At 40.6% G+C, this 144,179-nt stretch overlaps 3 protein-coding genes and 1 long non-coding RNA gene across 4 annotated transcripts; 1 reads left to right on the top strand and 3 right to left on the bottom strand.

The window, feature by feature from the left end:
- Window positions 1-15,131: 15,131 nt before the first annotated feature.
- Window positions 15,132-15,802, bottom strand: LOC143521009 (uncharacterized). Its single transcript, XR_013132585.1, has 3 exons — window positions 15,679-15,802; window positions 15,501-15,585; window positions 15,132-15,408 (listed from the first exon to the last, which is right to left on the bottom strand). It is a non-coding gene; the product is annotated as an uncharacterized LOC143521009 (long non-coding RNA).
- Window positions 15,803-59,500: 43,698 nt separating this feature from the next.
- On the top strand, window positions 59,501-74,866 carry rims4 (regulating synaptic membrane exocytosis 4). Its single transcript, XM_077013813.1, has 6 exons — window positions 59,501-60,387; window positions 68,622-68,760; window positions 71,971-72,083; window positions 72,224-72,325; window positions 72,596-72,735; window positions 74,103-74,866. The coding sequence occupies exons 1-6, from the start codon at window positions 60,291-60,293 to the stop codon at window positions 74,319-74,321; spliced, it is 810 nt and encodes a 269-aa protein (XP_076869928.1). The 5' UTR covers window positions 59,501-60,290; the 3' UTR covers window positions 74,322-74,866.
- Window positions 74,867-75,756: 890 nt separating this feature from the next.
- On the bottom strand, window positions 75,757-82,060 carry abraa (actin binding Rho activating protein a). The gene is made up of 2 exons (XM_077013812.1): window positions 81,422-82,060; window positions 75,757-80,491 (listed from the first exon to the last, which is right to left on the bottom strand). Exons 1-2 carry the CDS (start codon window positions 82,013-82,015, stop codon window positions 80,054-80,056), a joined length of 1,032 nt encoding a protein of 343 aa, XP_076869927.1. The 5' UTR covers window positions 82,016-82,060; the 3' UTR covers window positions 75,757-80,053.
- Window positions 82,061-92,217: 10,157 nt separating this feature from the next.
- angpt4 (angiopoietin 4) lies at window positions 92,218-127,357 on the bottom strand. The gene is made up of 10 exons (XM_077013680.1): window positions 127,327-127,357; window positions 125,829-126,145; window positions 110,584-110,739; window positions 110,190-110,311; window positions 102,396-102,628; window positions 101,255-101,373; window positions 98,877-98,978; window positions 97,786-97,952; window positions 96,691-96,821; window positions 92,218-94,953 (listed from the first exon to the last, which is right to left on the bottom strand). Exons 1-10 carry the CDS (start codon window positions 127,355-127,357, stop codon window positions 94,793-94,795), a joined length of 1,539 nt encoding a protein of 512 aa, XP_076869795.1. The 3' UTR covers window positions 92,218-94,792.
- Between the last annotated feature and the right edge of the window lie 16,822 nt (window positions 127,358-144,179).

Genomic DNA, 144,179 nt, shown 5'->3' with positions numbered 1-144,179 from the left:
GCCCTGTGCTGAGCCTTTTGCATTGTTAGGGAACATGTCATAGCAAGGAGACCAATGTGCCTGTATCAATATGAGCTATGAAATGTTTTCCTCCTATTCTACATACAACCCATAGCCTGTACCATTGTCATTGTCATTGTCATCCCTCTAGCACTAGGCCGTTGTATCATGGTATGAGTAATGATGCCCGGTGGCCACTTGCAGCTGTGAGGAGTATAGTTCTCAGGCAACCTTGCCATCGTAGTGCAGTAGTGCATGCCCTCTCAGTCATTGCCCTTATTTTGTTGGGTGCAGGGCATTGCAGGGAACTGCAGTCTTTTGGCCCATTTCCACTAGGGCCTGCTTGGCGCGGTACGGTTCGATTCGCGACGGTTTGTGAGTGTTTCCATTAGTACCAGTTCCCAGTCTGCCGGTCCCTTCGGGTACTATTTTCGTACCTACTCGCTCGAGGTTCTAACCGTTCCGAAGCGGTACAGTTCTGTGACGTGGAGGAACAGCATGACACTGATTGGCCAGGGAGTGTCGTCACAGGTTGCGTCAGGAGAGCGACTCCTCCGCTATGCTATGGACTCCTCAGCCATTTTTAAAACCCAAGGAGCGAAGTCTTTTCCCTGGTCAAACGCCGAGGTACAAACCTTTCTGTTAATAATCAGCGATCAAAAAATCCAGGGCGAACTGGACGGGGCCACTAGAAATGTAAAGGTTTTTAGCGAGGTTTCCACGCTAATGGCCACTCATGGCTACCAGCGGTCCGTTCAGCAGTGCCGGTCGGTCCAAGCTAAAAAAGCTTAAAGCGATTACCGGGCGGTGAAGGACCATAACGGACGCAGCGGAGCAAACCGCAAAGCAGGGCTCTCAAGTTTTGGATTCATGTCAGAGTGTGAGAGTTGCTGACGTGGGGGGGTGGGTGTCGAACGTTAATTGTTGAGCGGTGGGGGGGGGGGGGGGGTGGCGAACGTGAGTTGTTGAGCGCGGGGGGTGGCGAACGTTAATTGTTGAGCGGGGGGGGGGGTGGCGAATGTAAGTTGTTGAGCGGGGTGGGGGTTTGTATATGGCGATCGATCGCCAGTGGAGGGATCGGAGGTAAATAAACTAGATTTTTTTTCTCGCCGTGTGAAATCGGAAGTGTGGCATGTGAGCGTGTGAAGACGGTCAAATGCGTGTGTCACTCAATGCGTGAGACTTGAGAGCCCTGCGCAAAGACTGGAAATGGTTCCAGCAAATGGATGCCATATACGGTCACCGGTCAGCCAGTAACGGAAGAGAAAACGTGCTGGACACGGCAATGTCGCTGCTGGAGGCCACGGAGAATGGTGAGTGTATTGTGATTTCAGTTTTACTAGGCTCGTAAAAGATGTAATATGAACGTAATATGAACGCATCTATTGTAAACGCAGGAATTTAGAGCTGTTTGTAGTTAATGTTACCACCACAGTCACTACTGTACAATAGCTAGCTCTTAGCCTTGCTAGTTGCTAGTTAGCTGTAGCCATAAACAAAGCATGAGCAGCGATGACGTGCTACACATTTTGTGCAGTTACGCTATATTGTTGTTGCTTTCACGGGAATGCTTGTGTTTAATATTTGTTATTTTTTACATTCAAGATTCCCCTTCCACTGACGAGGCGAGCAGAGTTGGCGGAAAATGTTTCCTTCAACCGGGCTTTACTCGGGGTGCTTGGCGAACTTGTGAACACCATGCGAGACAGACGCCAGTAAAAGCACACAAAATGTTGCTTGTAGTACTATAAATATTTATTTCATATAAAGCTATACGTTATTTTTAGGTAATTTGCTTTTTGCACTTTTTTAAACTATAACTATATTATTTACATATGTTGTACTTTAAATATCTATATTTCATAATAAAGTTTGATTTCATTTGATTGTATGACTGATGCTTTTTATGCAGGGTGTGTTCAGCCTGTTTGAGTAATACCAAATTATTATCAATAATTAGAGCAACCACATACAATAATGAAGATAAAGATAAATAAGATACAATAATGGTATGTGTTAAGGGGCATCGACCGGTGTTGTGGTCGCATACAAATGATGTCACGACACTACAACCCGCGTGCCAACAGCGACTCCACCCACATTGTGGTGGTCCACCATTGTAATGGAAACACAACACGACCGTACCGTTCCGTTGCGAATCGTTCCGTATCGAACCGTACCGCGCCAAGCAGGCCCTAGTGGAAATGCGCCATTTCTTGCCATCTTCCCCAGCCAGACACCTCATTCTCAAGAGAAAGTGTCACATTAAGTGCCATGTCACTTCTTCACTGCCCGCCCCTGCCCGACTAAACACAACATGCAGGTGGTAGACATTTCTAACCCCTAATACTAAACCTTAAGTATAACTATGTAAAGCCTGTGGAGAAGCTCTCTGTATTCTGGGAGTCCTTACTGTGCCCCTCAATGCTTTTCTTACTGTACCACTCCCTTAGTCTGGCGCCACAATAGACAATATGCATTGATGTCACTTTTTTGTCTCAATGCTCTCCCTTAGACTGATGGTGTAGATACACTAGTCTGGCATGACAACAGACGTGAACAGATACCTCCTCTTCAGATGTGTCACGTTGAGGACCCCGGCCCCTCCCTTTTGGGCGTGTGTCTATGTCGTCTGCGTCTACTCGTCAGCGTCTGTGTATCTCCGTGGGTGTGGTTGTGTCTTGTGATCATCTGTCTCACCTGTGGCTCATCTCGTAATCACGTGGGGCTAATGTGGTTTGTCTATTTAATGTGCGCTCGCGCAGTGTCCTGTGCTCGTCGTTGTCTAAAGTTTACACGTTGCTGTGTCAGTTCAGTGTTCTACGTGCGCTATACGCGTTATCTGTGTTTGTGAATAAAAGTGATGTCTGTCGCAGCCAAGGATCCCGTGTCTCGTCCTTCGCGCCACCCCGAACGTCACAAGATGGCCTTAGTGTAATATAAGGTATGAGTAAAACATTCCCTGGCATCATCCAATTGAAATGAAAAAAATTGACTGAGCTTCATAATATTAACTAAACCAAACAAGCAGACTATAGGCTATCAAAGGTTACATTTTCAGTTTTTCTTTTTCTTGTATAGCCTATGTACTTTTCTCCTATCATTGTTACATTGATCTCTCTTGAGTCCCTATGATTTGAAAGGAGTATATCCTAATGGGAAAGGGAATTATGATACTAGTAATACATTTTTCCAGCATGGTCGACTGCAACATTTGAAAAATGAACTAATGTTTTTGATCGCTGATGCTGTTCTGACTGGCTATAACCATCATGTTTGCAGAATCCCATCGACATACCGGACCCATCATACACTGCACAGCCAAGTCTGATGGAAAATTTAAAGTGCCATTGAAAATGAATGGAATCCATCGTATTGAGTTGTTGCACTGGATCAATGTAAATGTACCATGAGTGCAACATTTTGCAACATGGCTGTGTTTATGAAGGAAACTGTGAAACTACGAATGAAACAGGTGATAGTCTACTTAAATTAAAGGCAGCTGGATTTGACAGCAATCAATCCAAACTACCTAACTGGTTCATGGACATTGTTATGTGACCATGAGTCCTGTTTCCTGACATTTATATGGGTTTACAGAATCTTTTCTTTAGCCTTCATTGGTTTGTACAAATTCTTGCTGGATCTGTTTGTAAGTAATTTGCAAAACAGCTGTTTCATTTTTGCATTTCTGACATTCACAGGTCATAGCTAACTGACTCTCACTAACTCTGATGTTACATCAGATTTTTTAGTTTTACAGAAAGTATGAAAGTATGTGTTTGCTTTTATGTTTTTTTATGTTTTTTATCTGTAGCTATGTAAAAAATGAAGATTTATTTTAGTTCTGAATCATTAATAAAACATGAAAAAGTGGATGAAACAAGGGGAGGGAAGAATCAACACAAATGAGACCAAATTGAGGAGTAGAAATTAGTTATTTGAAGCTCCATCATATGTAGTGAAAATAGTGATGAACAGATCAGATAGATAGATAGATAGATAGATAGATAGATAGATAGATAGATAGATAGATAGATAGATAGGAGGGGGAGAGGTTTAGTCATTACAGGAGAGCAGCTCAAGAGGACAGTAAGGGAGCTGTGTAGAAGGCAGTTCAGCCTCAGATAACGACTAATGAAACACTGCTCTCCTCTCTCTTCTTTGTTTTTTTGAACATCACCCAATCACCAGTAAGAGAGAGAGAGAGAAAGAGAGAGAGAGAGAGAGAGAGAGAGAGAGAGAGATCCTTGACCTTTAATATGGGAAAGCTGTGTAAGCACAATTTACAAAGGAATGATTTATGTTAGCTCCACACCCAAATCCCCAGACACCAGCAAGCACCTACTTCCATTTACTTTAGCTCTGTCCTCCCCCATCTCTTTCTCATTCTCCCTTCCTCCCACTTCCTAAATGAACACTAACCAAACGCCAAACCAAGACAACAGTTCTGACTCTCTGAGGGTTTGTAGGCAACAGCTGAATGTACCTGGAACTAACAGCCAGATGGCTTCATAAAAACATTTATAAAACATCACATATTAGTACTATATACAACAGAGTTCAACTTATTTTCAGATGGTTTGGGATACTGTATAGAAATACACAGGTTTGGGCTAGATTTAGTTTACTAGGCCATTATGTACATTCTGAGTTTTCTAAAGATGCACAAAAATGTATAATTACAAACTTAATTTTATAAACAAAACTAAATTGTATTTGCAGGAGTGAAATCAACTTCTGGGACAACATAAAATATTATTTGCCAAACTGCAGGACTGTAACTTGATGGTTAATACATAATACAACTACCTAGCATTAGAATATCTGAGAAATCTGAGTAGCTCTGCAAAATAGATGTTTCTCATTTCTTAAGGCTTAATCCAGTCTTTTACATTTTATAGCAAGTTTAAAGCAAAAACAGCTTTAGTCATATGTGGTATTACATCATGTGGTCAGATAGGTTCCTCTTCTGAATTTTGGTTCCTTTGAAGACCATCAGCATCAAACCACTACTGGGATACATAAAGCTTGTTTCTAATGATCAAAACTGACAACTTTATATAAAGTCCTGGAATTCTAGCTGAATAATAAAGTTTGCTTCCAAAGTGAGGGAAAGAGCTCTTGCAGTTCAGTCCATCACCACACAGTGATGACTATATATGACAACACCAGGATGGCACAAAATTTCTTTCGGCATATATACTGTTTATTTGACAATAATAATCTCCTCAGTTACTGGAACTTTTATGGCATTAAAAGAGATCATTAGAGCAGGAGCGACCAACCTGCGGCTCTTTGCCTGGTTTCATGGGTCTCCCCAGCCGGTCCACACTCTCACCTGCACTAACGGTCTGTGTCGTGCCCCGGTTACCTCATCAGCTCTGAGGGCGACACACTGCTACATCTTCGTGCTGCGCGGTTTGCTTACAAGCCTAGCGACCCGCTAATACTTTTAAAACCGGCGTAGTGGAAAACGTGAGACTAGCGGCATGAAGTATCTGTGATATTGTGATTGTGCTTTGAGTCTCGTTGGTGAGACGCGGTTCTTCTGTCACACGTTTTGGAATAAACCACATACGAGGTGCAGCAAAGGCACCGCACACGACTGAGGGAGCTTCAAAACTACTGACACTGTCTGTTCTCTTCTTCCTAAAGGTGAGCGCAGGTCAGTGGCGTTGTAACGAGTGTTGATAACGGAGTTTATCCACTTTTTACCTAGAAAACAACAGCTGCGTACATAACAGCTCGTAGTGTGCGCCCACCTCCTCCAACCGTGCCAAAGTCCTGAAGCATATCACGACTTATGTTTATATCCAAGTTTGTGTTTGTTTTTTTAATGTGCTGCTCGCTAAGCTTGAGTTCACCCCGGTATTTTCGTCAAACGCACATGTGCGTGAGATGAAAACAACGCTTCCCAGTCAGGACAAGATCACTGAAGATTTTACTGAAGATTTTTTAGACAACAGATGAAACAAACAGTATAAACAAAACTTTAAATCCCATCTCACCCCACCCACATCTCACCCACCAAAACCAGTTCACCTTACCCATAACTATCCCTTCCCACCCAACCACCACACACTTAGCACAATATATATATTGTAGCGTCTCACTAGACGCATGGAAGGACAGATGGAAAGGCGTTGCAGTCAACGATTTATTAAGCAAACTTAAACAGATTATTACTGTCAACAGGCTGTCGAGCTAATAAAGCTATCGGGATTCCGCTAACTTCTGAGCTCCCTCACAAAAACATACAGCCACTCTCTCCCTCTCTTTTCTCCACCCCCCCACACACAGCCGTGCTACCTAGCCCAGCCCCCCTATGCTTTTCCCCAATCACATGCTTGTTTCATGCTCTAAACACAACGGAACATTCTCAACTGTTAATAAAACATGAACATTAATGCAGATTCGCTACAATATATATGAAAACAAAGTCCATGTACTGGAAGTGATCATGATAAAAGAAGAATTTCACATCTTTAATTACATTTAGCCATATCCTCAGTACATCTGGATTTGCTGTATTGATTCTAGCTGAAGATAATTCTAAGTAAAGAATATCTAAGGAGTGCAACCAGTGTGTACGAGAAAGCGAATGGTTGCGGATGCCAGCGCTGAACAATCACTTTTTTTAGCGGCCGTCATGCCAGCCAACCAGATTTTCCGTACTCTCTTTGCCATAGGAAAAGTAGAACTATCAAGTAAAAGATGCAGAGACGGGCTTATTGGAAAATTAGTGTCCATTAATGAAGAGAGAGTTCTAATTACCATATTCCAGAATGATGATACTTCTAGACAATTCCAGGGAGTATGCATAAAAGTACCTAAAGTATTGTTATTACAAAATGTACAGTAGGGATGGGTGGCTAATCCCATCTGGCATCTTTTCCGTGGGGTTAAATACATTTTATGACACATTTTGAAATGTATAAATTTGTTAGAAGAAGCCGTAACGTTTTTCCATATGACTTTCCAATCTAGCTCTACATCATTGGGAAGGAGATCTGCTTCCCAGTCTTTCCTGTTATGTATCTTTGTTTTTGAATGAGAAAGTAAGGATAAATATATAAAGGACAGATCTGCCAGATGCCGTAAATGTAAATTAGGATAAAGGACATAGTTTTTCTAGGGGTTTTCCGTATCCATTCTATCATTGGGTGATATTCTAGTCCTGCTCCCCAACTGATTTTTTGGGATTTCAATGCAGATCTCAATCTAAGATAATAAAAAAAGAGTAATTTGAAATGATGTACTGAGAAATTAAGTCTTGGAAGCTTGATAGTGATTCCTCACCTAATGTCTTCCAATACAAATATACCTTTATTAGTCCATGGACCTGTTGTAAATTTCCAGTGAGTAAACGTCTGTTTAACCATAGCGGAGTGTCTTTATGCCATGTTATAGTAGGCAGCCCTAGCCAGGCACCCGGGGTGTGGTTGCCTTGTTCAAGGGCACCTCAGTCATGGCCTCAGGCCTGGGAATCAAACCCAGGACCTTCCGGTCACAAGACCAGTTCCCTACCACCAGACCATGACTGCCCCCACACTGTTTGTGTGTGACATTTATAATAAATCTGAGCAGAGGTCTCTCTGTGTGTGTGTGTGTGTGAGAGAGAGGTAGGGATGGATGATGTTCAAGCATGCCCATGTGTATGATGTGGCTCTTTGCTGTAAGACAGTAAAAAAGTGGCTCTTGGTCTCTGACAGATTGGCCACCCCTGCATTAGGGAATAAAAAAGTATATCATTAAACAAAACAAAAACTTAATTAGGTTTCCATTAGGTTTCTAATTCTTCATGACACCTTCCACTGGGCAGACTCCTGAAATGTTTATCATATTAAAAAAAACCCATAATCAGCATGCTTAGCATGCTAATTCTATACCTGCCTTTGTGCTAATAGACCTGCTCATGTTCATTAGGTCTGGTAAAGTGCCATCATGTGCTTGTGCCAGTGGTAGAGATGGAGCAAGACATGCATGTGATACTAAACTCATGAAAGAAGTATGGTGTTGAGCTGGCTAAATGGCGGAAAAAGAACAAAAATGAATTGAGATTGCTGGCAGTAACAATTTGTAATGCAAACTCATCGGTGTAGCTCAGACGCCATCCGGCATTCAGAGAGCTGTGCACAGTGCTGGAGGCAGGAACCTGTGCGCTTGAACCTGTGCGTAGGGGAGAACAGTATGATGTCCAGGTGACAGTGAGAAGCACAACACAGGTGTTCAGAGTTCAGGTGATTGGGAGCAGGAGAAGTGTGAAGTATATGTGAGTGTGCTTAAAAAACATTGCTTACCTCAAATGGCTTACCTTAGCTTAAAATGATATTATTATTATTATTATTATTATTATTATTATTATTATTATTACTATTATTATATTAGTTTATGATGAATTTATGGAAAAAAGCATCAGGCCATATCTGCAGAATCAGATATACTGTGACGCTGTGGTGCTGGAGGAAGGAGTAGACACGACTAGCGTCTTGCGGTGAACATTGAACATTTAATCACACTCAAATACGTGAAGCTCCGAATGGAGGGCGAGCAGCTCAAACACAACACTCGCGCAGACACAAAACTTTAGACAAAGACGAGCACAAGACACTGCGCGAACGCACATTAAATAGGTGAATCACAAAGACCCACGTGACCTCGAGACAAGGCACAGGTGATACTAACGAACACGCTCACAAACGCCCCACACCCACGGAAGTACAAACATGGACATAACGACACGCAGACAACGTAGTGGCACGCCCATAGAGAAGAGTCCGGAGCTGTTCCATAACATATACACTTCACAGAAAAAAGAAAAAGTGCAAGTTTGGAAAGTTAAACCAGTAATCTGAATTTCATTTGTTATAAAATTGCAATATAATACACAATATTACATTTGTCATGAAATTAACTAATATTTTACATTTGAACACCGTCCTCAACCCTCCTCCCCCAAACTGGCCCACCTCATACATACAACATTATGATTCAGTCCTTTTTTGGGGCCATCAGCTCCTCTTTGGGATCAGAAGGAAAGACGTTCCTAGGACGTTCTTTGTGAGCAGAGTGTCCTTTCTGCTCTGCTCTGCTTAATCTTGCCTTGAGCTGTTCTTTTCCTTTTTTTGCTCCACATTAGCCTTTAATATTCAGTGCTGATCACAACCTACCTCATGCCTTTTTATACCACCACAATTGCAAATCAGTACAATTCTCTGAACCTGCCCTGTAGCGGCCTACACTCCTTCAGACCATGCTTGTATTTCACTTTTACCCTTAATTAATGCATTTCTTGGTATATTTAATATAAATTATTAATTGTAATTCATGTCGCATATTTAATTAGTACAGATCATTTCCAATGGCTTTAATTAGCCTATGAAGAGGGAAAGGTTTACTTCTAAGAGCACATAGTGAAAGATGCCTTGTTGCCTTTAGGCTGTAGTTCTTGGAGAGCTTAAAAATAATGTGTCACCTTGTATTTATGTTGATATCATAACAAGCAGAAAAACTGCGGCAAGAACTCTATGAATACAGCAATGTCGTTTGAGCATCTAAAGACCTTCTGTTCATCTTTTCAGTTAGAAGTCACCCCTCTTCTGCACCATTTGTACTATAATGTAATACTGATGTAATACTGATGGACTGGATATTTCATCATACAAATTGTGGAAAAAATAAAAGTTTGAAGCAAAGTTTCCAGCTGGACAGAAATGTGACCTACACAAACTAAGTGGTTGCTGCAAGGACAAGTTACATTCCAATGAGACCACGGAGGCAAGTTGCAAAGTACAAGTGGAACTTTAGATCACAACACTGCAGCTCCCTGATGTGTGTCTGATCACACAAAACTGCAGCTTTCTGATGTGTGTCTGATCACACAACACTGCAGCTTCCTGATGTGTGTCTGATCACACAACACTGCAGCTTCCTGTGTGTCTGATCACACAACACTGCAGCTTCCTGTGTGTCTGATCACACAACACTGCAGCTTCCTGATGTGTGTCTGCTTTCAGTACATCATAGATTAAAAAAATCTTGGAGTGATAATTGGACAAATCTTAAACCACGAAAAGACCTGCTGAATTTCGTATAAAGCTGAAATTATTATGTGATATGATGTCCTGTGTCCTGTCTGCAAAACTGTCATTTTCCATTTTGTGGTCAGAGGTCAGTGTATGTCTTTTGCCAGATCAGTCAACGCTACGCCCTTTTATTTATGTTCAGCCTCTAATATCAGGGTGATTATGTAATTAATGACTCCGTACTGCAGGTCCCCAGGAGGTCAGGATGCTAGCTGTTTGTACATGCTAACTGTTTGTCCATGCACAAAGAATGGAAATGAGACAAAATATGGAGTCACTTTGAGAATTTGGTCACTATAATCATGCTATAAAATTTAATATTATTTCATCTTTATAAGTCTGGAGGTAACAATAATGTAACGTTCTGTGTGGCGCAGAGCATGGAGGCGGACACAAACGCTGAGAAGAGCGAGATTTATTCATGGGAATATCATACCCATCGTCACTTAACCAGTCCGGGTTCAACACGGGAGGGCAGTCCGAAAAACAAGCAAAGACGGGCATGACAAAACAGAAACCTGTAATGAGCAAAGACTAAAACCGGGAAACAGACAACGGGCAATAGAACAATGAAACATCCAACATCCAAAACAACTGACGAGGGACAAGGGTCACTCAGGGACTATATATACAGAACTTTAAACAGGGAACAGGTGAGGGCAACGGGGGTGACACGGGGGTGTGGTAACAAACGAGGAATCACTGAGACAAACGAGCGGGGCGGGATAAACAGGCACGGAACACCGACACAAGGGAATCCGGAGTGACAGCTAAGGGAGGGGCCGCGGCCATACGTGACAAATAAAATTGAAATATCAGCTGTATACATTGTATATTTTTTTCTGATGGCCTGAACTTCAGGTTTTCAACAAGTTATGTTTAAATATATTTTGGAATCGTACACTTCATGTAGTAATCCAAGATCAAACTACACAAATAATTTGTGTCTGCTATGAGCGAGCCACAGTGTGAGTGGCACATATCACAATAATCACAGTGCTTCCATTAAATGCTAGTAGAATAGCTCAAGTGTGGTTTAGACAAGACGATGGAGAGAGGGAGAGTGAGAGAGAGAGAGAGAGAGATTGAGAAAGAGAGAGAGAGTGGGATATATTGATATTAAAGGCAATTAGGGGGATTGGCCTGTGGACACTGTAGTGTAAATCTGGTAAATGGATTTTGCACTGGAATAATAGACAGAGTGCTCTTGCTGCACTGATAATATGTTGTGATAAAGCAAAGGTTCCACCACAGACAGCATTCAATAAGAGCAATCACTGCCACACACCCTTACAGTCTGTGTGTGCGTATGTTTACGTGTGATATAGCAGAGCATGACGTCTCAATAATGGATGACCCAGTGGTGGTAGTGCGGACAGTTTTGTTATTCCAACTTATGGAAGTCTACAGAATCAAATAGTGTCCTTTCATGAAGCAGAGAAAACCAGCCATGCCTTCAACAAATCTTGAATCGATTGATTTCATTTTCAGCGCACAGGTGTCAGCTGGTCAGCTGTGGCTCAGATATCGGTGGTCCACAGTGCTGCTACTTGATTGTAGACTGGTCATCTCATAGTTTAGCCTCTCATGATTGGCTGTCTGTTCCATTAATTACTTTTGAGCTATTGCTTTTCCATCAGAACTAATCCTTAAACAATTTTTGAAGGATTTTTTTCTGTCATAACACAGATTTTTTATGACATGCATATATTTTTTATTATGGCTTGCCCAAACATAATAACTCTAACAAGCCCCAATGTCATGGAAAAGCTCCGGACCCCTCATTTTGGGCATGTGTTCATGTTGTCTACGTCTGGTTATGCCCGTGTATGTATTTCTGTGGGCGTGGTAGTGTGTGAGCGTGTTCATCTGTCTCACTTGTGGCTCGTCTCGTGATCACTTAGGGCTTATGTGGTTTGTCTATTTAATGTGCGTCCGCGCAGGGTCCCGTGCTCATCTTTGTTTGAAACTATATGCTACATTTGTCGTTCGGTGTTCTATGTTGATGTGCGCTATTTGCACTAACATTAAGTGTACAAATAAACGTGTATGTGTGACACAACGCACTCGCCTCATCGTGCGTGCCTTCCTCGTGTTACAGAAAGACGAGCCACCAAATGCCAGGATGCGTCTCTCGAGCGAAGAAGGGGAAGAACAGGAGCAGAGAAGGACTCCATGCACTGACGAGGGAATCCTCTCCCCTGGCATACCTGGAGGAAGGTACTGAGGACCAGATGGTGGTGTGTGCGGGAGTGGGGGACCTGACTCCTCCCGAGTTTGAGTTCGGGAGTGAGGAGTCAGGAAAACTCATTACCAGTGAAAGTAACTATTTGCAAAAGTAAAGAGTTACACTATATAAAGTGCATTTACATCTATCAAATTAAATTAAATTAAATTCTCTCAACCTGAGACAACTAGTTTGTTCACAACAGAAGTAAACTTAACAATAAAACATCTATTCTTAATTAAATAAATCAAATACACAGTCTGGTAGACATTCAGGAACTTCAAGTATTTTCTTAAATAATGTTTATATCGCCACCTTGAAAATGCAAATTTTTCTTCGGCTTGCTCCTGACTCGCCATTTCTGCCTCTTCTCCGTTTGTGTCGTGTGTCAATGGTGTCATTTGGCACGCATGTAAAAACACTGGCTCTGCCTTAGCCAATCGCTTACTGACTTGTTAAGTTAAACAGGTGTTACACCGAGAACTGTGACCTATCAAGATCTGTTACTCCTCACTAGTCTGGGCAGGGGTCCACTCGTATTACTGTTAGTATATCAATATATAGTAACTAGGGGTGGGACGCGATTAAAAAAATTAATCGAATTAATCAAAAGCTTTGTAATTAATTAATCAAAATTAATCACATTTTAATTACATTTCAGTATTTAACATGAGAAATATTCATTTAAGTTTGAATGATGAGTGAATCAATGAACATAATCATAAACTTCAACATCTTGTTTATTTTTCCACCAGTCTACTACACAGACCAATAGATGAGTACAGAAAACAGAGCAAGCAGTTTTCAGAACACTGGAAATTCTGACCAAAAATGTTGCTTAATTTTTTAAAAAGTTTTGCTCAGGATATTGGAAGAATAAGAAGAACTGAAGTAAATCAGATGTTTTAAAATATCATTTTAGATGGTAGACTTTCTTTAATTTCCCAGGCCTCTGCCACAGTGATAAAGTCCTCTACACAGGCATCTCCATAGTGCCTAGAAGTGTCTTCTGCATGCTCAAAGCAAATGACTGGATCTTCCATTCATCATCTATAATATGAGCTGTCACACCAAGATCATTCTTGTTGCTAACAGAGGTCCAGTGATCCCCAGTCAGAGACACATTTGTGGCGCTCTTCACAATAATCTGTTTTACTTTCCTTTCCTCATCATACAGCTGCTGCATTTTCTTCGACATTGTCTTTCTGGATGGCAGTTTGTAACTTGCATCAGTTGACGCAATGTGCAGCGCTTCTTGTAAGCCTTTATCTTCGACCACAGAGAGCGAACACCACTGCAAATAATGCGTCATGTATAAACGTGTAACGTATTGAACAGGCAGAGAGGGATCCAAATGCGGAAGAACACCGCTTTTATTTAAATGAGACGCTGGTACAAACACAGGCAGGTGAATCACGAGTACTAGGATCAGTAGTAACAGCGTGTTCTTGGCGTGGTCAGGACGGTCCAGGGTCATACCGGGGGAGCAGAAGTCAGGAGGTACAGAGGGATTAGGCAGGAGACAAGGTCGGGGACATAAGAGAGGGTCAGGACACAGGAGAGCAGACAGGATATAGAAAGGCTTGGTACGCGGCATGAGTCGGCAATACTTCGCGACTGAGACGTGCTGGGGAAGGTGTATAAGTGTGACTGAAAGGGGGCGTGGTAATGAGGGGCAGGTGAGGCTGGTTAGGGAAGATCAGGTGGCATTCCTGACAAAACGTGTGCAGAGTCGAGCGCTACGGTCACTCGCAAAAGTTTAATCCAGTCTTAATAGTCCAATGAAGGTAATTTAAAAACCAGGACATTTCTTCACTTAAAAGAACCCGGGACGCCAGGGACAGGATGTGAAATACGGACATGTCCCGGGAAATATGGACGTTTGGTCACCCTATCGCACTAGGAATACATTTAGCAGCTAAGTTATCATTACTGACCTGCGTGTTAGCCCCAACATGTTTTGCGTTGAGGTGGTAACGAAGGGTGGAAGTGCTCCTGTGATAAGCGAACTCCTTCCTACATAAAGTGCAAATAACACTATTTTTATTTGTACTTCCATCTGGAAGTTTCTTATATTAAATTTCCCATCCACCAGCGTAGCCTCTTCAGTCATCTCCATCATGCTCATCTTATTGTGTGTCCATATAATCTGTATGTCTGGAACTTGTGTACTGAGAAACATTCCACGGTACAAAAGTGTCTCATGCGTTAACACTAGAGCTCCTAGAGAAGCGAAAATTTTCACAAGGCTTGGTAAGGTCCATGTAGCCCACTCCCCTGCTGTGAAGGGATTAACGCCCATTGTCTTGGTAATGCGGTGGAAGCGGCTCACCCCCAGCTCATACGCCTGCCAAAGCCCTGGCTCTCCCCCAAGCTCATACGACTTCACGAAAAACTTTTCAAGGTTACAAAGTCGGTATATGTTACCGATGCTACAACAAACAGCGGAAAATTTGTAGACTCGTGTTTCAAAAGTTACAATTCAAGCGCACGTAGAGACGACAAGTTTCTGTAATGAGTCCCATCAAACTATAAAAATAAATAAAATTGTTTGAATCTTGCTCTTTGTATATTTCTTATACTATACTGTATAATATTTGTTGTAATCGAACACTTTCTGATTCCGCGTTTGAATTCGCGTTTGAAAAGCTAAGAAATTATTAGGCGCAATTAGCTTGATGCTAATGTTATATAGGAAATCTCATCATATGGCTAGCGGAAATTAGCGTGATCGCGTTGCATCACTGCATCACTGATAAATATTGTGATCTAAACAGCAGGCTGGAAAAGGAGAGGAAAAGACAGGAAAACAAATTCATGTGCTGCAAAACAACTTTATTCTGATCAAATATGGATGTCTATTCCGGGTTTCTTGAAGTGGAATGTCCATTCCGGGTGTGGTGAAGTGCGACTCTGGAACAGAAAGAAGAGATTATTGGAGATTATAAAAAGCGATAGGAGATTATAGTGTGTATGTGTGCCTCTTGTGCTCGCAGTGTTTTTGAACTTTCCTTTCCATGATGTCGACAGGTGTAAGTGCGTCTAGTGCTCGCGGGGTATTTGAACCTTCTGGTCCATGATGGCGATGCCACACTGAAGAACAATTCAAAGTACACCTTACATTTTGAATAAGATCTTTCAGAAGACAAAAAAATATGTACCACCACATATACTTATCAACGTACCTTCATGTAGTTGTAGCTAACACTTGCTACACAGCCAGGGTGTATTCGCCAGGTGTACTCGCCGCATGCAACACACGCGTTGATACTGTGGAGAACAATTCAAAGTACACCTTACATTTTGAATAAGATCTTTCAGAAGACAAAAAATATGTACCACCACATATACTTATCAACGTACCTTCATGTAGTTGTAGCTAACACTTGCTACACCGCCAGGGACCCTCGTTCTTACATTTGCGGCAGGTGTACTTGCCGCATTCAACACACACGTTGATGCTGTGGTTGCGGTTGCAGTGTGACTGCAGCTTGAGGCTAATGTTATATTGGAAATCCCATGGCATTGCTAGCCGAAATTAGCATTATGATTGCGGTGCTATCTATCTAATTCTAGACAGAATATACCCAATAAAGACAGTGAGAGGATCAAACAAATACATGTGCTATACTTTATTGACAGATATACAACAAATTTAGCAGTATATAATATATTTACAGAGGATATTAGTAGCAGTAGTAGACTGCAGTAGTAGACTGCAGTAGACTGCTGCCTCAGACTTGCTCTGTGAATTAACATAATAAAGGGTGATGTTTGTTCTTGCTAATTGCTGGTAAGACAGAGGGGAAGGAGGGGTGATGTCCTGACAGTCTTGAATTTTCAGGAGCTCTAGTGTTAAATGCGTAAATTTTTTTAGTTCGTTAATTTTCCTGTAATTAATTAATCGAAATTAACGCGTTAAAGTCCCACCACTAATAGTAACGCACCACTTTTAATGACCAGTAACGTCAACGGTGTTGTAACGACAAGAAAAGTAATTGATTGTATTATCCCATTATTTGTAACACTGGTCATGACACTGGGGTATATGTTTATCACTTCATGTCTCTCTCCTAGCACTCTGCCTCCTTCCTCCAAATCACTTCTCACCTACTGTAAACTTTCATCTGTAAACTCTTCGGTGTTCTTCTCTGTCCTAGAATCAACTCCTTTTCCCCTCATTCCCTCTATTCTCAATCTTGATCCTGCCTTATCTGTCTATAATCATTCCCTTTCTGTCACTCTGAACTCCTTACTCGGTATGTTCTCTCCACCCACGTACCACCTTAGTTTACACCTGACCTATGTGTTCTAAAGAATACAGGCAGGCGTCTTGAAAACTGGTTTGCCTGTTTATCACCAGGATTATATTGACCACTTGACCAAATATAAGGATGCCTTAAACTCAGCCCGTGCTCTATATTGCACATCTGCAATAAATAACTCTGGTTCTGACCCCAAGCAACTGTTTAAATTGTTAATAATCTTCTGCGTCCCCCTTCCAGGGTATCTGCACATTTTTAAATTGCAGGTGTGTTCCACATCGTTGACGGGGGGTGGGGTGACGAACGAGAATTGTTGACCGGGGGGGGGGGGGGGTGGAACGAAAATTGTTGACGTTGTTGAGGCCGTATACTCCAACGCTATACTCCGTATTCTCCACTTTTTCTGTAGTTAACTCTGATCATAATTAAACTCCATGCAAGTTCTAAGTCTACTTCCTGCATTCTTGATCTTATACCTACATCTCTGCTTAAACAGGGTGGTGTGATGCGCGGGCAGGGCGTGGGACGAGACACAGAATCCTTGCTTTTGCTGACGGTCACGTTTATTCCACACACACACAGATGTTGCGCAATAGCGCACGAGAACACATACAGACACTCACGTAAACGTGTAGACTCAGACAACGACGAGCACAAGACACTGCGCGAACGCACATTAAATAGACAGACCACATAAACCCCACGTGATGATGAGACGAGCCACAGGTGAGACAGATAATCGCAAGACACACGCGCACCCACGGAGATACACTGGCAAAGACGAGTAGACGCAGATGACGTTAACACACGCCCCAAAGGGAGGGTTCGGGGACCGTAATGTGACAGACGCCCCCACCAAGGGCACTACTCGTCCCGGGGTGCAAACAGGGCCGAGTGCCCCGAACCCACGTCGACGGGCGGATCCGAAGCGCCCAGTCCTGCGTCTGGGACTCTCCGCCCTCGGTGGAGAGTCCACCACGAACAGCCTAGAACACCCTCCCTGGGAAGACGGGGGAAAAGACGTTAGACACATTTAACGGGACGTTTACAAACACACAAACAGGAAAATTAACCCACAGAGGCACGAAAGGGAAAAGGAGATTAGGCAGACATACGGAAATACATACGAACACAGGGACAGACACACATGTAACAGGCGCCAAGCTACGCGCCAGGAGGAGGGCGATCAGGGGAGAGAGACCGGGAGCTGCTGGTGCTGCGACGGGCGGTCCTCCTCCAGCCCTCGCTGCGAATCCCCCACCGGGTGCAACGCGGCTGGCGGACGCGTCGGGTGCAGCGCGGCTGGCGGACGCGCCGGGTGCAGCGCGGCTGGCGGACGCGTCGGGTGCAGCGCGGCTGGCGGACGCGTCGGGTGCAGCGCGGCTGGCGGACGCGTCGGGTGCAGCGCGGCTGACGGACGCGTCGGGTGCAGCGCGGCTGGACTCTCCCCTCGGTGGGCCATATGGAAGGCCCCTTTCGCCTCGTGACCACCCTCTGGAGCCGACAGTGTGGGCGTCTTCATCGACCTCCATCGCTTCGCTGCCCCGACTCCAGCTCATGGGCTGCTCTGGACTGCCACCCCGGGAGTAGTCAATATCGCTCTCCCTGGAGCGGTCATATATGTTCACTCACTAAGTCAACCTTCCTCCAATGCAATATCTCCCACCTTCGTTCATTTCTGTCTCCTAAATCTGCTGAAACCTTGGTTCACGCTCTCATCACTTCTAAACTAGATTACTGCAACTCTCTCCTCTATGGTCTTTCCTCTAAGTGTCACGTAGGGCAACGCCCCCTCTCGTAGCTGTCACTCTGGGTCCCCTCATGTCCGTGTTCCCTGCCTGTTTGTCCCGCCCTGCTCGTTGGTTTTGATGGATTCCTTGTTTGTTACCACGCCCCTGTGTCATTGTTAGCACCTGTCCCTAGTTTAGTTCCGTGTTCATATAGTCCCTGTATTTCCTCTGTCTGGTTGTCGGTTGTTTTGTCTATCAGTTGGTTTGTTCATCCTGTCGGTTCGTGCATTCGTGAGTTTACGCTGTGTTTCTGTTTTCCGTGTTTATTCTGCCTGCTCCGTGTCTCCCCGTCGTGTTTAAGTTCCCTGTCTCATTATGCCCGTGTACCTTACCTGTTCTGGCTGCCCTCCCTGTTTGACCCACGCCTGTCCTTTTGATCATGATTTTGGTATTCCCTTGAATAAATCTCGCTCTCCTCAACGTTTGTGTCTGTCTCCTCGCTCCGTGGCGCAAGCCACGTTACATAACAACCGACCGTACCAGGACACAGCGAGGGAGCGAGACTCCGGTGAGTTTAGTCGCTGTAATGAGTTGTTGGCTGCTTCCGTGCAGTTTAGCTTTTGTGTGTTACAGCGCAAACGAGCCGGAGACAGGAATACCCCTGGCGCTGTGGGAACACGGAAGTCTCGTCGCTCTCAGAAGAAAGCACAGTCAGTTTCAGTTTTGGCTGGCTTTCGCGACGAGACTCGGATTGAGCGCTACGTGTCTGCCCGGCTTGGCGAACACTATAGGGAGGAGCAACCTGTAGTACAAGTCGCGGGCAGACGGATTGAGTGCACAGACTGGCGTTTGCTTAACCCTCGGTTGGCTCTCGATGGCTTCTGCGAGCTCCCGACGCCTCAGAGGAGGCGGAGCCGTCGCAGAAAGAGCCACCGAGGGGCTTCTGTGTCGGTGTATTCTTCCAGGCTCACCCAGGACCCTGAGGAGGAGGACCTACCGCCGCTGAGCCCGCCGGCTACTCCACACGACACCCCCAAGTATTTTTTGGGGGGGAGTACTAGCCACGTCGGCTTGGCGGTCCCGCCCCCCGATGACGTCAGTATGGCGGTCCCGCCCCCCGAGGACGTCGGCTTGGTGGCTCCGCCCCCCGAGGACGTCGGCTTGGTGGCTCCGCCCCCCGAGGACGTCGGTTTGGTGGCTCCGCCCCCCGAGGACGTCGGCTTGGCGTACACGCCCCCCGAGGACGTCGGCTTGCCGTACACGCCCCCCGAGGACTTCTCCTTGCCTCAGCAACCTGTTCCCGCTGCCCGTAGGCAGTTCGTGCCTGTTCCTGTCCCCGCTGCCCGTCAGCAGTCCGTGCCTGTTCCTGTCCCCGCTGCCCGTCGGCAGTCCACGCCGGTTCCTGTCCCTGCGACCCAGGAGAGGTCATCCACGCCGGTTCCTGTCCCTGCGACCCAGGAGAGGTCGTCCACGCCGGTTCCTGTCCCTGCGACCCAGGAGAGGTCGTCCACGCCGGCTCCCGTTCCCGCTGCCTGTTCCCGCTGCCCGCCAGCGGACGCTGCCTGTTCCCGCTGCCTGTCTGCCGGCTCCTGTTCCCGCTGCCTGTCTGCCGGCTCCTGTTCCCGCTTCCTGTCTGCCGGCTCCTGTTCCCGCTGCCTGTCTGCCGGCTCCTGTTCCCGCTGGCCGCCGCCCGGCCACTCCTGTGCCCGCTGGCCGCCGCCCGGCCGCGCCTGTGCCCGCTGCCTGCCGCCCGGCCGCGCCTGTGTCCCCAGAGACTGTGCTGCCCTCCATTGGGCCTGGACTTTTTGTGCCCCCTGCTCTGCCCTGTGCCCCCGTCTCTTTGCCCATGTTCCCCTTGCTCCCTTATTCTGTCCCCGGTTTTGTGTTGGTCCCAGTCCCTGTGTGTGTACCTGTTCGTGTCCTTGTGCCCGTCCCTGTGTCTGTGTCTGGTCGGTCCCTCCAGGTCCCTGTCCCTGTGTCTGTTCCCCAAGTAATGACCCACTTTGTTCCTGTCCTAGTCTCGGTTGTCCAAGCCGTCTTTGCCTCCGTGTGTGCCTCTGCCCTGTCCCCACTCCCGTGTCTGTCCCCGGTCCTGTCCTGTCCAGTCCTGCTCCCGTGCCTTGCCCTGTCCCTGCCTGTATCGCCATGCCCCGGCCCAGCTCCTGGCCCGTCTCTGGTTCCCCTGTCTTTGTCCCTGCCATGCCCCAGGTCCTGTTCTGCCCGGTCCTGTCCCTCTGGTCTGTCCTGTGTCTGCTGTTCCTGTCCCTCGCCGTGTGCCGTAGTTCCCTGTCCTGTCCTAGTCTGTGTCCCTGTCCTGTCTGCCCTTGCGTGCCCCAGAGTGGCACGCTTTGAGGGGGGGTTCTGTCACGTAGGGCAACGCCCCCTCTCGTAGCTGTCACTCTGGGTCCCCTCATGTCCGTGTTCCCTGCCTGTTTGTCCCGCCCTGCTCGTTGGTTTTGATGGATTCCTTGTTTGTTACCACGCCCCTGTGTCATTGTTAGCACCTGTCCCTAGTTTAGTTCCGTGTTCATATAGTCCCTGTATTTCCTCTGTCTGGTTGTCTGTTGTTTTGTCTATCAGTTGGTTTGTTCATCCTGTCGGTTCGTGCATTCGTGAGTTTACGCTGTGTTTCTGTTTTCCGTGTTTATTCTGCCTGCTCCGTGTCTCCCCGTCGTGTTTAAGTTCCCTGTCTCATTATGCCCGTGTACCTTACCTGTTCTGGCTGCCCTCCCGGTTTGACCCACGCCTGTCCTTTCGATCATGATTTTGGTATTCCCTTGAATAAATCTCGCTCTCCTCAGCGTTTGTGTCCGTCTCCTCGCTCCGTGGCGCAAGCCACGTTACACTAAGTCTCTTCGGTCCCGTCAGACTGTTCAGAATGCTGCTGCTCGTGTTCTGACCCAGTCAAGAAAGTACGACTATATAACACCTTTCTTACAGCTTCTTCATTGGCTTCCGATAAATCTTTGTATCCAGTACAAAATTCTAGTAATTACTTATAAAGCACTCTCTGACTTGGCTCCCATATATCTGGCTCATATTTTGCACCGCTATGTCCCTACTTGCCTGCTTCGGTCATCTGACTCTGGTCTCTTAGTTGTTCCCAGATTCAAGTTGAGCACCATGGGTGGTCGATATTTTAGTGTGGCAACTCAGACCCTCTGGAACTCTCTTCCCCTCTCCCTCAGTCTCTTACTATCTCTCAACACATTCAAGGCTCAACTAAAAACCCATCTATATAATCAGCATTTTCTCACAACTTCCTCAACTTAGGTCTGTTCTATGGGATTTCTATTTTTCTTTCTATTGTTTTTATTTTTGTCTGTTTTTTTCTTGTCTTTGTTCTTTTTTGTATTTCTCTGTAAAGAGTCCTTGGGTACTTTGAAAGGCACTATATAAGTGGAAATTATTATTATTATTATTCAATAATATTATTATTATTATTCAATTGTGGCACCCCCTATGTAAAGAGCCAGACTATGCCAAACTCAAAGTCAAATTTATTTATATAGCGCTTTTCACAACACATGTTGTCACAAAGCAGCTTTACAATCGTATGGGTTCAGATCCCTAATGAGCAAGCCAAAGGCGACAGTGGCAAGGAAAAACTCCCTATGATGGTGGGGATTAGGAAGAGACTAAGACTCAAAAGGGAACCCATCTTCCATTGGGTGGCCCGTTAGCACAAGTCCCTAGTGTGCAGGATGGTTCTACAGGTAAAGCTAAGGTCCTTGTTCCCCGGCCAAGTAGTCACAGTCCCTTCGGTGTAGATGGTGAGTCTCAGGTAGGAGCTAGCATCAGCACATCCTCTTGTGGAAATGGCACATCCAACTCCGGCATCAGTACATCCACCGGCAAGCCAGACCATCTCCCAGGTGCTTGTAGGAGCTTGCATGCAATCGTCTTGGGTGGAAGCATGCAAAAAGATAGACAATAAAAACTACAGCATGGGGACATCAATTTAAACCATCATTGATTTAAATGTACACAGCTCACATGCCAGTGATTAGCATGTGGCTCCGACAGGCTAATCTATAGCAGCATAACTAAAGGGAGGTGACCACAGGTATGAGGGCTCACTGAGACATTGCTTTCCAGTCAAGTCATTGTCACAACTGAGTGATGCCATGACACAGCTGGATGACAGCATCAACATCTCAGATCACCAGAAATCTCAGCGTCTGGGGGTCCCCGAGCCCCACACCTTGCAAGGGGAATATTAGCTGAAGGCTTGATTAAATAGGAGAGTCTTTAGTCTAGATTTAAAGATTGTTACTGTGTCAGAATCTCGGATTGGAGCTGGAAGGCTATTCCATAATTGAGGGGCTTTAAAGGAGAAAGCTCTGCCTCTGGCTGTAGTCTTACAAATTTTTGGAATTAGGAGAAATCCAGCATTTTGGGAGCGCAGAGGGCAAGATGGGTTGTAGTAAGTAATGAGTTCACTCAGATATTGTGGGGCAAGACCATTTAACACCTTATAGGTTAACAGAAGAATTTTAAATTCACTTCGATATTTAATCGGAAGCCAGTGTAATGCAGAGAGAGTGGGACTAATATGATCAAATTTTCTAGCCTTAGTAGGACTCTAGCTGCAGCATTTTGTACAAGTTGTGGCTTCTTTATGGACTGTTTAGAGCATCCAATTAGAAGACTATTACAGTAGTCCAATCTTGATGAGACAAAAGCATGGACCAACTTCTCTGCATCAGCTAATGAAAGTAAGTGATATTACGTAAATGGGAAAAGGCAGCCTTAGTGACATTGCATATATGTTTATCAAATGAAAGATCAGAATCAATAGTGACACCCAAGCTTTTTGTCGTAGATTTAGGTGTTAATGAAAAACCATCTAGGGTAAGGAGAATATCAGCCCAAATGCTTCTAGCAGCTTTAGGCCCAAGAATCAGCACCTCAGTCTTATCAGAGTTTAGTTGAAGAAAATTTGTCGCCATTCAGTTTTTAATGTCCTGGACCAAGTTCTCAATCTTGAGAGCAGTAGTGAGATCATCCAGATTGGAAGATATATACAACTGACTATCATCTGTGTAGCAATGGAAGCGAATACCATGCCTACGAATGATGGAGACCAGTGGTAGCATATATAATGAGAATAATATGGGGCCCAGTACAGATCCTTTTGGGACACCATATTTTACCTTAGAATGCTCTGAGCATTCGTTATTTACTAGTACAAATTGGTAATGATCTGTCAGGTAGGACGTGAACTAGGAGAGTGCTTGACCTCTTATGCCAATGAGTGTCTCCAGCCTATTAAGTAGAATATTATGATCAATGGTGTCAAAAGCAGCACTGAGGTCTAGCAGTATGAGAAAAGAAATGTGTCCTTTATCAGAGGATATTAAGAGATCGTTCAGTACTTTAGTAAGTGCCGTTTCAGTGCTGTGATGGGGTCAAATCCTGATTGAAATAACTCTAAAACATGTTTTGTCTGTAAATAGTCTAGTGTTGTCAATCTTATTCATCACCACTGTGTTTATATCAATCAATCAAATTTTATTTATACAGTGCTTTTTACAACAGTTGTTGTCACAAAGCAGCTTTACAAGTGCCAATCTGATATATATCTGATATAGGATGAATGTGAATGTACTAGTTGATATACTAAAACTTGTGTTGATTCTTCTAAAGCTGTTTATTAGACAAGGCCTGCTTCTTGGATGTTCATCAACCATTGTGCTTAGTGTACAACTAAAATGGGTAAGTCATATTCCTGTCAGGATGTCATGTGTCTGTCCCATCTAAGTCAGTAATAAATGTTTATACCTGTAAAAGTGTTGACTAAACAAGCCCACTTTTCTGACTGTTCCTCAGCTATTGTGATCAGTTAGACTAAACAAGGGTGAACTGTGGCCTTGGAGGCAGAGAAAGATGCTGATGTGTCAAAAATCACTTACACATCATTTCAAGGTGTTAATCACTATTCTTATTTTCCTGCTGATCAAGTGAGATAGTTTCATATCAGCGGCACCAGTACTATTTATAAACAGAGTAACAGAATAATTCATTTAAATACATGATTAACCTATATCCCATCTATATTAATCTATCAGGCATATTCATGTCAAGATAATCTCGGTCTCAAATATTATCAGGATAATGACTGAATAAATTATGATCATGGGTGAAGGCTCAATCCTAGGCTTAAGCCTGGAAAGTTCATTTAAAAAAAAAAAGTTGCTACGTCTTGACTTCGCCAACATGACCTGAGGAATGAGCCTTTGGAATGAGCCCAGGTAATATGGGTCTATGGGAGTATGGGTGAGGAGCACAGTCCGACTAATGTAGTTCATGATTTCTTGAAAGGGTGTCTGCATGACCATTCTTGGAACCTGGCCAGAAGTTAATCTGTAAATGGAATCCGTAAAAAAAACAGACTAGCAGGCCTGCCAGGGATAGAGCCTGCATTTGACCTCAGGTAGTCCTAGTTCGTATGGCCTTTTAGAACAACAAAGGAGAGTTTTGCACCGTTCACCTATGACCTCACTCTTCTAATGCCAGTTTGATGGCGTTGACTCCCTGTTTGCTGTGTCATAATTCTAATAGTGTTCAGAGGGAGACAATTTGTTGGAAAAGAAGGCAACAGGATGTAATTTAAGGGGAGAACCTAAATGTTGAGAGAGCGACACTGACTCCTGTGGCTCCAGTGGGTATTTAATGGTTACTCAGTTGAGCCCCCCGTAATCTATGCACAAACAGAGCCAACTGTCCTTCTTAGTGATAAAAAAGAAACCAGCAGGGGACTTAGAAGGCCTAATATAACCCTGTGCGAGGGCCTCTGCCACACAGTCCTCCATAGCCTCGTTCTCAGCCACAAAGAGGGGATAAGGGCATGTCCTGGGAGGTGAACCTCCTCCCACCAGATCAATAGCACAGTCATAAAGACAATGGGGTGTTGCAGCTTTCTCCTTGCTAAAAACATTGCCAAGTCACCATATTCCTCAGGTATTTTAAAACTGTCCGCAGACTCTGGACTTTCCACAGAAGTGGATACTAAAAATATATAAGGACCACAACAAAGTTTTCCAAGCAGAAATCAGATCAGAATAAAATATCTGGTTTGTCCCGGGTGAGGTGGGGGTCGTGTTCCTGTTGCCATGGGCAGCCTTAGATGATGGGGCGATGAGCCAAGGTGACTATTTTAACAAAGAAGTGACCTCCACATGTGTGGGACTGCATTGAAGTGTTATGGGTGAAGTGTGATGGGCCTCTGAGAAACAGTAACACAGGGACCTTGGGGAGGCTGAGGCTCTTCGCAAGGTGATTGGTAGGCAAAATATAAACAACATAGCAATAAAAATCCTTGACAGGCAGATGGATTGCTGTCATATTTGTCAGACAAATCTAAGCAAAAATCAGAGGAGGTCAGAGATGGAAGAGGAAAAGCAGAAGCGTCCGAAGTCCTCACCTCACAAGAAGTCAAAGACAAAAAGCAAAGTGCAGGTTTCACTACAGAGACAACAAGCAGTCAGTTGCTGCATTTGCCTCAATAGTTCCTCAAACTTATTACCCAGAAATCAGGCATGGAGCTAGAAAACAAGAGAGAGGTCAGTACAATAACAATGGCTTGGAAATGCTAGACAAAGCTGAGCAAGACTTGGCAAGGCTCAGCAGTCTACTGCTCAAGGCACTGCTGGCCCAAGCATCCTCGAACCACAGCCCTATAAAGGGAAGGTAATCAGTCCGCCGGCCAATCATGTCATCCATGATTAAGGACGAGCCCTCAAAGGCGTAGAGAGACATGCCCCCTGTCAGTGAAGGATGAACAACCCATCAGATGGTACCGCTCCTGCAGTCTGCTTGAAGTATCCTGTCAACAGAAAACACATAAAAACAAAAACACAGCACCAGTACAAAACGGAGGCTTGTCACTCAAACACTAAACACACACTAAATTCCGAGGTGTAACAGCAGATTATTAGAAAAACATTCATCATTAGCAGAGGTGGGTAGAGTATTCAACAATTATACTCTAGTAATACTAATACTAATATACTAGTAATAACTAATATTTTACTTAATTATACTAAGTAAAAGTGCTGTTACTAGAACCAAATTTTACTCAAGTAAAAGTATGCATCCAAAAATTTACTTGAGTAAAAGTAAAAAAGTACTTTATCAGCTGCTCTAAATTTCTAAATTCATGGAAAACATGATGATTTAGAAAACAATGACTTTTAATAAAAATGTTTTATAATAAATAAATATAATATAAATATAAATATTATGTATTATAAATATGTATTTTAGTATGTTCCTAATTATTAGGCCTGCGACACTTTGTGTTCCACAAAGGCACTAACTGAGTAGAGACTGTCAGCTTGCAGCGGTAACCGGTTTCACTGTATACCACATACCATGTGTGTTTGCTTATTACCGATAAAAGGCAAGCCAGCGGAGAAACTGACCCGCACATGAGCAACTCCGCTCTGGTTCAGCTACTCAGCAAACAGCGGTGAGAATGGCAGAACATGCATCAGACTTAACACATTTTTTAACAAAAAAGGCTAAACGTAATCGTGGTCGCTCCGCCCGTGGGCCTCGCGCGCTGTCGATTCGCGAGATCGTGCACCTCTTGAACTTTGCGCGCGCTGCGCCTCAGCCCAATGAAAAAAGTCAAGTTTGCAGGGTTCATAGACCTTTATAAGGTGGAATTAAAGCACTTGTACGTCACTTTCAAGGTCCATTTCAGTATTTCCCAGCACGTTAAACTTAATTAAGTTAAATATTTATACATATACTCGAAATGATTCGAAATAATTAACTTTATCACATTATTTAATGGTTGTTTATTTTCAAAACGCCCAATCTTAACGTCTTCACGCTCTCTCATGTTTCATCCTGGAATTACAAGAGGTTAACGTAATACAGGAGAACTGTTCAGTCAGATAGCTATTTGTTGTGAAACCAAGTTGTTACAATTTCAAGCATTTTCAAGTACGTTAGCCTAAATTCCAGCACTTTTCAAACCTGAAACACAAAGCAACATTAAAATTGGTCAGATAAATGTTCCTTCCCCTGTTTTTGAGGGGTGTTTCTTTATACTATCACATATCGTTTCGGACAACACTGCAAAGAATGTGATGTGCCAAGTATAAACACCTCCGCCGTTCGCGGAGGTTCGCGCGAGGTGTGCGGAGTCGCGCGATATGGTCAGTCGCGAAAGTAATAAACCTAGCTTTTTAAGGTCCTTGCTTTCACTGAATGTAAAAGACGCCATTAATTTACATGCGTTCATTTTCAAATTCTGACGTGCCTGATTTTCATTAGACACTGACCCAGTTTATCAGATATTTAAAAATTTTACCTTAAATAATTGTATTGAAATCCATGATTTATATAAATACTGCAAAATTAGAGAAACCTAAACACGTGTACAGTTTATTTTTTTAAGGAGTATACAATAGTTCCAGGTTTCTACAATAAATAGTTCATTGAACAAAAAAAAAAAAAAAAAACACTTTTTTTGTAATTTCTTTAAGGGTCAGTGTATGTTTTAATAATATATGCAACAAACTGTGATACTGTCAGGGTACCCGCGGGTCCTTAAAAAGTCTTAAAATGTCTTAAATTTAGTTTTCCATATTCAAGGCCTAAAAATGTCTTAAAATGTCTGGAATTTTATGAGGGGAGGCATTAAATAATTATAAGTGTGTGTTGTTCAGTTGTTCTGGCGCGATGTGAACTTTGCCGAATCTAGCGCTAGGACCATGCAGAAAATAACCGCTCCAGGGTCCTAGTGCTAGATTCCTAGTGCTGGAGTATACGGCCTCAACAACGTCAACAATTTTCGTCCCCCCCCCCCCCCCCCCCCCCCCCCCCCCCGTCAACTATGTTGTGGAACACACCTGCATCCCCAGTAATAGTATCATTTTTTCTTGTGAGAGGTATTAAAAAGGTCTTAAAAGTCATTGAATTTGAGATTAAAAAATGTGCAGATACTCTGACTGTGATAACCGTGATACCGTGGTATTTTCTGAGACGGTTATCATACCATGAAAATCTCATACCGTTGCAACCCTACTGTAAACCAATACATGTAGCTACAATTTGACGCCAACTGAATCAATTTGTAGCAAACTTTGGTTCAACTAAATCATCATATATTGCTAGTGTGAACACTCACAGAGTTTGAACTGGTTTTTAACATAGCGCTGTGTTACATTTAATAATTACATCATACAAAATTATGCCTCCAGTTGTAACAGATATAGCATTACACAAAGAAGTCAAAATGATATATACGGCAAACTTATCGCAACGTGTTTCCTTACATTTGACATTGAGTTCTTGTAGGCTGAAATGTCCACACGTTTTGGCAGACACAACTGACAGCGCATTATATAACTGTCCTTTTTACATGTTTGTAATGTAACCATTGGCTGTATGTGAGGCCAGGGATGCTCGGTAGGTTTTTCTGTCGTGATAATTTCTTGCTACTGGTGGAGAAAGTTTGCATATGCGATCATGTGACTGACCGGCTTAATTTCATTGGTCACACATACTCAGGTGACAAGACATTGGTCAGTCTTCTCACTGAAAAAACTAATTATTTACAAAACTAAAGTAAAGGTAGCGTGCGGCGCAAATCCGATTGTAACGGAGTAAAAGTCACGTTCTCACCACATATTTACTCAAGTAAAAGTAGAACTCATTTTCATATTTTTGTCCAAAAAGCTACTTGAGTAAATGTAACGGAGTAAATGTAACGCATTCCTACCCACCTCTGATCATTTGCATAAATATTGTTAGCTACATATAAGCCACACTAGGACAACAGGATCTTAATGTGAGAGCGGGGGATTTAGGAGACGAAATTCCCAGCAGATTTTTTATGGTAGTGGACCCAAACGCCTCATGCAATAAGCAATATTACAAGCGCGAGAAAACAAAACTAAGTCGCACTGAATATTCAGTGAAGATGACGAGGGAGAATAGAAAACAATCGTGGAAATAATCAACGCGTATAACGGGGGAACAGAAAGCAATCGTGGAAATAATTGACGCGGAAGACACAAGAGAACAGAAGTAGTCGCGGAATGAAATCAACGCAAAAAAACAAACAGAAAAGCAAAGAGAAAAAAAGGACGCCAGGGGAAGTAACTGGCTGGCAGGCAAATGCCGCGAAAAACAAAAAACCCTTCCCAAAAACCAAAACCAAACGGATAGGAAGAATGACAGCGGGAGGAAAACTTGAGAGGCCAGGGAGCAGCACAGGAGGTAAGTACTCGAAGAGACAGTATAACAAACCAAAAAAATCTTAAACAAGAAAGAGGCAGGGTGGCGAGACACCTTGTAGAGATAACAGAGAGAAGGGCTGGAGGTTGGCAACAAAGAAGGCAGACAACTCAGCGGTGAGACACTGCATCTGTCTTCCTTATAAACCCAGGACCACAGGTGCAGGCCTTCACTGCTGATTAGCCTGAGGTCTGGCTCATGGACTCCTCCTGGTAGCGACTGAAGGTCCCGCCCCGGGGCCAGTCCTGACACTTAAGATGTTTTGTAAATATTTGATATGATTTGTAAATATGTCTGTGTGTTTAAGTATATTGCATACACTGTTAACCCTAATAAGTTCAATCTACTTAAAAAAACAGAGGTAACTCGTTGCCTCAAAAAAATTAAGTAATGGCTTCTGTCAAAACTAATATAATTGAGTTGTATGGATACAATACATACTTATATGATATAAGTAGAGTGAACTAATCAAAAGTTTAAATTACTCAATTTACTTAATTTAAAATTACTCAACTCAAAGTAGCTTTTACTTAATTTAACTCTACACAATTACAAATAACTTAAAATATTAAGTAAGAACTACTTAATATCAAGTTTTTAATACTTTTACTTATGAGTTTTTATTATTAATACTTAATTATTATAATTATTGTAAATGAACTTCACTGGCAACACTGGTTTCATATATATTGTAGCGTATCGGCGGGAGTGAGAGTACCAGGCAGGTTTTGTGTGTTCATCTCAACTCTAACCCTAGCTTTATGAACAGTAAGGGGAGTATCACACATTCACTCAACGTTTTTGATGTTGTTTTTCACGTAAACAGTTCAAACCAGGTCATCACGCTTCCCACATAACATGAATACGGTGAGCCTAACATTGCTAGAATAAACAGAAGTGATTGTACGGGACAGACACGTATGACCAAAACACATAATAAAACCACATAATAACATAATCCATCACATTAAAACGAAGAACATTCACTCTTTTAGCGTGCCGCAAGTGCTCATGGGAGGTAGCGTACTCCATGCTCCACCCCCACAGCTGTTATTTCACCATAACAATCCATGTCGTCTTTTATTACTATAATATGCCATCCTGGGTCACATTTATGCATGCATACACATTTTGAGAGATAAATCAGTAACAGCAGATTTATACAGACAATTTACCTCGCGCTCTTTTTGTTCAAGCTCTTCTTGGTGGGACGTTTCAGCGAAATTTAAATGTTGACCAATCAGAGCAAATATCATGTATCATGTGACAAATACATTTTAAAACTTGTTATTTTGTGTAGCTACAACTCAAAAACACAATTTTAACATTTACGGCTAAGAAAGTGAAAGCAACTTTGATTTCCAAGTACTGGTAATATAATGTAAGATTTTAAGTAAAGATTACTAATGATTACTGAATTGTTTTAGTAAAGATAACATTGGGGTTTACAGTGTACCTTTATGTGTGTTTTATAATTCTAGGTAAAGTATGTTCCTTAGGCTTAGTGTGTTTAGTTAATAGATTCATGCAAGGCAAGATTACCTAGCTAAAATTACTCACTTAAATATTCAAACAAATCAGATTCAGTTTTGGAGGTTGTAAATTAAGAGAAGAGTTGTACACCATATCCAGTTAAGACTCAGTTAAGCCAGGGTAGGTTAGCAATAAGCTTTAATTTAATAACCGTTGATAGGAGCACTTTCAATAATTTCTGTAGGATAAAAAAAGTTTGATCCAGTAAAAAAACAAAACAAACAAACCAAATTCTAAAATGTGTTTACATTTTCTATTTTGTAGATACCATCAATAAAGAGTACAACTGCAAAGTAAACTGTAATTAGTTGTGTATAGAAAACAATGCCTTGAATATAAAGTTTAAATGATTTGTTGTAAAGATAAATTATACTAAACCCTAGGTTGGCAAGGTTTTTTCTTTTTTGCAGGAAACTACCATTCATTTAGCAATTCAAGCAGCGTCTACTTGACATATACACTCACCGGACACTTTATTAGGTACACATGTCCAACTGCTCATTAACGCAAATGTCGAATCAACCAATCACATGGCAGCAACTCAATGTATTTAGGCATGTAGACATGGCCAATGCGATTTGCCGCAGTTCAAACCGAGCATCAGAATGGGAAAGAATGGTTATTTAAGTGACTGTGAACATGGCATGGTTGTTGGGGGGCTGTTCTAAATATTTCAGAAACTGCTGATCTACACAACCATCTCTAGGGTTTACAGGAAATGGTCCAAAAAAGTGACAATATCCAGTGAGCGGCAGTTCTGTGGGCACAAATGCCTTGTTGATGCCAGAGGTCAGATGAGAAGGTCCAGACTGGTTCGAGCTGATTTTTCTTGAACATGACAATGAGTTCACTGTACTTGAATGGCCTCCACAGTCACCAGATCTCAATCCATTAGAGCACCTTTGGGATGTGGTGGAACGGGAGATTCACATCATGGATGTGCAGCCGACAAATCTGCAGCAACTGTGTGATACTATCATGTCAATATGGACCAGACTCTCTGAGGAATGTTTCCAGTATCTTGTTGAATCTGTGCCATGAAGGATTAAGGCAGTTCTGAAGGCAAAAGGGCATCCAACCCGGTACTAGCAACGTGTACCTAATAAAGTGGCCGGTGAGTGTATGCTTCTTTTTTGACATCCTGTTTGCAGTACTTAGGCAAGCATGCAAATAGAGAAGGGCCTCTTCTCGCCTACCCATACTCACCTTTTATACCACCTCACCTTAGACTATATCGTCACTTGCGCCTTCATTCCAGACTGCCAGTGTTGGGAACGTTACGTTAAAAAAGTAATTATAGTTACTCACTACTTGTTCAAAAAAGTAACTGAGTTAGTAACTGAATTATAATAAAAGTAACTCGTTACCAGGGAAAGTAACTATTTGCAGTTTAAAAAAGTAAAAAAAAAGTTATATGCCAATGAATAAGGATTTTTTTGAAAAAGCAGTTTTTAGTCAGTTGAAATGAGTAGATCAGAAAGGTGTTTAACGTTTGATATTTATTGCATATCCACAGACCAGTGCAGAATAAAATCCTTTAAAATCCCAAATCTTTGCAAAAAATAAAAGCAAAAGTAAACAGTTACACTATATAAAGTGCATTTACATCTATTAAATTAAATTAAATTAAATTCTCTTAACCTGAGACAACGGGTTTGTTCACAACAGAAGTAAATTTAACAATAAAACCTATATTCTTAAATAAATCAAATACTCAGTCTGGTAGAACTTCAAGTATTTTCTTAAATAATGTTTATATCGCCACCTTGAAAATGCAATTTTTTCTTCGGCTTGCTCCTGACTCGCTATTTCTGCCTCTTCTCCGTTTGTGTTGTGTCACTGGAGTGTTTCGGCGCTCGTGTAAAAACACTGGCTCTGATTGGCTACCATAATGCTGCCTTAGCTAATTGCTTACTGACTTGTTAAGTTAAACAGGTGTTACACCGAGAACTGTGACCTATCGAGATCTGTTACTCCTCACTAGCCTGGGCAGCGGTCCGCTTGCATTACTGTTAGTATATCAATATATAATACCGCACCGCTTTTAATGACCAGTAACCTCAACGGCGTTGTAATGACAGGAAAAGTAATTAATTATATTATCCTGTTACTGACAAAATGACGCCATTACCGGCGTTATTCGCAACACTGCAGACTACTCAGGCTGTACCCACCTCTCAAACTAAGCTATTTACCTCATTCTCAGGTCCATCCACCTGTATGTACCTGTAAGATCCTTCCATCCATATCCACTTCTCAGAGAACGCCACTGTAGCTACCTCTCTGATCACTTCACCATATCTACCTCTCAGACTACTCCATCCTAAGGATGTATATCTTCACCACTAAGGTAGATTCTATACACATCTCGATACACTGTCACCAAAATGATATAACTGCAATACTCTGAAACCCCTTGTCGATACGATGTGATACAAATCACTCCTGTTCACGATATGATGCAATTCAAAATGATTTGATAACGATATGATTTATTATATGAGGATTCGGTTTGATAAGTGATCATTCGATACAGTTAGTTGAGGTTTGAGGATTTATTGGCCTAACCTATCAGTTTTCTTAACTCAATAGCACAATTCTACTTTACTCTCTAACAATTTAAGGGATGTATGCATCTGGGGTAGGTTTCCCAAAACGTTCGTAGCGCTAAGTACTTCGTAACCTCTTATGAAACGTATGAGGTTAAGAAGTATTTCGCTAAGAACGTTTTCGGGAAACTCACCCCTGGTTGTTTTCAATGGAGCAAAACCAATACATAATATAAAAAATAACATAATTCAGTATATTCAGACAGAGCATTCATTTATTCAAGTGAATTATTCAGTTATTTTCTCCATCTATATTTATACAAAACGTTTAAAACATAAGATGAACAGTTTTTAAAAGTACTGTATTAACATAGTGAAAATTATGATCTGCAACACTACTGTCTGCTAGACTTACGAGGGGGTAGCGGCTGCAGAGATGTCCACAACGTGCTGTCTTTTCATGTGTGTCGTTACTTAGTAACGCGTTACTCTAATCTTACCACTTTTTTCGGTAACGAGTAATATAACGCGCTACTATTTCCAGTCCAGTAATCAGATTAAAGTTACTTAACCAAATAACTGTGCGTTACTATTTTTATTTTCCCTAGTAAAAATATATATTTTTGCTTTCTTCTTGGTCAGTTCTACTTTTGTGTCTGACCATAGCGCTCGACTCCGCACGCTGCACGCGACCCTGTGAAAGCGCGAGCACGTTTTACAAGTCATTTTTTGCGTGTCCTCCCGTAACGATATGTGGTAGTATAAAGAAACACCCCTCAAAAACAGGGGAAGGAACATTTACTTGAAGAACTTTAATGTTGCTTTGTGTTCCACGTTTGAAAAGTGCTGGAATTGTGACTAACGTAGCCTACTTTAAAATGCTTGAAATTGTAATATTTCGTTTCACAAGCTGTCTGACTGAACAGTTCATTTGTATTACGTTTACAAATAAATTTACAAATAATACCGCGCAGCTACACAAACGTAATGTCAGGAGATACTGTAGCGACTACTACTCCTCACGGCGAGTCTTGCCCTTTAAGTGACACTGGGGGGCGGAGCCTGCGCGCGCCAGGGTTGCGTTATCAATAAAGTTTCCCTCCTCTGGATTTTTGGATTAAGCAGTTTCTGCCTCGGTTACCGAACCTGCTTCAATACATTGTTACTGTTAAAAATGCACTTCCAATAAAGTGAGTATTAGAAAAATTATTTTTGCTGCTGAATGTAACTACTAAAGTAACTTGTAATCTAACGTAGTTACTTTTAAAATCAAGTAATCAGTAACGTAACTAAGTTACTTTTAAAAGGAGTAATCAGTAATCGGATTACTTTTTCAAGGTAACTTAGCCATCACTGGTCGCCATGTTCGTTGTAGTGATGTGTCGGTCGCGAACGAACTGGTTCAAAGAGCTGGCTCTTTTAAGTGAACGACGAGAGCTGGTTCCCCTGTAAGACCGAGCCGGTTCCCCTCTAACTGTGCGTTCACACCGAAAGCGACGAGAGCTACATGGCGACCGGAAGTCATTCATTTTCAATGAGAGTGAGCGACACCCAGCGACGCAAACAAGTTGAGCTTGGCTCAACTTTATGCAAATGAGCAGTGACGCGCGGCGGCGACTACCAATCAGAAAGTATGTTTGCACCCTCCTCCGAAACCACACCTCTGGCTTTGGTTCCTACTGATTATTTGTTCCGATTGCAAAATGGAGGAGAGATTGATAGTGGCTGTCTCTGGATGTCCCGCACTTTACGATGTGTCCCTGTTATTGGTTATGATTTTTTAAATTCCTGTTTGATCTTCGAGTCTGGGATAAAAAGTAAAAAAATTACATAAACATTTTAGGTTTATATACTATATGTGTTTTACACACACACTATGTTTTTTACACACACTCCTTTATAATCGTGTGTCCTGTCATCAATAGATTAAAATAAATAAATCCTGCTTTAAAAAATGTGATTTGCATATCTGTCACGTGCTGCATGCCGGCGATGTTGGACACGCCCCCACGCGACTCGGCGACGGAGAGCGATTTCAACCCACGTCAACAAATTACGTTCGCCACCCCCCCAAAAAAGGAGCCATTTGGGAGCCGAAAGAGCCAACTCTTTATGAGGAGCTGAGCCAAAAGATCCGGCTCCCTAAAAAGAGCCGAAATTCCCATCACTAGTTCGTTGTGCTACTAACGTATTTGATAGCCCCACAGCATTGTTTGCATATTGCGTACGTCTTGTCAAGTTGACCACCTTGCTTAAAAAACCCGAAATATTGCCACACGTTTGATTTGTGTCTTTTTTGGTGCATTAAACATCTTTGTCTTTGCTAATGCTCTCGTTTCCCTCCATCTTTGGTGTGTACGTCTGCGTGTTTGCGATGGTGCATTTATGTTGCCTCGAGAAAAAAAAAGGAATCAATAAAAATAAAAAGTATGTTGCCTCTGTAAATACGTTAGAATAAGGAATAGATACTGGAAAACAAAACACCCAATTTAACCATGGTATTTGCCGATGCAAAAAGGCTAGAGGAGATGCACCATAAATTCGCCCGCAAATTAAACCCGATGCACGTTGAATCTACTGGTGCAGTCGAATTGCAGACATGTGTGCCGAACAGAGCCGACCCTGACCAATGTGGTGCCCTAGGCAAGATTTTGGTTGGTGCCCCCTGCATCATCAATCATTGGGTTGATTGTGTCACTATTAAAGAAACAAATAAGTCAAGTCAAGATAACTTTATTGTCAAAAATCTATGTAACAAGGTTAACACAGAAGTTTGAAATTGCGTTTGGCCAGTTCCAATGTGCAGTTTAGCAACATATATTGATAATCACTCACTAACTCACTTACACACACACATACACACACAAGCAGTGCAAATTAACATACTGTTACAGAATATTAACATAGTAATACACACACACACACACACACACACTCACATACACACACACACACACAGTGTGCAGTAAAAAAACAAAGGCTAGACACACACACACACACACACACAGTATGCAGTAAAAGGGCTAAAATACTAGACAATAGGTAGGTATACATACATACACATAGCAGCAGAAAGGACAGTCAGTGGTCAAGTAGTTGGATGTAATATGTAAGGTGCAAGGGTAAAGTGCAAGGTGCATGATGAAATAAATGGAATGATTATGAGTAACTTTGGAATGTTTATGTAGTTCTCATCAGTGTGTTGATGAGTCTGATGGCTTGTGGAAAGAAGCTGTTTCCCAGTCTGGTGGTACGGGACCGTACGCTACGGTAGCGCTTCCCTGATGGGAGTATTGAAAACAGTTTGTGTGCTGGGTGTGTTGGATCTTTAGTGATGTTCATTGCTCTCCTGAAGCAGTGTGAGGTGTACAGATCCTTGATGGCTGGTAAGGGTGATCTGATGATCTTTTCTGCAGTCCTCACCACCCTCTGTAGTGCCTTCTTGTCTGCAGATAGACAGCTGCCATGCCAGACAGAGAGGTTGCTGGTCAGGATGCTTTCAATAGCACCCCTGTAGAAGGTGGTGAGTGCGGATGTGGGCAGGTCGGCCCTTCTCATCCTCCGCAGGAAGTGGAGTCGTGTCTGTGCTTTCTTGACCAGGGCGGTGGTGTTTGTAGACCATGTGAGATCATCTGTGATGTGCACTCCCAGGAACTTTGTGCTTTTCACAGATTCCACAGCACTGCCATTTATGATGAGTGGGATGTGTGTTTGTTGTTTTTTCCTAAAGTCCACAGTTATTTCTTTTGTTTTGTTGACGTTGAGAAGCAGGTTGTTCTTCTCACACCAGTTAATGAGTTGCTGTACCTCCTCTCTGTATGCTGAGTCATCGTTGTCAGTGATGAGACCCACCACTGTTGTGTCGTCGGCAAATTTGATGATGTGATTTGTATCAAATCTGGCACAGCAGTCGTGGGTCATCAGCGTGAACAGCAGGGGAGATAGCACACATCCTTGCGGGACCCCGGTGTTTATGATGGTGGTCGCTGAGGAGTTATTTCCAACTCTGACTGTCTGTGGTCTATTTGTGAGAAAGTCCAGCAGCCAGTTGCACAGTGAGGTGCTGATACCTATTTGACTTAGCTTGTTCACTAGGTGTTGGGGGATGACAGTGTTGAACGCAGAGCTGAAGTCAATGAACAGCAGCCGTGCATGACTGTTTTTGTTCTCCAGATGAGCCAGGCATAGATGGAGTGCTGTTGCTATAGCATCATCAGTGGAGCGCCCGGGGCGATAAGCAAATTGATATGGGTCCAGAGTAGTGGGGATGGTGGATGTTAAGTGGGCCTTTACAAGTCTTTCAAAGCACTTCATCACGATGGAAGTGAGTGCTATGGGTCTGTAGTCATTAAGTGATGATATTGGTGACTTTTTAGGTAGTGGTACAATGGTTGTAGCTTTGAAGCTTGCTGGTATGATGGCTTTGTTCAGAGAGATGTTGAATATGTCTGTGAGGACGTCGGTGAGTGAGTCAGCACAGTCTCTGAGCACACGCCCAGGTATGTTGTCTGGGCCTGCAGCTTTCCTGGGGTTCACCTTGAGGAGGGTCTTCCTCACGTCCGTTGGGTCCAGTTGGAGTGTCGTGCTGTCTGTATTGAAGATGGCTTTAGTGGGTGTTGTGGTGTTATTTTCTTCAAACCGGCTGAAGAATGAGTTCAGTGAGTTGAGGAAGTCTGTGTTTTCCTCACATGGTGGGGGAGCTGGCTTGTAGTCTGTGACTGACTGGATGCCTTGCCACAAGCGTCTAGGGTCTTTCGTGTCTGTGAAGTGTGAGTTGATTTTTTGTCCATAAAAAGCAAATGACTAAAATATTACCATATAACAAGCAATAAATATAAAGGTGTTGCACAAAAAATATTTTAAAACTATTTTACATAATGATTCTAATTCGATAATATGATTGGTTGATAAAACTCCCAATCTATAATAAAAGCTCTCAAAGTAAAAGGCAAGCGTATGCGACAGATAAACAGAAGTTCCTGGGGGAGGGCCTTTCTTTCTTTTACCTAGAAACCACGGTGTGAAATATTCTGATTGGTTGATTTTTTATTTCAGCACTAATTTTTTTTCCAGCACAAGTACGAAAAGTGGATTTGAAAGCCGATTTATAGGAAAAATACAAATTATTGGTGAAGCGTTATTAACATATATTACATATAATAGATAAAGCATCCTTTTTAAGATCAATTAACCTTCAGAGAAGGCGTTGAAGTCCCTGACGGTTCGCCAATGGTATAGTGTTAATTCACCACATATTACCATTATTACCTGTTTTTTTGCTGCATTTCTTCCTCATCTTTTCTCCTTTTTCTACCCTGGGCACCAGAGGACTTCTGCCTTTTTGACGTCTTTACGGGGAAATGTCACTCACACAGAGAAACAGTAACGAGGTGCGCGGGGGAGGGCGGGTTGGCGTGCGGGTTATAGGTGTCGTGTGTTGTTATTATAAGAATTATTAATTTGACTAATATTATTAAACAATGAAATTATGATTATGTGGACTTTGCTTGTTTTCACATTTACTAATTGTTCATTTGTAAAAAAAAAATAAAATAAAATAAAAAAAAACGCATTCACGCGAGCGCCCCCCTGGACAGACGGCGCCCCTAGCATTTGCCTATGTCGCCTAATGGAAGGGTGAATCGGTGAATCTCCCCATCCCTACTCCATCCACATCAACTTCTCAGATTACCTCACCTGCATCTACCCCACCTGTATGTAGAGACTCACGTAACAGTCACCCAGCACCCAGCAGTTTGGGCAGCACGGTGCTTGGTGGTTAGCATGTTTGCCTCTCAGCACTGGGGTCTTGGGTTCGAGTCCCTATCTGAGTGGAGTTTCCATGTTCTCCCCGTGTTTGTGTGGGTTTCCTCCCACAGTCCAAAAACATGGAGGTTAGGTAAATTGGCAGTCCCAGACAAATTCTCCCTGAGTGTGTGTCTGTGTCTCTCTCTGTTCAATAAAAACAAGTTGTTGTCTGAGTGTGTGTGCATGAATGTGTGTGTGCGCTTGTGTGCCCAGTGGTGGATGGTGCTCTGCCACTAAGGTCTGTCCTCTCTCCCCTTCCTGCACCCCATTCAGTCCCCCAGGGGGCTGTGGATCCCGGTAGAGAGTACGCTGTGCGCAATTGGCTGCCGCTTCTCGCCGGTGTGTGATTGGTTGTCTGTAACATAGCTGTGTTAACAATTGTAAAGCGCCTTGGGTATCTAGATAAGGCGCTATATAAATTGAAACATTCATTCATTCATTCACCCAGCACAGAGACCCCTCCATCCATCTTCCTATCACACTACCCTGTCATCCACAAGTCCCCAGACCATTATCACATGGCACATTAAAGGCTTTTTTGAACAGTTCATTTTTTTTGTTTGGATAAAGTAATAATAATGTTAATATATTTTTTTTTTTCTTATATACAACTTAGTATTTTAATTAAGATGTACATTTAAATATAATCTAATGAGCTTTTCAGGTTGCCTTCCTAACATAAGATATTAAGTGACAGTGGAAGATTTGACTACATTCCATTAGGACCAGTCATAGTTCAAAATATGTACCACTGAATGTTGTTCATAGTAATGAACTAAAAAGAAACAGAAGATGAGCAAGAATTTGCTCAGAGTCTTTACTAGGTCTCCAGAAGAGAATCCCCATAATTGGGTGAACTGTATAACATTTGGTCTGTTCTTCCTGTAAGTAAAATCTCCCTTGTTCTCATTTTTTACACTCAAAGTGATTCTTTGTAAAAACTCGTTCATCCTTCATCTCTTTAATGCTTAATTTAATTCAAGGATCTTTATCTTTATGGATCTTTTCATTTACAAACGGTTCCATCATAATATAAAATATGAAATGCTATAAACATTAGACAATGTAATATCAGTCATTCTATTTTACAGTAATTTGAAATCCACTCATGTTCAAGTAATAGTGTCTTTAATAGCTGAATTCTCATTCTTAAATTGATAAATGGTGATAAAAGAAGAATGACAGAATAAAAAAACATACTGATCTGTAAAATTTTATTAGGTGTCCATATGATACATGTATGCTTTTTAAGATTGATCTGATGTTGCACAATTCATCAAGGTATATAGTTCTGTGTGGATATAGAATATGTAGGAACAACAGTATTGCTGGATATATAAACCCCTCAGTGATATATAAACCCCTCAGCGGAACTGCTTGGATAAGAAGCTTTTGTTTTTCTCAACTAAAAACATCCATCCAACAGTAATCCTGTGGTCAGAAACTTAAATAACTACTAACAAATTGTGCACACATTTATCAGTCAGTAATTATAAAACTGCAAAGTATACCTACAACCAACGAGTACAGGTATATGATGAATGATCAACTGTCAATTTGGTGTGTATGAACTAGCCTACAAACATACTCAAACCACCTGGAAGGAGATTGTGCCTTGTAAACAAACTCGTAAATAAAAACACATCCTCATAGGAATCAAACCTATCCTTGCAGAGCCTGGCACTAATTACAATGAGTGATAAATGGTGTGAAAGATGGCCCAGTTTTGAAAACAGCCTTAGAGATATCAGTACCTTTACCTGCCTCTGAGGCTGTTAACACTAGGTAGACAGGGGAATATTATTCATTTTTCTTCAGTCTGACACTGTGCAAAATGGCTGAAGAACAGTGTGGAAGGAGACCCTATCCTGCAAATAGTCTAAGGATTCACAACTCTATCTGAGAAAATAAAACTAGCTAAATACTATGGCTGATAAAGAGCATTAAATATGTCTTTGTCTTATAAACTGGTTCAGAGGCATCGTCATCTTTATCTGCCTCCAAGGTAGAAAAACATTTTAAGTTTCCTAGGAATCTAGTTCATGCTTGTTCAGTACTAAATGTAATGGACTTTGTCTCATAAACTGCCTTAGAGTCATAATGTATAAGAACCACCAACATCTTTAACTTTAACTCCAAGGATTTAAAAACGATTCAACCTCAGAGAAATCTAGCTCATCCTTCTTTTGACACAAGGCACAATGGCTGCTGAACAGCCTTGAATGACACCTTGTCTTGCAGAGAGTTATCAGTTATTTCTGCAGAAAGGTATCAACATCTTTACTTGCTTCTGAGGCCATAGAAATATTTACCACTTCTAAGGCTGTTACCTGTAATACTAATGACACTGACTGAATATCTTTGTTCAGTTGTTCATATTTCAGGCATCCCAAGTTGCAAAAGTTGATTTTAGGGAGGTGCCCCCCCCGAGGTTAAGTTGTTGTGCGGGGGGGTGGCGAGTGAAAGTTGTTGAGCCGGGAGCGGCGAATGTAAGTAAGTTGTTGAGCGGAGAACAGGCCAATCAGAACCCCCTCTCTCTCCTTCCCACTCGCGATTAGAGAAAAAAGTCTGTCGCCTGTGTGCGCGTTTGTGTGGGTCACTCGTTCTGCTTTCCGGGAGATTATATGTGACTCGCGGGTATCAGGGAGACACTACCGAAACAGCTTCCGGGAGACTTGGGATGTCTGATATTTGTTTATTCTGACACTAAGCACAATATCATAAGTAGCCTGCATGGAAGATTTGGTCTGTTAACAGCCTAAGAGGCATCTACAACTATTGCAGCTGATGAAGCTGTAAAGCACGTATGTCAAAGTCAAGGCCCGCGGGCCAGATCCGGCCCACGAATTGATTATCTATGGCCCCCTGGATGATATTTAATTACTATTAGAACCGGCCCGCAGGCCACAGCCGCCCGATGGTGTTATGCACGCACAAACACTACATTCCCCACAATGCAACGGTAGCCCGCGATGTCACTGCAGCGCGCACAACCGGCGAGGGTCAGCGCGGCGAAAATGACGTAATCGCAGTGGCTCCGCCCGTGCGCGAGGGCGTCGCACGCTGTCGATTCGCAAGGTCGTGCACCAGTTAAACTTAATTAAGTTAAATATTTATACATATAGTCGAAATTATTCGAAATAATTCACTTTTTTATTCACATTATTTAATGGTTGTTTATTTTGAAAACGCCCAATCTTAACGTCTTCACGTTCTCTCATGTTTCGTCCTGGAAATACAAGAGGCTCGTATTCAGGGCCGTCGCCAGAATTTTTTCACTGGGTGGGCATATGGGTTTACCTGGGGGGGCAGATTTAAGCGCCGATATAAAGCAATCAAGCAATTAGCAGTAGTTACAAAGCCTACAAAAATAAAATAGGACTAAAATGTGTGTTATGAACTAATCACGCCCTATACCACAGAAAGTCACCTCATGAACAGTAATAGATTTAGCTAGCTACCGGTAACTCTAATCACGTCAGACCACCACAGGGTAGCTCATATGAACAATCAAAATGACTAATATGCCGTAAAAAACAAATGTTGACTCACCATTAGAAAAGTTGTAGACGACGAGAGTCCGAGCAGAACCGCCTCAGGACCTTATCTTATTATGCACAAGCTGTGCCTTGCGAATATGGTGCATAGCACGTCTGTGGTCCGTAAAAACATTTTTCAAGACTGATGGTACTTGAAACCATTTTCTTATATCCATTAGGTTGAAGCTTAAAATGCTAATCTAGCTAGGTTAACTCTCCGGATAAAAAAAAGTAGAGGCGTCTGCAAGATTGTTATATAAGCAAGACCGTTGGAGACCGTTCGTTAGAGGCTCGCTTTTTTTTATTTTTGCCTGTTTCAGAACATACATGAAAATTAAATGTTCATTTAAATAAAACAGTAAAATATTGCTAGATTAATATGTGTGATTTTTCACATATAAATTATTTTATATATGAACAAAAATGTTGTGGGGGGGGGCACGACATTGTAATTGGACGGGCACTGCCCCCCAATGCCCACCCTTAGCCACGGCCCTGCTCGTATTTGTTAACGTAATACAAGAGAACTGTTCAGACAGATAGCTATTTGTTGTGAAACGAAGTCGCTACAATTTCAAGCATTTTCAAGTACTGTAGCCTAAATTCCAGCACTTTTCAAACCTTTATTACTTTATTCATTTAATGTACAGGACATGTTTTCTTTGAAGGAAGTTTGTTTTTATCTGTTTGCTTGTTGAAAAATGTTTTCACTTGAAATTACTGACATCCATAAGAAAATATTGCTTTATTCATTTAAGCATTAAATAATATACACTGTGTTGGTTCAATAGGCTATGTGCAATCATTTCAATATGTTTTAATAAACATTGAACCAGTCCGGCCCTCATGTTGTAGCAAATTTGGTTTTTTGGCCCTCGGTGTATTTGACTTTGACATCCCTGCTGTAAAGACAATTATGTAACACAGGAATCTCTATTCTAGGAATCTACTCTAAATTGATTAAATTGATAAAAGGAGGAAATGTCTTAAATCAGCATGTGAGGTATCAACTCATTTCTGGGTCTCTAATAGACAGAGGCGGTCTTTGCATAGAGGCGTGGCTAGGCAACTGCCTTGGGCCCCTCCCACTGCAGCCCACTGTAGGGGCCCCCTGACTAGCTAAATAATTTCTCGCATATTAATGTTGATGGGCCCCCTAGCTAAATTCGCCTTGAGCCCCCAGATTGCTAAGTCCACCACTGCTAATAGACATGCATATTTAAAATAATTTCTCTCTCAGACGTTCATCATTCCTCTTGGAGTCACAGAATCAGCCTATTAGTGAGACACGGAAGTGGAACGGAAGGACATTTGATAAGTTTGCCTAGTTACACAATCGTACTGTCCGCTTTATCTGTCAAACAAACATACAGCATCCTGCAAAGCAATCTAAGAGGTAACAACTGCACTATACCGTAATTCTCATACAGTGCTTCAGATTCTGCTTTTTCTAGTACTGTTGTTAACAGTCTAAAAGTTTCTTTACTTGCCTTTGAGGCAACAAAAACATTGTCACTGGAATCTAGCTTATTCTTGTTCAGTCTTTTAAGTGCAATACATTGTTTCCAGAGAATTCAACTCTACAGTTTGTGGTGTTTCCTGTCTGGAGGGGCAGGGGAAGATTGTGATACAGAGTGTGCATAGAGGTGAGGGGTTAATCACATATAGGTCCACTGGCAATATGTTTGTGAGAGAGAGAGAGAGAGAGAGAGAGAGAGAGAGAGAGCAGTGCAAGCAGTGGCTAAGCGAAAAATAAGATTTTTAGATAAGAATAAGTAAATACTGTAAGATAAGTAAAATGTTTCTTAAATACTTGAAGTTGGAAAATATGTGTCACATTCTGAAAAACCCTGGGAAATTTAGGTAGGTTCATTCAGGCCCGTTGACAGACTTGCTAGGGCCCGGGACAAGAAAGTTTCATGTGCCCCCCCCTCGCGCACGTCATTTGAATTTCCTCTGTAGCAGACAATCCTTGAGTTAGGTCATATAGTATATAATATAGCCACACATCAAAGCTGTTTCTGACAGCTGACTGGTTTATACTTGACACGTCGCGAGCGGCGCGAGGGTTCGCACGAAAATGACGTAATCGCAGTGGCACCGCCCGTGCGCGAGAGCGCTGTCGATTCGCGAGGTCGTGCACCAATCGAATTTTGTAACTTCGCGCGCGCCGCGCTTCAGCGCAATGGACAAAGTCATGTTTGCAGGGTTCATACACCTTTACAAGGTGGAATTAAAGCACTTGTACGTCACTTTCAAGGTCCATTTCAATATTTTCCAGCACGTTAAACTTAATTAAGTTAAATATTTATACTACATATACTCGAAATAATTCGCTTTTTATCACATTATTTAATGGTCGTTTATTTTCAAAACGCCCAATCTTAACGTCTTCACGAGAACTGTTCAGTCAGACAGCTATTTGTTGTGAAACAAAGTAGTTACAATTTCAAGCATTTTCAAGTACTTTAGCCTAAATTTCAGCGCTTTTCAAACCTGGAACACAATGCAACTTTAAAATTCGTCAGGTAAATGTTTTTACTTTCTTTTCTGCGCTCCAGATTTCTGGATTTACTTTAACTATCCACCACTGTATTTCCCGCTGTTGGGCGGGTACCAGCCGGTTACGGTCGGTGCTGGATCAAACCATTTTCCAGTGGGAGGCGGGGGTGTATGCACTTAATGGAAAATATGAGCCATTGAGCTTATTTTGAGTAAAGAATTTTATATTAATGAAAGATTTCAAGATTGTTTAAAAATTATAGACTTTAAATAAAAAATAAATTGCTGGGGTCTTTGATGGGCCCCCCTGGCCCTGGGACCCGGGACAACAGACCCGGTTGTCCCCCCCTGTCGACGGGGATGGGTTCATTTAACATATTTAAATGTGATAAGACCTTGGATTACTTCCTGTCTGATTATTTAATAGATACAGATAGCTAATGTTATGGAGGATTCTTTTCTTTCTCTGACAAAGTTTGAGGCTATGCAAAATAACAATTATTACAGAGAAAATCTAAGCAATGAAGGAGGTTGGTCTTGAGAGTGAACACTGACTAGCTGACAGTGGTGCAAAAACCTTAAATACCTTTCAGGATTCTCTTAAGATGGAGTATCATTTTCTAAAGTTGTATGATTATGAGTATGGTTGTCTTTTCTTATTGGCTTCCTCTGGTTTTCCTAACACATAGTCTTTAGTGATTGGCTGGCTTTAATTTCCTTGCTCACTGTAATTGCTCACTGTAATCTATTTATTTGTCCACCGGTCCATTTGAATAATGCATTTGCCCTTGAAGGACTCAAATAAGGTACTTTATTCGAGTTAGCTAGTCATCTAATTAAATAGATGATTACGAACATGGAAGTAGTTGTATTTAACTTTTGGGTGTCCAAATCTGCCTTGTCTAGCAGACATGCAACATATGGTTTTAGGGCTGGGACCTGAAAGTGGACACCCAGTTACCTGCAGATTGCTTGACCTGGTACTTTCTTAATATGATCCTTGATGGTGTGTGGTGCCTATGCACCTGGGACTAAGCTTACAATTGGGGCCTGCCCAGTTGTACCTGGTGGCGACCCATATAGTCTCCCAGTTGGTCCTCTTATATGATGTGATGGCAAGTTCTAGGTGGTGATGGGTCTAACCATTTCTGTATACTACATGAATTTGGAGGGTTCCACAGCTGTAGAGGAGGTTGAGACCTTAAAGATAAACACCTGATACGCAGCGGATTCCGTGGCTAGGCCATATGGTAGAATCAGGTACTTATAATAGCCAGATGCGATATATGATATATTGCAGTTTTCCACAAGTTGTAGGTGTTGTTGGGTGGAGGAAGGCCTCTGAGTGAACCAGGATGTGTGGGGGACTGACTGGATCAGGGCTAAAACAATAGAGGACCGATCCCTGTGTGACCAGAAGATATCAATGTCGTGGAAGTTGCACTCACCTTGTCCCACATGCCAGCCCTATGTTGTACTCCGACTCAACCCAGTTGCATGGGCTCCTCAGATATTGTCTGCTGGGGACATAACCCACCTGGGAAGGAACCTTTGCTGAAGGGTGTGCAGTTTTTCATCCACATTGTGTTGTTTTTCATCTACAATGGTGAGATGTATGATGTTGTTCGGGTTTGCTGCCTCCTGTTTGCAATCTCTCTCTGCAGCTCCCCTCAAAGTCCCTTGACAAATACATGCATGACAGCTGGCTTATTCCAATGCACAGAGGCTGCCAGAGTCCTGAACTTCATAGAATTCTTTGCTACAGAGTGGATGCCCTGTCTAAGGTGCAGAAGGGCTTGACCGCAAACTCTACCCAGATGTGAATGGTGGAACACTGTCTTTAGTTCCTGGACAAATCTGGGATAGTTCAACAGCAATGAGCAGGAGCAGGACACCAGTGAATACCTGCCTGTGAGACAACTGATGACAAATGTAAGTGAAATACAACTGTGCAACGAACCCCTCACAGCCTTCATGGTCCCCACCTCAGGGGTGGTGATGTTGAGGACCTTGGGCAGTCAACAGAGCAGATGGCTGGACCCACGGTGGTGGCAGTCAGCTATGGACCAGATCTTGCTAGTGCAAGTGAGGAAGGGAGACAGAAGAGCACAACGGCAAGCTGGTCATAATCCAGAGAAACAGGCCTGGCAGTTGTTCTTGATGTGTTCAAGAACACAGCAGAGCAGCAGCAACACTCGGGGCGTGTCTTTGTGCACACAGCAGTGAGACACGGCGTGCTTTCCTGTGGGATTAAAGACAGCAAAAACAAAAATGGCAAACAAGGGACGGGTCTGTGTGTGTGTGTGTGTGTGTGTGTGTGTGTCTGTTTGTGTGTGTGCGCATGTGTGTGTGTGTGTCTGTGTGTGTGTCTGTTTGTGTGTGCGCGCATGTGTGTGTGTGTGTCTGTCTGTGTGTCTGTTTGTGTGTGTGCGCATGTGTGTGCGTGTGGTAGTGGGCGTGTCCCTCAGGCTGGGTTCCTGGTACACAGTGTCACATTCATCTTCTGGCAGATTCACATGAGCATCTGCTTACCCATTTTATGTTAACTAGGTTGCTGCAACTTAAAGGATAATAATAACTAATTTTTAAATAATCTTATACTAAATAACTGGTTTGTATAAGATTACAAGTCAGCACAATAAGAAACAATTAACTGTTTTATCAGCAATAGGCATGATGTAACCAAATGGTAATAACGAACAAAAAAAAAGAAAGACAAGACTATGGGCAAGTTGCCAAAATGAAAGAAGCACTGATTAAGAGGTTACAATAAGCTCACCAAATGTTACACAAGTGAGCATAATGTTATGTTATTATGGTTAAAGCAATTAAAAACTGGAAGTCAACAACAAACCAAATAGCCTCGTAAATACAACCTCACAAGCATCTCTTACCTGATCAAACCACATCCAGGTCTCATGTCTCAGCCTTTTTTTCCATTCCATTTAAGTGGCAGTGAAATGAGGCACTGAAATATGCATTATGAATTAATACCACAAGTACAGGAACTGATGCCATATTGGTACCGGATTTTGGTACCCAACCCTAGTCAGTTGTGTCATGTGACTTGAGTCCACGCCTCTGCTTAAAGTCCTTATATGGCAGGCTGTCAATAGTTTACCAAAGGCTTCCACAGTACAAAAGAAATATAAGCAATAGCATATTTCACTTGGCCTTTTTTAAGTTACATATATGGACCCCACACCCTCCACAAAAATACTAAACAACACAACATGCACGTATACACACAGCCCAGTTTTCTCAGTGATATTTTCACATCAGGTCTGTCAGGTTTGATCACTAGTTGGAACTGGTGGTGTCATACAAGACAGTTGGCCTCTGCTGGTCTCTTCCCCATGGGGCTGCTGTGAGGTGCTACTACATGTTGAAATGTCATTACATCTGTGGCCAAGCAGCAGGGTGTCTGTGGCCACCGAGCAGTAGGCTTGGATGTTGGAGCACCATATAAAGGCACCTGATAAAAAGTGATTTAACAGCATATACCAGACGTCCTCATTAATGTGTGTTTCCAGAAAATTGTTCTTGTTATTACTTGCACATGTATTAGCCTTGACATTGAATTACCACACACATACACACATGGACACACACACACATACATACACACTCATACACACATACATGCATGGACACATGCACACATACACACACACACACGGATATATTCATACACACATGGACACACACACATTCATACACACACACACATGGACACACACACATACATACACACACACGGACACACACACACACATACATATACACTCATACACACATACACACACATGGACACACACACACACACACACACTAATACACACACACACACACACACACAGTTGCTGCTTGTCTTACGCTTCCATGCATGTGGACCTCCCACCCCCTTTTGCACCAGTAATGTGTTGCTCAAATAAATAAAGGATCATATGGAGATAATCACAACACCCCCTCCCCAAATCACCTCTTCCTCTTTTCTACCTGCTTCTTCTCTTGGTAAAGGTCTCTCTCTGCTTCATCAAACACCACAGCTGAAGCTCTGTGCTTCAGTCTTCTGAAATTATATTCAATGGCCTGCAGTCTCCATTTCTTGGACAACTTCCTTGCCATTGAATTGTCTTTCTACCTGTCTGCTCACAACCTCTCAATGCTGTCCTCAACGTTCAGTCTCCTATGCTCAGTCTCCTCTTCCACTTCCCCTGAGTTCCTTGGCATCCTTCTTAATATGGTCCTTACAGATCACCCTCCCTCTGCCCAAGGGGATCGACGTTCCCTGGTGCACTACAGCTGGTCTTCCTCCTACAGTAGCTACAGTAGTGTTCAAAATAATAGCAGTCCAATATGACCAACCAGATTAATTACTGTTTTAGGTACAGATTATATTACTACATGACACAATTTACCAGTTGGTGCAGTAAATTCTTAGAAAGCCAACAGACTCCACATTCATGATGTACAGGCTATTGAGTCGGTGTATTTGAATAATTAATTGAAAGGGATGTGTTCAAAATAATAGCAGCGTGGAGTTCAATTAGTGCGGACAATCATAATGTGAGGAAACAGGTGTGAATCAGGAGGCCCTTATTTAAGGGTCAAACCAGCACATGCTGTACATGCATTTCTCCTTAAAAGCCTGAGAAATATGGGCCATTCGAGACATTGTTCAGAAGAGCAGCGAACATTGATTAAAAAGTTGATTGGAGAGGGTAAAACTTATAAAGAAGTGCAGACAATAATAGGCTGTTCAGCCAAAATGATCTCCAGTGCTTTACGATGGAGAGCAAAACCAGAGAGTAAATGCAACACTAGCATTCGAATGGATCGAAGAGTAGCCAGAATGGTAAAGGCTCAGCCAATGATCAACTCCAGGATGATCAAAGACAGACTCAAGTTGCCTGTGAGTACTGTGACAGTTAGAGGACGCCTGTGTCCCCGAAAGTCCCACTGTTAAAAAAAAAAAAAAAAAAAAGACACGTACTGAAGCAGATATCAATTTGCCAAAGAACTCATCAACTGGCCTAAAAAGAAATGGAGAAACATATTGTGGACTGATGAAAGTAAAATTGTTCTTTTTGGGTCCAAGGGCCCAAACTCTGAATTCAAGCCACAGTACACTCTGAAGACAGTGAAGCATGGTGGGGCAAGAGTCATGATATTTATGCTATGGGGCCCATTTACCACATTTACCAATAAATGTGGAGCCTATTTACCAGGGATCATGGACCAGTTTGCATATATCAGAATACTTCAACAGGTCATGTTGCCATACGCTGAAGAGGAAATACCCTTGTAATGTCTTTCAACAAGACAACGCCCCTAAACACACCAGTAAACGAGCAAAATCTTGGTTCTAGTCCAACAAAATTGAGGTTATGGAATGGCCAGCCCAATCCCCAGACCTTAATCCGATTGAAAACTTGTGGGGTGACAGTCTTCTGAAATTATATTCAATGGCCTGCAGTCTCCATTTCTTGGACAACTTCCTTGCCATTGAATTGTCTTTCTACCTGTCTGCTCACAACCTCTCAATGCTGTCCTCAACGTTCAGTCTCCTATGCTCAGTCTCCTCTTCCACTTCCCCTGAGTTCCTTGGCATCCTTCTTAATATGGTCCTTACAGATCACCCTCCCTCTGCCCAAGGGGATCGACGTTCCCTGGTGCACTACAGCTGGTCTTCCTCCTACAGTAGCTACAGTAGTGTTCAAAATAATAGCAGTCCAATATGACCAACCAGATTAATTACTGTTTTAGGTACAGATTATATTACTACATGACACAATTTACCAGTTGGTGCAGTAAATTCTTAGAAAGCCAACAGACTCCACATTCATGATGTACAGGCTATTGAGTCGGTGTATTTGAATAATTAATTGAAAGGGATGTGTTCAAAATAATAGCAGCGTGGAGTTCAATTAGTGCGGACAATCATAATGTGAGGAAACAGGTGTGAATCAGGAGGCCCTTATTTAAGGGTCAAACCAGCACATGCTGTACATGCATTTCTCCTTAAAAGCCTGAGAAATATGGGCCATTCGAGACATTGTTCAGAAGAGCAGCGAACATTGATTAAAAAGTTGATTGGAGAGGGTAAAACTTATAAAGAAGTGCAGACAATAATAGGCTGTTCAGCCAAAATGATCTCCAGTGCTTTACGATGGAGAGCAAAACCAGAGAGTAAATGCAACACTAGCATTCGAATGGATCGAAGAGTAGCCAGAATGGTAAAGGCTCAGCCAATGATCAACTCCAGGATGATCAAAGACAGACTCAAGTTGCCTGTGAGTACTGTGACAGTTAGAGGACGCCTGTGTCCCCGAAAGTCCCACTGTTAAAAAAAAAAAAAAAAAAAAGACACGTACTGAAGCAGATATCAATTTGCCAAAGAACTCATCAACTGGCCTAAAAAGAAATGGAGAAACATATTGTGGACTGATGAAAGTAAAATTGTTCTTTTTGGGTCCAAGGGCCCAAACTCTGAATTCAAGCCACAGTACACTCTGAAGACAGTGAAGCATGGTGGGGCAAGAGTCATGATATTTATGCTATGGGGCCCATTTACCACATTTACCAATAAATGTGGAGCCTATTTACCAGGGATCATGGACCAGTTTGCATATATCAGAATACTTCAACAGGTCATGTTGCCATACGCTGAAGAGGAAATACCCTTGTAATGTCTTTCAACAAGACAACGCCCCTAAACACACCAGTAAACGAGCAAAATCTTGGTTCTAGTCCAACAAAATTGAGGTTATGGAATGGCCAGCCCAATCCCCAGACCTTAATCCGATTGAAAACTTGTGGGGTGACATCAAAGATGTCGTTTCTGAGGCAAAACCAATAAAGGCAAATGAATTGTGGGATATAGTCAAAGCATCCTTGGCTGAAATACCAATTGAGATGTACCAGAAGTTGGTTGATTCTGTGCAACACAAATGTGAAGCAGTTCTAAAAAACTCTAAATTTTAGGTTAGTGATTCACAGGAATGCTAACTCGTAAAAAAGGAGTACATATTTTGAGTTTGTAAAGACAAATGTAGACACTGCTATTTTTTGAACAGCCCAATGTTCATTTTTTGTTATTTTCTGTAAAGTAGTTACAAATTATATACATTTTCTTGTTCTGATTTGGAAAACATTATGCAATGTTCCCAATGCATGGAAATGAAAACTACTGTAAAGATTTTGTGCTTAACTCGTGTTTTTAAACACACTGCTATTATTTTGAACACACTGTACATCATCTACGTCATTCCCTAAGGCCACTCCCTTCTTCCACATTTCTCTGTTTCCCTTGTTCCCTCTCTGCACCATTTGGTCTTCTTGGACTACACCAGCTCCACAGCCCAGTTTGCTGTGCCTTCCATTTACAATCTACATGACCCTCAAAATATGAACTTCATCATCACTTTTTGGGGTTTGTAAGATGCTCACAATCCATTTTCTCTCCAATCACATTTGATCTTGTCGATCATCTCAGCTTCTCAGAAAACACTGTCCTCAATAATGACACACTGATTTTCACTGTCAAGCACAGCAAGACAAATCAATCAGGCAAGGTGACTTTTCTCTACTGTGGCTAGATTCCCCCCTCGGTCAACATGAATGTCTGATATTCCACCTACAAGCCAGCGTTTTCTGAAAGGCTTGCTTGTCTTCCAGAAATTCCCAGGGGGGTTGTCCCAACACAGAGTACTTCTTAATATATTATTGTAAATACAGCTGTATAATTTTTAATGAAAGAACATGCTAATCATAGATGCAAAACAATTAATTTTATTTTTAAAAATCATGCATTCCCCCTCATCCTAACCCTCACAATGGTTTGGTCCACTGCCTACTGTTCCCGAACCCCCACACACATTAGCTCTGTGGAGTATGACAGGAAGTATGTCAGTAGTGAAAAACTTCCATTAAGTAGTTACTTCACAAAGGTTAACTTAAAACCAAGGATGTACAAAACATTTAAATTTATTCTTACTTTTATTCATTTCATTTTAGTTACAACAGAGCAAAACGCATTTACAGAACACACAGTTGTAACCAAACTGAATGTTGTTCACTCTATTACCTCATCATTGAATCTTGTGAGTGAATTTGGCCACATCACCTATAACATGTATGGAAGAAGGAGATTAATATCATAATAACTCACAGATCTTCAAGTGGTTTGGATTGTTAAAATTCCAGACATATATCATACAGGGCACTTGTTTCTTGGCACTTGTGCCTAAATACTGCTCTTTTGTAGTAATATTTATGTACAACTCCCATGTTTCTTTCACGAATAGCTCTTTATAATTATTTTTCTGTTTATGCTACTACACCACGTTTTTATTTTTAGCTACCATAGTACAGCTCCAAGACCTGTGTTTGAGCTCTCCCTCCTACAGTTTCACCCTCATGTCCAATCTAGCCATCATTAAAGCATGTTTTGCACAAAATGAACTGATGACAGAGAGTTGTGAGAAAGAGGTCACCTGCGTCCCCTTTTCTCCAAACTCCAAAAGTTTTATTGAAGATTTTTTTAGACAACAGATGAAACAAACAGTATAAACAAAACTCTCTCTTTAAATCCCACCCCACCCCACCCACATCTAACCCACTAAAACCAGTTCACTTTACTCATAACTATCCCTTCCCACCCAACACCACCACACACTTAGCACAATATATATATATATATAACCCTAACCCTAATCCTCACCAGGATTTTGCTCAGGCTTCCTGGATTGTGTTGATTCCACTAATTTTACCTGGATTGCTAATTAGAAAGTCTAGCAAGCTTGAGCAAAATCCTGGTGAGGACTTTTAATCGCGGCACCTGGAATTGACAGCACTAATATATATATAATATTTGAAAACAAAGTCCATGTACAGAAAGTGATCATGATAAAATAAGAATTTTTACATCTTTAATTACGTTTAGCCATATCCTCAGTAACACTTGGAACATTCTTATTGCAGATCTATATATGGGAATGCAAGAGTCTTTAAGCACTTGATTTAAAGTAGAGCCTAGTTTTGCTCAAAAAGGGCACTGTAGATTCCTTTCACCTAGTAGCCTACACCAAACATAGTAAGTCACAAATTTTTTAATTAAATATAACCGTTTATGATATGAATAGTTTCCGATGTGTCATGGTTAGCCCCTGCCCCAGCTGTCAGTCATGTATGTTTTGTCTCTGTAGCCATGTCTGTCATTCATAGTTCCTCCTCGTGTTTTGTAACTCGTCTCCCTCGTTAGCATATTCAGGTGTTTCATGTTTAGTAGGGTGTATATATAGCCTGTGTATTGGTTTGCTGATCATTGTTTCCTGTTTAGCTCTGGTGTTAATGCGTTTCTTGGAATATTGTTACTGTTTGTTTCAATGTTCTGTATGTCTTCTGTATGTCTTGTTGGTTATGCTTCTTGTTCGGACTCCCTTACGCACCTGACCCAAGCCTGCCTTTTCGACCCTGATTATGAAATGATTATGGAATGCCCTTTTGTCACATTACAGCCCCTGACCCCTCCCCTTTGGGCGTGTGTTTATATTGTCTACGTCTAGTCGTCTGTGTCTGTGGATCTTCGTGGGTGCGGTTGTATCCGAGTGTTCATTGGTCTCACCTGTGGCTCGTCTCGTGAACACATAGGACTTATGTGGTTCATCTATTTAATGTGCATTCGCATAGTGTCCCGTGCTCGTCTTTGTCAGAGTCATATATGTGTAAGTGTTGCACGTGCGCTGTCTGCGTTATTTTGTATGTTGAATAAAAGTGACGTTGTCGAAACCATCAGACTCATGCCTCGTCCGTCTCTCTGCGCCCAGCGTCACACCTATAATAAATCTCGCAACTCTCTGTGTTTGTGTCTGCCCTGTCGCTGCAGATAATTATTTCAGGCTAGAATGGAATTTGACCTGCAAGTATCTGTGATCTGTAGTTTAAACGTAATGGTTATAAGTAATGTAAATTGTATGTACTTGTAAATTATAGTATAAAATCAGGATTATAGACTGCAATGTCAGGGGCACTGTATTAGATCATTATATATAAATTATGCATATTGTTAATCAGCAAAAACATCCAGTAATACGCAAAGTCAAACACCCCCCTTTCATTCATTTCACTGACAGTCAGAAGTCCCATTATATAGAAGTTATTACTTTTTCAGCATCAGCGGGAAAAGATAGAAAACTTTAATTTCTAAGTAATAAATGAACACAACTGTCCACTTTTAACTTTTGGTGAAGCCCACTGTGACCATCCACTCTAATCTGCTAGTGCTACTCTATATCTATGAAAACCCAACAGTTTTTTAAGGTGTCTTTTTCATCCTTTGACAAGCACCTTCCATTCACACAAGCAATAACCCAAATACACCTTAGCTGTCTTGCAAATGCCAGTATGTGAATCTAACATGAATAAAAGATTTTAAAAGGAACTTAACTATAAAATAAAAGGCAAAGAAGGAAAAGTTAAATGAGAATAGGTTGAAACAGATTTTCCCATAAAAAAAATCAGATGACTAAGTTCCACAGTGCTTAATATATGCTAAGTACAAATGGATGTTTATTTTAGTGGATATGACAACTACACTATAGGCCTATAACAACTACAATATATTGGCAAAAGTTAAAGACACACCCCACTGAATTCACGTGTTCCGTTTGGTCCCATTGCCACAGGTGTATAAAATCAAGCACCTAGCCATGTAGTCTGCCTTTAAACAAACATTTGTGGTATAATAGGCCATTCTAAAGTGCTCACTAAATTAGAGTGTGATACTGCAAATGGATGTCAGCATTGCAACAAGTATGTTTATGAAATTTCTTCCTCCCAGATATTCTATGATCGACTGTGAATGGTGTTATTGAGAAATGGAAATGTTTAGGAACTCGGCCACAGAGTGACAGACCACATAAAGTTACGGAGTGGTGCTGCTGAGTCCCGAGGCACATTAAGTCAACAGCGCTCTGCTGACTCAGTAACTGCAGCGTTCCAAACCTCTCTGGCACGAACATCGGCACAAACACTGTGATGGGAGCTTCATGGCATGGGTTTCCTTGGGCAAACAGTTGCATGAAATCCTTACATCACCAAGCACATTGTTAAGTGTGGGATGGAGTGGTGTAAAGTACACGGCCTCTGGACTCTGGAGAAGTGGAACCGTTCTGTGGAGTGATGAATCGTACCTGGTAGTCTGATGCATGAGTCTGGGTTTGGTGAACGCCAGAACGTTACCTACTACTGACTATATGTTAGCTGTAAGTTTGTTATAAGGAGCAGCTGTAAGGGGGGTAAAGGCTGAGGGGTAGTTCCTCAGGGCTTACCTTAGGCTCCTTATTTCCACTGAAAAGAAATCTTAATGTTTCAGCATACCAGGACAATTGGACAACTGTAAACTTTGCGGCAACAGTTTAGGGAAGGCCCTTTTCTGTGAACCAGTGCAGAACGCAAGGCAAGTGTGGATGAGTTTGGTGTGGAAGACCTCAGCTCCATCAAACACCTTTGGGATGATCTAGAGTGGAGATTGTGAGCCTGACCTCAGAAGTATTATTCTGGATGAATGAACAGAAATACCCACAGACACTCCAAAATATTGTAGAAAGTATTCCCAGTGGAAGCTCTTATACCTTCAAAGGTATGCTCCATATTAATGCTTATGGATTTAGAATGGGATGTCGTAAAAACTCCTGAAAAAAAATACAACATGGCTTGGACAAAAAACAGACGCTACGTGCGATGACCAACAACGAACAGAAGAAAACACACAGGGTAATGAGGAAATACACACAGGTGACATCAGTAATGAAACGGGCAGAACAAAACAAGGGTAACCATGGTGACAGGAATGCCGGGGAGGGGCCAAACCATCACAGTATGGGCGTTCACAAAATTGGTTTGGCCGTGGGCTTGTGCATTCTTTGAGGCCAACAAAGTTTACAACTCTTGGTAACTATTTTTCTTAACAATATAACATCCCACGTGTCAATTGACGCACGTCACAATTTTTCGTTATGACTATTTATTGCACAATTGTAAGACAAATTTGAAAAAATTACATTTATTTAGCATGCTTAGTTGAAAAATGAAGACAAAATCTGATTTACAATAGTTGTGTGCATAATGCAGCAGGACCAGGCTAATAGTACTAGGGCAGGGGTGTCCAAACTTTTTGCAGTGAGGGCCAGATTTGCTGAGGTGAACATGTGTGGGGGCCAAATATTCAGCCTAGCATTCCGGGGGCTAGGGGCGAGGGAGGGATATCCAACCATTCTTCCTGGTATTCGGGAGGGGGGGTATAATCCGAAAGGTAATCCTTCATCACTATTATTTACATCAGGGGCGTCCAAACCTTTTGCAGTGAGGGCCAGATTTGGTGAGGTGAACATGTGTGGGGGCCATCCATTCTGTGCACTGCCATATTTTGCTGAAATATAAAATGCTGCTAAGCTCACGTTATTGAAATCCTGCACATTTTCTGAGCACATTATATCTGTGAATTTGATGAGGCACTGCTTTATGAAATCACTGTTTGAGAACGGTTTGCCGTGCTGGGCAATAAGTTTAGTGACTTCATAGCTTGCTGTTGTGACATTTTCCTGTATTTTGGAACTGTTGTTGAGCTTGCAGGCTATCTGCCATTTGCTATAGATGTTCCGTGTTCGTTCGGGACTGGTGTACAATGTGTAGAACTGATGTTTGGTCTCATAATGCCGATGGACATTTGTACTCTTTCATCACAACAACAGCTTCATTGCAAATCAAACAGATACACTTTCTGTTGATTTCTTTGAAGAAATATTCATTTTCCCACCGTGTTTGAAATGTTGATGGTTTGAGTTTTTTGGTGCTGCCATTTCTGGTGACTCGCAATAAGTTTTTTCTTTGCTTAATTTAGTTTAGTGGAGAAGCACCGTTTCCATGACTGGCTCTTTCTAGTGTTGAAACTGAGAAGTGCAACAGAGTTGAGTTCAAGCTTCTTGTGTGGGCCATATTCAATTGTATTTTCAGAATTTTCTGCGGGCCAATGAAAACTGGATATTGAGCCGCAGTTGGCCCGCTGGCCATAGTTTGGACACCCCTGGCCTAGGGTATCCTTGACTGGACCGAGTCCAGAGTCCACACTTCTCACGCTACTGGATGTTAGCACTGTAAACAAACACTGCTAGCATGCTGAGCTAAAAAGATGGGCGTATTATATCTGTAAACAATTAGACAATTTACGCTGCTGCAGTGCGACAGTAGCATGTCGCATCGGTGGAGCGTCAATTGATGCAAGCCGCTGTTAGTGATGGATCAAAACAGCCACTGTTCTAGTGTTAACCAATTGACAGTCAGTTATCAGATAGAAACAGGTCTAGAAAGTATGATGACAAGACATCATTAAAATCCTTGCATTTACATAGACACAATACTTTTATAACAGTCAAAATAATAAATGCTTTATATACTGGTGTTAGTCTGTTTTGCATCTAATATTCTTTATATATATAATATCAGACAGATAAAGAGAGCTGGTTAGTGTTTGTCATTTAGTGATTTAGTGTCATTACTTGAAGTAGAGTTGTGATTGTTCAGTGTGCAGTGAAGTGACAACTCATTAAACATGTGAACACAGGCACACGTTCAGCACACTAGCACAGTTCCTGGAAAAAAACATGACTGCATTCTTTATAAGGCATTCTAATGTTCTAATATAATATTGTATATAAATATATAATGTATATTTTGGAGCTGAATGTCGCAGTGGCAGATGCTTGATGAGCCTCAGGGAAAAGAATCTGCTTGCCCATGTGAGAGGAGACGAGATGAGAAAGAGAGGAAGAGGAAGAGAGGAATGGAGTAAAATGCATCACAATGAGAGAGAGAGAGAGAGAGAGAGAACGAAAGAACAGGGACAGTGAGAACAAGTATCAGTGAAGAGATGAAACATATTCTTGCACAGCCATTGTGACAGCTCCAGACCACTCCCACAACCTCCCAGCCATGCTGTCATTGGCTGCTCCTCTGAATCCCAGCAACAGCTTCATATGCCTCCTCCCCCTTTTTGTCTCCACAAAGAGCTCAGCACTGAATGAAGTGAATCAGCCTCAGTCTGCTGGAATAGTACAAGCTTTTTTATCTTTCTCTTCCTTTCTCCTTTTCTCTCTGTCTCTCTCTATGTTTTTCTTTCTCGTGCTGTCTCTCCTCCTCCCTCTGACAGGCTGCATCAACACGTCGTCCAAACATCCTTCTCACCGGTGCTCCGAGCAGAGTGGATCAGCACCGATCAGCCCAAACGACACACACAAAATAGCAACAGATCATGCTGTCTACACCAGCCACGGCTCAGCTCACTCCAGACATCCGCTCCTGATATGAGGCTCTCTCCGATTTCTCCTCTTTCATCTTTTCCTCTGTCCTCCTGAAGACCTGTCTACAGCCAAAAAAGGACAAAAGGAGAACTGAAGAGAAAAAAAAAACAACAAAAAAAAAAAACAGCTACTGATCAGCACGTTGCCTTCGTTCTTGAGAGGAACTTTGGGATTGCTTATCCGGTGAGGGCTTACCGGTACGGAAAGAAGAAAGGAGCTTCTGGAATTTTGTTTCCCTCCCCCCTCGCTTTTCTTCCCCAACACTTTTCACCACCCTCCCCCCTGCTTTGCTCTTCTCTCCAACGGCTGGCAAGGGGGCCGTTGAAAGTCCGCCAAGACGCCGCGTGCCGTGCTCCGCGTGAAGAATGCCCAGGCGCGCCTGCCCAGGCCGCCGGAGGCGACGCCGGCTCCTGCGCCCACCGCCGGCCTCTACATGGAGCGATCCCAGAGCCGCATGAGCCTCTCCGCATCCTTCGAAGCTCTTGCCATCTATTTCCCCTGCATGAACTCCTTCGACGAGGACGATGCTGGTGAGTTGTACGTATGCACATGGGGGGGGTGACACCATGTGTGACCCTCGTTACTGACCGTAAACCTACAGATGTATACTGACTCTACATGTTGAGGAAGTCCCTGTTCAATACACTTCATTTGACTTTGCATGTGTTCTTCTGGGTGATTTGAGGCTGATATTTGCTGAAAATCTTTTGAAAGTTCCATAGAGGTGTGTCCTTGGTGAACTCAAGTTCAAGATGGGTTATTGGCGGCAAGCATGCTCAAAAGCTGCTTGACTTAGGGCCAGCCTTAAAAGAGGCCACTCTTAGAGGTTTTTTGCTTATGAATTTAAATTCTTATGCAGTAACATTATATGAAATAAGCACACAGACATTTTCCCAGGTGACTTTCACAACAAACAGCAGCAGTTGCCTTTTTTGCTCACCCCACAGGAGTGGCAGCCTGAAATGTTTGAAACAAGATTAATAAAGATTTTCATCATTGTTATATTAGGCAGCAAACATTGAACCTTCTTTTCAAATGAACACACACCAGCTACAGTATACATTTATTCTGAAAACCCAGGTATTATCAGCCTAAGAAATACAGCCAGAAATACAGAAATCTCGTTATAAATTATGAAAACTATCACAAACTAATATTCCCCCTACTGTGCACTGCTTGCAGGTTAATATTTAGCTCATGGTCATAATCTGGTTAAATGATGCTGTTAGTTTAGCCCACTAAGCACATTCTTACACATACACACACATGCACACACACAGACACAAAGGCCCATACACATGAACATTCACAGAGTGTTTTCTGCTTACACTTTCACTTGTTTCTTAAATACACACACACACACACACACACACACACACACACACACACACACACACACACACACAGTCCTGTCTTGGCCACATTTGTGCAGAGACAGTAGTTTTGTCCTGAAATAACTAGTAGGTGATCATGTGTCTTTACACACATGCAGACTGCAAATATGAACTGAAACAGACTGCATGTGTGTGTTTGTGTGTATGTTTGTCTGTGCACACATTCACATGTTCCATTAGATGGCAGTTAATTCACAAATGAGCTCATCACATGACCACCTGACATCCATCTAGCTATGAACTAATGTATACCCTGATAATATTCTTACAAGTCTACCCAGTGCATGCTAATTTCATTAATTAATATGCTAATAAGAGATTATTAGCAGTATGCTCACTGAGAATCATATGTAATCAAATCATGATGCCAGATCTGACAGTATATAAATCATCAGGTAATATTAATTAAAATTTAACTCATGTGGAAACAGTAGGCTACTTTATTATTTATCTTAAAATATTTGACAAACCTGTTCTGTACCTGTTCTGGTCTAAGCTTTGAAGTCATAATTCACATCTGTCACATGTGAAACAGGCCTCCTAAATATTCTTTATAAACAGCTTTGGGGAACATGCCCTACACCCACTAAATACTGACTATCGCAGAGTTATAAATGAACTTGTCAGGGCATCACAGCTTCTGTAATAACATCTATTACTCAAAGCTGAAACCCCAAGACATTTCTGATCATAAATATAGAAACAAAATGTTCTTGTAAAAAATGACCTCATACATATTATTAATGATTTTAGGGAGGACCCATTAATCTATGAAAATAGGGAAATTACTAATGATCTGTCTATTTCTAAACACATGGAAAAAAACTTTGAATATTTTTAGTTTTTCAAACTTTTGTCACCATAAGTGAAAAATAAAAAATCATGGAGGACTGCACTAGTTTTATAAATTGCAATTTCAAAGTCTCTAATTATAATAGAAATGGAATCTTCATTCTAAACGTGAATATATGAACATAACTTCAATCCAAACATGAATATAACCTATATACATTTTATTTCAGTCAAAAATGCACATCACTGGGTGAATTCTCAGTTAAGGATGCTGTGCACCTAATGCAAATTATCAATTGCGTAATTCATTCTCAGTGCTATCTACATTTCTAAGTTATGCTTCTGCTCATACTAGCTTATTATCTAAGATGAGATTTTAATCAGTAAAACTGAATCAAAACAAAATGAATTATATATATATAATTCTGGTTCTTAAATTTTAGATAAAAGAACATGAAGTTTCAGTGCATCATAAAACATGTCCCAATGTGCAGTCACCTTGCCATCCACACAATGTAATGAAAAGGTGTGTTAGCTCATTCAGTCTCTCATTCAATTTGCTGTGTCGCTGCTTGACGCAATGACTGCTAAGACTCCCCCCAAACCATCTCACAGCGCAAACCACCCACCCCACTACACAGAAACAGATTTCTGGCTGCAATAGAAAGCTCTGAAGTATTCAAGCTTCTTAACCCTCCTACACTGACAGGTCCCATGATGATGCTGTGGCCCAAAATACCCCGAAAGAAACGTGCCCAAAAGAAGTGTGCGCCCGCACGTTCGTGTCCTGTCTACATGATGTGTAAGAGCACAGTGAAGCAAGGGTAGAAAGACAGAAAGTGAGAAGGGAGGTCACCGTGATTGATAATGCCAAAGCTCTCAGCCTGCCAAAGGGACTAAAGGGACCAGCCGCACGCTTCTGTGTGTCAGCGTGGTGATTTAGTAGCTGCCAGTTCATAAGTGTCAAAGTTGACCTGTATACTGTGTCATTTTTATGTTTTATGCACAAGGACGTTTCACACTCCAACGGATTAGACAATAATACACTAGCCAAAGGAAACGTTACAAGATCAACTTCAGTATCATGGGGATGAACTGTGATGCTGGGAAATGTGTTCAGATGATCGAAATGCAAAATGTCATAGGAAACTGTATTCAGATCATACGTGACAAGACTTCGAGCTGGTACCTCAAATCAATATTATCTTACCAAATTGTAGACAATGCACAAACTTCATTTTTAAATGCTGTAGCTGGAACTACTGTCCCTTGTATCACCCAAATTGCATAACTAATTTCCAGGCAGAATATAGCTCAGGTTTGAAACTTGGTTAAGTCTGAAGAAATGGCATGTGCAGTGTTCATTTCACACCTGGCCATGTGAGCTGCTGGTACGAGTGAGAAGGTTGGTCTTGGATCGATGGCAGACAGCACAACGTTCGATTCCCAGTCGTGTAGTGCAGGTGAGAATGCAATCTGTCCCTCCTCCTCTTCTACAGAGCACACTTGAGCAGTGGGTGGACTGGCAGAGGTAAATCTAGCAGAGAAATGTCCTGTTTCAGTTTAAAGTGTTTATTTCATACCAATACATGCTTTAAAGGGCCAACTATATTATATATAGATGACGTGTGCTAAGAGCAGCTGAGTTGGAACAGGAGCTTTGCTGATGTTATTGAGCTTGACACCCTTTCTTACTAAATTTTTTTTATTATTAATTCATGCCATATTATGATCCTATAATATGGCATGAACTAATAATGAGACCATTTGATGAAATATTTTTTATTATATTTTATGAAACCATTGGCCAGCAAACATATCAGAACATAATATGCACAACCAGAACATTTAGCATCTTTCATGCCCAACAGAAAAAAAGCATCACACCACTTCCAGTGTTTATTTGAGACTGGTTTATCACTACATTATATACACTAGAGTTAAATGAGCACGCAAGTTACAGATCTACACATTATCCTTACTCCATTTAGAAGTGATGTCTGACAATTACCTTTGATCTATGCTTGATTTCTCTCATGATTTTTCTCCCATGGTAAATGTGCCCTGTGTGGAGTACAGATAGAACGCTACATAGGGTGTTTACTCCAGTACCATTTGGTGTACACCACATTGAGCTGGCAACAGATGACGGAACCCATGACAAGACAGGAGGTATAGGCAGATGGTTATGGCCTACGTCATACGCTGAAGCATATCCGGATCCACAGGCTGTTATGTGCTTTGAATGTAAATGGTTGAACCAAAATATGATTATATGGACCATTTATATACCCTAATAAGTGCAGTTATTAACACATAAGAGACATAGACTTCTTCCATCGAAGTGAGAATCCCATTCACTAAAGTTTTCTTCTTTTATTTCATTTTAAAGAATTGGTATGTATTTTTTATTTAACATGCACGATTCAAATTGGACTTTAAAATGAGTACTTTACTGGTTATTTGCTTAATCATAAAAATGTATCATTGATCTTTGACAGTTCTGTTCCCTTAAATTGATATCACTTTTACAAAGGACAACAAACACACTGAGATTGAAAATAAAGCACTGATAGAAACAAGAATGTATACACACTCATATATATGTGCTTGATCAGATATCTACATTTTTATTGGCTAAATAAGCATCAGTTATTTCTTGAAGTTGAGTTTGTATCAGGAACCTGCACCCCAACTTGCCATATGTACTGATCTGACCTTTGCAATCCTATGCAATGAGTTCTGAGAGGTCTAAGTCATACAAACTGTTGGTGAATCATCTGGTTGTTTATTGACGGTCATATAATCAACTCCGATCAGGTTTTCTGAATGGTTCTACTTATGGCTTAACACAATGGCTAGTCACATACATGCATACACACACACACACACACACACACACACACACACACACACACACACACACACACACACACACACACACACACACACAGAACACTTGCTGCTACCTACTCACACTCTATTGTGGAGTGGAACGTCTACAGTAAGAGCATTCGCTGTTGATTTGATTCCTGAATAGATTAGATTCTCTTCATTGACAAAGGGACAGGAGAATGCTATGGATTGGGATGTGGAATACTACTAATGAATACTAGATTGAGTAATTCTCATATTTTCTGTTCTCCTCACAGAAAAGAATCCAATGCAACTGACATTTCTATCAAATGAAACAAATTATCTGCCAAACATTCACTGTCTAATCACAGAAATGAAATTGTACCAAATTGATACTGTGACTATCGCAATAAATCTTTTCTACTATTAAAACTTCATCGTGATGTGTTTAGCTAAAAATGTTACTAAAATTACAAGTACATAATGCAACGTTGTGTACAGAACAGCAAAGTGGGCCACTAACAAGTACAGTTCATGTCTATGTAAAAGGTCAAAGAATATAGTAATATAAACAAAGGAAGTAGAATCTGAACTGAGTCTTCTCAGCTCAATCAGTCTAATTCTACTCTAGCCAAATTTGACAAAGATCATCAGGGTCTGAACAAAATTGTTCATCATACATCATTTGAAAGGACAGAAAGAACATTAGCTCTTGCCTGCTTCTAATTCAAACCCTAATTTGACAAAGTTGAAAAGCCCCTAAAATATCTCAGGTATATTAATATCATAATTCTCATACATGCTGCTAACTATAAAGAGGTCACCTCCCCCACATCCAATTATAGCACAGACATAGACTACTCATTTTTATCCTTGTAGCCACCTCTTCTTTTTACCTCAATTCATCTCACTTCTGCTCACTCAAAATGAATCATTGAAAGGCCAATTATTATATGCCCTCGATTCATTTTTGTACAAATGCAAGTAGAAATCCATATCACTGAACTGTATATACACAGGTTTTTTTGTTGATGTTGTTGAGGAATTAGATACATAGGCATAAATTGCAATCGTCATTTGCACATTTTCTCTTGAGTCCTGGCTGATTTCTGGTGGTATGAATAAATATATTCAGTGAGTTGTCGACTCTGCTGGAGTCTTTGTTCTCCGTATGAACAGGCCCTCCACTGTGATTTAACAGATGGACACTCTGAAGACTAGCACATGCTGGCTATGCCGGCATTCTGGGCTTTTGATGGGTTCTTAAGCGATTAATCTCCTGATTTCTTGCATTCTTTTGGGAAATACGGGGCTATAAACCAGAGGGACTAGTACCCTAAAGGGCCCTTGCTTGTGTTTTTGAGAAGCTCTGTATCTGATTTCTGTATCTTTTGCACTTCATTGTCTTAGGTCTGTTCTACAGGTAAAAACATTCCTTGGCCAATTTTTTGGGGACAATTTTCTTTTCAAAATAATGTGGCGTCAAAGCTAACTGCATTTTTATAACATAAGCATTAGCCTTTTTAAATGCAAAATATCCCTTTGGAGGTATGAAGGTGATTCTTTTATAGTCACATTTGGGTAAAATTATTTCCTGAAAACCCCAAAGGCATCCTGTTCCTCAGTGAAGAATAAAAGAACCTAGCACATAATTAGAAGAAGGCTTTAATTGGCTTGTCTGGACTGGGATACAGAAATGGTTCTTGTCAAGAAAAATGTGGATTGTCTTTCCAACTTGAATCCAGAGCAGATGGGTTTGCTGCTACAGCTGTCCATCAACATTACCACAGATCTTCCAGCTCTTCCATTCATTAGAGTTAATAGGTCGTTAAGGAAAGCTAGAGTAATAAAGTGTTACATGATGGCATGATCGATAGCTCAGGCCGACCGCAAAATTGACATTTCTGTTTGGGTCAATAGCACCCCTGGCAGTCTATAGTGGGCTGTGTTTAAATCTATTAGGTAGGATTTTATGCTTCCCCGTTCAGCTTAATTTTAGAATTGGGGAATTGGAACCTGATGCTAACAGCACACTATATTGAAATGCAGGAAAATTTTTCTTGTAAAGGCCAAAAAGCGATCGCCTATAAGTAGCATGTGACACCTGAAGTCTCTCTGTATAGAAAGCAGTGTTGTCCGAGGGCTCATAAGGTTGAGATTTATCAGTCTGCCTGTGACAGCTTGGCATGCCATCACTCAGAGTGAAAATAAATGAGTGTAGCACCAGTGTGGATAAGGGACAGCCACAGGTTGTAAAGCACAACTATGATGAGAGAGCAGAGACCAATGATTGATATGCAGCACCGCTCCCCACCTGCCACACTCAATTTATAACTGTCATCTTGATTCATCTATCAGTGAATAAGTATCATTGATTATCTATCTATCTATCTATCTATCTATCTATCTATCTATCTATCTATCTATCTATCTATCTGTCTGTCTGTCTGTCTGTCTGTCTGTCTGTCTGTCTGTCTCTGTCTGTCAGACGAAGGATAGTCTCTAACAATTTTAAAACATTCCCCCTTATTTACCTAATATCTAATATTTAAGTAAATCAACACACCAATGCCACATGTTCCTCTTCCAACAAGGCACATTCATTCATTGTTGAGGACAACAAGCTCTGCGCTCTTGATTCTGCAGATTTGGTGACATGACAAAAATTGCAAGAGGGTGCACGAAGCATCCATAGACTTGCACTGGCCTCGTTTCCCATAGCAACCCTGCCATCCTGGCTTCCTCTCCCAATACGCGGTGCTGCGCTAGACGGTTCTCTCCCCTTACTGAGACAGGGTGCTTGTCGGATTGCAAACTGCACCTGAAATTCATGGACAGAAACAAAGAGGCTGTATTTTTAGACACCAGCTAACTAGGGCATGTGCTGCTGTGGCTGCTGTGTGTGTGTGTGTGTGTGTGTGTGTGTGTGTGTGTGTGTGTGTGTGAGTGTGTGTGTGAGTGCGTGTGTGTGTGTGTCCGTCCTCCAGCTGGGTTCTTCAGAGAGGCCTGCTACCTGTGGCCAGAGGAACGCTCAGTCGCACAGAGCTTACTGCCAACTGTTAAAGAGATAAAGGCATGCAAATGTAGCCTAATCAAATAAAACAGAGAAAGGGATAGCGAGAGTAAATCATGTCAAACAACTGTCAAACAAGTGAAAATGGTCGCGATAACATCAGCCTGTTGTTTTCAAGCTCCGTGATATTTTAAAGTGCAGAGTGATGACTCAAAGTGCATAGGTAATTTGCCTCAAAGCAAATAATGCAGTGAATAGTGGTGTATTTCCCCATGAGATTTATAACCCTCTAAATGCAAGCGTCAGTTATTCATAGCCTTAAAGGAAAATTTCAGCATTAATTTAGTCTACTGCACCTGTATATAATCTGTACATGGCCTACTTGACTACCATTGAGAAACATTTTAACTTAACCCTGAGTGTTTAGACCAGAATGGAGAAACCCATTGACTTATAATAGAAGCCTGGGGTCAGTAGGAACCTCACAACACTTCCCCAGGGCTGTGTGAGATTCTACACAATGTTGTTGTTTTGTTTGTTATTTTTTCATTTTTCTTGGGTGTGTATGTTTTTGATTCATTGAATTTTTCTGGATAATATGCTGCAAATGCAGAAAATGGAGATTATGCTGAAAAAAATGTTTTCTTCTTTTTTCTTCACTCAGTTGTCCTTCTTGCTCTCTTTCTCTGTCCTGCTCTTGTCTTCTCAGACGCGGAGGGTCGCAGGTTGAAGGGGATCCAGCGCAGCACAGAGACGGGACTCGCCGTGGAGATGCCGAGTCGCACAGTGCGGCAGGCCAGCCACGAGTCCATCGAGGACAGTATGAACAGCTACGGGTCGGAGGGCAAGTGAGTCCCGCTGCCGCGCACAACCCCTCCCCCTCCCAGACCTCTCTGTTCTTTCTGTGGCATGAGAGATCCTGCCTCCTTTGAACGGATGATTGTTTGATTTCAGACTCGCCGAGCGACTGTAGGATTGTAGCACAAAGACGTTTGAGCTAGTGCCACTGCTGGACTTTGTTCCGGGTGTCATATCAAAGCCATTTTGCTGTGCCAGGTTTTGAAGGTTGTGTGAGGATACATGTTCTCCGTCCACAGCGAGGTCTGCCAGGGTCGATAGCTACGCAACGCTGAAGCAGAAATGTGACAAACATGCCCGTGAAACACAGACCTCCTGTGATGTGCGTGTCTGCGAATGTGCTGGGAGGAGATTGTGCAGTATATATATATATATATATATATATATATATATATATATATATATATATATATATATATATATATATATATATATATATATATATATATATATATACACACACACACACACACACTGTATATATATAAAATTATTGGAGTTTCAGTTCAAATCCTGGTATTTTTATTAGTGCTGTCAATTCCAGGTGCCGCGATTAAAAGTCCTCACCAGGATTTTGTTCAGGCTTCCTGGATTGTGTTGATTCCACTAATTTTACCTGGATTGCTAATTAGAAAATCTAGCAAGCTTGAGCAAAATCCTGGTGAGGACCTGGAATTGACAGCACTAATTTTTATCTTTTGAATCATAATCATTCTGGTCACAGTAGCTAGGTGTTTGTGGAAAATCTTCAAATAATAACAGGTTTTAATAATAACAGAGATAAGCATTTCAAGGCAGTTTAAGTTAAACGTCATTAATTTCTCAAAGCAAAGTCCTTCACAAAGTCCTTCACAAGGTTACAGGTCTAACAAACAAAAGACCTGACAATAGTTTTACTGTTGAATTTTTAAACTTTTTTTTATTGTTCATCATATATTTAAGATAATCATGCTAATAAACTATGTCTCAATGACTAAAAGAGAGCTATTAATGTTAATGTTACATAATCTGCCTGGCCACAAGCCACAATGGGAGCAAGAATCGATCAAACTTATGAAACAGCTAACTTACAGTAAAAACATTCTTTCACATGTTCAATGTATTTATCTATGCTCAATGGCATTTTGGATTTCTGCTGTGCATCAAACTTCCAGAAATACTAGCTCGTTCAAAAATGGCTGCTTGACCTCTGATTTAGTTACTTGGATATGTGGGGATAATATGGGGCTGACACTGATTTTGAGCTTTTAGTTTCTACAGAATGAGATAAAGGGAAATGAACAGAGATATTACAGCAGGTAAAAGGATTGTAATGAGATTAGAACTACAATATGAGGGATCATCTCTAATGCTTAAATCAGTTGGGGCTTGTGCCTGAGATGCTCTCTTTCTCACAATCGGATCTACCTTTGCTATAAAACCCTCAGCACACAAAAGTGATTAGATCAGGTTTTACAATAAGGCCTATGCACAAGTGCTTTCTCAAACAGCATCCTGCAGATGGAATGACTGCATCAGTTTTACATACTAGAAATTAAGGCCAGCGCCTCAAAGAGTAATGATGCACGACACCGACTGCTTATGTGTGAACCGTTAGTCAAATTACTTTGAGTGATTAGAACATTACACTTGGGTGTTTATTAGGCATGTTTGTCATGTTGTCATATCATTGCTTTATTTTTTACTGATGAGGGACACAGAGAAAAATGCATTCTGGGAAAGAGAATGGGAAATGATGGTAGAGGAAAAATCTACAAACAAAAATGCACAAACAAACTTGAAGCCTTGATGAACTTGGAATAAACTAGTAATAATGATAAAGTTGGAGAGGAGAGGAGAAGGAGATGATACCTCTCAGGAGACTCAGTCAGTCTGGATATGAGGCAGCTGGTTTGGGCCACTCTGTCAGTGATTTAAAAATAGACATGTGCAAAGACATACCGAGTGTCAGAGAGGAAAAGAAGAGGAGAAGGTTTTATCAAGGAGAGGGTGGAAGCAAGGACAGAATTCTGAAAGGAAACTAATGAAATACAAATTCAGACATGATTAAAAGAGAGAATGGTGGTATGGGCCTGGGCTGGTGTTTGGACAATAGACTACTTAGACCATATAATTACCAAGAAGAGGGTCATGTTGCAAGAGTTCAAAGCTTAGGTCATCACTTTATATTCTAGTTAGTTCTTTGGGTACCACTGAACTAACACTTGGTAGTTGTACTTGGTGCTGAATATATTCAGGAGCAGACAAGCATCTTTAATATCTAAAAGAGACTCTCTTTTTTTTAACTCTCTATGCCTGTGCTGAGTTAGACTTCATGCTGCCAAAATTTCACATGCAGTAATTCTCTTGAGTCTGTGTGTGTGTTGGCATTGCACCAGAGAACCACTTTATTCTAGAAATCCCATTGTCAGATATCATTAAGTCCAAAGCTGCCAGTTTTCATTACACAAAAAAAGCACCTCCTCTCAAGTCTCTGTAAAATCATTATCGAAACGGCGATCAAGAAAAAAAAAACTGCTGATTACCAAGCCACAATAAATTGCTAGTGTTGAAATACCTCCTCTCACAGATTCTCATTTTAATCCAGTGTAACTGTAACTGTGTATAACAATAATCTAATCTAATCTGTGTATAGCAATAATCTAATCTAAATCCAGATATGTAAGTGTTCATTTAATATAATCCTTGTGATTTTATTCTGCATGGAATACATTTCATCTGAGTTGAAAACTTCAGAAGGAAACTAATGGATTAACCATGGTAGATATAACAACAGTCAGTAAAACAATGAATATGGTGAAGGACCAATTGTCAAGTATAAATAAGGGAATTTGCTCTTTTTCTGTACCAATTTGATCTAGGTGATGGATGGTTGAGGTAGAAAGTAATACAAATTCAGAAACCAGTGTAAGAACTTATGTGCTTACACTGTGATTGGAATGGCCTACTTCTGTCTTTAGACTGAACCTGATCTCATTAAGATTTTAGAGTAATTACTACAAATGAGGATATGTTCAAAGGATTTCCTACAATTGAGGTCAATGGAAAACTTTACCCATGGTCCTTACCTAAAAAGCTTTCAATATCTTTGTTGGTGGAAATATCTGTGAACTCCATATCTATGAGATTATACTGAAATGACAGTGATATTGCAGATAAAATAACCCAAAGTTAACATTGTCTTATCTACTCCCTTCCAGTCTAAACTACAGTGGGATGTGTTTGGCCTCAGATGCCCAGTTCAGCGATTTCCTGGATGGCATGGGTCCCGCACAGTTTGTAGGGCGACAGACACTGGCAACAACCTCAATGGGTTAGGGTCGTACTGAATTTCATAAAGACTAAAAATGACTATATTAATAATTGCTCTTTTTGATTAACATCAAATTAATAATTATATTCTCTTCTGATGTTTATGCTGACTTTGTGTGCATTTGTGTTTGTGCATGACAGGTGATGTGGAAATTGGTCTGATGGAGAGGAACGGTCAGCTGGAGGTGGAGATCGTGCAGGCCAGGGGCCTCATCATGAAGCCTGGATCCAAAGGGCCCCCAGGTCAGTCTCCTCAGTCAACTCTGCTTTCGATTGAGTTTTTGAGCCTAAGAACATGCAGTTTGATTAGACAGATTCATGAAGTCTATAGATGATCAAATTATATAATAAGGCATATTTTGGAACCATTGGTGTTGGCAGTGAACTCGCTTATGTGCTTCTTTATCTGGGAATCACACAGGAATGTCTCTGCTGGCATGGATAAAAACACTGTGTTTTGAGAGTCTGTGTAATCTCGTTCATCTCATTCATCCAAGTCTTACGCGCTTTCAGCGGCCTACATAAAAGTGTACCTTCTGGAGAACGGCATGTGTGTAGCCAAAAAGAAGACAAAGGCTGTGAGGAAGTCATTGGACCCCCTTTACAACCAGGTTCTTGCATTCTCTGAGAGTCCACAGGGAAAGGTTGTACAGGTAAACAGCATTGAAAATACCACTATGTCTTCATTTTGTTAGTTTCATTATCAGTACATTTGGCAGATATAAAGAACGCTAATCATATTTTGCATGCAGTGTATGTTTAAAAAAAAACACAGTAGCTTTCTAAGTCCTTCATGTTCCAGGATGGATGAAAATATTTCCATGCATAAGTTCACACAGCTCAGGAAGGTTTATGCATTTCCATGTATGCATCTATGATCCTATAAAATGTAAACATTACAGTGACCAAAAACTGCTATTTGCAAACAGCATTTTATTCCTAAAGTAGAATCTCAGTAGAAACGTCAACAGTTCAATCATATAATTAACTAACTGAGTATTGTTAAACCAACTGTTAAACCAATTGTACACAATATTTGAACAAAGAACATGTAAGATCAGCAGTGGACTCTAAAAACACTGTTGTAAAACACTGGCAAAAATATTTGAATTATATTTGAATGTATGCATGAAACTGCCAAATGTGGACATTCGTGTTTGAGAGAGAGAGAGAGAGAGAGAGAGAGAGAGAGAGAGAGAGAGAGAGAGAGAGAGAGAGAGAGAGATAGAGAATAAGAGGCAGTGAAATGTGAGCATTCATGAAGGGTTGAAGTGACTGTGAACATCTTGTATGGCTCTTGCACTTTTTCACCTGCTTTCCTTTGAGTATTAATCAATGTACATTTAACATACACTGGTGTGCTGGTTCAGTTAGCAGTAGGTGCCCAGACCTCGCCAGACACCTTGTTTGCTCTTATAGACATTTGGAATTATGTCTATGATTATTTGTCATAGTGCTTCCACCTAATTTATAGATGATATGATATTGTAACACATCAAGTGCAACACAGACTACACATGATATTTAACAACAACAACAATAATAATAATATACTATGATATTTTTGCAGAGATAAAGCTAATTGTAATGGGGTGACAGAAGCAGCAGACACAGATGGTGTCGTGTTCTCTTTAGTGTCCATTTCCATGATAGACACAGCACAGCTTAGTCAATAAAGAATAAAAGGAGCGTAGCGTGTTAAAGGAGAGGAGCGTAGCGTGTTAAAGGAGAGGAGCGTAGCATGCTCTCAACCTCATCTCACAAAAGTCACTTTAACTCGTCCTAGTCGACGGTAGAAAACGTCCAGCAGGTCCGAAAGGGACAAGGAACGCACAGCACTGACTGCACGGACCTGTGGGCTTAATAAGGGAGTGTGTGTGATGAGGGACAGGTGTGGATGACTAGTATGATGGAGATTGAGACTGAGGGAGTGAACAGGAGGCGGAGTGTTGTGAAGTGGGCGGCTCCCCTGCGGAGCCGGTCCGGCCTACCGTGACACTAATATTATTTTCCTTCCCAGATAATAGTTTGGGGGAATTATGGCCGAATGGATCGCAAGTGCTTCATGGGTGTGGCCCGCATCCTATTGGAAGAGCTGGATTTGACAAGCATGGTGATTGGCTGGTACAAGCTTTTCCCCACCTCCTCCATGGTAGATCCCACAATGGCCCCACTGATTCGACACTCGTCCCAGCTCTCACTGGAGAGTACAGTTGGACCATGCTGCGAACGCTCGTAAGACGAACTGCCAAGTTTTTGTTTTAGTTTTCCTCTCTGAAAGGGCTCTCGCAGTCCCTTACCTTACAGCGCTGGTTGAGTATGACTGCATCAGCTGAGCCATCTGGAGCCTTCTAGAATTCTCTAGAGCCCATCTGGAAAATTCTGAACCTAATTGTACAGGTTCTGATGAAGTCGTTGTTAAACACACAATGACGGGCCAGAGGCACGGCCTGAAGGCAGAAGGAGAATGAGTTCTTCGTTCATGTTTATGTAACCTGAGCTTTCCCCCCCCCCCTGCTCCTCATCAGTGGTCTCTGTGTCTTTGTGGAGAAATGTGTACAGCTTATGATTTGTTGCTATTGTCAGAGATGATTGGTCTCATCTGTATTTAGTCTTTGAGAATGGGTGAAATGTTGCTTCTTAGGTGTTCATTAACACCAAGCCATAGATTGATTTGTGCAATATCATGTAAAGGTGGTGAATGAGAAGTTCAACACTCAGCTAACTCGCTTCACAGAAAGCAAGCTAGCCTTTTTTAGACTTATTGTTCACACAGGGGTACATGATGGGAGAAATGTATATGGGATGCTCAGTGGTTGTGGTTGATGCTTGGCTCACCCTCAAGTTGTTTTTCTTCTCTTTTTCTTCCCTTTTTAACTGTGCCAATTCTACCAGCAAGTGTCTTTACTTTGAGGCTTGGGCCATTGTTCATTGATCAGAATCTATGAGCTGATCCATCAGGTACACAGAGAATTAAAGGGACAGGGACTATTTTCACTCCTTGTTAACTTTTGTTGTGACAAAAATGCCACATATTCCAATTTAGGAATATTATATTGGGTTGCTGAGATATATATTTTTCACAAAGAATTCAAAAACAAATTATATTCTCTTTGTAGGCGTAAGAGCTAACTAGTGTTAGAATAATAAAAAGAATGTTCATGGAATGAATGTCAGTAAATATATTTAATTTAGTCACTATTACATGTGATGGTATAGTTGTGCACTTTATATATAATAATATATGTCATTTTTCATATATGCTTGCTAGCTCAGAGTGAGCCAAAGGTGATTATTATTATTATTATTATTATTATTATTATTATTATTATTATGATTTGAATGATACCTTTGATGTTGAAGATGCAGAACCTTCAGTAGCAATGTTAAGGTTAGCATTAGATAGTAGCATAGGCATGACAGCCCTTTTGGCTTGTCAGAATAAGATTATTAAGAGTTATTTGGTAGGAGGGTTTTAAATGAACAAATCTCAACACTGGTTGAGTGCATATGTAGCAGCTGAGATACATAATCATGGAGACACTGTTACAGTGCAATGCAGAGGCACTCTGTGCCATAATGAAGACATATTAATGAAGAGTTTGGAATCAGAGGGACTTAACATGAACTCTAAACTTGTTCTAAAATGAAAACAGACCTTTTTCACATGCTGGCAACTTTTAAAAAAGCTGAAATAGTGCTGAGGAAACGTTTGATTTACAATATATTACATAGCTATTGGGGCTTTTCAATTAAGTGATAAAGGGAGTTACTGATGTCCAGCAAGCACACCTTAAAAGGACTGTTCAGTCTAAGCTGACTTGGGTTAATCAAGCCATTCCATTTTGAACATTGCCATTTTCTCTTTTTGGGGTAATTGAACATGTTCATCACTGAAAGCAATAAGAAGCAGTATTCTCGGATCATTCTGAGGCACTACTGCATGTATAATGGAGACAAACACAAAGCCAAGCCATTCATGCATCATGTTCGATAGTACTGAGTTCATGTAGCAATACAACATTAGCTTACATTTGTGAATGAATACACAGAGCACAATGCATCAGAAAATGAATGTTGTGTCTCTGGAATTTTGTCTCTGGATTTCTGGAGTTTTATGCCAAAAACATTTTACTTGTAATTCAGTGTCGGAGGTGTTAAACAAATCCAATGAAATATTGTTTGCTAACCTACAAAGAAAACATTACTATGAATGATTGTCATTCTGTGCTTACTATAGGAGAGGAATTGTCAGGAATTTAAGTGCACGTTTGTTTCAGTAGAAGTTGGATATTAGTCTCATTTTCAAAATATGTCATGTAAATATGTTCAGCCCAGAGCAAATTAATCACACCATTACTTCAGGGTTCAAACCTCCTCTGAGGGATTATGTAATCTTGTCTTATTTATGTCTTATTTTTGTAATCTCTGTGTTCAGCTGTTACATGGGGATTGATGAAATTAACTAAAAGTAAAATTAGATTTTGGAGGGGACTAAAATTGAAATTAATGATTGTCAAGAGTGTATTTTGAATAAATGAGTTAAATAAGGTATGCCCATAATTAATGTAAAAAGAATACAGAAATGTATACAATTGTTTGAAAATTTTATTGATGTTTATCAATTATCTTTAATCAACTCCTCTGAAATTAGTTTATTGAATAATTTAATTGCAGATATGTTACTTTAATTGATGAAATATTGAAATATAATGAACCTTAATAATAATGAATGTACAAATATATCTATTCTAAAATGTCTGAATATGTAGCTAAAAATAATAGTGTGAAGCAAGTTTTAATGCCAAGAATGTGATTACCAGAGGTTTTAAAAAGATTCCAATTGTAATACTTGAAAGTAAAGTTTTAAAGGTGTTCTTATATATTAATCTTTGAGATTTGTTTTATTTTGTCATTGTCATTAAATTGTCACTACCTTTTTTTTTAAAGCAAACATATCATTTGTTTTTCTAGAGGCTGGTGATGGTGGTGATGTTGGTTATGATGACAGAAATCAACATATTCCTTAATGTGACGCTGTGATAATTTTATTTTCTTTTTGTAGAAACATGTTTAATCCCTTATAATTAATTATATGTAAATTTGACCCCTTTGAATAACATGACATAGTTGAGTAATGCACAATTTGGTGAATTGTTAATCTGTTGAAAATTGTTGTAAAGAATAAACTAGTTTACTCCGATTTACAAAATGCGGCCCTGTAGTAAGAGAGTGATTGATGATTGATTCAGCGCTGACCGAAGTCTGCATGGGCTATAATGCGTAGCAGTTCAATTCAAGCTGGCTCACCTGTATAAATTCAATGTTTAATAGTTAAGATGCTTTAAAAGATAGTAGTGCCAAATATCCCAAAATTCAGCTTAGCAAAATTAGCAATGATTTATTGTCTCACTACCATGTAACTGAATCTCTCAACAACATAGTTGTAATACAGGCTAATGGTTCGGAGCTTAAAAGGATGATTATTATTGGCTTTCTGCACAGTGTATTTCAGAACTGCCAGCACATTGATGGGTGGAGAAATTCCAGGTCAACCTTGAAAATCTAATATTACTGTGCTGAATGTTGTGATGAATGTTGTGCTGAATGTTGTGCTGAATGTTGACAAAGCCAACATTCAAAAAAATGTAATGATCATTTTTAGTTGCAATTTTTGTAAGTTTATTATTCTGTCAGACTGGCTTCTAAAACATTTTTACTTGAATGAGAAATTTCAAAATATGTTTAAGGAGCAAGCAAAAGAGACATCATTTTAAAATAAGACTCAAATGGATTTTAAACTAGATAGGCCTACAGATATGTATAACCTACCCATCAATCAAAAAACTGCTAAACTCCAATTATTTACAAAAAATGCTTCTGTTAGAAGATTACCATTCTTTCACTTTGAAAGATGTATTCACATTGAAAATTCACCCTTGCCATTTCTGAACAATTCAATAATGAAAGGATTCGGAAAACAAATAAATAATTAATTAAGTTAAATTGAACAAAACATGTAAGTTTGAATATAAGGCTAACAACAACAAAAGAAAATAATACAAAATAGCTGCACAATTTATCATAGACCAACAGGTCTATGGAGTCAAATTAGGGTCTTTAATGGTGACGAAAAAAAAATAATATCGCAAATATAAGATTAGCATTTTGCATTTTACGTTCCTAATTTGTTTCTGCAATACTTTCTCCCTTTTGCGTTTCTTTCTTTTCTTTGCGTTTCACATTTTATGTTGCTGCTTTTGTTTTGCAATACTTTCTCCCTTTTGCGTTTCTTTCTTTTGTTTGCGCGTCACTGCTTTTCTTTGCGTCTTGCATTTTACGTTCATAATTTTTTTTTGCGCTTCTCTCTTTTCTTTGCTCCGGTTTTACCCTCTGTGTGGGGGCGGGGAAAGAGGCGTGGCCAAGAGCGAAAGGCGTGCTGTGAACGTTCAGCGTCAGTTCAGCTTCCTTCCACTCGCTGAACTGAACTGCTGCAGCAGCGCATCTGGTGTTAAAGGAAGAGAGAGGTCGGGTGTGTGCGAGGTGGTGGCGCATTTCAGGGCATTGTTTTTATTCGCTCAGGTTTTCAAAAGATCATTTCAAACCGACCTCAGTAAAATGTTAATAATAATAATAATATATATATTTTAAACGAAGTTTTAAAAGGGCACTTTCGTTGATAAAGGGCAGAGTTGGTGGTGCTTTAGCACCTGATGTCTATGTCTGCACGCATATACCTGTGGTCCAGCTGGGCGACCGTCTGCCCTGATACCAGTAACCAAATTGCAGTGCTGTGTGGTTCAACTGATGACGCTGAACGTTCACAGCACGCCTTTCGCTCTTGGCCACGCCTCTTTCCACGCCCCCACACAGAGGGTAAAACCGGAGCAAAGAAAAGAGAGAAGCGCAAAAAAAAATTATGAACGTAAAATGCGAGACGCAAAGAAAAGCAGTGACGCGCAAAGAAAAGAAAGAAACGCAAAAGGGAGAAAGTATTGCAGAAACAAATTAGGAACGTAAAATGCAAAATGCTAATCTTATATTTGCGATATTATTTTTTTTTCGTCACCATTAAAGTCCCTAATTTGACTCCATACAGGTCCAGCAAGTTCATCATGTGTTGAATCTTTTTAGACATTGAGGCTGGGGTTTCATGTCACAGCTCAATATGACAGTTGCTCCTCCCTTGTGTGATCTTGGAGCAATGGCCAACTCTACTGGCATGTACAAACGTATTCTGATGCTGCTTCAAAGCATAGCATGACACTCTGTAGTCTTTTTAATTTATTTTACTTTTAAAGTAGTGCCTCACACAGAATTATGATTGTTTTTTTTTGTTTTTTTTAAGTGAATTAATGTTCTTATTTCCATCATACAAACAAAACTTAGTAGTTTTGATTTTTAAGGTAGATTTCAGTTATTTGGTTCAGCATTATTATGGATGAATCTTTTAAGCCCATTCCCACATAATAGAGAATGAAAAGCACAACACTAATCCCATATTAAGATATCTTAACTATACGGGGCATGTCTAATAACAGTTCTACTCAATATTCAGAACACTGTGTTTAGATTTGCTCACTGAGGTAATTCCAAATTGTTTTTACAGCATTTCCACTATTATAAATGACCATGAGTTTCATAGATTTGAACAAATGTAGGTCAGCCTGTGTTTTGTTTTACTCACTCACCTCTGAAATGTAAGTAACCAGCCATGAAAGTGCAATTTTGCATAAACTATTTGACAATGATCAAGTAATTATTGAAGTTGCTATAATTGTTACTAATAAATATAAGCTGGTGAGAGACAATGAACTTAATTCAGTTTATGGATACACATACTGGCATATATTGGTGGTACTTTGCATAATTTAAAATATGTTCACTGTTTGTGAAGCTCACCTGGTTACGTTATTTAGCCTCTGACTACATGCTAGTTGGTTGTGCTAGAATCATCACTAGCCCAGAACGTTATACCAGCAGGGTGATTATGACATCATCATCGCGGCCCTGCCACAGCATCTCTCCCTCAAAGTCCACCATCTTGTGCTTGCGACAGCGCAGCAGAATTCCAACCACCTTATCAGAGATCTTGACATAGCGGTCGAATAGGCGGCCAAAAGTCACATAAACGCAGCCCTGCTTGTCCCTCGTGCCCATGTCACGGATGATGAAGCACATCTCGTCCATTTCACGACGGATGTGCTTCTGGGCTCGATCTGCTCGCTGGGCTGTTCTGGAGCCCTCCTTGGGGCGACCATAGCCTGCATCACCCTTGCGGAGTCGGGTGGCCATGGCGTGATCATAGTCGAAGTCCTCGCTAAAAGGGTTGAGTTTCTGACCCTCAGTGTGCTGCTCTGCAAACATCTTCCATTTGTTCTTCAGGTCATCCATTGTAGTAACCTTTATCTGCAAAGTACAGAGTGATAAAAATTTACTTTTGTACAATTTGAACAAGTATCAGAGATTTGAATTGAATATTTACCCACTTATAGTATGGTGAATATATTAATACATTTTTATTCCGTATATTCTGAAGGTAACTGAACTTTTTAGAACCTTTCTGATATGATAACTTGGAGTAATGTCTTATAGTTCACCAACAAACTTTGATGTTTTACAGAGTAACAGATGTACAATCAGAGAAAAAATGTTCTTCTTGTTATGCTAATTTGTATGGGATGGATTTTTCTAGCTTCCAATGTTATTAGTTGGGGAATTAAAAGGCATAGTGTCTCATTCAAGTCTTGTTTATGAGCAGAGTGAGTCAACTCATCATTTGCCAAAGCTCACACTGTACTGTTCTCTTCTTGCATGTGTGAGACTGTAACTGCTTGGTATTTCTTGTGACGTCTTAAAAGACTCTTATTCCCGGTTCTGTGCACCAGGGAGAATGTGTCACATTAAACTTGAGACTAGAGGCCAACAGCCAGAGCAGTGAAGTAAATAGCAGACTGACACTGCTGTGAGAGTTCTCACTCATCAAGTTCAGGGAGCTATGCGGCACTCTTTGAAGGTCAGATAGATAAATCATCTACTGTATTCTATTTGCATATATTCCATTGCAAGGACATATTCAGAATACTCTGATGTCATTTAGGTGGAAAATTATTCATGAGTTACAGAAAGATGAGTGTGTGTTTTGGGGTGGTGTGGGTTAGGAAAATTTTGACACTGTGGGGACAGTAGTTAGATGGTCAGTAGCGAATCACATTCACGCGCTTTGCTTTTAAACTTTTGATTTAAAAAATGTAGTGCCTTGTTTCCCCTATTTAAAAAGTTCATGATGAGTGGAATAATACTGTAAACAATGAAATATGTGTGATACACAGACCCTACCTTGGCTCTGCTAATTGGTATCTTTTGTTCAAGCTCGCTTTGATCGCTGTTGTCACTTAGTGACGCATCTTCTCCAAGTCCGCTGTCCTCTGTTTCTGTGCTACTGCTGCGAGACATGCTCTTCTCTCCTCTCTTTTTCAGGGACGTTGTCAGGGCTGCTGCCTTGCCGACACAGTGTCGCCTTATAGTGGGAGATTTATTCAGGCAGTTTCTAGGCTCCTCAGGTGCCAGTTGATTGGTATGGATCTTCTCCTTGATGGAGTTCACCGATTCTTGGCTGCTCTCACTGTGCTTTGGTGTGATGGTCTTGCTCACCAAGCACGTCTTGATCCTACTGCCACCGTCGTCTTCGCCATTCGTTGCGAAGACACGTGGCGTGACCAGGAGCTTGACCTCACTTCTCTCGTTCTCCTTCTCTTTGGCTTGCTCGATGATGGAGTCAGGAATCCACCCTGAGGGGATTGTGTCTTGTTTGCTGGTGTGCTCATTTGCCCAGGTCTGCCAGCTCTTGGCTAGGCTGCTCACTGCAGCCGCCACTCTGATCCTCCTTACAGCTCGGCTAAAGGGCCGACTCTGAGTGGTGGTCAAACTCATGGCTAGTGAACTCTGTTTGGAAGATCTCGGCAGGACATGGGGCTTTTAATATGTCACTAAAGAGGAAGTACCTCCCCAGAGGTGGGAGGTACAACATTCCTCTTATGCATATGGTGACCACCGCGACCCCCAACATATTAGCAGAATGTTTGCCCTGTGAGGGCAAAGGAGGGGCAGGTGGCCATGCCAAGAAGTGTTGCCTCACCCGTCCCTCTTTGTAATCAAATAAAAATATCATACCACAACAGACAAGGCTGCGTGTCTTCATTCAGGAGTCACATGCATGTTCTGTAATGCATTTATAAATAAAAAGTGCATCACAAAGATAACTTTGGTCACTGATTAAAAGGCCTCTCCAAGTACAGCCTTATGCATTGCTACTGAATGCTTTTTGGAGCTTGCCAACACTGTATGTGAAAGGCTATTTTTGCATTTTGGCTGTTGCAATGTGCATGTTGTGTCTTCCGTTGATTGATACACAGGCCTGTTCTGAAAGCATGAGCCAGGCTATTTTAGGGAGGAGAGTCATGTGCAGCAAATCTGGGACGAGCCAAAGACTCTATAACAAGTCTGCTCTATTTACACCACACAGATGATAATACATCATTTAAGAATCATCATTTGTGAGATTAAAGCCCTAAAATGTTAAGAAAGGGGTAATGAGTAAACATGAAGCACAAAAGTAGCTCCACAACCTGGAGGAAAAGATCTCAGTAGTACTTTTAGACAAAAAAACCCTTAAATTCAATAAACTAAGTGAAGTATATTATAATGGACATCAATTCTATATTGGTATATGTAAACTGCTGAACTGAACATTTCCACAAGAATTTATTATTTGGCAGAGCCCAATACATGTTTAAACATGAACACTTTATTTAAAATCAACACATGGTCTGGTATAGCATATTCAATATTGCCTTAATTCTATTTTCCACATAACAAGTGGGATGCCATCTATTATTGTCCTTGCTTTTTAAACATACCAAAAGATTATCAGCTGGATTCACATCTAGGAGAAAAGAACATTCCGTTTTTCACCCGTGTTTTTTTTACAGCATTGCTTGTTTTAGCTGCTTGAGGCAGCACAGTTGTGGTGACAGAAATGAATGGGTCTTCGCTACAGATGCTCTTCCTCCCTTTTGGGGTGAGTCACACACGGAGGAGTGTAATGCAGGATGAGAGCGTTACTTACATCAGTGCTGACACTGTCAGCCAGACACACTCACACAGCACCGCAGGTCGCCTCTCATGTGTATTTAAAACCCCTTAGACTAGCCAAAGCAATACTGACCTCACATTCCTGTAAAATGGATTAAAAGATGGTTGACATGGAAGCCTACTGAGTATCCAAATTAAATTTCACAGTGAGGAAGAAATGGATAAGGAAATTGCAAACTCGCTAACAGAAAAAAAACTGAAGACTCAAAGGGTTCAAGAGTGGGGGGGGGGGGGGGGGGGGGGCATCCTCTTCTGGCCACCACAATAACTACAATGGAAACATTAAATAGCAACATAAGTAAAGAGAACATGGATAAAATACATGTCCCATATGGGTATACTGGTGGCAGTAATAAACACACACGGACACATGCACACACACAGAATAGAGTGATATATACATACATTAATTAAGCATGCAAAAACTTAAAATCAAATATGGATATAGTGCTTCATACAAACCATCCTTTACTGCCTATATACAGTATTACTGCGTTTCATTTAAATGACTGCAATTATATTTTCTAACTTGTGGGTTATTACGGTAAAGTAACAGCCTACTGCACCTGGCAGAAATGAGTAAGTGAGCTGTTGAGTGACCAACATCTCTAGGTCCACGGTAGGTGAGCTGGTGAGTGACCAACATCTCTAGGTCCACGGTAGGTGAGCTGGTGAGTGACCAACATCTCTAGGTCCACGGTAGGTGAGCTGGTGAGTGACCAACATCTCTAGGTCCACGGTAGGTGAGCTGGTGAGTGACCAACATCTCTAGGTCCACGGTCGGTGTGTCATCTTTGACTTTTACTCCTCCTGATGCATGAAGGGCAGCTCTTCACTTTTTGTTTCTCTTTACTTATGTTGCTATTTAATGTTTCCATTGTAGTTATTGTGGTGGCCAGAAGAGGATGCCCCCCCCCCCCACTCTTGAACCCTTTGAGTCTTCAGGCCTGAACTCTGACATGATTAAAGCTGCTTTGTGACAATGGCTGTTGTAAAAAGCAAATAACCTTGATTTTACTTGATTTTGACTAGGTAGTATAGCCTTAATATCTGAAATTGTGTTCGGGAATTGGTTTAGGTTTTCCTGAATAAAAAAGCAGTAGCAACTTATTCACTTACAAAGTCCTAATTAATGAAACTACCTTTAAGTTACTATTAGCAAACCAGCCCAACATTGTGATAAGAGCACAATTTATCATTTATGTAAATGATCACAATTTGTCATTTATGTAAATTATAGTTTTTTTAGATTCTTTTCTGTTACCACAAGTATGGCACTTGGAATAAAGACAATAAAGGTATTCTGAACAGACTCCCACCACCACACTAGGGGTGTAGACAGAAAATGTGTTAATACTATCATGATGATATCCAGTTGAGATCCCAGAATCTTATGACTGAATTTGGAGGGCAATTAATCCCAAGCTACTTTTCAACAAGCATCATGTGCTGGGGCAAATGTATTCAGTGTAATTTATGTGGAGGACGCTGGGGACGTGGTGAAACATGTCCCCACCATGTTTTGAAAGTGTATTCTGAAGATATTAATATGTCCACTAGACATAGTCTTTGCTTCATTTATTAAATAATATGCTTGTTTTAGTCAAAACATATTGTGTTTCTATTTGTGCTTATATTTTGTCACAAGAGGCTGGGTAATATCTGCAATACAACTGGCATTTTGTCAAAACAATTAGAAAACAATTGTACTACAAATTGTACTAATTCTTGTTTACTTCTTGGGCTGTTCAGTGCCAACAGGCCAGTAAACCTTTCATGAACCTTTTCCTTTCAGTCCCAGGGCTGATTTCTTTTCAGTGAGCATACTTGATTTTTTTTAAAGGGAATGTAAAATTTGAGAGGTGTCTGAACTGAATGTATCACCCCACAATCACGCACAATACCATGAGTGACTTGTTCTAGGTTTGACTCTCTCTATGAGTTATTTCACACCTGAATTTTGGTCATTATCTTAATATTATTCTGTCTGCTTGGAATTCTTAATTAGGCCAATATGATAATGTTTAGCATTTATCCAGCTGCAGGGGAATTAGGGCACTGCCATGAAGATACGACAACATTTCTGGAGCACTTCTATGTAAGTCATAAATGCTGCCAAACCAAGGTAAATCAGTTTTATCATCATTGTTTACCACTTATACTGAGAGAAATCCTTATAAAATTCTAGGCTTTTCTGACTCCTTCAATATATTCCTTAAATTCTGACTCAGGCATAATCTCATTGTAAATGGCCTTAGGGCTATTTTCTTTGTACAAGAGATGCATGAGATTTGACTAGTATTAAACACCCTTTCTATAATGGTATCACTAATGTGATGAGGGCTTTAGATGACATTGTTGACATTTTTCCTAAATCAACATGGCTATGATTTTAGAGGCTTACCATGACTAATTTACATTTGCCTTGTAATTGATATTACAGCCCCTACAGCAGACCTTCCAGATGAATTGAAATGACTCCTGCCCTACAATTGTCAGTCCTTGAGCTAACACCCCTACAGTATTTTTATCTTGCTTTGCAGTAACTTTGGTATGAGACTCGTTGTGGGTTGTCGCTACAACTGCCCAACTAACTCTCTCTGTCTCTCTCTGGATATCTCATATTTAAAAATAGACTGAACACATATGAGTCAACAAGCATATTTGTACCTATTTCCTATTTGCCTTTATTTTTGGCAACTTATGAATGACCTATAGAAAAGAGATGATATCATGGTTCATGTATGCAAAACATTGTAATAACCAGACAGAAGTTGATAGAGAATTTAATCACTTTTCAAGAATTTTATTAATGAGTTTGGTGAATTTAATGTGTATTGAATGTAATATCTTGAATCGTGTAATATCTTGAAAGTAGTATAATAATAATATAGTGATTAGTATAGTATAAGTTATAGTATAGTATAAGTTGAATTCTATAATAGTAAAAAATAGTAAACTTAAATTAGGAAGGCGTGTCATAACATCAGATCTGAAAGACTAGAGCCGGACATTAGCCAGTTGAATGATGCTAGGATATTTTCTTGATCAGTATTCATTGTCCCTGATAAATACAGTCAAATAACAGTGACATAATGAGTGTAGTAAACTGAGCTGTGACATATCTAATATGATTCTGAAAAGTACTGATTATTTAGGCATTGTATCATTGATCAGTTACAATAACCACACGAATGGAATACAACAAGAATCACATTTATACAGAAAAAGGCAAAATCTTGATTAACAAATACTGCTAGATTTTGATTAGTTATACTTTAAAGGGAAAGTTCTATGCTAAATTGGTGAATTGTTAATGAAACCGAACGTCAAAGTCAAATTTATTTATATAGTGTTTTTTATATAACACATGTTGTCACAAAGCAGCTTTACAAGGTCCAGATCCCTAATGAGCAAGCCAGGGACTCCCTAGGTGGGGTTTAGATAGAATTCTTGGGAGGACCAAGACTCAAAATGGAACACATCCGCCATTGGGTGGCCCAGCTAGGTCTATACGTAGTCTATAGCAAGCATGCTTTGGTTCTATTTAAGCCAATTAGCTGTCATGCTAAGTTTCCATTCACAGTGTGATCAGTTGAACTGCTGGCATAATGGTGTTGTGAAAGAAACCTGCACAGGCCTGTCCACATGCAACGCTCCTTCCTGGTACTTGGCAACTACAGCAGAAAACCTCTGACCACCACCAGCTTTAGAAACCTTCTCTACCTTCAGTGTAATATGACCTCCTCAGACTGGCATGCCATCTGAAACATCATGTGTTTCATTGACATGACACCTTTCTTGTTTTAACATATGGTGACACCACAGTAGCATTGTGTTTATTTAACTGTATTAGTTCCTGGTCATACATCATCAAAGGAAACACCAACTAAAGCAGTGAAACAAACCCACTGATATTCGGTGGATTTCATTGTGACATTTCTACTGAAGGACACAGAGAGTTGAAGTACTGCTCAGAAAATTAGGTGATGAAAGCTTTAATAAAATGAGACTAATCCTTTAGGACTGTCTCTGCAAGGTTTGACACAAATCGTATAATCTAGCATAGTCCTTCAGTAAGAGCCTTATCTTGCAGCATTAAAAGTGAATGGGGTTGAATCATAGGAATTAAGTTTAACAACAATCTGCAATTTTCTTGCTTTTCAAATCAGCCCATAATAGACACAGTGGATATGACACCATTTTGGTTTATTTAAATAGGGTAGAGAATTTAGCATGACACTACAGATCTGAATCCAGTTTCCACTGCAGATATCTGCATGACATTTAGAAGTTCATTCTGAAGTCTTTCAGATCAGTGCCCCAATTTAGTCCTCCTATCCAACTGGGCTGTAACTAACCAAAAATGCCAAAGTTGCATAAGCGCCTGTCATCAGCAGATGAAAAAGATGTTGCCATTTCTCTCTTCCGTATGTGCGCTTGTGTGTGTGTACATACTTCATGGATAGGTTTGTAATGATGAATGCTGAAGTGATTGTACGTGTGCGTGTGTCTAGGCGCGTTCACGAGAGAGACTGGCATAGTCACTGAGTCATGTTGTGTGAGTCAGACACAGCTGATCCTTCCAGTCCTCTGACGACACCAGCACCTGCCGGCGCTAGAAAACAGGCCGGCCCTCTGTCTCTTCCTCCGCCGCCCTTCATCCCGCCATCTTCCTCACGCTGTGGTCTGTTTCCTGTTCTATCCAGCCCCTCCTCTTCCTCCATCTCGCGCGCTCTTTCGCGCGCGTTTGCTACGAGTCAAATCAATATGTGCAATCAGTTTTGAAGTGCATGCATGAGATTGACTGGAGAGACACACGACTGAGCTCTGGTGTGCACATACCTAACGTCACCTGGCAGCAATCACACGCATGGCTTTTCTTATTATTAACACATTCGATTTGATCTTCTTTATGGTATAGTTATTAGTAAAAATAAAAACTACATTTAAAATTTGTCTACGATTTCTACAGCCACTTATTGTGGAAAATATTAAAATTTTAATAAATTCAATTTTATTGATGAACTCCCGATCAATCACAACCCGCGATTAATAAATTTAGAAACGGTGTCACCAGCTACATAAAGAAGATTTTAATGGGTTGGTTGTTTGTAATTTTGTAGAGCATGTCTTGTTACGCTGCAAGGTCGGTTACTGCTAAAATGTAATAAAATAGTTCACAGATGATTTGACATCTCAGACAGTAACTGAACTTGATGGTATGTGGCACATGGACAGGCTATTCCATGCACATTTCTGTGAAGGTAAGAGCGTATTAGAGACGCTGGGGAGATCTTTACCAAATATTTTTCTCTTGGGGAGAGTGGGGTGAGTTGTGCCAGTTTTTACTTAAAGTGATTTTAAAGTGAGACTATGATAGTAATGCTTCCAACTAAAATATGTACATGTATTTCAGGATGTGGGGCATCCCTGGAATCAGTCACTTTGGATGTGAATTATAGTATTCACGAAATACAGCTTTTTGAAAAAAAGTGGACTCATGGCACAACTTGCCCCCAGTGCGGGGTAAGTTGTGCCATTGGAGAGAATATATTGGGGTAAATTGTGCCATTGATTACTGAAGTAAAACAATATATTTTGATCTCAAGAACTGTAATGCTATATAAAAGCTAGACAAATTCAATACAAAATTACTAATTTAAGGTTTATTTAAAGTTACTTTACAACATGAAAGGCCAATTTTCTACAAGCCTATTGTGCCACATGAGCACACCAAAGGTCAATTTTCTTAAACAAGGCCTAACACTTCAGAACAAAGTTCAGTTCAAAATGAAACAAAAACAGTAGAAAATATTAAAAGTTTATTAGCATAATTAGCATATCTCTTAATTTGTCCCTTATTGAGCCATTGCAGTTTACATTTACATTTGCATAAGTTGAAGCTATACGCTTTAAATAAGTACCCAATTTTGACTATCTGCATTGTGATAACTGATAATGAGCACCTGACCAATAGACTTCCCTTCTCCACCTCTTTCACTGCTCTGTCCATGTCCTCTAGAGGAGTAGAGGCCCTGCATGTCTTCCTCTTATAACTCCGTGGCATGAATTTCTATTTTGGGTCTAAAATTAAGACACATAGTTTTAGTTTAAGTGATTAAATATAAGAATACAATGTACAATTACAAAAAAAAAGAATATATTTCAAATATTCACAAGTGGGGGTGAGTTGAGCCACTGGCACAACTTACCCCAACCCCACCATTTGGGAAAAAATGCATCATCCAGTAATTTTAGGCTAAAATCATGCTAGCTGCATAGACTCATATTGTAGCTTACCAAAGCACTAAAACATGTGTAAAATGTTTTTCTCTATAACTGTTCAGACACAACAATCAAAAATCCTTCATCATAGAAATTTTACTTTGAAAGGCAAAAAACCTCTCTTCTTTACAGCATGAAACAGGGGGTGGCACAACTTCCCCCCCGGCACAAATCACCCCACTCTCCCCTACTCATCACACCCTCCTGTACTGTAGGCATTTTGGGAACATGCAATAAAAGTTGAGGGGAACGAACGCTATATTTAAAAACAGGCACGGGGCTAGAATTACTTCATGTAGCACACAGCATGGAGTTGGAAGGAACGCAAGCCATTGCATTTCGGAGAAATCGTTTTGTTAATATGTGTGCTGCTTCAGAGTCTCGTAATAGGACATTCTGGGAATAATCTAATCTGTTATCTGATGTATGTGGTATACAACATTACATTTATTTGATATTGATGAATCAATAAAACTAGAATTATGGTTAAAAAAGCAATGTAATTGTTTATGTAGACGTGCGCGCTCACGTGTGTGTGTGTGTGTGTGTGTGTGTTTATGTGTGTTATGAGTCGTGTGGACACATCCTCTGATGGCAACAATACCACAACACAGTAAAATAGACATATGTGTTGTGATACCTTCTTTCATACATTACTTTCCTTAGACATGTGAGATGATTAGCTACAGACCATAGTTTAGTTTAGGAAATTATATTAAATTGCATTGTTTAGCTTCAATGTCAACCACTCTACTTACAGTCTGTTCAGTTGGCATATACACATTCTCTTAATTATTTATTAATCCTCTTGATTATTTATTAATTACAAGAAATAGGTAGTGGGTATTACTAGGCCTAGTAGCACATTTAGCATATTTAAACCCTGACATATTCAAAAGCCTTAAAGATGACTTAAAATTAGGCTGAGTAACTCAAAATATACAGAGGTCAAAATAAAGCACTGATGATGTCTGCTTCTCCTTAGACTAATCACTAGGCTTCCTGTTAGCACTTTTCCATTATCTGTTCAATAAAACATTGCAATATCTAATTGAAATATCCAATCCAACAATCAAAATAGCTATTAGAGGTTTTGCAAACTCCAACAATGAGGCATAGGTGACTCTTGCAAACAGACTGTTTGCTAGTTCCAGTATTGTAGTGGTGCTGGTACAGATTCAAGATGCGTTAGGATGCTCAAGAATCTTTTCCAGAAAAGACAACACAAGCCAGTCTGACAATGGCCTAACCTGGGCTTTATGTTCAAGCACAAAAACTCTACCTCTTGCATAATTCAAAGATGTGATTCACGTAATTCTATGAGAGGACATACGCACCATGCATACATGCCACAAATATGTGGAGTATGTTTGAACAATATGGAATATGTTTATTCAACCTTTACAGCATGGCCTAATTTTGCAGTAAAGTGATGCCAGCCTGGAATAAATCTTAACGTGAAGATTTGACCAGTATTGGAAAAAACTCAATTAGAGATTTCTCAGGAAGTGTCTCAGCTTCTCAGAAAGTTCTACATTTCTCCAACCTTCTAGAACGTTTGAGACGGATCTGGCATGTCCAGGCTTGCAGTTGGTGGACAGATTTAGAATGATCTCCCCAGTAAACTCTGACATGGTGCAACAGATGCCTAACCACCCCCCAAATAGTGTTTTGGAAAAGAACTTTGCAAGCCAACATTACAAAGAATTTTTCCTAGCATGACAGGTCATTTTATATTGGGGACAATATATATATGCAATCAAATAACTAAATACACATCATGGCCTAATGGTGTGACCCTGTTAGCTTTGCATCTAGTTCATGGAGGCCATTATGTAATTATTCTGTGCTGACCTAATACTGTAATATCACTTACCGCCCCCTCCTGGTGTTATTGTGTATCTGCGTAAAAACATCAACAGAAATATAAAAAGGGAAATGTGTTGGGAAGGATTTAGCTATAGCTGCATGATACATACATTACATTTTACAGAAAATGTAAAAGATTGCACAGATAGTTTTCTATTGAGAGTTTAGGTAGGTTATCTAAGAGGGAGGCATCTGGGGTGAGAATCTTTGAGAGGTTATCTGATTTGTAGTTGGAAATAGTTCAGACATGATAGCCTAGTTTTCCCTTCTAGTTTCTCCAGAGAAACAAGAGCAAGCGCTGAGGGGGAGAGTAAAAAAGGCAGAATTTAGGTCAGAGAGAGAGAGAGAGAGAGAGAGAGAGAGAGAGAGAGATGTCTGAAAGAAAGAGACCACAGGCAAGATCCCTGAAGACACTGGAATTCAACTCACTCTACTTGCTGACCTGCAAAGGAAACTGGTACAGAATTGACCAAGTACCAGCTTTTACATAAAAAGTTTATGTACTTTTATGTACATTTCTGAGAGCAATCATGCTGTCAGTTGACGGACATTGTACAACCTGCAAATCTGCAAAAAAACACCGACTATATTTCTGTACTGATTTTTTTCCTTTTTTCTGTGGAATTTATCCCTTTCAAAAGGAACGGCACATATATGTCCACTAGAGGGAGGTAGAGAATAAATAATGAAAAAACGGTACTAAATGAAAAACGGTACTAGTCTGAGAAGCTAATAGTTTAATTGATATTTAAATACTCTGAACACAGAAATGTCATGTTTATGAGTATAAACATACTAATGCATGTACACTGGTTTCGTGATGAGTCACCACATAGCACACTCATGTCTTCTTATTTTACTGAGCTGAACAGACATGTGACTTCAAGAAAAACTTAACTGATGTGACAGCAAATGTAGAAAACAACAATAAGATGCAAAAAAACAACAAAAAAATACAACTTAACTAACCATTGCTGAACCTTACAGGCTAAAAAGTATCTCCCTCACTTGACAGCATGTTCACATGTAACGTTCCAGGTGAAGCACTAAGGACAATGGACAGGAAAAGCTCTCTTAGAAGACAGAAGAAAGAATCCACAAGAAACCAAGAAACCAACATAAAACATGAAGTCCTTCCTTCTCTGTGTGACATAGAGTACTGAAATTATTTTGTTACATTTACTAAAGCACTATGATACAGAGTCAATCAGATTATTACAGAAAAGATTTGACACGAGATCTCTCATGAAATTACCAACTACACTGATGGTTGTGACTCAACTTCCAGTGATAAGTTAACTTCAAGAGTTAATTTCAGCACAAGCCTTAATTAATGTGCAGTTTATGGTGCATAATTGCTCGTTAACAGCACATGTATAACACAAAGAAGGTTTCAAAACAACCCAGTGCCTATGCACTTAGAATGATAGAAATATATTGCACTATTAGTGCAGTAATTACCTATTGATAACATTGCAAACGTCAGACTGCTTTTATTAAGCAGAGCTTTTAATTGTGATGTTATTTTATAGATGATACATTCACTGTCAGGTCTTTAGTAACATTATCAAATATGCACCAGGGAATCGGCCTCAACTGCGACAAATATCACTTCAGACAGATGCAATTGCGCAGGCGCAAGCGTTTCCATGTGAGGGTTGTCTGTCCAATCAGTGCACGTGCTGGAACACATCACAGGATACGTGGCTCTAGTAGCGTCCAAGTTTGCTTGAGGATAATACGGGATCCATGTGAGACAAGCCTCGCCAAGATGAGATCTGTGATTTACTGCATTTCCTTCAGTGATAACAAAGGCACGGCATTACATCATGACTGCAGTTAATCACAAGTGGCAATGGCACTTAAAGGGTGACGTTAATGAGGGTTTAACTGCATGTGCAGTCGATTTTAGAGAGAGAGGACATCAACCGTATCAAATGCATACAAGATGAATTGTGTGGCAGCTAGAGACAAACACTGTAGCACAAAACAAAAAAGACACACATTTATGTAAGAAAAACTTTACTGTATAACTCAGGCCCAGTTGTCTTGGTTTGATGCCACAGACAAAAGCCAACCATTTAGGAACAAAAGCAAAGTCAATATTTAACAATGAAAACCAGTTTATGGAAGCTAAAATGCATGAAGGTGAGTAGGAAATGCTTCTGTTTGTTTTGGCAATATTCAAAAGTGTTTGCTGTGAATGTGGGAAGTTAGGGCAATAGGCAATGTGATGTGAGACATGCCTGAGACCTTCAGAAAATTGTGGAAAACAGTGAAACACTTGTGAATTTCTGCAGTTGTTGAACTGATGACCATCTTTCAAGGTTGCCAAACTGACAAAACTGGAATAACTTTAACCATTGTAACTATTACCATAACTTACCTCACACAACTGCATTAAACAAGTCATATCATGTTTATGACTTAATACAATTTTTCCTCAGAAATAAACTATTTACTGTATCATTTAAAGTGCATTTTCATAAATTGTTAGACAAGCAGTTTTTGTATTGCCACTGTGGTACTTTAACTGGGAAATAACTAGTAACTTATTCTTAAGAGGCAACAACGTTCACATTCACACAGAATGATGAGCAAGTAACTGGAAGTGTTTCTTTCATACACAAACACACAGACACACACCCACATAAGCAAGATCATTAAAGATTATAAAAGAAAGAGATGTACTGTATCCAGTTGATATAAACACTGGTTAAACAACAAAGCAAAATGTACTTTCACTAGGACCTGTAAATGACATGATGAAAACAATACAGACAGTCCATACCAAAATTGGACCTTAACGGTCTTCGAAATCAAGTGGTCCACATCATACAGATTGTTTCATAGTCTTTTGAATCCTGTATGCTTAGTTCGCCACTGTCATCCTTAAGACAGTACATGTGGCATCATTCAAATTCTTCATGTCTCAAAGAGTTCAATGTTCTATGATTTTTTTCTTCTGTTGATGTCATAACAATAGCATTTGCTGACCTCACAAAGACACCACATAAGCACAGGGGAATCGTTGTGAAGGCAGTGAGACAACACTGTTTCACATTTTGGGAGAGATCATCAGCCAGAAAAGGCAGAGAGAGAGAGAGAGAGAGAGAGAGAGAGAGAGAGAGAGAGAGAGAGAGAGAGAGAGAGAGAGAGAGAGAGAGAGAGAGAGAACTAGAGCTATAGGTTCTTAATGTCAGTCTTATAACATCGCTTTCTGTAACTTTCTGCTTTTCAGATGATCAGCCGTCCAGTAAGTAACGGACTGTTACAAAAGATCTCACTTTGCAAATGCTTATCACAACCACATTCATCCAGAGTTGTCCTATGGAACATTGAGTTTTAGCGTTCAGCTATCCTTGATGGCCGCCACGCTATGACCATGGGAATGGCGCATTAGAAGTGGGCGGGCCGGATCATCATGGTGGTGGATTTCAGCGAGTAGCTGGGTCCTCGAAAGTGGTGCCACTTAATCCCGTTGAGCTTTCGGATGTTGTGGCCCGCGGTGTAGTACATGCCATTCAGGTTGGACAGACCACACGCATCAAACCACCAACCTGCACAGACAAGAATCATTAAGAAAATTATTCATGAGAAAATAACCCTAAATTATTTTCTCAGTTTATCGTTGTCCATGCTGTCCACTTGGCTTTCTAGGCTCGTGGGTTTATGTAGTGGAGCTCGTGGGTTAGCAAACACTGTAGCTCATCTCAGGATGTACTGACATGTGGAGGCTTGTTCCAGCACAGCCAATACCTCTGAACAACACCTCCACCTCTTCCGCCTGCCTCTCTCCAATGTTTCTTTTGTCTCCGTTTCTGGGCAGGCTCTCTCCATCTCAACAGGCTGCAAGTGTTTTGAATGATATGAGTCCCTGTCGGGCAGGAGGTATCTCATAGCCCTTTTAAGCAAACTGTGATTTTTCCTAAAAGCAGCAGACTATTCCTGCTCCCCAGAGACACTCCCACTAAACTAACCATGACTGAATTAATATCTCCTCACTCTTCATATGTTTAGATTGGACAGGGGTGACAGCCCGGGTGGATTTGGGGTGGGGCTTTTAACCATCTGATTATGAATAGCTACGCAAACTGAGAGGGGCACTTGGAGGTCTCCAGCTGGTTTTACGACAATTAACCTAAACAACGTTCAGGATCACAATTAAAAGCCAGTTTATTTTGGAGTCCACTAGAGGTGAGAGATTCATGGCTGAACACTGGTATTGAATAAACTGTTTGGACAGAGGGAGATGTGTGTAAGAGCGTAAAGAAGTCTGAAATTCTGGAATGTGTTGCAGTTTAAAACTATGGGTAGCAGAGCAAGATCAGACTGTGCTGAGAGATGGTTTAAAATTTTTTTGATTAGGGTGCTAAGCTAAGTAAATAATGAAGTCTAGGGGGACTTGGGAATGAGAAGGTGTAGACAGGGGTATAATATACTTTGGATTAAATATTACAAAGCTAACAGCAAAGGTCAAGTGGACTTTGGATTAAACTGTTTATCTGAAATTATACTTTTATTTTACTAGTCGAATCTTAGGAGTAGTATATCCAGGAAAAGAAAGAAAGCAAACGTGATTGAACGTGAAGAATATAATGAAAATTATAAAACAAAACTAAACAAAAAAGTGCACTAACCTCAACAAAACGAAAAACAATGTAACACCATGAGTGACCTCAAGTCATAGCAACAGAAATGGCTTATAAAGAGTCAACATAGTAATAACACACAGGTGGTGTGGTGAACGAGGCACATCACACTCCACCTGGGTGGGGCGAGACATGTAACCAAAACATAGAACATGTGCAACAGAAAACAAAACAAACAAACCACATGGAGCAGCACTGCCAGCTGACGGAGGGTGGTGATGGGGTGGGGGTGATGGGGTGGTGAGGTGGGGGTGATGGGGTGAGGGTGGTGAGGTGAGGGTGATGGGGTGGAGGTGATGGGGTGGGGGTGATGGGGTGGGGGTGGTGATGGGGTGGGGGTGATGGGGTGGGGGTGGTGAGGTGGGGGTGATGGGGTGGGGGTGGTGAGGTGGGGGTGATGGGGTGGGGGTGGTGATGGGGTGGGGTAACCATCATAGTCAGCCTCTTTTTTTACTGATTATTATCATTATTCTGAGTTACTGACAATAATCCTTAGAAATCCTGAACAAGGCTGTGACATTTTAATTTTTCATTTGTACATTACCCTGTACTTTTATTAGCACATATACATTGATACACAATCCATAATATACTCTCTCTGGAGAAGCCTGCATATGTTAGAGTAACAGGCTGGGCGCCCCTCACCTCCGGTCAGCATCAGTGCACACTTGCAGAGGCAGTTGTCGTTGTCAGAGTCGCGGGTGCTGAAGCTGGCACCGTGAGATGCCAGGCTGCTCTGCTGCCCCGCCGTGCCACTGTAGCCCCTCAGCAGAACCCTGGACAGGAGCAAATGAACACTGAGATTACTGCAGGTCTCACTGTGGCTACACTCAGGCACTCAGGTACACATCAAGATCTCATTCATCACAGAGACAAAGCTACGGTGGCCGCGAAAAACCATCGTGCTGCAAAAGAAAAAAGTGCCGATAAAACACAAAGCAAATATATCAAAATGACAACACGTACATTACATTTCAAAAATACGCTGCAAATTCAGTAACGCTGCAAATCCAGTCACAACACAAAGGAAGTGTTTCTGGATGAATTATTTTAAGCAGGGACTCTGTACGATTTTAGCCAGAAACAAGACTTTTGTTATACAGTATCTCATTACGTTGAACGGGACTTAAGTAAAGCTCTTTAAATGTAGCTAGCTAGACAGCTATTTAGACAGAAACTAAGTTATAGCCTTAGTTTCTGCCTAAATACCTAGCGAGCTAGTTACATTTAAAGAGCATTTCGCTTTTATCACGTGCAAGCTGTATTGCGGCCCACTTTCATTGTGTTGTGACTGGATTTGCAGAGTGTATGAATTTGCAGCGCATTCCCAAAATGTAGTGTATGCATTGTCATTTTGATGAATTTGCTTTGTGTATTTGCAGCGGGATAGGTTCTCAGCCACTATAGAAAACTCCTCATACTTGCACACAGGAATAGGTAGATCATTGAAATTGTCCATCTAATTGCACGTCCACTAACCAAACCGTACAAACAGAACTAGAATCACAGCCCACTATCTAATTGCATAAAATCAGCATAACAGACGAAGCACAGCTAGGCTTGGTACCACAAAAAACATCTTAAGTACTAATCAAACACTTAATTGAAAGGTGTTAGCAGGGTCTCTCAGTGAACAAATGGAAATTTGCAGAACAAGCAGATTCTCAAATCTTTCATGAGGTGTTTCTTCCTTACTATTCACTTATTCTTCGAAAACTGGACTCCACAGAGCAATGATACCTGTACTGTTGCTTTTCACTGGCCAACTGGAACTTGTCGTACTGAGAATACGGCGCATTGCCCTCCCAGTCTCTGAGCTCCACTCTGAGCACATACTGGGCCTGATTAGTGATCAGGTGCACTGCCTCATTACCCAGCCAGTGTTCTCCACCCGGATCCCCGAAACCCTGAGGAAAGAAAAACAGCAAACCCTCCAGTCTGTGGCTAAATTCACCATACCATGATAACAGACTGTGTGATACCTTAAAACACAGGATTATTATTAGATGTATTACAGCACTACTTTTAATACATTCTGTATCATGCTACCTTTAACCCGCTACATATAGCCAGTAAGTTTTGAATAGAGATTACAAAGCACCTCTGTAAGTTACTCTGGACAAGGGCAACAAACTGTCAATTTAAATATTTAATTCATGCTTATGATGTGATATGTTGTACATATACTTTGGAGGTTTAAATAGTCTTTATATATACTTATATATGCTGCATATAGTCATGTATATCATGCTTTTCATGAAAAGTCCTGACAATTTCAAGCACTTTTCCTTAAGTGAAAACGTTGCAGTCTAGATAAAATTTTAGAGCATGTCTATTTTGAGCCTTTGCATTTTACAGGCACCAGTCATTATAAAAACAGTCCAAATGTTGCCAGTGACGCCATGCTGTCAGATACTGTTTTACACTCCATGTTTCATTCTTCGGCTGATTTGTTAGCTTATGTCATCGGAATGAAGCCAAACTCTTCATCAAGTCTTCCACTGAATAAGTAAGAAAACATTTAGTGACTGCCCACTTTTTGTATAAATATTTTCTAGCCATGTTCACATTGTCGTATGAACCTACACAGCACCAGTACACGGTGTGCTCTCCATTCTGCTATGACCAATATAATGGATAAGTAGATTAGTTTATCCTGAGTGGGCCAGAGCCAATGTTGCCTGGGCAACCTCTCCCAAGGCCACTAGATTTTAAAGGCGCTTAAAAGTTAAAAGGTCTGTGTGTGTGTGTGTGTGTGTGTGTGTGTGTGTGTGTGTGTGTGTGTGTGTGTATTTATGTATGTGTGTGCATGCATGAGTGTGTGTACTCACCATTTTGTACTCTCTCCAGCTCCTTTGAAAATCTACAGTGCCGTTTATTCTGCGTTGAAATAATGTCCAGCCTCCTCCACTGGTTTCCATATCACAGAAGACCTGTGGTGACAGTGGGTCTCACTGACTGATCTCATTCATTTCAGACTAAATAAATTATGTATAGATATCAGTATGAAATGTTATTTGGGTTGGTCTCAGAAAATCCTGCTTTCATGAATAATATGAAAAATGAGCAAACAAGCAGGTTCTGATTTCTTCTTTCAAACCATTCAGAAGAATCACTGGGTAATGAACAGAGGAAGCAATGTAAGTGACTTATTAGGTTGCTGAAAAACAGTATATGTCAGCAAGAAAGGAGTTCTGACAACTGAGTGGTGTTTGCTCAGCAGCCATAGACAACCAACAGTCTTCCAACTGGCAGGTCAATCAGGACTAAAAAATGTCACAGTTCTTTAAGATGAAATTGAGAAAAGTGTCAAACATCATGGCACCATGCGACAAACATGGAAAGAGGAACAGTGTCTCACTGTTGTCTCACAGTGTCCTACTGGTACAGCAAAGCTCCTAATTGCCGCCAACCTCATCAATAGCCTCAAATTGCCACTGTAATCACGTCTCATCAGGAACTGCATATTGTGACCTTCACAAAACTGGAAATAATGACAGTCTTGCTGTTCTTAAACATCTTGCATTCAAGGAAGGACACAAAAACCTAACGTTACAAAAAGTACAAAACCTGCATGCATGTTAAACTGAGGGGTGGATCCACAATGTATGGGCAGCCATCTTGTAGGAGTTATAGCAGCAAGCACTATTCTGTCACAATGTTTTGTATTTGTACTTACAGAATAATTCTAATCTTCAAATATGATTAATTGAACTGTACTGAATATTGTTGTATATAAAATCCTTGTTATGCACAAACCTATGACCACCTCACGATTGAATTCTATATTATTGAGATTTTCCATTAATGTGAATAATCTCCCACTGTGTTGCTTAGCAACAAAAGCTAGTTAGCAGACTACATTGCCTGTAGGAAAAATGTTTATTGTGACAAGCATTAAGCTACTTGAGGCTGTGCATCACAATGATTTCATCATGGGTAGGGTGTGATTTTACTTGTGATAATATCACGGTAATACACATCTCATCCCAGCTGGCACACGACCGACCTTCAGTGTTGAAATGTGGTTGAAATATAGTTGAAATACTGTCTGTTGTTGTTTCAATGTTGAAACAACGTTGAATCAACGTTTAATGTTAAATGGTTGCGCAAACGTTGAACTATTAACGGTGAATCAATGTAATATCTTCAACCAGCCATTGTATTACCATTTCAAGTTCAAAAAACACAATACAATAAAAAAGTACAAACAACTCTTTGGCATTGGCTGAGGGTTTTGAAAGAGGTATTAATTATTATTATTAGTAGTAGTAGTAATAATAATAATAATAATAATTAATAATAATAATAATAATTATTATTATTATTACCATTTATTTATTTATTTATTTATTTATTTATTTATTTTGAGGCAGAAACAAAACTTCGCAATGACAAATCAACAAATAGAGTTTAAATAGAGTAGGGCAGGGCAGTCGTGGCCTGGCGGTTAGGGAACTGGTCTTGTGACAGGAGGGTCATCGGTTCGATTCCCAGACTTGAGGCCATGAGTGAGGTGCCTGATTGTGTGGTGGTTCTCCGAGAAGAAATTTACAGAGAGAGAGAGAAAAAAAAGTTGTTCTTTTTTCATTAAGGCATACAGTTGTTTTTTTCCTCTCTCTCAGGCAATTTTGAGCATCATGAACGTGAATTTTGTGGTTTATTCAAGGTTGAATGTATGACGTTGAAACGACATTGGCATATCAATGTTGATTCACCTTTCAAAATCGACACAAAATCCAACATTGATTCAATCATCACATTCGACGTTGATTCAACGTTGATTCAACATTGAAATGCATGCTGGGATGGCTCATGGCATTCGTTTATCATGACTCCCCCACACACGGATTATAAAGGTCAAGAGGGACTTCATGAACACCAGGAAGTAACCAAACACTTTTCAAGGCCTCACCAATTAACATAAGTTATGGTCCAAGGTCAAGAGTAAGTAAATATCTGTACTCTTCATCCCCCAAAGAACCATTACAGTATTTGGCAGCTACTTACACATTTATCACTGTATGTTCTGTTCAAGGATCAAACCGTGATCCTTGGTTGGCTAGCTCTTTGCTCGACCTGTCCAATCAGGTGAGCTGCAGGAACACAACAGACTGGCAGCCTCTACAGATCAGAGACCTGTAGTGACCCGTTGGAGGGACGGTACCTTTGATCAGAGACCTGTAGTGACCCGGTGGAAGGACGGTACCTTTGTGGGTTCCGATGTGTCTCCAATGTAAATGTGATAAATTCCGCTGGTGTTGTGGCCACACCTGTAGGCTTCAGCACAGTCTCTGAACTTTGTTTCACTTGCCGTGGAGTCAGACACTGCAATGGAAAACATTATACCGTCAGGTTTAAGCTGAATCGAGGATGGAAACCTAACATTGAACTCCATAAATCCCAATTGTATTGTCTCATGGCAACAGAAGTTGAATTTGTGTCCTTAGCCCTGCGTGAACACTTTATACATCATAAGTAATGTCCCATGATGTCTGCACATTGTTCAGGCAAGATATCTTTGTTGTTGGAATCTTGTTGGAAGATCATTTTTTACATAGGAAATGTACGGGCCATGGCCTCAAGTTGCCAAAGGGACTCGGTAAGCTGATATGTACTCTGCCTCATGTTAACTGAGTTTACTGTGTGCGTATATCTGTCTGTGTGAATGAAAAAGAGTCTGTGTGACTGGTTAATGAGACAAATACATCAAAAGGAAGAGCTTAGTGTTAATATCTATAATGTATTTCATTGTCAAGACCAAACATGCGTGCTTTATGTTTCACACATCAGACTACATTGCCCAACTGTGTGGCCAGTACAAAAGTCAAATACTCAGGGGTACAAATAGAGAAATACAGGACCCAACCCTCAGATTATGTTTCTTACAAATGGCAGATTTGATCTCATCAACCTTTATGATTTATGCATATGCCTGACAGTCAACTACTTTTTTTCTAAGATATTTAGCAAATTACAGCCAAACTACAAATAACAGGTCAACCTAAAGGTGAACCTAAATTTTATTACAATGTTCCTTCAAGGCAGGTTTCTGTAAGCAGCTGGACCCATTAACCATCGTCATGCAGATGTATGTGCTATAAGCAGGCAATAGGTGTTCCTCTACATTCTACTATATTCAAGATAATTTAACTGTGTGTGTATGTTTATTTATGTCAGTGTTCAGGACAAAAATGTCCCATATAAGAAAACCAAAGAGACAAAATTGGTAAATGATTAGAACCAGCAAAATAATCCTGAAAACATAAAGTGTGTTTCACCAAAACTCTATGCATGCGTACATGTACGTGTATGTACAAAGGTGCATGTGTGTGCACATGTGTGTGTACCTGTCCCAGGAGCCACCAAGCTGATGAGATTATGCACAGACTTCATCAGCTGCTGGTGCTGTTGCTGCAGTGCTGAGCTGTTGGTGCTGGCAGCACGCAGCTGCCTCTCCAGAGCGGTGATGGCAGCTGACTGCCTCTCCACCAGGTCCTGTAGCCTCTCCTTCTCCCCCCGTATCTCCACCAGTTCTGCCCTCTGCTCAGTCTCCAGCACCAGCACTTTACTTTCCAAGCGACTACGAGGAAACGGTCAGAAACGGTCTGTTTAACACTAATCTAACTCTGTTTAACACTAACTCTGTTTTCAAAACATTGGAACTGTTGATGTAACATTACGTTCAAATTGTTCCTTAATTTTGTTTAGCTCATTTATAAGATTTTTTATTTTGACCTTGTGTCTTTCATAAGACTCAAGTCATGACTCAAAAGCTCAAAAACACACAAAAAAGCAAACGAATACACAATCAGAAAACAGTAAATGAATAAACATTTATTGGGTAGAGGACATTCCTGAGGAAAGAGTTTGTAACGGTGGCGATGAAGCAGGATGCCGAATCGAGAGAAGCTATAACGGACCTTTATTTACAGACACAACAGTCATGTACAACGAAGACAACGTAGTGAGACGAGTAGAAGACAAAAGCTGACAAAGATGTGGACTAACACACACACTTAAATAGACGAACATGGACAAGACACACGTGCAATATGTTAACAAGACAAGTGACTGGTGATACAAATAACACACACATCAACACACCCAAAGGGACGAGTCAGGAGGTGTACCGTGACAGAGTTGTTCATTGTGTTTGGAAAGAAGGAACTGGGGTAGAAAGTTCCAATGTGTGTGTCATTTGATTGGCTAGTTATGTGTATATTTTATAAATAGAAAAAGTCTCAAAGCGGCTTCCAACCTGAAATCATTTTCCCAAAATCAACATAATTTTAAATCATCTTATCTATCAGAAAACATGCAGAGCAATACTTACAGTATGTGCAGGGATTACATAAATGACCTTGTCAATACAAAAGAATTTGGGAATGGAACATGACCCTACTCCTCATTGCTTGTTCAGCTCATGTAAGCCTCTTGCTCAACAGCAGTCTTCACTGTCAACAAATAAACTGTTCTGAAGTACCGTCTGGCAACACCAAGAATGAAGACATGTTCCACTGCACGAATTGGGACATGGATCAATACTTCAATCAGTACTGGACAATATCTCGATCATTCATGTTCATTTTTCCATTTTTTTTACGTACAGGATTTTCTCAACTATTTAAAAGTTGGTTTATGGATAGTTTTGTTAAATGAAAAAGCTGGAATATTGCCTTTACATAAGTATTCTGACCCTTTGATACTTACAGCTGTGCTTTGCCATACCATATATCTATCAGTGATCCTTGAAATGATTCTGCTACTTTAGTGCCATCTTTCCCTAACTGATTTTATTGGACATAATTAGGATAGTCACACAGCTGTATTACATTGCATGATATACACTCACCAGCCACTTTATTAGGTACACCTTGCTGGCATCAACAAGGCACTTGCGCCTACAGATCTGCCGCTCACTGGATATTTTCTATTTTTCAGACCATTCTCTGTAAACCCTAGATATGGTTGTGCATGAAAATCCCAGTAGATCAGCAGTTTCTGAAATACTCAGACCAGCCCGTCTGGCACCAACAACCATGTCACGTTCACTTTACTCACCTTTCTTCCCCATTCTGATGCAGATCACCTTGGCCATATCTACATGTCTAAAGGCATTGAGTTGCTGCCATATAATTGGCTGATTCGACATTTACGTTAATGAGCAGGTGTACCTAATAAAGTGGCCGGTAAGTGTATGTCAAAGCAGAATCACATTCGATTGAGAGAACTGTATATAGACTTCCAAGACAGGATTATGTCAAGGCACAGATCTTGGAAAACTACAAAAATATGCAGCTCTGAATGTGCCTTTGGTGAGACAGGTAACCAAGAACGCAATGACACTCTACTAATTGGGCCTTTATAGTACTGGCCAGATCGAAGCAACTCCTAAATAAAAGGCAAATTAGAGCTCACTTGGAATTTGCAAAAATGAACCTGAACAACCCTCAGACAAGCAAGACAAGTCTGATGAAATAATACTGAACCATTTCAGCATCAATCTTCACCTCATTTATACCGTGGTGATGGGTGGCAACATCTTGTGATGTGGATGTATTTTTGTGGCATGCACTGAGAGATAAGTCAGGATAGAGGAAAAGATGGATGCTTAGAAATAAAGATGGGTGACAACCAGAACGCCTTAAGATATCAGGATTTGCCAGTGGTTTACATTTAAATAAAATAATGACACGAAGCATATAAATAATCCAATAAGAAAACATAAGTGTGGCTTCATAAAAAACTGTGAAAATCCTTCAGTGACCCAAGCAAAGTCTAGACCTGAACCAAATAAAGTATCTCTGGAGAGACCTGAAAATGGCTGTGGTCTAAATAGTGTGACCTGGTATGGAGAGAGGTGCTAGAGCTATTGCCGACAGGTTTAGGTGAGGAATTTAAATATGCTAAGGTAAGTCACCAATAATTTCTTAGGGTCTGGGGATGTAGTGATAAAGCGGTTGCGCCTATTCCAAAAGCAGAGAGGAAGTGGAAAGAGTGAGTGGTAGTGCAGTTAGCTAAGAGTGCAGCTATGCGAAGAGCTTAGGGGAGCGGGGGCAACGTATAAGATGCGATTTGTGCAACAGTGTTCATTAAGGCCCCATTGCCATAGAGAAGGTGAATGGTTAATAGATCTACTAATGACCAGGAAGAAGAATCACCGAACACATCAGTGACTTCACAGGCAAAACAGGAAATGGCTTTGCTTGTCAAATTTAGAATCACTTGACATGACCTGTAGACACAGGTCCTTCAAACTCCACAAAACCTTGGACACTGGGTAGGTGAAGATCCTAATTGTAAATTATGTGCAAGGGTGGGATACTGAAGCATGTTTTGTCAGGATGGAAGGGCATGTTTGTTGCAGGGAATACTGTATATATGCCTCAATATATATATATGGAGGCATAATCAGGTGCTTAGCTCATTAGCCAATTTCTTGGAAAATAAGTGCATAAAGGGTAACTCTTTCCCCAAGTAGCAATTTGAATAGAGTGATTAAGTTTGTGAATGAGGGGTAGTAAACTGGAGAGCGATCTCAGGCTATAAATATTGGTAGATGGGTTGATGAGATTAGAAATTGGTAGCAGATGTTGGTAAACTACAAGTCCCACAGTGTATTGCTACACTGAGCCTGGATATGCTGTTGTACTCTGAAAGTAAGTGAACAGTTTATTTTATAGCGTTAACATCTCCATCTGTCTATGCAGTGAGTGAAACATTCAAAAGGAAGAATGTGAAATAGACTTGGTGGCTGAGGTCAGGGAATGTGAGTGGCAGGCCTAAAGCCCACGAGGAACTGGTGGCATTTAACACACATAACAGTGTCGGCAGGGCTGAGTACAGCCATAGTCACTGGGGATTCCAATGCAGATTTACTTTAAAGACATTGTGTATGTGCTTGGCTTTAAGTGAGCCTGGAATTTCTGGGATGTCAAATGCCTTCTTCAGGCAGTGGGCACTGAAATACTGGCAAAGGGAATTGCCTACCAGATGACCCCAGTGTGGGTTTTATTATGAAGTTGATGGGCTGGGCCCTGTGTGAAGTGTTATTGGTTTGGCCAGGATATTCCACATTATTATTATTCCACTTATCCTGTGTATAATTACAGTTGAAACAAACAGAATGTGGAAACATGACAGGTCTGAAACTGCATGTTAGTATAATCCATATTCCTGTCAGTGATATTCCATTATATAAAGTTTATCTGAACTAATTTCCAATATAATATAATTTCTATTCATATTTAGTATGAAATGAAATGTGAAACATTTAATAATTTGGCCAAACGTGCAAACAGCAGACATCAAACAAGCCACAACACATGGAAAAATAACACACATACACAAAATAATGTGTATGTGCGTATATGCAACAAAAGTCAAAAATAGATCCATAAAAAGTCAATCAGGCCTGTTCTATACCCAGCTCTGGATGCACAGTAGGAGAGAAATAGTACAACAATAAACAAAACAAAAAAAAAACCAAACAAACCCCAGTGGGTGAAAGTGCACAGTGGGTATGTTTTCACACAGCATTACAGTAATAAAACAAGGACTGCAATCTTATGATCTTATGAGTCAGCAGAATCTGATCTTATGAGTCAGCAGAATGTGAAAGGAACTAAAATAATATATATCGATGTCAAATATGCATAACATTATTGTGTTTCTGTATGAAATGGAATCAGTCCCTTAGTAACATTGATCTACTGAATTTTTTCTTTTTTTGATTTAGCTGAACTCCACGCTCTCTGTATTCACCTCTGCCTTGTTTCCACTCTTTGCGACACTCTGCTGTCATCCCACCCTATAAATAAATACCCAACAGCAATGATTTTCAACCTGCAGGCCACAGACCCAGGAAAGGTTGTCAAGGAGAGGTTTACTTTCCAAACAAGAAAATATTATCATGAAACAAGAAATGGATGAAATACATTATGGATTTCATCAGAGGGCTTATCCTTGATGTTTATACTCAATGTAAGTGAAATTTGATGACTTTTCACTCGTTGAGTTGTATCTTGCAATTTCAGAAATTAAAACACGAGGAAAAACAGAAACCTTCACTAATATATTCCACAAAAAGTTATTAATGAGAATAGCACAACAGAAAATACCAACTACTACGAGTCACAGTGCTTGTGTTATCAGTGGTGAATACATTTTTTTTCTACCAGTCCTTCCAACTATTAACATTAATTTACTGAGAAGTAAACAAAGTCAGATTGTTTTGATAAAAAAAAATTTAAGGAATACAATTTTAAGGAAACTTATTCAATCAGAACCAATTGAAATGGAAGTGACTGATTTGGTGGAATTATAAACGATTTAACTGATGGTTATTACAAAACACAATCAAGAACACATGCACATTTTCATTTATGGAATTTAGCAGATACGCATACAGAAAGGGTCTAAAAAAGTATCCAAAAGCTAGCACAAAATGGGTTAGGGTCCAAGAAAACCCTTAAACTGAGGTACGGCCAGTACCAAACATCAGTGATGATCAGTGAGAGATACAACACAATGAACTTCTGTAGATTGCAATTGTTACAAGACCATTGTTAAACTAATTTTAGAGTTATTATATGTCTTTAGAATAACTATAATTTTTATGATGTAATTTTTTTATTACACAAGATTTTATTACAACCTTGTGTGATCAGGTTGATGTTATGTTAATGCTAATTACCCACATAATTTATGAGAACAATAGAAAACCCATTGCAAAATGCTAGGATTCTAGGATCAGTTTGTCATGATGCTGTCATGTATCAGTTGTCATGATGCAGCCACTGACCCCTCGTTTTGGGCGTGTGTATGTGTGGTCTGCATCCGTTTCTGTCCATATATGTATTTCCTTTGGGTGTGGTATCTATCATGTGTTCATCCATCTCACCTGTCATATTGTATCATTAATAATATGTGTTGCACTTAGTACTTGTTTAGGTAAAGTATTGAATGTGTGTTGATGTTGGGTTAGTCACTTGTCTTCGTCTGGGTCCTAGCTGTGTGCATTGTATGTTTTGTGTTGTTGTTAGTGATTTTTGTTGTTAATAAACTCATTGGAGTGTATCAGCACCCTGCTGACCTCTCGCTGGTACAATAGCAAGTCAGCAAAGTATTACTGGAATTAACATCTGGCAGGGTTACTAAAGGAAGCCTAAGAACTGGTTTATCAGCCTCCATTTCTGAATGGGCAATCCAAACACCCACACTTGCACAAAGCAGTGAATGTGCTTGAAATATAAAGGTAACTGGTGTAAGCCTTCTCCCTGGACAAGTACGGGAGGTACAGGTTCCTTCAGCAATACCTCAACTGATGTTATGTTATAAATTTAACCATAATTTATTTACATAGCCTTTTTTTATTTTTACAAAAGGTCTTTTTCACAAAGGAGCTGAAGTCCAGGGCCCCAGTTAGTAATAGCAAATGTTGCTAAGAGTGTGAAGAAAAAACCCTGAGATTAACTAAAAACCTCTGGTCAACACTGGGCAGCACAACAGTGGTACAATATCTCCAAACACAATGTGGGTTTGGCTAGAGCGCCCAGAACACACAGCCCTGATGACCTCTGTTTACACTCTGTAGTCATAGTGTAGAAGGAACATTGTATGCCAGAAAATATTTTTTATTTCCTCCCAAGTAATACTATCCCTTTAACTACAGTAATATTCAATAATTATTACAAGGCTTTTGAGTTCAACTCATTTGTTAACTGTACAAACATACAGTATACTCTTGAAATATTTATGAGGGATCAGAATGAACTCTTAGTTGGCTTTTACTAGTTGAATATCATTTAGGCTTAAAACCATTTGGGCTAAAATGCTCCCCAATTTATTCCTTTAATTATTATAAATTTCATTATTATTTTTTTTACATTTTGATACTATCTTTGGGTTCAATGTAGCTTACAAATATGAGCTATGTTTGTGAGTGTCTGAATAATTGTCTGCCAAATAACTAAATGTAAAATGCACTTTGCCCTGGGATAAGCAGTCACAATGACACCTGACTAATTTTGTATAAATGTGCAGTACTGTATATATTTGTATAGCAGTTTTCATAATTGCTCGGAACTCTGTACTTGTGTGTGTGTAAAAGAAAGAGAGAGAGAGAGAGAGAGAGAGAGAGAGAGAGAGAGACATCACTATGGCAGGCCAGAAGCTAAAAACAGGTGTGAAGTCAGAGCAAATCAAGCCTGACATGAATCTAACTAGGTGTTCAGCCTGAGGTTCAGTGGTGGTGCTGGAACATATTCCAAACACCTTTTATGACCTGCTCAATAACACTTAATAATTCTCTTTTACTCACTACAAGGCAGGAACAGGAGTGAATTATTAACATGTTGCTAATATATTTGTACATGATTTATTATAAATTGTTAGCTTTGTAATGTCAAGATTCATTGCGAGGGCTTGCATGCATTGTTGTAGAGATCATGTCTCAGATACATCTACAAAAAAATATCTCTTTGTAATTTAAAGTGTTAATTGTACAAACACGTACACTTGAACTAATGATGAAGGATCAGAATGAACTCAGTGTCTGACGTAGTAGCCTTATAACTGTCTCTCCTGTACAGACTTCAACGTAACCAAAACAGTGCTCACAACAAATTTCAGCTGGTCTTCATAGATGAATTACATCAGATAATGTCTGTTTAATCTAGAAACTTCTGGGAAAGCCTTCTGCTCCTTGTGTGCAACAAAGACTTGCCTGGGGTCTACTCCATGAGCTGTGTTTATTCTGTACTTATTCAGCATTACATACAAACAATTAACAGCCTGATGAGTTCCCACTGCAGACTTCACTTCGGCTTCCCCACCAAACATTGCAGGTCTGGGTAAGTATGGGAAATTAATGTTTTCTTTTGGTCCATGATGTTCAAAATGCTAAAACTTCCCCAACCCCCCCCCCCCCCCCCCCCCCCCCACTAGTAATAAAGTTAAATAGAGTCTAATTTTATATGTTGAACAACGACCTGCTCAGCTACAAAATGTATTTTTAATGGCACACAAATAGGCACATACATTTGCACACATATACCCATACACACACAATAATATACCCATATTACACTCACATATACCCATACACACACAAACACAGGGTAGTTTTGACAATAACACACCTGTTCTTGTCTCGAAGCTTTGAAATCTCTGATATCTGCTGCAGAAGCTCCTTCTCCAGTTTGTTAGTTGATAAGGAGTGCTCTAACAATTGAATCTCCAGTCTCGATGTCTGGTTCATTACCTTTGATAAGCATGACAAAACCCCAAGCATTATATTACCAATTGCAGTGGTGTCAGTTTCTACTCCACTGCATAAGAATGTTTACATTTTCATCCTGTGAATCAAGCAAGAAGCACGTCTCAGGTTAATGGATTTCAATAGTTACCATCTCTATAGAGTAGAACTATCAGTGAATAATGGAATAGATTCAGATAATGGATGGATTCAAAAGCCAATACGTTTGGGAAAAGCAGATTATGTTAATCTTGGTAATTTATGCTAATCTTCTTTACCTTGGCCTCAACGACATTGAGCTTCCTGGTTTGCTCAGCGGTCTGGGTGAGCAGATTGGTGCCGATCTCCAGCATAGTGGCTGTCTGGTTGTGAACCACATTAGCTTGCATATGCACCACCTTGGATTTCATGTTCTCCTGGACGTAGGTCTCTAGCTGTGGCCAAAAAAGAGAAAACACTGATATTTAGCTATAGTGGGCTAATGACATCCTTCAGAGAATAGGAGGTAGATGTCAGTCCCTTGGGTGAGACTCTGACGAGACGTAGTGAGCAATAAAGCAAGTAACACAGATAATAAAACTGCATTACTAAGATAATTACTAAGATAATGTGATGTCAAATCTGGAGCATAAAAGAACTGTAAAAACATCTGGCATTGCTGTCTGAAAACTATTAAGTCATCCCTGATTACCAATTTCCTGAAGTTTACCAATGCAAGTTCATTAACAGATGTTATGTGCTAAAAGAGTGCCATTTAACTCCAGTCTTTGAGGGCTGTAAACGAACTGTGAACGATCTCTGCTCAGACAACCTGAACTAAAACTTCGTTTGGTTTGGCAGTGCCGCACTTAAAGCATCCAGCACTCCTCAGCCAAGCCGGGTAGGAACCGGGATGTTTATTATCAAACACAGTCTTGTTCCCCAGCCAAGTGGCCCATAAGGCCCAAGAGAGATGGATCTATTGCCAGCCAAAGGTGCACCATGGCGACCCTCTTAGTCCTAATGTACTCTAACTCCAAAATAAACATGTCCTGAGACACTCGAAAGACGGACTAATGAAGGACAAGTTTATCACAATCGCAATAAACTTGGGTAGCCTCTAGAGAAAGTTATGAACCTTGTCATTACGTCAGTTTAGTTTTGTGATGGGAACTATTGATTTTGACACAGTGTGTCAATACCATGCAGGAACTTAGAAGTGAGAAGAATGGTGTACCTTCTCATAGATTCAGCCTTGGGAGTAGAGAGGACACCTAATGTAGAAATTACAACGCATGATGGTTGACTTGGAAACATCTATTGAGATAAACAGGGAAAGCAAAAGGTTGGGATTTCTCATGTTGTCGTTAATTCCCACAAGACTTCATGTGCCCTGACCAGTTAATTGACCCTAGCTTCCTGCCTTGGTTTAAAATCACACAAGACAAGCTTGGGAACACTGATTTGGATTCAGTGAAGGCTGCTAAACTAGCATTAACTTAATCCAGATGTCATGCTTCTCTCCGATTATAGCACTCCATGTGTTTTGGAGGCACTACACCATCACTGGCAGTAATATACTGATAAATTTGCTATGGATTTTTTTCAGAGGTTCAGTACAATGTGTAGGATTTTCTGTTTAAATATGTTTAGAAAGGTTATGGTGCAAGTCGTTTCAAACACTAAATTATTTCTACAAAGCAAAGTTTGTCCTGTGGTTGTTTCTAAAGCAGGTGTTATATAGTTCATGCTGCTTGCCTGGATTGATTTTAAAAAATGCAAATCAATGTTAGGTTCATGTTTATAATTCATGTTGTGTCATATGGAATTTGGCCATGAGCACTAGCACCAAATACCATAGCAACTTCAAGTAAAGTCTAAACAATTCTGTAAATGGCTCAAAAAGTGTCCCAAATTAGAGTCACTGTAAAATTACAAAGCTCTAGAGTGGCTACTGCGTGACCTCTCTCTATAAGGCTTGAATGGACCATTTTTAACTGGCACCCAATCAATCATTGCCTGATTAGGAGAATCCAGAGGCTGCTCAGGATTTGTGGGTAATAATGTTTTCCTTTGACTTTTAGGCAACTTATTTCATGCCCCGTTCTGTTGTCTTCCACCAACTCTTTATGCTTGTGTTTGGAGATACTGTGTTTTGACAAAACAAAAATTAACTAAACCACTTACAAGCGTATAAACATCATCTTTATATAGGCTAAATGTTCAAGTAATATACATACAATTATTTGCAAACATAAGACATAAGGGACTCAAATGAAAACAGGTCACCTGTCCCTTTAAGGCAAAGTCCTGTCAACTTTCTATTAATCATTCTCACTAGGACCAATCATTCTCACTAGGACTAAATACCTCTACACGTGACTGATAGTCATATACAATATACAAGTGACTGTCATGGGGATAAATTGATCAGATCCCGGCCCAAACAACCAGCTATGAAAGCATCCAGACCCATGGCAGAGACAGAGGAGAGGGAAGCAGTGGCAGAGGCCCCGCCCCCTGCTGGTTCTCTGGCTCTTTGCTCACTTCCCCTCCTCCAGTGCTGGCTCTATCTGCAGGTCCCCCCCCCCCCCCCCCCCCCCCCCCCCAAAAGCACACCATCCACGGATCTCCAGCCAGCCAAACAATAACTTCCTTCTCTTCGCTTTTTGATTCTGATCCAGCACAACTATTCGTAGCTTTACTCGTTGCCTCTCTTGCAGCCTTCAAAAGGCATTTCCAGACTATCCAAAACTCTCCAGGGTGCAAACCAGCAGTTGTGTTTAAGGCCTGGTCCTGGGATGACTTGCATTATTTCTTATAGTTGAATTACTAATCATTTAATAATAAAAGAGAAGTTCCTTATAGGTCATGTTAATAAAGGAAAGGAAACTATTGTTAAAAAAACCCCAATTTGATTTAATACTAACATGCTGTAAAACATTCCTGTTTATGCATTTCTGACAACGTTTAGTAGCAGACAGGAAATGACTAATGTGAACCTATTTTACTCAGAGAGCTGGATTCGGATTTAGTTGAGGGTCGAGGGTCTGTTCTGTGGTTTTTGCATGGGCTTTGGATCCTGAATTTTATTTTATATGTCCTTTGAATGAAGACAGCTGTGTAGTAATAACCACTGCAACCTCTGTGCATGTGGACTATGAATAAAATATTTGTATGGTATTTGGTTTAATGACAAATGGCAAATAAAACATTTGGTTAAATGTCCAGTAAAAGGTTTTAACAGCCACTATTAAAACAGTGGTAAAACATATAGTAGGTTTCTGGGGTTTCCCATACTCAAATACAGTTTTGGAAATACTATAGAAAAATAGGGTAATTATATATGTGAGTTTCCCTTTCTGTGAAGGTTTCCCTGGTGTTCACCTCCACACCAGAAAACGTGACATTAGTTCTACTTCTACACTACTATTACATTCTACCTCATGAACGATATTTTTAGCATGTTTTTCTAATTGCTGATACTTTATGAAAAGGTACAGACACATTCCTGCCAGAAATGGAGGAGTTGGCCTCGGGTTCAAGTGCTGTTTTAGAAGCTCATGAACTTCAAGAATAATTGGAGTGCCAGTGTCGGTCAGAGATTGAGAAAAAAAATTCCTTTCATTTTAAACTTCTGTGGATATGTGATATTCTCCATTACGGACTGTTCGCTACCTTAAATAATCACAGTGGAATGGGGTTGTAGTTTATATGTCATCATCTAACAGCTGTGTTTATACTGTATTTTATTGCTGAAAAGACATGTTTAACCAAGAGAACTGTGTTGTTTCTGCTTAGTTCATTCTGCAAAAACACTTAAGTGTGCATCATTAATATCTCAGGTACATTTTCTGACTCTATCATTTTTAGGAGATCAATAGAATATTTTATGTTTTCAATATCATACATTTTTATAAAAGAGTAGGTGTGGACAATGTTTGCTGGAAGTGTTACAGATAGAACCACATTTTTATCTTCTCACGTGTCACTGTTCCAAAATTTAATAAAACAAACCTATGAGATTTCAGCCTGACATTCAGTGTGAGAATTTCAAGGAAATTCCTTCAAACATAATGACATAAAAATGGATTGTTATAGAATTATTGATTATGTGGGTGGCTTCTAGATCCAACCAGATGTAGAGATTCAGTGGTGAAGTATCTGAAAACATGTGCCATAAATTCAGAGAATACAAGCTTTTTATGGCAATGCTAACAAACCACTTGTTTTTGTTCTATATTCTATGGTTATGATAAAAACATACATCATGTATTAAAGTCTACATGCCAGAAATAACACAGCCAAACTTGACAAACAGCTAGGTAAAGTATGCAAGATACTAAAAGACTCTGGAGTAGTGCACAGATACTAGTAATGAGAAGTTTATAGTTCCTTACAGAACCTCAGTAAAAAGATACAGTTTGCATACTTAGGATAACAAACTGGACCAATGTCTCTTCATGTGCATTTAGGGCAGTTGAATTGGAGACACATATAAGTACATTGTACACTGAAAGCTTTAATAAGGACAAGAGAGCAAAGTTATCCCCAAATTAAAAAATTTCTTACAAAAAATACACAATTTCTCACATTTGTGTGCCAGAGAACACAATATGTTCTTTAGCAATACAAGGGTTGCCAGCTGTGTAGCTAAGTAGTTAAAAGTGATAAAAAATAAATAATTTTATGGGCACAACATTGTTGCACTGTTAGAAAAAATACATTCTAACAGAACAAAAATACACTCTTCTGGTGGAAAAGAAAATGTAATTAAACTGGTGGTGTTTTGATAAAGGGTTAAAGGGATAAAGAGTAAGTTTGTAATTATGGAACTGTTCAAAACATTTTTTGTAATTTGACCTGTAATATGATTTGGCATCCTGATTATTAGTGCAATTGTGTGGGACGACGTGCTGTTCACATGCACTGCGGCTGGGGGATCAGGTTGGCTGATTGGATGTGACAGCCTTGGGCACAGAAAGCACAATGGCAGATACATTAGCAAGTCTTTTTTTTTACTACATTACTACTTCCTCCTGAACGGTCTCTGAACGTATTAGATTTGAGCTGAGACGTTAGTTTGTGGTGGGGGGGGGGGGGGGGGGGGTGGGGGTGGTGGTGATTCCTGCAATCCTGCCAGCAAACATCATCCCTACTCAAATCAAGACCAGATGGGCAAAGCCGAGTAGTGGGCTCATCTGTTTCCTCCACTTTCATCTTTGCCAACTGTCTGTGACTTAAAATGCCTATACAACAGTTCTTCCATATGTCAGTGACCAAAAAAAACCATTGATTTTATTGTGTTAATAATTTTTAAGTGAGTAATTTTTTATTTTGTTGCACTTAACTATTGATTTTATTGTAATGGGTTTTCCATTCAGTATTCCCAAGCATTTTTTTTACAGATTTATAAATTAAATAAAATTGCATAAAGCATAGAAAATAAACTGTAGAAACTACTTTTGATGTACATTTGATTGGTATCTAATTAATGTTCCATGCTAAATAAATTGTAAATTTGTAAATAATGTGAGATTTTCATAACCATCATTCCCTTATATATTTAATATATTGTTTTGGGTGTTGGTCCAGAAAACCAGAATACAGATCATATAATCTAGTTATATATTGATGTTCATAAAAAATAATTAAATAAATAAATAAACCTTCAGCCTGTGTTAACATTCAGTAATCACACTGGACATTCATCTTAATGCTAGAATTCTTAGTGTTATCAACCTTGATGTTTTCTGACAATTTAATATGTGATCTCAATGTTTCATATAAATTACAGTAATATACATACTCACTTGCATTTTTGACACACACACACCCATCACCCCCCAAGACCCCCCACCCCTCCACACACACACAGTTTTGGCTCTGGTTCCCACCTTACAAAAGGACTGGAGGAGACATGGGGGAGTGTGTGTCTGTATAGATGTGTGTATGCTTGTGTGTGTCTGTAATGCCATGCTACAGTTTACAGCAAAGCCACACCCAAACAAGATTGTATATACTCACATGTACACAAACACTCTCATGCACACATGCACTCACACACTTTCTCACCCCCCCACCCTTGTACTAAATGCACTGAAAATAACTTCCCCTTCTTCCGAGAACATCGCATTACCAATTCGATCTCCATGACAACGAATAGCTACCCTGCTATTTGAGGCCTTCGGGGACATTTAAAGGCATTTTGCTGTCTTCTTTTCATCTTTTGACAGCACAGCTTTATATCAGACACAAACATGGCCACATGCAAATATGATTAGTCTTGTTATCTGTTTTCCTATGATATGGTATACAGAGCCAAACGTGTCTGAAAAGCAGGCTCTTTGAACCCATGTGGAGATGCTTTGAGTCTCTATATTTCATTCTCTTCATGCACTTTTTTGGACTGAGAAAAAAGAAAGGGTCTTCTCTGACGAAGCCCCAGGAGAAAGCATTTCCCCTCTTTACAATGTTTTAATGGGCATATGAGAAGTTAAGGTGACAGGTCAAATTTTGGATTATAAAGCTTGTTCATCTTTGCTAATAGTTTAGTCATTTTTCATTTGTTAACAGGAGTTTGTATGTCTTTAAAGAAATTACTTACCAAATCCAGATGTTTGCATTAAGATATATTGCACGATTGTCAACTAAGCTATAACATTTGAAGGCTGAACTGGAAATATAATCTACCACTGAGACTTGTGGGTAAGGAACTTATCCGTCACACTCTATGAGAGCTTAATGTCAACTATACATTCTATACCATTATTATATAATTACATAATTATATCTCCTTATGTTTTACATCTACTCTAGCATACTACTGGGGGCCATAAAGTATGCATAATGCTGACTACAGATCGAAATAGCAAATGGCTTATGAATGGGGGGGGGGGGGGAGGGGGGGGTTATAAAAATGGAAAATAAGCATCAGCTTAAAAAGTAGCTGGATCACAGAAAATGTACCTCTTTTGTGGTTGTAGATTCAGTACATAAGACGCCCCTACTTAGGTGTTAAACATGGGTCAAACATATGAATCTCATGATCTCTGTGTGAAACATGAGAATGAATGACATGTACATTAATAGTCTGTGAAAGCTCCCAGTTGTTCATGTGTATCCTACAGAGGACTGGGTTACCTCTGAAGGTATTATAGCTGTCTCTTAAAAATGTGTCTTTATGTGTTTAGGGAGGCCCTTAAACTAAACTGAGTCTTCATTGCAAGTCTTTCTAGTCATTACTTAGCACTCTAATTTATCAAATGCGACATGACTCTGCCTATCACGGTGATGTGCGGTATTTGGGTGTCCTTTGGGGAGGTCCATACCTCCTCGCTGCTCCAGTTGAGAGTAGTAAGTGTCAGCTACATTAACTTCACATCAGCAGGTTGGAACATGAGGATTTATGAGCTTGCAATTATACATTTGGTCATGGCCAGCTAACAAGTATCTACTTGGTTGATGGGATGCAGACATACAAATAAGCAAACACCCCACATGTCAACAGAGTGAGCATTGCAAAATGGTTTTGTTTGCTTAGAGGAGCTAAGTCAGTGCAAGACATATCTGCCTCTCCAAAGAATAAATTATATATATTTTTTATATATATTAGATCTGCTTTTAGTTAAGAAACTCTAGTCTATTAGTTTATAATTTGTCACTTTACTTAATTATTACAATTTACTTAATTCTTTTTATCTTTAATTTTAATATTTTATTTTTATCTTCTTATATTTACTTATCTTAATTAGTTTTATTTACTTTACTTTTTATTATATTGTTTACTTTACTTTTTTACATTTTATGTTATTTTACTTTAATTTCTTCTAACATTTTCTTTTTGTCTTCTCCTTTTTATGTTTCTTTTATTTATACTGTAAAGCACTTTGAGTTGCATGTATGTATGAAAGGTGCTATACAAATAAAGATTATTATTATTATTATTATTATTATATTTTGAAATTCACGTCCCTTCCTTGTACTCCGCCCCCTCGTCGTGGTTGTCAGGTGTGTCTCATTTGGTTATTGGTTTGTGTATTTAAACCCTGTGTTTTACCCTGCACCTAGTGACTGCACATAGTCACTCTTGTTTTGTTCCTGTGTCTACACTAAGTATTCTCTAGTTTCTTCTGTTGTTTTTCATGTCTTGTGTTCTGGTGTTAAGTTCAGTCTCTGATTTCTAGTCTTGTTGTTCATTGGTGTTTGCTTTGTGTGCCTTTGTTGGTCTATGTAGCTTCATATATGTTGCATCCATGTCCTTGTTCATGAATTCCGTCTGTATTTCTAGCGAGTAATTACCTGGTTGATGTCTTCAGTTTATCTGTGTTTGATGTCTTCTTAGTTTTAGTCTTCCTTGTGTTTTTGTTAATAAATCACATAAACTCCAAGATCTCCTGCAGTTGTGTCAAAGCCGCCTCCTCAAGTACGTTTATATATATTCTCTACCATTTATGTATATGTATTATATATATTTTCCTCTCTGTATTATAATGGTACAGAGTTGCAGGGTTAAGACTAAATTTGATTGAGCCAGATTCCAGCATTAATTCTAATTATCAAATGTCCTGCTCCTCTGTAGGCCTCCTGTGTTTACTTTGCAATTCAGATCTCCCTGCAGCCAATCAGGGCTTCACTGCTGACCCTGCAGCGGAGGGGAGAATACAGCTGCGCTACACAAGTTGAGATTCCTCTCCCTCTCTGTCTGGGCTAATGTAAACAAACAAGCTCAGGGCTAATGCTCATGCCTATTGGCCAAGAGAGTTCAGACATAAGACAGGAAACACAGGACGCTGAGTAATGGATGAAGCCCCTGCTCTGTGCTCTTACTGGTGCTTCTTACTAAATATGCCATTGCCATGTTTTTGACAACAGGGACAGTGTGTAAAGAAATTTACATTTTATTTATTTCAAATATGGTATGATAGCATATTATTCAATGTTAAGCTGACTGAATTAATACCTAAATTAAACTATGAATATGATCATACTGGTAAAGTAATAACTCATTACTTGGATAATACACAAAAAGGAATGAGCCCTGTTGATTCCTCCACCATTAAAAACTGCAAGAGCCACAATCACTCATTAGGAAGGTAATAACCATTTAAAGTAGGCCAGCCAAAAATTACTTGTACTTTGCCAATTTAAACCAAGTATACTGAGCCTTATTAGCAGTACTTTAATTTCAAGATTCATTTGTTTTGTGGGAAAATCACCCTGAATGTGTTAAAGACTTGTAAGGTGTCAAGGAAAAAATAATTTAGAATCACAATCTGATTCAAAATTAACAGAAAATTAATTGGCAATTTAAGTTTTTTTTTTTCCTCCGTGACGGTCCTGGTTGCTTCTCCAAAATCTTTTATTACATGTATTTGTATTACAGTTAAAGTGTATAAGACACAGTCTATAGTAAATATTCACTAGATATTTTATATGGCAGGTAGACAACCCCACTGTATTTCCAGTCTAAAACAACTAATTGCATCACCAATTTCAAGTTAACAAAGGTCTAAGAATTTATTAGCTATTTTTCAATCTACTTGTGGCTAAAATGAAACTAGTCTGATGAACACACTGAAGATGTATTATGTTATACGTTATAATAGGATTACTGTGTCCAGCAATAATGAACAAAGGCGAAACGTGGTGTCAGAGGCATAGGTTATTGTTCACTTATGAATTCTATCCGATAAATGTCAGCGGAATCTATCTGAGTATGTTTAATTATAAAATTTAAGATAAAATGTTCACAACAGTAGTATACATTAAACGATTTATTACAGTTCTTCGATAAACTGTATGTGAATGCAGTTTTTGACAGTTCTACAAAGAGAAAGAGATTTACTTTTAGCAAGTTCATACTGATTCTTATTGTAATGCAGTTTATAATGTTACTGAATTTTTCTATATAGGTCCTCTAGTGTTTGTTTTTTTCAGCCAGTCTGACCTAATCAGTATGTAGGTACTGTATTGTGACTATAGGTCCCTGTGAGACACAGTAATAAGTGGTCAGGAAATTAGTAAGTATAGCTTCATTAATATCTGATGAATCTTTACTTATTTTTAGTCCCTGGTCTTTGATAATGAAATGAGAGGAGGAGAAATGCGGTAAATCAGTCAGCTGTGAAGTTGAAACATGCAATGTAATTATTTTGCTTTTGGGTTTTTTCCCATATGTGCACAGTCTCAGGACACTTAGGCTAGCTATACATTGAATGTTTGAATATTTACATTGCAGTCAGGGCAATAGCCAATTAAAAGGGTGTTACTGGGTGGTGATCATTTAATCCTTACTCTTTAGATGTGACAAAATGACATTTCACAGGAAAACATTAGACAGAAAAAGTGAGAGGTTAAAACTCCCAGTTTGCCTACAGGAATAGTCACAAAGGGTTTAAAAATGGAACTGATGGATGATGGTTCTCCCCAAGGGCACCTGGCTCATTAGTGTATTTTTGTACTAGCACTGTTATTTTCAGTGTCTTCCTCACCCTGCTTGACAAATGAGGCATCAAAACGTGATGAGAGTTCCAGACTTCTTCAGCTAGAGAAAGCCAGCAGGAGAAATGGCGAAGCTATTAGCAACACTATAGGCTATGCACAATGATCTCTTGGTGCTCAGCAGGCTGGTTTTGTTTTATTTCACTGTGATGCAAAGGTTTTGTCCAAGACGAGGTTCTCATCTGAGGCGTGTGTTAAAACATTTTTTTCTGACCCATATTGCAATTGTGAAGTGTGTAATGTTGGCGCTGGTGGCTTTGTCAAATGTTTTCAGAGGATTTAAATTCCCTCTTCTATCTGTAATCAGAAGATGTGTTTAAGGTCTTTGACACTCTGAAGTTATGAGGATAAATCTGACGAAACATATTTTTGGGAAATTAACAGTGCAACAGATGGTCACAAAGTTGAGCAACATTTTGAGTTTCAAGACTAACTGTCAGGGCCTGAGAATTCCTGCTTACATGTAATTAAATTTAAAGTTGAATGAATGCAGGCTTACTGTACGATTTGGCCTCTTTGGAGTATCTCAATAATAATCTCATTAATCTGAAGATGCAAAGGGAACCCTAGTGCCACTGGTCCAGGATCAGATCACTCTGCAGTTCCTGGCAGTCTGTGGAAACTGGCCAAATGTTTGAGGTTATATCTGATGAGTCCCCTTCAATTTCACTGCAGTGACCCAACTTGTACTTTGTACTGGGGCCAAGCCAAATATATGGCAATTGAATTTAACACCAATTGTGGAAATCTGAAAAACCGAAGGATTTCAAGAACAAGCAAAACGTGTTCACCATCCCTGTGAGTGAGGATGTTTTTGATTTATCAATGACAAGAATCTGACTGGAATCAGACCTGTTCAGCCATGCCCACACTCACCTTCTCTTCATTTACAACTGGCCCCTAGACATAATCGTAACAAACTCAAGACGTTGAGGTTCATGCTGTGATGTGGTGCATTCTGTCTTAAAAATAAATGGATTGACGGGTCATTTTCATGTCCTTGGAAAGCGTTAGTTTTATTTCCCATTTCTATCATATCTGTAGATACATTTTCCATTTTATGTTCACCAGTCAAAATGACTCAAATCTACATAGCATGTTTTGGTTAGGAGCAAACTATAACCAGATTTGGCATTGTGCTGGAATATTTTAAGATTACGTGACTTCTTCCGAGGTATAAAAGCACAGCAATCTGGAATGAAATGATTATGAATTCATGAGTCCCAAGTTTGGAATGTCTAAACAAAACATGTTCTAAGATGTAGGGCTGAATACAGGAATAGCACTATAGAACTTCCAATAGGCTGTAAGAATATAAGAATGGCTAAACATATCATTAACTAGAAGACTTAAAGGATGACAGTCATACCAAATAATTAATAATCTTAACAGCGAAAAAGGAAAGCTGACAAATCAGGCCACTCAATGGCACACAGAGGTGTGCTAGCACATGCTGCAGTGTTGCATTAGCCAAATCAGGCCAGTTATTTTAAATGCATGGTATTCAAAATTCAGTGTGATAGTTAAAACACACACAAAACACCACATGTAGCATTAACCTAACAACAGGAAACCTAAATACTATGTAGTTCACCCAGTCCCAGCCCTAAAATAGAGCAACATCAGAAACCTACAGTGTCAGACAATATTTCAACACTGCAATATTGTATTTTCAGTATCCTTTTCAAGATTTGTAAGTTATGGTGTGCACTGCTGCAGTAGCACCCCATTATGATGTTAAAATGTCAAAGGCCTGTCAAAAGAAGAGCACTTTCAGTTGAACCAGTGCCAAAAAGGTAATAGTGTTCAATATCCCACTATGTAAGAGGGACTCTTATCAGTGTGTAGGAGTCCTGGCTGTGATTGAGCTCTTGGTGTTGACTGATGTCAGGGGCAGGCGACACGACCTAGGCAGTGTTCAGTCCCTCCCCTCATAAGCCCTGCGCTTTCAAAGACACTTCCCCAAGAATGATAAACATGAACAAAGTGTTTGTTTAACAAACTAAAGCCGGCTGCTGTGATCAGGGCCAAACCCAGCAAGGATGTGTTCATGCACACACACGTCGCATCACATCACAAAGAATGAGAGAAACCCTGCTACTACTATTACTGCACACACATATATACGCACACATTTAACCTATCAGTGCTGTTGAGTTCACTATCTGCATTCAAGCTCTTGCTGTGAGACAGGCTTTCTGCAAAGAAGCACAGCAGCAGAAGTTCAAAGAGTATTTTAAAACATTTTTATCTAAGCATTCACGTTGTGCAATCACTCACTTTTATCCTAAACAAGTAGGTATAGAATGGAGAAAGTTTCTCACTTCTAAATCGAAAATAATATTGAGGCCTCTGTGCTTTCTTAAAACACAGTTCCCTCAGTTCCCAAACATATTTGGTGAAGTTCCCACCATGAATATGCTATTTATTTTGAGCTTCAAGCGAACATTTTTCACAGCAACATGTGGCAACATTACGATGAAGGAACATTTGATGTGTTTCTCAGATTGGATGGGCTGGCGTGGAGTGCTCTGTGGCCAGGCCCTTGACAAACGCAGAGGAAAACCCCAATGCTGCTTTTAAAGAGGCAAATTAAAGTGATGTAAAGGTGCACCTCGGTGGTCCTGCTGATGATGCTTCCCAGCCTATTCTCACCTGATCTCTCTGACCATCCTTTACATCTCAATGGGAGAATGAAACAAGAAATAGGCGGACAACAAAACCCAGATCGTAAAGCAGGGGGAGCTATTCATGTGTTGCAGCATGGTTAAAAGGAGTCGTTTCACCCAACTCCATTTTTTTTCTTATTTTGAGTGGTTTTACAGCATTTTTGAGCAATAGCCAATTATATAATGTCCACTACATCCCTGCAGTGTTTAATGTCAGTTATAATGCAACCTTGTTTTCACACTGTCCAAGTAAATCAAGGGGAATGAGCATGGATAATATAGCTTCTCTCTTTTGCTGATCACTGGCATGTCTCTGTAACACAGGAGTAGCACAGTAGACCATGGTGCAGCTCTCTAAACCAGAGTAGGTACAAACCAGAGTGAAAATCTGACCAAGAACCATCAGGAATCAGAAATGTCCAGACCCAGATGGACCCCAACGTTAATCAGGTTTAAAAAAGCATTCACTTCTTGGTATTAATTAAATAAAAACAAAAATTCAAATTAACACCCACACGTACAGACACACACACACACACACACACACACACACACACACACACACACACACACACACACACACACTGACATTGACCAAAAGTCCCTTTTGTCTCTCCTAGTGGAGTCTATACTCAAAGGGGTCTGGGTCCTACGCTGTATCTGAAGCTGCTCTAAATGGGACGTACAATCGCTAATACCCTGGCCTTTGATGGCGGAGGGGCTCTTTTCCAGAAAGATCTTTGGGCCAAGGCCATTACGTAAAAATAAGCAAAGACTTCAAATGGCTTCCATTGCCATCCTTAGCACACCCCCTCCATTCCTTTTCCTTGACCCCCCCCCCCCCCCCCCCCCCCCTCAAGGTTTAAAGAATGTGGTATGTCTTTTGTTGCGTTTGAATCTTGTAGGTTATCAGGTAAGGAGTGATCAGTGCCACATCAAAGAAAGCTTTTCCCATTTTGCTGTCAAATTACCCCCCTAGGTCTGATAGCTTGATTTTATGACTGCTGCTTACAGATGTGCTGGAATTCTTTAAGACCCCAGCATGTGAGTCAGCAGTTTGAGGACTAGTCCACAAACGACCTGGAAACAATCTATGGCCGTAACAGGAGAAAAGCACACACAGGGCAGTCACTGTGTTTTCAGTATGTGATCGCATGAATAGAAATGCTTTTGATTGCATATATGAGTTTATTTAGTTTATTTGTGAAGGGAAGTATACCAATACTGGCTACACCCCCACTATTCAACAAAGTGGAACTCCCAAAGCAGTAATTACGTCACTGATTGACATAATGAAGGTTTTATGTTGATTTGTTTATTTATTTTCTTTAAAATCTTGATCTTGTCTCTTCAAAAGAGTCAAGTCGGAGGTCATGTCTATTTTCCTCATGAGGTGAAGCATTTGAAACATTCCTCCATGACCTACATTCATTTATCAACCTGGGTGGTATGCCAACACACACACACACACACACACACACACACACACACACACACACACACACACACACACACACACACACACACACACACACACACACACGTACACTTGCACACATGCTTACCAATACCTATTCATCTATTCATTACCTCAGTCAAAATCACTTAGCATATCAATTCCTTGAAATAACACTGAAGTCTTGTATTCAGTTTATTTCAATGGACACCATAGTTTTAAAACACTTTGCTGACAGTCAAGTGAATAGATCAAACACACCTTAGTTTGATTTGTGTGCCTTCAGAATTTCCAATGAGGAACACTTGGATCAGAGCAGAAAAAGCAGCACAATCAAACTGATTGTTAAAAGTCTCTCACAACTTTATCACAGCCCTTTTGATGTCTTCAAGTACGCGTTCTATGTGCAATATGCCACAACTGCAAATCGATTAAGATCAAGTTGATATCAAAGAAAGCCAGAAAAGAATAAAAGACTTTGTGACAGTTTGAACATTGTGGACGCCTTTCACAGTCCTCAGTCCACGCATCTCGTCATACTGATTTATCTCTGCTTTAATCTGCCTGGGCCTGCCAGCGACCTCACTTTGCACAGCCTAAACCCATTTAGGCCCATTTAGGCTCACATATCAAACGGCCAAAAATCACCATGCACAAAACCACCACGTACAGTATTTCACCAGATCACTTACCGTGGTTGAGGCTTTACTCTGAATTTGCAACTTCACTCACCCCCATTACGAAAGTTGCAAACTTAGACCATCATCATCATCATTGCTCATGTGAACCTGTGTCCAGCAATGTAAAGTGACTAACGGTAATGGTGGGTAATGGTGTGGGGTAATGGTGTGCGGTATGGTGTGGGGTAATGGAGGGTAATGGTGTGGGGTATGCCAGTGGTATCGTTGGTACTCACCTTCTGGAGCCACTGGGTGTTGTTCTCCATGGCTGTCTCCAGATGCTGTAGTCGCTGGGCTGGCCACTCGCCCTCTCCGGGGGGCGCGTCTCTCTGGACAACGTTGCCGTTCCCGTAGGGGTCCGCCCCGGTCCTGCAGCTGACCGTCTCAGGCAGGAGGAAGGTGTAGCTGCACTGGCCGTGCTGTACGCGGTGCAGCTTCCTCCGTCGCTCGCCCTGCCCACGCCTCTGCCCGTTCCCGGTCCCGCCGCCGACCGGCCCCCGCCGCCTCCGACAGCAGCAGGAGCAGCGCCAGCCACCGTCTGTGTGCGGCCAGCCTCATGGCTACACGCCCGGATGGGTCACAGCGTGCGGAAAAGGGCACCTGTGGGCAAAGGGCTCACCTGCTCACTCAGCCACAAGGGAAGCGCGCATAGCTGCGGATGTGAGAAAAGATGCTCCGTCTTCTGACTCTGCTGTTCTTTTTTTCCTTTCTGTCACGATGTCTCTATGTTTGGGTCTCTCCCGTTGGTGGAGGGGGTTATTTTCCTAAGCAGGGTCTTGTTTCCTTTAAACTTTCTTTGGCCCCTGTTGCTATGTGAGGAACCAAACTGAAGTGTAAGCCCCCACCCCCCCCAAAAGTAGCTGTATGCACAGAGCACTGAACTCTGTGAAAGACGAACGAGGAGGAGAATGAGGAGGAACCCCCCCGGACCAGACTCCTAAACTCTTTTTAGAGAGATGAAAACAAGACAAATGCAAAAAGACTTTCCTGTCCTAAAGCAGTGTCTGAAATGACCAGAAAGACGGAGTTCTGCCCTCTTATCTGGGAGTGAGGGAGTGTGTGGGGAGGAGGAGGAGAGGAGAGACGGAACTGAGGGAGGTCTATTAGCACACGCTCTTTCTCTGCTCACTGCTCTAAAGCATTTATTCACTCTCTTCTTCTTTGCTGCCAATCAACTTCACTCTATTATTTAATCTTTTCTTGACCCTGACAAGTCTAGTGACTCTAGTGTTTTTACAAAACTTTTATAGAAATTTAACAAATATAACATACAAAACTGTTAATTGTGTTCTTTGTACAGAAACAAAATCTGACTACACTCCAGAAGAATATCTTTCACATTGCAGCAAAGTCTTATACGATGCGCATAGGTGTGATCAAACATGAGTTTTACTGCATTTAGATCATTTTAAGTCCTACATTTTTAGGTCCTAAATCTTTAATAAAGTACTTTTCTTTTGTGTACACTAACTGTACAAAACATGCAGTTAGATGCAGTTCACAAGGTTGCATAACATTTTAAAATAAATTCTCTGGCCATATGCCAGTTTGTGCAAAATAGACTCTCTTCAGAACTGTAACATAAGAAATAGGTGCCTATTAAGCACTAAGCAATGACTCCAAAGCTGAGGACGTGGAAACACTTTCTCTGGGGCAAGACTGCATGTGTGGTGTTTTGTGGTCTCCTCATTGCTGTGGTGGTGTGTGATCATTGGGACACACACCATGCCACACGAGCCTCAAACGCCTCAGGGATGTTCCCCATGACCACATCACTGGCTAGGCATAGACACACTGGCAGTTTTGTATCTGGTGGTGTTTTCTACTCCACTTTCTTTGGGATTAGGGTGGGAGGCGGGGGTGATGTTCTCGGCGAGAGTCAGATGCTAAAATACAGAAGGGCACGGTTTTCCTCCATGTTGCAGCATTTTGCATACGTGACGACTGCAACGTTTGCAAGACTGCAGATGAAATATTATGTATAAAAAACGTTAAGAGGAACAAGAACAATCTCACAGGAGGCCAGGCTGCATGGTTCATTCACTAGGGAGGGGTTTACAGGCTGTTTAACTGATCCATAAAACATGTATATATTTTCTGTAAATGGCATTGCCACTACTCATTGAACATTTAGGATCTTTGAAGATTAGTAATTAAATCTTGTTTGAGTTTTTTTTGTCCCAACAAATATGCAGTATAATAAAATCAGAGCTCATCTATGATCAGAAGTTATTGATAAACAAGCCCAATCAAAGTACATCTCCCTTAGTTCTTCTTGCTTTGAAAACCTTCAAGAGATTGTTAGGACTCAGGTCTCCCATGGAGGGTGATATCACTCTCCCTCTTTTCATGAGACTTCTAATGCACTATGCCCCTTACCCATTTGTTTATTTTTACATAATACTTATTTTGGGTTTAGTTTGTGGCGTGGTCCTGCTCCTTCGGGAAGGAGGTCAAGCTCAGTGACTCTTTGCCCCCAACTGAAATTATTCTCATGGGAAACGTGGGAGAGGGAGGACCAAATGGCAGAATTCTCTTGCTTTGTTCACTATTGAAACTTCTTTCTCCTGTAGGTGAATCTTTAAACATAGCAGTTCACCTTCCGTAAAGGAATACTGTTCAGCATCATGGCAAATATACTGATATGCATATTTTTAGACTTTCTGCTTAGTATTCAGTATTTCGAGCCTTTAATATTTGACAGGATAGCATAAAAACATTTTTAGGAATTTATTTTGCATTGTCAGCAAGACAATATTTTCCTTTTTATGTACTGAATAGCATTGCCTTTTAATTCAAGCACATGTCAATTGAACTTCAAATGGCATGACATTTTTCAGATATGTATCTTAATTGTTAGTAGCAGTCAAGCTCATTAAACATTCTAGTTTTTGATATTAGATGTTTACTAGTCGAATAAGTCGTTATGAAAAAATGTGAGCACATAAAGAAAATGAGCCTATTGTATGCTTGTCTCAAATGATAGAACGCACTGTGACATGGGAGTGGTGGCTATCATGGGTGTGTCTGCCATATTCTTTTAGCCAGAAAGTGATTTTCATAGAACCGTTACCGTCAAGGTTTACGTGCTCTTAAAATGGAAGGGGATGTGTGTGTTTATGGAACACTACATTTGACTGAGTTTTATAAATCAGTTGCAAATCCCTGTCCTGGTGTACACCTCCCAGGGAGCATACAGGCTGACATTTGAGATAATTGTTCTGCTAGAAAAGGCTGACATGATCTGTATATTTGTGCTCAAAACAAATGCTCTTATGATCATTTCAATTACAGCAAACACTTAGCATGGCACATCCATAACAAGAAACATGCAACATTGACTTAATTGAATTCAGACACAGAGTACTGCATGCGCCCTATTCTCACCTTCATATTTCATCCATACTCTCCGGAGAAACCACAACTCTCTAAATCTCTAATCAGAAGTAATTTTTTGGTTGTTGTTGTTTAATGTTGTTTTTATGGTTTGATCACCCATATGGTTCATTTTTGATATTTTATATTTCTCTGGTTACTTTGGCTTCAGGCTCTAGAAAATTAAATCATGTTACAGAGCCTTGCCAATCTATTTAAGAACGGTTCTGGACACTGAGGTCCATTGTAGTAAAACAGTGTTGTTGCTTGTAATGAGCCTGTTTATCAAGGGACTGCTGGCTCCCAAATGCAATCAGCTGTTTCATTTATCTGCAAACTGCCAATATGTCACAGAAGAGCCTTGGGGTTCTGTCCAAGTTATGAGATCGCTCAGAGTGCTGGTGGCGATAAGCAAAATCTTAATGACTGGAAAGGATAATTTTTCAGGGCAGTTTTGAACTGGGGGAGGGGGGGGGGGCTGAATGTGCTCTTTGTTAAATTATATCATCAGCAGTTTTACTGCAAGTGCAACAATCAACTATTTCTGGTTAAAGCTTTAGAAGCATTACCTGTGATTCCAAAATACTTACAGTACAGACATATTATCTGATCCTACATGTAGAGAATTCGATTAAACATTTAAATGTTTAGATGTTTGAATTTATATATATACATACATATAAGGCGTACGTCTGTGAGATAAAACCTTTGTTCGGTATATGGTTGTCTGAGTAACTTCCAACACAACTCTAATTCTTGCACACACACATACAATTTCCAAACCTAGCTCACACTCTCGTTAATGTTCTCCACCTGCACAAACACACACACACACACACACACACACACACAAACACACACACACACACACACACACACACACACACACACACACACACACACACACACACACACAAGGGGGAGCCCATAACCACAAGCAGACCGCAACTCGAAACCATACAAAAATAAGAATGTCAACATGGCGTGACATCTTCCCGGTTTGGACTGTCTAAGTGTAATGATAAGAATGATTAATTTCCAGTCCCCTGCAATGATTCAGTAGCATTTTCTTCTACCTAAACAATATAATAAAGCTTTTTTCAAATCATGGATTGGACACAGAGCATTCTCACCCAGCAAAAAGTATACATAGTATGCATCCAATGTAATGCATACAATGATTGCACCTCTTCAGTTCTGTCCTGTAGTTTTACTACTTATAACTCTAAACAAGATGCATCTGTGTCAAGTGCTAGACAACAAAACAAGATGCATCTGTGTCAAGTGCTAGACAACTCATCTTTGTTCTTCTCTTGTTGACAAAGGGGTCTAAAAAGTCTTGTCAGTACCTGCATACTCCCCGTCATCTGTGCACTGGTGGTCTCAATCTGTTATGAAAGAAAGATATTCGGACCATTTATATAACAATGGCCTTTAACATAGGGTTCAATATGATGTTGGTCCACCCTTTGCAGCTAGAACAGCTTCAACTCTTCTGGAAAGGATGTCCACAAGGTTTAGGAGTGTGTTCCAGAAGCGCATTTGTGAGGTCACATACTGATGTTGGATGAGAAGGCCTTGTTCTCAGTCTCTGCTCCAATCAGTGTTTTTAGTTTTAGTCTAGTTTTAGTCGACTAATTATCATTAGAATTTAGTCGACTAATTATAAAGAATTTAGTGGACTAAAATATAAATGGTGTAATAGTCGTTATATACACTTGCACAAAATGAAACATTTATTAACCAGTTACAGAATATTATTGTTTGTATGTGCAATATATACAAAAACTGATTTTCAAACAACTTTATTGACCTGAACTTATACACACTGTCTTGTTTTTCTCAAAGTCAAAGAAGAAATATTGCCTCTTATCTTTCTCCCTGCTGACATTGTCAAGTTAACTTTGAGTTGAATTTCATGAGTGACCACAGTTCACAGGCTGGTATGGTCTTCCCGGGTTCTGTGCGATGTGAAGACGTTAGTACTGATTGGACGGTCACCTGGTTTGTCCCGCCTCTCCGTCTACGCTAAAATAGTTACGGTTGGATTTCTTCTTAACTTATCCCTACCTTTCACTAAACTAAATCAGGTCTGATTGGATGTTGTCGCTTGCCAATATTTTCGTCTCGTTTTTACTCATTGACGAAAATGCCCATTAATTTCGTCATTGTTTTTATCCCTTCGTATAGTTTTTATTTAGTTATTGTCATGGATGAAAAAATTGTTCGTCAAAGAAATTAACACTGGCTCCAATTCATCCTAAAGATATTCTATTGGGTTGAGGTCAGGACTCAGTCATGTGCAGGCCAGTCATGTTCATCCACAACAGACTCTGCAATCCATGTTTTTATGGACCTTGCTTTGTGCACTGGTGCACAGTCATGTTGGAAGAGGAAGGGGTCAGCTCCAAACTGTTCCTACAAAGTTGGCAGTATAGAATTGTGCAAAATGTATTGGTATGCTGAAGCATTTAGAGTTCCTTTCACTGGAACTAAGGGGCCAAGCCCAGCTCCTGAAAAACAACCCCACACCATAATCCACCCTCCACCAAACTTTACACTTGGCACAATGCAATCAGACAAGTACCATTCTCCTGGCAACCGCTAAACCCAGACTCGCCCATCAGATTGCCAGATGGAGAAGCATGATTCACTCCAGAGAACACACCTCCATTGCTCTAGAGTCCAGTGGGGGCACGTGGGTGAGTGAATAATTTTGGCAATATTAGTGTATATATATATGGCATTGGTTGCAATCCATTTGCGGTTTGTCCAAAAAACAAACCACTACATGTCTTCCATGGTAATCCACCTCCAATTAGTCCAATTTAAAGCACCATTCCATTCATTCAATGAACTTTCCAGTCTTTATTGTTGCTGCATTTAAATGATGGTTGAATCCTAAATTTGATACCTATTTATTAAAATTTTATTTCCACTTGTGACACAGGGACAGAGGCAGCAGGAGGCAGAGGCTGTGAGCATAAGGCTTTATTATCCATGGTTATCCATCTCACTGAAGACCTCCGTGAGACGCCGGTATTGGCTGGGGATCGCTTGGGAGTTGGCTACATTGGGGCTTTCTATGCTGGTGGTCAAAAGACGTGCGGGAGCCCAACGATACGCGCGTCTATGTGAAGTGGACCAACGTAAAATACGATCTGATGACCATCTAATGAGTGGATTGTGTAAACGAAGTCAGGGGAGCCCCAAGGTGACGGAATATCAGAGGTTGGACAGGATGTAAAATGAGATGTGCTCAGTGTGACCCTGTATCGTGAGACGGAGGTAAGCAGTGCGATATTGTATTATGCCCCCGTTCTTCAGGGGAACCCGCAGTCGCTCCGCCAGACCCAGCTCCATCATGTTGCCCGACGCTCCAGAGTCAACTAGGGCCAAGACCCCCACAGAGCAGCCCTTGTAAGACACCGATGCAGAAATTGAGAGCAAATTCCCAGTCAAGGAGTTACTCACCCGAGCTCTGCCACCGCCCAGGCGAGCAGTCTCCCTGGCTGAGGTCGTCTCTCCAAGCTGCATCCGCTCTGGTGTTGCGCTCTCCTTGGGGGTTGGTGGTGCAGGAGTGCTGGAAATGGGGCAGGGCGGCACGCGGTTCCCTCTCTCTTGCAGCAAGCAGTCGTACGTGACCGCCAGCTGAACCACCTGATTGAAGGAATGTCCCTCCTGAAGGCAGGCCAGCTCGACCCGCAGCTCTGGCTTAAGGTTGGCCAAGAAAACGTCCACCAGCACTGGCCGCTAGAGTCCTGAAGTCCAGAGCATACTCAGACACAGGACGTGTGCCCTGCCCTGTCTCAGATGGTGAAACACATCCTTCAGTTCGTTTATGAAACTGTCGTAGGCAGACGACAGGATCGGCGACGCTCCCCACTCCAGCACTTTGCCTGTCAAACGTGAAATCACATATGCAACTCTCGCTTGTTCACTTAAATGTGAGTGCTACTTAAAGTACAGACCGCACTGTACCAGGAAGCCCTCACATTTGTCCGGGTCCCCTCCGTAGGGGATGCAACCCACCCTTATAGCGGAGGAAGAGGTACTCGCCTGTGTAGAGAGGCTCTGCAGACAACTGGACATCACTTGCATCAAGTTCATCTCAAGTATGTCTTGTTGTTGCTTTCCAATCGTCCTACCTTGAAGGACTTCCAGTGACGACAGCTCCTCAGCTCCAGCCACCACAGGCTGTGCATTTTGTGCTGTGGGGACAGAGACAGCAGGAGGCAGAGGCTGTGAGCAAAAGGCTTTATTATCCATAGCTCAAACTGAAATACTCAGGCCACTAGGCAGATCAAACACAACAGTATACTCAAGGTAACGCAGGTAAGTAACGCAGCCACAGGCGTATGGCAGGTCCGGTACAGAGCAGGCTATCCCACGTAGAGGTGAGGGGTACAGGCTGAATGCGCAGCACTGGACGGTGCGACCTGTGGGGATTTAAAGAGCCTGAGTCCAATTAGAGCCAGGTGCTAATACTCGGGTGATTGGGAGTGAGGGAGTGTCCGGGAGTGAGAGGGCGTGCGCAGAGTCGAAGTGGGCATGTGTGAGAGGGAAGAAGTGTGTGTGCGCGCCCTCTGTTGGAGTCTGGGCTGACCCACCGTGACACCACTAATTGACACTATTAGTTTAATTATTATTTTAATGGACTGTGTTATTTTAGTATTTTTTAATTAGAATTTAGTTATTAATCCCAAATTATTAATTTCTTTCCAAACGTCAATAAGATACTGTAATTGTTGGTTGATGCAACTGCTATGTGTAAAGCACATTAGATTTCTAATGTTAACTAATTTTCTTTTTATACTGTAAAATATATATAAAGAGAAAGTAAACACATTTTACAAAAGACAGAATAATCACACAATTGCAGTTGTGATTACTTTATGACTCTGAAATTAATACAATAATTATTTGAAATGAATACGCAAAAAGTCCGGTGTTCCGTACTGGCTCCGACTTGCAGCAGCTCCACAAATCAAAGTGCTTCCTACCGTAGAGATCTGATCTGAGAACAGTTCTTACTCAAAGACTGCACTGTGGATTCACTCGGACGATCCTTTGGGGACTCAGGGGTGGCTCCTCATCTTTGCTCTCATGTACTGACAAATGTCCATGTGCGTAGAAGAAAGGGGGAGAACAAAATAACTGATCTGTTTTAAATAGTGTCACATTAGATTTCAAAATAGTACATATTTGTATATATTATAAACAACATTTCTCAAAAAAATCTCAATGTATTACTCAGTTAGCAGTTTATCCTCGATAACTTGTTACCCCTCACAGTTACGTCACATTATTTAAAGGGATATTAACCAATTTTCAGTCTTACATTAAAAGGCGATAGAGACTGTGTCTCTTCATGTTCAATAAAAACAGTTGTCTGAGTGTGTGTTTATGAATGTGTACATGCTTATATACCCAGTGGTGGATGGTCACTGGGGTTTGTTCCCTTCCTGCACCCCATTCAGTCCCCCATGGGGCTGTGGATCCCGGTAGAGAGTGCGCTGTGTGCAATTGGCTGTCGCTTCTTGCTGGTGTGTGATTGGTCGTGTAAGACTTGTACCTGTGTTGTAAAGGGACCTTGGGTATCTTGAAAGGCGCTATAAAAATTGAACATTCATTCATTCAGTCAGTATCAGTGCAATCTGCAAAGCCACCTAACTACATTCATGTTACAAAAAAGACAAAGGGGGTTAGCAGCAATGGATCTGCAGGGATGCCTCAGAGCAGAATGAAAGTCAGATGATGCAGATATTTGCATGGAAAATCATACTAAAATGAAACTGATATTCAAATCTAAGCCCTGGTACTGTTTCAACTACGGTGAGGGCATTGCCCCTTGCTGAACTGATTATGTGTTACATGTAAAGGGTTGTTGAGTTGCTACATGAAAAGTGGGGATTTTATTTTGCTGAGATAGCATTCCTTAAGTTACATTTTTAGAAGGATGTCCGCATGACCCCATCATCAGCCCTCCAGTGACAGATGGCCAGCTGTCATTGGGGAGAGGGATTTCCCCTTATAAGCAGAGCTGAAACCTCTTTTGAAAAAACTTATTTTTGTTAACCACCCTCCATCTAGTCTCACCCTCATATCTGTTGTGTTATTATTATTATCATTATTTTGCCACTCTCTATCTCCCTAAACACAAGCTTAACAGGCAGTATGTAACACACTGTAGCAGAAAAGAGGACGCAGTTATATGCATTCCAACACGGAATGAAAGCCTGGCATTCATCAACAGACATTTACAGTGACAATATCAAAACCCAGAACTTTCAATTCTACCTTTTACCTAGTCTGATTGTGTGAATTATGTGTGACTTGTGTATTTGTGTGTTAACGGGCCGCCCAATGGAGGATGGGTTCCCTTTTGAGTCTTGGTTCTCCCGAGGTTTCTTCCTATTCTCCACCATCATAGGGAGTTTTTCCTCGCCACTGTCGCCTTTGGCTTGCTCATTAGGGTTCTGGACCCATAGTATTGTTAACCTTGTAAACCCTGTAAAGCTGCTTTGCGACAACTTGAGTTGTTAAAAGCGCTATACAAATAAACTTTGATTGAGTTAGAGGAAAAACAGCATGCAACAACATCCCTGATGTGTTTGCACATCATAGTGGTTCACATCACCCATAGTGGTAGTCTGAAAAAAGAATGGTCAAGTACTGTGGTGCATCGATTACAGGCAACTAAACCTACACACTAAAGATGCATATAACATTCCAAATCTGGAGGACACTTTCTCAGCTCTCAATGGTTCTTGGTGGTTCTTTGTTCTTAACCTAAAATCAGGGTACTATCAGATCGAGGTTGAAGAAATGTACAAACCCAAGACGGCCTTCATGTTCCCCCTTGGATGCTGGGAGTTCAATAGGATGCCTCAAGGTGTGACCAATGCCCCCAGCACATTCCAAAGGTTAATGGAGAGGTGCATGAGGGATATGCACTTGAAAGTTGCATTGGTTTTCCTTGAGAAGCTCCAGAATCCTTGAGGAACACAAAGAAAGACTGATGAAGGTGCTAAGTTGTCTCAAATGGTTTGGGTTGAACCTGCTGGGATTGGCTCCAGCCCCCCTGACCCTGACTAGTGGGATTAAGCAGTACAGATAATGGATGGATAATGGTTTAGGTTGAAGTTATCCAAAGAGAAATGCATCTTTTTCCAGACATCAGTTCTTTATCTCGGCTATGCAGTCTCCAGAAATGACATTCAAACCGAACCCGAGAAGAAGCTCTTAAGACGTGGCCTGCCCCCAAGACCCTACTAAAGTGGGTAGTGGGTACTACAGGAGGTTCGTTGAGGGCTTTTCCAGCATTGCGAAACCTCTCCACAACTTAACCTCCAGTTAGCCAGCTCTCTCCAAGAAACCAAAAGCAAAACAAGCAGTAATGGACTGACAATAAATCAAAGTCAAAGTCAAATTTATTTATATAGTGCTTTTTACAACACGTTGTCACAAAGCAGCTTTACAATCGCATGGGTCCAGATACCTAATGAGCAAGCCAAGGGTGACAGTGGCAAGGAAAAACTCCCTAGGCAGGGATTAAGAAGAAGCCTTGGGAAGACCAAGACTCAAAATGAAACCCATCCTCCATTAAGCAGCCCACAAGTAAAAGTCCATAGTTCTAATATAGTTTTATAGTTCCAGTTATAGTTCTAATTCCAGGTCGAGAAGTCACAATCCCTCCAATGTAGATGTTGAGCCTCAGGGAGGAGTCAGCCTGTCCACTGGCAGTAATGGCACATCCATCCACAACACTGGTACATCCATTGGCAACCAGTTGAAGCATGTAACCAGGATACAAAATACAGGTTAAGTATGTAAACATCCGTTTAAACAACCATATATATAGTAGGGCTGCGAATCTTTGGGAATCCCACGATTCGATTCAGAATCGATTCTTGGGGTCACGATTAATTTTTTTCCCGATTCTTTCAGATCCCAACAATCCGATTCAAAAACGATTCTCAATTCAAAACTAGCTACTTTGGTCTGCTGGCATAAAAGCAGAGTACATTTATAAAGATATTATACATTACCGTTCAAAAGTTTGGGGTCACCTAGACAATTTTGTGTTTTCCCTGAAATCTCATACTTTTATTTATCAAATGAGTTGCAAAATGAATAGAAATATAGTCCAGACATTGACAAGGTAGAAATAATGTTTTTTTTTTATTTGAAATAATTTTCTACTTTAAACTTTGCTTTCATCAAAGAATGCTCCCTTAGCAGCAATTACAGCATTGCAGACCTTTGGCATTCTAGCTGTTAATTTGCTGAGGTAATCTGGAGAAATTTCACCCCATGCTTCCAGAAGCCGCTCCCACAAGTTTGATTGGGTTAATGGGCACTTTTTTCATACCATACGGTCAAGCTGCTCCTACAACAGCTCAATGGGGTTGAGATCTGGTGACTGCGCTGGCCACTCCATTACCAATAAAACACCAGCTGCCTGCTTCTTCTCTAAATAGTTTGTGCATAATTTGGAGGTGTGCTTTGGGTCATTGTCCTATTGCAGGATGAAATTGGCTCCAATCAAGCGCTGTCCACAGGGTAAGGCATGGTGTTGCAAAATGGAGTGATAGCCTTCCTTATTCAAAATCCCTTTTACCTTGTTCAAATCTCCCACATTACCAGCACCAAAGCAACCCCAGACCATCACATTACCTCCACCATGTTTGACAGATGGTGTCAGGCACTCTTCCAGCATCTTTTCAGTTGTTCTGCGTCTCACAAATGTTTGTCTGTGTGATCCAAACACCTCAAACTTTGATTCATCTGTCCATAACACTTTTTTCCAATCTTCCTCTGTCCAATGTCTGTGTTCTTTTGCCCATATTAATCTTTTTCTTTTATTAGCCAGATAAGGCTTTTTCTTTGTCACTCTGCCCTGAAGGCCAGCATCCCGGAGTCGCCTCTTCACTGTAGACGTTGACACTGGCGTTTTGCGGGTACTATTTAATGAAGCTGCCAGTTGAGGACCTGTGAGGCGCCGATTTCTCAAACTGGAGACTCTAATGTACTTGTCTTCTTGCTCAGTTGTGCAGCGGGGCCTTCCACTTCTCCTTCACTCTGCCCTGAAGGCCAGCATCCCGGAGTCGCCTCTTCACTGTAGACGTTGACACTGGCGTTTTGCGGGTACTATTTAATGAAGCTGCCAGTTGAGGACCTGTGAGGCGCCGATTTCTCAAACTGGAGACTCTAATGTACTTGTCTTCTTGCTCAGTTGTGCAGCGGGGCCTTCCACTTCTCCTTCTACTCTGGTTAGAGCCTGTCTGTGCTCTCCTCTGAAGGGAGTAGTACACACCATTGTAGGAAATCTTCAGTTTCTTGGCAATGTCTCGCATGGAATAGACTTCATTTCTCAGAACAAGAATAGACTGTCGATTTTCAATTGAAAGTTGTTTTTTTCTGGCCATTTTGTGAGTTTAATCGAACCAACAATTGTAATGCTCCAGATTCTCAACTAGCTCAAAGGAAGGTCAGTTTTATAGCTTCTCTAATCAGCAAAACTGTTTTCAGCTGTGCTAACCTACTTGCACAAGGGTTTTCAAGGGTTTTCTAAATATCCAATAGCCTCCTTACAAAGTTAGCAAACACAATGTACCATTAGAACACTGGAGTGATGGTTGTTGGAAATGGGTCTCCATACATCTATGTAGATATTGCATTAAAAACCAGATGTTTACAGCTAGAATATTTACCACATTAATAATGTATAGAGTGTATTTTTGATCCATTTAATGTTAGCTAAATAAAAAAAAACTGCTTTTCTTTCAAAAATAAGAAAATTTCTAAGTGACCCCAAACTTTTGAACGGTAGTGTAATTGTAAAGGTTTTATCAACATATTGCAATAATGTAAACACACAAAAGTAAATCCAAGACAACATGTCTGTTTGAGGCTGACACTCAGAACACTACATTAAACTAATAAAACTGTAGTAAAGTAAATAAAATTGGTAGGCGTAGGCTAGCTGCCAGAACTGGCCACTACTCAAAAATTTTATTGTACAAAATACTGCTCTTTCTTTAAAAACAACTTGTTGCTTCGTACAAGAATTGGGCTTAGGCTAGCGGCCTATTTCTGAGAACATGCCACTTCCAGAAACAAAATTACACGTTTTTCCTTAACAAATCACAAAAATAAAAATATATGAAAGTGCTTCCAAAAATAAAAGTGCTGTTACATTAATAAAATGGGTAGGCTTACGTTAGCTGCCAGAACTTCCACTTCACATATATATATATATATATATATATATATATATATATATATATATAGATAGATATATATACCATATTTTCTAAAAGCCACATATATCTACTGAACTGAACACATTTAACTGAACTTATCAGTTTCTGAAAGGTGCCTGTAGCATTTCACATGTGACAGATTTGGCTTGTGTTTTGTGGTGAATTCCGACTCCCCTTGTTTATCCGCATAAAGACGCTACAGATTATGTTGTTGATTTACGTTTCTATGCATAAATAAGAGCTAGACTTTAATTATCCATCACAGCAAACGGCATGATCTATGTCCAAAGACACAGTGGCTCAAGGGTGCGGAGCCGTTTGGACTTCATACTTTAGCGGTGCAACAACAAATACCATACACTACACAACCCACGGCGCTGTAGCTTTACTAGCATGCCTGCACATAGTCAAAGCTGTTTCCTTGTTTTGCATAGAACTACGGTGACTGAGAAGGCACACACGCACCCAAAAAAAATCGATAAAAAAAAAAGAGAATCGATTCTGAATCGTTCAATATTAGAAACGCAATTCGAGCTCGAATCGTTTTTTTCATGCACCACTAATCTATAGCTCATGTGCCAGTGATTAGCCTGGAGCTCCGGCAGGCTTATCTATAGCAGCATAACTAAAGGGAGCGGCCTGGAGGTGACCACAGTCATGAGGGCTCAGTGAGCCATTGCTTTCCACCCAAGTTACTATCACAACTAGAGTGAACACGTGACACGGTTGGATGACTCAATGACTGGATACCAGAAGACTCAATGACTGGGGGCCTCTGAGCTCAGCACCATCACATTTAGAATATTAACTGAAGGGTTGATTAAAAAGATTAAGTCTAGATTTAAAGATTGGAACTGTCAGAATCTCAGATTGAAACTGGAAAACTATTCCATAACTGAGGTGCTTTAAAGGAGAAAGCTCTGCCTCCAGCTGTAGTTTTGCAAATTTTTTGAACTTGGAGAAATCCTGCGTTTTGAGAGCGCAGCAGGTGAGAAGGGGTATAGTTTGCAATGAGTTCACTTAGATAGACCATTTAACGCCTTTAAGGTCAGCAGAAGAATTTTAGAATTAATTCAAAATTTAACTGGAAGCCAGTGCAACGCTGGGAGAGTAGGACTAATATGATCAAATTTTCTAGCCCTAGTTAGGACTCGAGTTGCAGCATTCTGTACAAGTTTCTTTAGGGATTGTTTAGACCAGGGGTACCCACACCTTTTCAGCTTGCGAGCTACTTATAAGTGTGTAAAATGATCTACCTACTATAAAATGCAAAACAAATTTATTTCTTCTATATTATCATTATTTAAGTTATTAGTATTAGGCTACTATTTAATATTGTGTATTCTTTCTTTCCTATTCCTTTTAGGATAAACAAGTATTTTATTTATAAAGTATTTTAAAGTATGGCAGTCCACAATATCCTTCCAAAGTTGCTGGGTCAAATCCTTGGCCATGGCTAGAGCACCGTGTGACTGTATTCCTCGATAGCTGGAGAGCTTTGATTGAGGATAATATTTGAGATTTGTTTTTAAAGTCTCGGAACAAGGAATTACCGGCTTCAACAAATGCCTCTTTTATCATCTCTCCGTCTTGGAAGGACTTCTTGTGTTTAACAATTACCGGTAAGTGACTCACACGAAATGATGCTTCAGTGGCTGCCATCACTTTTGTGGTCAGATGTGAAAAAAATGACAACTGTTCTGACAACTGGGATTTTAGTTCTTTGACCTTTTCTCAGCTAGCTTTTTTCGGAGGAAAGTCAATGTCATAGTTTTTATGAACAGTCCGAAAATGCCACTCCACATTTCCCTTCTTTGGAATAGAAATGACACACTGACAGATGAGGCAAACGCACTTAGAATATGACAGTGAAATATAGTGAATATGACATAGTGAAACAAATCCTCCTATCATTCTGTATGAAGTGGTAGGTTTTAGGCTTCTTACTCGGACCAGCTACCGCACTCATTTTTATACCCTTTGTTATATTTAGTTTAAATAGGGCAGTCATGGCCTGGTGGTAGGGAACTGGTCTTGTGAACGGTGGGTCGTGGGTTCGATTCCCAGACCTGAGGCCATGACTGAGGTGCCCTTGAGCAAGGCACCTAACCCCAACTGCTCCCTGGGCTAGGGCTGCCAGGCATGAAAATCTGTCACCTTTCGGCGAAATTCACCGTTTTGAAGTTGAAAAGGGTGACCTGCGTGAATCGTGTAGATCCGATGAGTTTTTTGTTTGGGGGGGGGGGGGGGGGGATTATATGTATATATTTTAATTATCATATTGACTTAATAAGCAAACAGAGTCATTCCAATTTCAATGACACGGCCAGCAGTTTCCGCCCCGAACCATCATAGAGGCCAAATAGCGTTTCAATCATATGAACGTTCTTCATTCATGTTATTCATTTACTGCTAAGCAGGACGAGACGCAGGCCCTAATGCTATCTACACCGGGGACAAGGCAGAAGAGTGTACATTTACCACTACATTTACCACATCGTACATTTACCACTACATTTACCAGATTGTACATTTACCAGATCGTACATTTCCCAGTGGATTTAATTGGGTTATTAATGGTTTCAATCGTTTTCATATTTTGCGGTAAAACAAAGTTACTGCCGTTCGCTACAGCGTTGAATACTGTCAGAGCCACAAGCTCTTGTGATAAATAGGTAGATAGATGGGCCTATTAAGTTCGCGTCAACCCCGTGTAGTTAACGGTGACATAAAATGAGAAACAAGATTGTTTTTCTAGTGTCTGTAGTTGTAACTGGTGAATCCAGGGACGGGTGAATTCGCGCCAGGGCTGAAAAGGTTGATTCCATTTAAGTTAGCCCAGAATGGCTTCAAATATTTAGGTGTAAAGGTTACTCGTAAAATGTCCCAGATTCAAGAAACTAATCTATCTCCCTTGGTTGTGAACATGAAAAAAGACTTTCAGAGATGGAATAACCTCCCTCTATCATTGGCTGGTAGAGTCCAATGTATTAAAATGAATGTTCTTCCTAAATTCTTATTCCTATTTCAATGTCTCCCAATTTGTTTACCTAAATCCTTTTTTACAACTTTGGACAAATTTATTACCGGTTTTATTTGGGGGAGTAAAGTCCCACGCATAAGGAGAGGGGTCCTTCAACGCTCACAATCACTGGGTGGGTTAGCACTCCCTAACCTCATGTATTACTACTTTGCAGCCAACATACAGAAAATCGCACTCTGGATTAAGCACCCACTAATAGGCTGGTGTAGTATGGAATCCCTTTCCTGTCATTCTACCTCAATACGTGCATTGATATACTCCTCCCCTTCCTATCTCTCCATTTCGGTTCACCAACAATCCAATGGTTGCATCATCTCTAAAAATCTGGACTCAATTTCGTAGAATGTTTAATTTTAAAGAAGCGTCATCACTAATTCTTATCTGTGAGAATCACTTATTTAAGCCGGCAGCTATGGACCCTAGGTTTAGAACTTGGGAAGAAATGGGAATTGGTACATTTAGAGACCTTTACGATAAGGTTTTTTGTAGCTTTGATACCATTGCTTTAAAGTTTAAACTTCCTAAAACAGATTTATTTCGCTTCTTTCAGGTGCACCACTGTGCGGAGGCACATTTCCAATTTCACACATTTCCAAATTGTCCTCCTACACTTCCTTGGGAAGACCTTCTTATCTCTCCTATAAGTAAGGATAATATCTCTGCCCTGTATCATGGGATTCTTTCTCTCATTGATGCTGGATGCTTGGATGTTAAGGCTAAATGGGAGAGGGAACTGGACCTGGAAATACAAGACAATTGGTGGATGGAGGCTCTTGCCAGAATTAACTCATCTTCCTGCCCTAGATTGAATTTAATGCAATTAAAAGTTGTACACAGAGCCTACCTGTGCAATTCAAAATTAGCCCAAATATACCCAGGAACGAAGTAAAATTGCCCCCGGTGCAGTGAGGATCAAGCAACGCTCTGTCATATGTTCTGGTCTTGTCATAAGCTGGCAAATTTCTGGGACTTTGTGTTTTCATCCCTTTCTGCAGTATTTAATAAACGGGTAACTAATTGCCCCTTACTAGCCATCTTTGGGGTTCTCTCTGATAGAACGAGTTGGAGCACCCAGGAGCTAGACAACATAGCATTTACTCTTTTGTTGGCAAGAAGAAGAATTCTTATAAGTTGGAAGTCTATCTCCCCCCCTTCTTATTCAATCTGGTTTAAGGATGTCATGTTTTTCTTGCGCCTTGAAAAAATTAAATTTGGATTGAGAGGCTCAACAGACAATTTCTATAGGTACTGGAAACCCTTTATAAATTACTTTGAGTCTTTCCCACAAATGCCTGAGGAGGACTTGAATAATCCCATCCCCTAATATATATCCTTTCCCCTATTCCTTTCCTTTTTCTTTTCTTTCTTCTCCCCTTTTTTCCCACTCTCTTTATATATATATATATATATATATATATATATATATATATATATATATATATATATATATATATATATATATATATATATTTTTTATCATTATCATTGCCCTTCACTTATTATTAGTTACCAGTAATTAACAAATGAATCAACATTACAGGGTTGCCAACTTTTGACGTTCGCTTGGAGTGAGATTTTAAGCCGGTGGCGAGTGTATTTTGTTGAGCGGGGGCGGTGGCGAACGTAAAATGGACACAGATTCAGTGTTATATCGCTGGTGGATGGCGCCAGAGCTAGATTGAATCATATATGTGGATCTGAGGTAAATAAACTGGATATTTTTTTTTCGGCGTGAGATATCGGAAGTGTGGCGTGAGAGCGTGTGAAAACGGTCAAATGCGTGTGTCTCACGCTCAATGCGTGAGAGTTGGCAACCCTGACATTATCTTGGTCAATTGTTTCAAGTTTCTCTTTTTTCTATATTATGTATGTTTTAAGTCCTGTCGTTTTGCTTGTTGTAA

Source organism: Brachyhypopomus gauderio, chromosome 8 (genome assembly GCF_052324685.1).
Source record: "Brachyhypopomus gauderio isolate BG-103 chromosome 8, BGAUD_0.2, whole genome shotgun sequence".
Taxonomy (NCBI): domain Eukaryota; kingdom Metazoa; phylum Chordata; class Actinopteri; order Gymnotiformes; family Hypopomidae; genus Brachyhypopomus; species Brachyhypopomus gauderio.
Note: the sequence above shows the minus strand (reverse complement) of the source record. Positions and strands in the feature narration are given on the sequence as shown.

Coding starts and splice junctions, on each gene's coding strand:
- rims4 (XM_077013813.1), top strand. CDS start 60,291: ATGGAGCGATCCCAGAGCCGCATGAGCCTCTCCGCATCCTTCGAAGCT. Junction 68,761..71,970: donor AGCTACGGGTCGGAGGGCAA/GTGAGTCCCGCT, acceptor ACTCCCTTCCAG/TCTAAACTACAGTGGGATGT. Junction 72,084..72,223: donor ACTGGCAACAACCTCAATGG/GTTAGGGTCGTA, acceptor TGTGCATGACAG/GTGATGTGGAAATTGGTCTG.
- abraa (XM_077013812.1), bottom strand. CDS start 82,015: ATGAGTTTGACCACCACTCAGAGTCGGCCCTTTAGCCGAGCTGTAAGG. Junction 80,492..81,421: donor TACCAATTAGCAGAGCCAAG/GTAGGGTCTGTG, acceptor TGTACTTTGCAG/ATAAAGGTTACTACAATGGA.
- angpt4 (XM_077013680.1), bottom strand. CDS start 127,357: ATGGGGAACATCCCTGAGGCGTTTGAGGCTC. Junction 126,146..127,326: donor CCCTGAGGCGTTTGAGGCTC/GTGTGGCATGGT, acceptor TGTAGCCATGAG/GCTGGCCGCACACAGACGGT. Junction 96,822..97,785: donor AGTGAAAAGCAACAGTACAG/GTATCATTGCTC, acceptor GCTCCTGTCCAG/GGTTCTGCTGAGGGGCTACA.